This window comes from Diadema setosum, chromosome 16 (genome assembly GCF_964275005.1).
Source record: "Diadema setosum chromosome 16, eeDiaSeto1, whole genome shotgun sequence".
In the NCBI taxonomy this organism is placed as follows: Eukaryota; Metazoa; Echinodermata; class Echinoidea; order Diadematoida; family Diadematidae; genus Diadema; species Diadema setosum.
In genome coordinates this window covers 20,978,213-21,122,391 of record NC_092700.1, presented here as the reverse complement: position 1 = coordinate 21,122,391, position 144,179 = coordinate 20,978,213, and the positions used below count along the sequence as shown (strand labels likewise).

Below are 144,179 nucleotides of genomic sequence, written 5' to 3'. Positions count from 1 at the left end.
TGTACAGATGGCTAGTAAAACATATGAAAAAAAAAAATGTTTATCTACTCAAGAAACACTAATACTGGTGCCAAGGAATCAAAGAGAAAAGAAAAACAAACAAACATGAAAGCCGGTTTTATATCAAATCACTGTAGTGGAATACATCTTCAAATAAAGTAGATGGCAAGCTGCATGATAAGAGTAAACACTTTTCTCTATTAATATACAGGAAAGCAAACCTATAAATGCAATGAAATAAAATGACAACTAAGCAAACCTATAAATGCAATGAAATAAAATGACAACTAAACAAACAGGGCGAGATGGATCCGGAAATGAAAATTGTGTGAACTTTTTTTTTTTTTTTTTTTTGTTACAAGGTGAGATTATTCCTGATTTTGAAATACGCAAACATAACATTCATGCACTATCAATGTATTAAGGACGTGGTAAGAAAAAAAAAGAAAAAAGCTCACACAACGTCATATCACACCGATTTTTCAGCTTCGAATCTTATATGATCCTAAGATAAAGAAATCACTTACATGGCAAAACCCCCGAAAACAGCAACAACAATAACACAAACAAACACACACACACAAACAAACAAACATACACACACATACACACACACACCCACCCCCCCCCCCCCAAAAAAAAAAAACAACTTCAAATAGGCTTAGTGGTCGCTCACATCTTAGATATTGCCAATGACTATCATCAATTTCTGCCATGTTTGTTTGACGGAAATACTGACATGACTTTCTTAGATGCTTTGCACTATAATGCTTTCCATAAAGTGCTTGTAACTAATACTGATTGTTTGTCTATAAGGTTCATTACATCATATTCGCTCGACTGGTGTTGTAAACAAGCTCAATAATTTCGTAATTAAAAAAAAAAACAGAGACGGGTTCATACCCTTGGAACTAAAAAAAACCCGATCTTTATCGATAACTTTGTAAAACGTCAGTTATTATTGTATTGCATCTCTCTCTTTCTCTGTGTGTGTGTGTGTGTGTGTGTGTGTGTGTGTCCTATTTTTATGTCATTTGTGTGGCGATCTTTGGTATTTTTGTTATCAACTGAACTGTGCACACCAAAAATCACGACTCAACCCCGTTTCAGACGAATACAAAGAAAGCTATGACAGAGCCTGGTCAAGGCCACAAGACTTTTTTTTTGTGGTGTGGTATGTGCGGGCCACTAGCACCGTGAGGCTGGTTGCACCACGGTGTTTTTCAAGGCAAATAAAAATCATCATCGTGAATCATGATGTGTTTAATATCAACGTTCTTTATAACCCATTGTCAACGTAACAAGCGGACTTGTCATCAAACAAACAGAGTGTTTGTGGGCCTAAAGAACTCATTAATCAGCTATTATCATAATGGTACTCTCTAATGTTCAATTAAACTTCTGGCCGCAAAATATAAAAGGTCTGGCATCATACCTGGTCATGCGCCTATCACTTGCGGGATGCTTCTGGTCAAAATGTTGGCTACTTTGAAAACTGAGAAAGACTAAAAAGGCATCTTTCTTCAACCGAATAACGGCATCTGCCGAAACATGATTATCATGTTCAATTTTGTAACGATATTGAACATGATAATCATGCATTGGCAGATGTCGTTATTCAGTTGCAGGATGCTTTTAAACAGGAAGCGCGCCCTCTTCGGTAGTATATAAAGAGTTTGATCGCAAAACGACTGGAATGAAACCAAAACCCAAAGAGGAATGTGGATTGAGTAAAAGCAGCAACATTAGTAAAACACATTAGGTGGAAGTTTGAGGAAAATCGGACAATCGATGCAAAAGTTATGAATCTTAATAAAAGTTTTGACGTTGGAACCACTGGATTAGGAGACTACTTGAGTTTATGACATCATGTGTGTACAACAATAATGAAAATCATAAAGAAAATTCAACATGCTTTCACTTTTCTAGCATAATGAAAGAGCATTTCACTAACCGCTTTCAGAAGGCAGGGGGTTATTTACTACCCTTAACATAATTATGTCAGTATCAAGTTGTTGGAATGTGTAATTTTCAGGAAAAATGAATTTTTGTGAATTTCTTTATAATTGTTGTCCACATAATGACTTCATGTATTCTAGTAGTCTCCTTATCAAGTCAGTACAACACCAAATATCTAAAAATTAATAATTTTTGCATCGATTGTCCGATTTCCCTCAAACTTTCACTGATGTGTTCTACTAAAACTAAATGTTGCTGCTCTCAGTCAATCCACATTGCTCTTTGGGTTTTGGTTTCCTTTAACTCCATTCTTGTTAAGTTAAAATATTAGCGATTAAAGCTACTAAAATAAAATAAAAAAAAAGATATGGGAAGTTTCTAATCATCACTGCAAGAATGTTCCTTGTTATTCTACAGGTGAGGTTTCATCGGAAAGGTTCTATTTTGCTCTATCTGATGACGGACTTACTTAAAGTATGTAATATTAAAAAAAAAAATGGCGCTTAGCCCATTTTGCTGTCAAACTACTCATAAACAATGGAAGATACGATAGCAGAAAGAATCTTTATTGGTATGATCCTATTATTATTCCTCTCAAGTAGCTCTATAGTGAAGGCCAATTTGTTCAAGTCTTTTGATTTTCTGTATGCGACATAAATAATTATATTATGCATTCATGGAGCACAAAATTAATCGGCGCTGTGATATTTTTCAACTCATATCAAACCTGCCTGCATATAACAGTACTGTAATGTGTGGACGAATAGATAATTTCAACAAGTGTGATTAACAACAAACATGACTAATCGTTTAATATTAGAAGACAGATAATATAATTACCAGTACTCAGTCAGCACTCTTAGACATCCGGTATTCAGAGAAGAAATCAACATTTATTATTATTATTATTTTTTTTTTTTGGAATCTATATCCTCGTGGACAGGGACGCTTTCAAGTAGAGACTTTCGCTATCTTTCTGCATAAAGATCGAGTATCATGTTTTTCAGGCTCAGTTGAATATAGCAGTGATGTTTGAGGATACAGCATTAAACGGAAGGTTGTTGGTGTATGCAATATGGCGCATATATAGGAAAGTGACTAACTATTACATTATCATAATTATTGCCATCATCATCATCATCATCATCATCATTATTATCATTATTATTATTATTATCATCATCATCATCATCATCATCATCATCATCATCATCATCATCATCATCATCATCATCCTCAGTACTAGTATAGAAGCAGTAGGCCTATAGTACACATTCAAAGACGCATCACTTACCTCTTGAATAGAAGTCAAAGATTTCCGACTCATCTTGAAGCAGCAAGTGCCTGAGTAATTGTCCCAACTCAACGATATTCCAAACCGTGAAAAGGACCTTCTTGGTAGTAGAGTGTGCAGACCAATTATAACAATGGTCTCAATTCACTACTCAGACAATAAAACCCATGTCTTTTGTTCACCAACGACACAAACAAAATCTCTTTGTTTCTACATGATGACTGGAATGAACCTCTATCATGGATCTCTTACCCAGTGGTTTCGGTATAGTCAAGACCGAGCAATCCTATGATAGAAGATTGATATCACGACTTAAAGTGGTTGCTTTCAATCTGGTTCGCAAACAACGGCAAGGAACTCCATGCCAAGGCAAACCAGAGAACGAAAGAGTAAGAGTCAAGAGTGTTGCGATGCCAAAGGAACTCTATTAACTGTTCGTATATTGCACAGAGCTGACTCAGACCCGCAAGTGGAATAACGCGCTTGTGAACATGCATTTCCATATTTCTTTTGTGAAATATGCCTCTGGTTATCGCTTGAGAAAATACTTTTTTTTTTCGTTAACACACCCACGATATTCTATAACAGCGGACAAAGTGGAACGCTGAAAAGGTGCGACGGAGCGTAAACGTTCAAATAACTCCACCATACTTATACTTGTTGGGGACTACACCCGTATCGACGTCATGCACTACTCGACACCATGGTGTCTCAATAAAGATAAATAAACTTTGCTCATTAAGTTATAAATGATGTTGAAAAGATTGAAAATATGAGGAAGCACTCAAATATTTTGAAAAATCATTCCATCGTCTCTATCGCAATTATGCATATTAGCAAATGTCACCATGACATTCATGACATTGAATTAGTTACAACCCATTTAATGCTAGCACTATGGTAGGTAATGCCATCTACATGCGTCTGAATAACAGATCCTTGTAAATCCTGCCATTCACGTTTGTTTACTTTGCTGAAATGCAATCAGTACCATACATTTTTTCGAGCACAATTCTCCATAGCGTCATCATTTTTAACCCAACACAATACGAGAAACGCTGGAAGCATGGAAGTCATGGCAAGTCAGTAACTTCATTGTGCGACACCATTCAATTCAATCTTAATTTAATTCAGTCATTATACTTTATTTCAATCAAACGAAAGGTAATACATAGCATGCAAATGCAAAGTATACATTAATTGAAGAATTATAGCGTATAAAAACTTGTGTGTATTTATAGTACAAATACAAGATATATTTACGAATGGATATAGCAAATAATGAGAGAAGAAGCGCATATTACTTTCCAATATGATGGAAGTACATGAGCTGTGTAACCAAGCGACGGAAAGGAGTGAGAAAAAATTCTAACGAAAAGTAGAACTTGTAAGATGCTAATGATCACTGTAAGGAAAACAAAATGCCTATAACATTGTATCCCAAAATTAATAACGATAACTGATATTGAATTATGTAAGTACATTGTAATATAAAAGCATGCAGTACAATGCCTCATGGTCATTTCACATTGGCAAATCCTTGTGTTGTATAGTATACCACGTATCATTGTACACAATCATGACCCTGTCCAAAACCCAAGACACGAAAAGGGTTTTAGAGTTGCGTGTACTTTGCTCTGTATTAATATTTCACCTCATACGACTGCAGCTGTCTTTCTGTGTCTCTGTTTTTCCTCCGTTTTCTTTCTTTCGGTTTCTTGGAGAGAGTTTTGTTTTCAACAATTTTAGAGATGCATCGATGTCTCGAAGCAGACGGGCTTGTAATAAATAGTTTAAATCATTACGACCCCAGGTTTCGTTGACTACAATACCATAGATTTGCATCAGCAGAAGAGTCATTGGTTATAATCATATTAACTGGCCTTGAAGAGGATTGAAAAGAAAATCATACTGCGTCGTGCGTTTATACGATTCAGTCACTGGTAATAATCCAAACAAGCTGCAGTATACATGCCCATGCTTTTAAAATTTGCCAGCTGTTCGCAGAAGTTATAAATTACAAAAGACAGTCATCAATTGACTGATTTTGATTATAATAATTGTCTCATGCGTGACAGCTCGATGGACGGTGACAACTCCGATAGAACGAATACGATATGACAAAAACTTGATATCGCAAGAATTTACGGGATTATACATCATTTTAGGGAACTACCACGCAGCATCAACCTGCAGAAAGCTCGCGTAAACTTTCAGTTGTCTGTTTACCTGTATTTTTGGTTTGTTTGGTTCCTTTTGAATCACGCAGTGCATGTCAGTGTCCTGGAATATGTTGTTCGATCAAAATTAGGACGTGTTTCTGCTTGCAAGGCATGAATGGGATCATTAGGATTGCAATGAATTACATATAAAATTGTACATATCTCTTACTGCCATTGCGAGAGCCGTTTCCATCAGGTCTGTAATGTTATTCATATAAATAGCTTTCAAAACAGTGTCAAAATCTTATCTGTTTGTCATTTTCACTCTCGATTTGGACGGTGAAAACATTTCTTCATCTCTGAAAATGAGACCGTTAATCGTTTATAATGACAGGTCTACTATCCCAACTAGATGACAATTAACAATTTACTGCGACTTTCTCAAAAAGATGTAGACCCTAAATTATTCTGCTTTGCAAATGGTCGACATCACATATGGAGAATTAGTGGTGTACTTATTAACCCTAAAAGGGTCGGGCTTTTTTGGCTATGCTCAGACCGGGGGGGGGGGGATGGATTCCCCCCCCCCCCCCCCAGATCTTGGCCATCGGTGGTGCGATCGCAATGAAATTTTGCAAATTAAGCTCAAGATCATATTTTAGCATAATTAAAAGCATTGAGAGTCTAATTTTTGATCTGTAACTCTGTTTTAGCATTTTCAACAATATTGTACATCACAAAAACTTCCAAAACTCATTTCAATTCTTATGTATTTTATTGTTTTCAGAATTTCTTATGTATTTCTCCGTTTTGCAACTTTTGTTTTTTCTTTATTTTTTCATTGGAAATTGTCACTGACCACTTTTCTACCATAATTAGCACAAAATTAATCAATGAAAGTGATTAATTGTAAAAACAATCAGGTTTTTATGACTTTCATGACAGAGCACTGTGTTTCCATAGGAAATGTACACAAAATCACAAAATTGTGCCTGTTTTGGGGCTACATTTCGTTACAAAAATGGGCGTGGCTTCGCAAAAGTATGCGCGGACGTTGCAATTTTGGTCTCAAAAGTTGCGCGAGACTTGAACAAACAAAGTCAAGAAGCCTCGCGACGAGGCCTTCTCGCGTTACAGAATATAGCGCGAAACGTCGAGGGGGGTGGGGGGGGGGCGGATTCCGCCCCCGGCCCTTTTAGGGTTAAGCCTCCTTATACGATACAGTAATTAGGAAGTGAATAATAATTCTTATGATACACACTTAATGTTATTATCATTACTATTATCATCATCAAATTATTACTATAATGACGATAATTATCATTACCATACATTATCTCCATTTTTGCTATTCCTAGCATTTTCACTCTAATGATAGTTATAGCCTACACAAGATTATCAATGTCGATTCTTTTTTTTAATGCACATGTCATACCATCCAAATTTTCATGAACGGTTAGGTGCCCTATGAAATTCGGGAAAAATTATTCTTAGATAATACATGGACCTAATATACAAGAACGTTCATCGTATTGTTAATTAATTCATGCACCTATAGGCCTACATCTCAAAAGCGCCAAAAAGACATTTTTCACATGCTTCACTGCTTTGATCCCATCATCGTCGCCGCCAGCAAGCCGGGAGAAGAACAAGAATGAGATTCGCAGAAGAAGATCTCGCAAAAATCAAGTAAAGTGAATTCATGTGCAGTTGTGGTGTATTATAGGAAATCATGCCTCAAACAATTTCGCTTGGGAGAAGCAGGCAGTTTTTTTTTTTTTTTTTTTTTTTTTTAAGCTAACATTTTAGCAGAATGATTGTCATTTGTGATCTCAACATTTCACTTTTCAGAAGCTTATTTCAGAGCAAAAAGGGACGGTAATGGTAGAGAGCGGGTGTATCTTGCCATTAGGCAAGGTCTCATGCGTGTGCGAAAATGTGCAAATCAGCAATTACCCATCTTTTGACACAAATTTTGTCATGTTCTCAGGTTTTGCTGCTCCTCATCATCTGTATTTATTCAAAGACATTTCCGTCTGGAAAAGGCACGTAATCAGCGAAACAAGACTGAAATGAGGGAAACGGTTAGTGACAATACATGATCACACAATGATTAATCTCGTCTATTGTCCAGAAACCTGAATGTACTCGAATGCACATAATCATACCGTGTCGGCGAAGATGATTACATCAAAGAAAGACTGTCGTATAAACAGTCCATGTATATTGGGTCCATGGCTAATACATGTACAAGTAAAAACATGTTCCCATACCAAGATATATCAGAGTTAGGTCTTAACATTTTTTTTTTCTTTTAAAATCTGGGGTGGCATTAAGACAAGATTTATATCCATACAGCTGAAATAATTATGAGATTTTTGTCATTTACCATATGAAATGGACAAGAAGAAAAAAAAAAAGATATGTGCAATTTCAAAATGCCATAATTAATGTCTTCCTTTTTTCTTAGCCGATTTTGTCATGTTTATATCGTTCTATAGGGAATATTTTTTCTCTTTCTTGTGAAGTTTATTTACTTTTGGGGTTGATTTCCTCTACGAGAAGCTATTCCACAAACACCTACTAATGTTCTCGTTCTTGAAAGGCCTTCGCTTAAAAGGATTTAATGGTCAAATATGGTGTCGAATTTTTAATCTACATTTTAGATGGAAGACTGAATTTCACGAATGGGATTTTGTTTTTTTTGTTTTTTTTTTTTGTTGTTGTTGGAAAGATTGGGAAGGAAGCTTTTTGATGAATGATAGGCAGTTAAGTCATTTTTTTCCCATTTATTTTCGGATATGACGTCAGGCCTATATCGCAACCCATCTTTCGTTCACAAACTGCATCATTCACACAGGCTGCATCTACCTGTACCCGCGGTACACGTGAGTATTTATACACCGATCGAGTGTGCAGTGTTAAGGAATGACGAGTGTGTGCAAGATCAAGATCTCCGTATCTTCAGCTTCACCCACCACCACAGTTGTAGCGTAGCACACAGACAAAGTGATATATTTTTAACACCAGCAGTTTCCATCAGCATGACTTACGGGTGACTGGCATTTTTCTACTTCACTGGAGCAACATGGCAGCGTCAACTGACAAGAAAAAAGCGTAAGTGTGAGACGCAAAGTAGATTTTATTCGCCTGTGGGCGATGTAAACAATCTGCGACTTCATTAATTTGCTTAGTCCCACATCTGACGATCTGCGTAAGTAATTCACACTGCACCTTACACTGCACCTTTACTTTAGTGTGCACAGTGTTTGAACCTTTGTTTACTTTGAATGAGCATGATGAATACTCTCCCAAAAGCGTAGACGCTGTCCTGTGTTGTTACTAGGTTAGTTTATAACAAGTCCTAGTTGGAAGAGCTCACAAAAAAGGCATTGAACATGTTGAAATGCATAATAAATTCTGTGTTTCTATTGCCATGGCCATGCCATGGCCCTACCCTAGCCTGACCAGACACTGTGCTGCGCACAGGGTCTGACATGTGTTAGTGTTTCAACGTTGTAAACGACCGTCACTATTGACGGCAAAATCACATAAAATACCTTTTATTTTGTATGATTTTGAGAGTAATATAATTGCAACACTTACCTACAGCATATTTTCCTGATTGTTGAGTTGAATTCGGCGTTTTGTTGGTATCCAGACCTTATTGTTGAATTTTTCGGAGTATAGATCGTGCGGTGGCATCTTTTCCTTCGAGAGCTTCAAAAAATCAACAAACTACCACGCATGCGCATTCAGAAGTGGTTGCTTTTTACCTACGCCCGCCCGTGCGTTTCATGTATTACGTAAAACTTGTACATGTAGAGTTCTAGTAGATCCGCGCGTGCTGCACCGGCAATGATTTGACCTTTTTTTAGTCGGGGTCATCCGACTATCTCATCACTTCAGCCCCGACTACCTACATTGTACGTTGTAGTATACGAGAGTGAATGCCATGCCATTCATATAACACGTAGATGAGGAGTGAAGCAGTAAGGACGTTTACAGACCTGATTTCAGCCATAGATTTTGGTAAGTTTTAGACGCAAAAAATCGCATACCGGTTATTGAATGATGGTCATAGATTACGATAATTCCTTATATTTTAGTTTTCCACGATTAATAAAGATATTCATGAAGGAAACAGTGAACGATAACAACGTCCGCGAAGGAATAGAGGTGCAGTGCTGTCGCGAATAGCGATTCGCGACAGCGGCTGCGTGTAGTTAGCCATGGCCCCAACGCTACAGAAGGAGCGCCCCGGGGTTACCATTGGGTGAGAAATTCTGCTGCACTTGTCACTGTCAGTACACAATGAGCCAAGAAGTGATCAGGACAGGCAGCATTTTCACTTTGTATGTCTGAGCGTGTGCAATTCTTTTTCATGGGATGGGATCATCATGATGATGGAAAGTCCATTCTTTAACAGCAAACTAACCAAGTTTTTATCACACTGAAGAGCAATCATCGTCTTCAGTTCTCTAGATTTAGTTGTAAACAATTTAGCTTTTCTACAAATTAATACACCCAGGCAGAGTACTGAATGGAAATCATCTCCCCCAAGGACTGCATCTTAATCCATAATGGAAATGATTATATATGCTTAACAGCTCTGTAGCTGTATCAAGACACAGTGACACAGTGTACGTATCTTATTCTTTGCAAATTTATGAGTATGATAGTTGGTCAATATTCATTATGTTGATTGTATGATAGGATTATTCTTTTTGTATGTGCTTTTGCCTTATGCCATCCTTCTTTCTTTCCATCTGGTATCCATTCTATGTTACACCATGGTAATAGTAATAATTTACCATTTCCTTTGATCATAAATTTGAAAAAGCATTAGCAGTAGCACTGAGTTTTGTAGTCTCTCCCCCCCCCCCCCTCCCAAAAAAAAAAGGGGAAAAGTCTCTCCCCTCTCCCAAAAAAAAAGGGGAAAAAAGAGAGAAAAATAGTATAAGGGAATGCAGATCTCCTTGAGAAAAGAAAATACAGACCATTAAAACTGATGGAGATAAGCAATGTAGCTTTCTTTCAGCATGTTTTAGAATGTTTGTTCTTCATGATGCTTCATATAGAGATAGTTTTTGTTTGCTCATACAACATGGATTTACAATGTACATGCTTGTTTGGGATCCATTGAACACGTTGAAGCTAGAAAGGAGAACACATAAGTTTTTCATATACAGTAAGTTGCTCGTATGATATTATCACAATTTACTATCTATTTTGTACAGACAGCAAATAAGCTTTGTTTTCGATATGACTTCGTGATAAGGACCTGACATCTGTCTTAAATCAGATTTTTTTTCTTCTTTTTTTTGTGCATTTGAATACAGTATTTTCAAAGTTTGTTCAATACACTATGCAACTGTCACATCATTGACTACTGTATGGCTGGTGGCTAAAATACCATACTTTCTTTAAGGCCCTGACATTGTACTAGGGAGTTCTTACTCGACGAATTCATGTATCTTTCAAGACCTTGATGGAATGTACCGTATATGACTTTTCAGAGGAGTTAGTTATTGACTAAAATATCACAAATTCTTTTTTTGTTCCCCGAACATATTGTGCCTCCAGAGACATAAAGATTGTCATTGTGGGAGACGCCTGCGTTGGGAAGACAAGTTTCATCAGACGCTACATGGATGGCACATTTACAGAAAATCCTGGTGTAAGTTACATACAGTTGTACTTCAGAGATTTGCATGTTCAGGCTCACTCCATGGAATAGCAACCCTGTGGACCACAACTGAGCATTTGGAGCACTTCTCAAATTACTTTGTTAGTATATAATATGAGAATGCACGTTTACTGTCATTCTCATTTTATCTGGCTGCACCATCGAAGACTGTTAGAGAATTGTAGGAACTGCCTGGAAGATTGTGTAGTCAAAAAAGAAATGCCTCCAGACAAAAAAAGAAAAAAAAGAAAAGAATTAAATCATGTCGCTAAATGTAGAACTAGCTTTAAAGGTAGGGGATCCCATTTGCATGCCTTAAATGAAGAGTTGTGTAAACACAGTGGTATGTTGCAGAGAGTATCATTTTAGAAACTCCCATAAAGTATTGAAAGTGGAAGGTAACATTTAGTACATTTTTATTGACCGTTAGATTTTGAATTGAATTTTTTTCGGGGCTCACCGTAAATTCCAGTACATTACTAGGCTACCTTTGCAGACCCATGCACTGCATGTGTGTCCATCATGTATATTTTGCAAGTAATCTGAGCACTATGAAAGCCGAGTAGAAATGTTATAGAAAGTGTCCAAACATTTCAGCATCCATCTCCTTTTCTTTGCCTTTGCAGTCCCTGCTCACATACATACATTCAATTTACACTTGTTTTTTTTTTCTTTCAACAGCAAACAGTTGGTGCCTGCTTCTTTCTGAAACAGTGGGGAAAATACAACATTGCATTATGGGTAAGTCATATCTTTCTATGTATCAGAACTACATCTTAGTGCTGATGTAAGTTTTACTTTCATAGACATTTCATTGTTTTCTTGTTTTACCATTGTGTAGGTACAGTGTAGTTGTGCTTCAAGGCTGAGTTTTCAGTCTTCTACTTTTCATAAAGCTAGCGGACAGTTTTGCAACAAGTCACAAACAAAATACATGTAGTATATCAACTCATTTCATGTACATGTAGATTGATTCTAGATAATTTGATAAAATCAGATAATTTTCAAACCTACTCAGTGCATATCAGATACAAATCATCATCTACCTTCCAAGAATTTTATCAGATACTTCCACAGTTGAGTTAGAAAAGGAAACTACAGAGAGGAAGAAATATGAAAAAGTGAGTACATGTAGAAGAAATATGGGGAGTGTTAATTTTGGGAAGAATTTTATATTTTTTTCAGACAATATTGAAGTTTGAATTTCTGCAAATGACATCCCATGTGCTTTGTTCTCAGAGGTTGTTTTTTGATGATGGTCATCAGTTGCACTTTCAGCCAACTATTTATGTTTGCACATGTATACCTTTATACGTTGTAGGTTGGGGCTGGGACTCGGATTTTAAGTGGTTATGCCCAAGATTTGAATTTTGTGCGTACAGACAGGTTTGAAAATGTGTTACAATCTAAATTCATACCATTTAAACATGCTTTGTTCCTGGTGAACAAGAAGGCAAAGCTGGGGCTTGCCTGCCATAGCAACAACCAGTGCAGGCATATTGGAATATAATCAAAGTTACATTTAACTTTAGGAACAGGTTAAAGAAATAGCTCATTAACAAGGACCTCCTCAGAAAAATGTCCATAAGTTTGAATACAAATAGTTAACCAGCCCGTTTACCACCCCCTCACAGGACACAGCAGGAGAGGAGAGATTCTCCGGCCTGAGCTCCTTCTACTGCCGCGACGCCTCGGCCGCCATCATCGCATACGACATCACGAGGAGGAACTCCTTTGAGCTCCTGCAGGAGCGCTACATTCCCCTCTTGGAAGCGGCCAAGGAGGACTGCCTGCTGTGTATGACGGGGATGAAGAAGGATCTCTTGTCGGAACGTTCCAGGTACCGCTTGTCTTGCGCAGCTACTGTAACACTCTCTTCTCATGGCATGTTTGTAGTTTGCTTGACATAGAATACAAATGTATTTTTAAAAATCTGATTTTGTTTTTCTAAGATTTGTTGGCATCTGCATGCTCTACTGTAAAACCAGTTCAACATTTTCGATATGAAACTTTTACGAATTGGGTCTGATGGCCTTTTCACACGCCGTAAAACATTTGCAAATTGCCACTGGCATTCAATGCATTGTGTCAACAAAACATTTCGCATGCACTTTACTTTCACGAATCTTGGCCCCTTGTGAAATTTGTGAAAGTTTCATGCATGCGAGAATGTCTTGTTGCTACAGTAATCATCATACAAGAGGGCAAAGTATGATTTTCATATGTGACCCGCTCAACAAAATGATCCTAAAGTCGGGCGAGGTCGATTATTTAAAAATTGCATGATATAATCCCCCAATCTTTCTGCTTCAAATTGATATATAACACATTTTATAAAAATAATCGGCTGCGGAGATATCAATATTTAAAAGAGAGCATGTCGAGACGTCTGGAAAATCACTGTTACGAGAAAATCGCCCTAAAAGTCTTCCTTTCGACGCAATCGCGATCAAGGGACACGCAAGTCAGTGTTCACCTCTGGACAATAGAAGGTAAGCCCTAGCAACCCCCGAAGAGTTCATTCAAGCACATCAGCGTCGGCGGTCTCCTCACCAACCAATCAGTGACCAGGATGTGAGAAGCGGTTGAGCATAGCGCATCCCGCCCGCACGCACCAGTCGACTGGGCAGTGTGCGAGCTTCACGCTTCGGTTAGCAGCAAGCAGCAAGCTGACCAATGAGATCACCCTGGTCGTTGTTAGGGGCGGAACCTATCTGTGGCGCTCAATCCAAATTTTCGAACCAGTTTTCTGCTTCGTTGAAACGCCAAAAAACATGGCTCAGAAAAACGCTATTTTTTTATCTTTCCTTTGATCATTTTGCTTCAAAATTTCGACAGATGATAGAAAACATGTTAGACTCCAATAATATATCAAAATCAGAAAATCGTAAGTTTTGACCAATTTTAATGCTCTGACTTTAAACTCGATTTTCACGGCTTCCACCGTGCGCGACTTTAGGACCTTTTTGTTGTAGCGGGTCACATATGATGGCAAGGGTTACAATTCTTGTGTGTGTATGGCAATGTATAGCAATGTATGCTTTCACAAGAAGAAGGAAAAACTGAACAGGAGGAGTCTACCACAGTGCAGTATAAACCGAGGCATCCCATGCTTTACTTCACTTTACTTTCACGAATCTTGGCCCCTTGTGAAATTTGTGAAAGTTTCATGCATGCGAGAATGTCTTGTTGCTACAGTAATCATCGTACAAGAGGGCAAAGTATGATTTTCATATGATGGCAAGGGTTACAATTCTTGTGTGTGTATGGCAATGTATAGCAATGTATGCTTTCACAAGAAGAAGGAAAAACTGAACAGGAGGAGTCTACCACAGTGCAGTATAAACCGAGGCATCCTATGCTTGTCATTTCCATTCTTACCAACACCTTTTATTAGCCTGTTGAGGATGGACTGATTTTGCTACAACACGCATTTCCCACAGACACGAGTATACTCGGGTCTCCTCCTCAACGGGACAGGCCATGGTCAGACTGAATGCAGATATGAAAACACCCAAAATTATGCTTACAAAAAACCCCCCAAAACATTGATTTCCACCTGGGAAGTATTTGTTTCATAGATGTAGTCTGGCAACTGTTGATTGCATTTAAAAGTTCTGCCGGTGCAAGAAGTGAGATAGTCATTGTTTATTTCAGTGAGACCTCTTTCATTCTCAATGCTATGCAAAACCTTACTCTAATCTCTCTATCTCTGCCTCACTTTGTTCCAGAGAGGTGACGCAAGATGAGGCCAAGGAGTTTGCCTTTCGGCTCAACGCAAGCCGCTTCCAGGCCATCAAGCGCGGTGACCCCCACAAGAAGATCAAGGAGCCCTTCTTCGAGACCAGCTCCAAGAGCGGGGAGAACGTGGACAAAGTTTTCCAGTACATCTTCACCAGCCTGCTGCCCAGCGACGGGACGTTGGAGGCCAAGCGGCCGGACACAGTGCAGTTGGACGGAGACAAACAACCATCGATAGAGACTCCAAAGAGCAGAGGGTGCTGTAACTGACCCCTGCTCCAGTGGGGTAGAGACTGCGCAAAATCACGCCTTTACTGACCAGTGTCATGTATGTAAATATATATATTACAGAATATTTTCTATATTTTGCCAATTATGTTCATTTCACTGTCGCAATGAAGACAGTGCTTTCATAACTTTTTGTATAGAATCAGATTACAACACAAATTTGATATTTATGCTCATGTACCATGATTTTATCTTCCTGTTCATGATACATATATATGCTCACATTTGAATATGATTGATTATTAGTCCCGCATACAGATATGCACGCAGGATACAAAACTATTGCTGAAATGTTTTATGATTTTGTGTATGAACAGATCCAGCACAAATCTGTCACAACGTTGGCAACTTTGATAATTTTCTTTCAAATGAAAGGTACACCATGTTTGATATTTCCCATTTTGAAATTGTGCTGCTCAAAATTACTGTAAAGGAACCATGCATTCATACTTAAACTCATGTGAAATATCTAAATGTAGTCTGTTTAACAATCTTAAACACACAACTATAAAAGCAATGTACAGTTTGGTTTCTTTATGGAAAGCAGCTGTTAGAGGCAATTGAAATGATCACGGCTTTTATTGATGTTCAAAAAGAGGATATTTCTCCTGCTGTTTGGTCTGAAATCTCAAATCCTCCCTTAACCCTTTCTATACCAGGGACTTTGGACAGTGTGTACAGGGCTATGGGGTTTTCAGTGCCAATCAGCACCTAAAGCACACAATGGGGTAAGGCAGATTGTCTTGACACATACTACTCTGACTTTATATATATGAACTTCTATAGGACCATGAAAAGAAATTTCTGTTGATATTTCCTAGTTGTTGAATATTATTTTTTCTCTGTGATATCAAAGCACTATGCGCAGGGGCGGATCCAGGAATTCTGTAAAGGGGGGGGGGGGGGCGTGACTAATATTTCTGGTGCCACTTCCGGGTTTCATTTCATTTTTTTCTTTTTATTTCTTTTGTTTTTAACAAAAAAAAAAGGGGGCGTGCGCTGGTTGCGCCCCCCTCTGGATCTGCCACTGATGCGAATGTCACCTTCAGGCAGTATGTTAAAATGTTGATGTTTTATCAATTTTGTAAATGTTAGTGTAGTATCGTATACTGAATTTTTCATTTCAATAGTTTAATGCTGCACTATTTTTTTCTTTATAAATCTTCTTGTGTTAGATAAAGAATTAATACAGTATGTACATGTTTCTGCAGCTAGGAGTCTTGAATATAGATTAAACACTTTCTTTTTTCACTCTTACTAAAATTGAATTGATATGTCATCATAAGCGAATGAAGCGAATGGTATTTTATGCTGATTGTTATATATGAAGTTTGCCAACAAGTCTTGACGTCCATTTGTAACATGCACGTATTAAAGTCTTTCATATTAATCATGAAATTCATTCCTATGACATTGTACAGCTGTACCTTTTAAATACATGTAGCTGTTGGTAACATTCTAAATGCCAGGGATGTGAGAGTGATTTAGACTCTTGTTTTAGACATCTCTCTTCATGTTTTTTATTGGTGACTGTTGATGTTCTGTGTGTCCAATAATTTACCAAATTACATGACCAAATATATGTGACCCGCCACAACAGAAGGATCCGAAAGTCACTGACTGCTGAGCAAAAAAAAAAAAAAAAAAAAAAAAATCGAGTGTGAAGTCAGATCAGCAAAATCAGTCAAAAGCATTGAATTTCTGTTTTTAGCATAATGTTGTAGTCTAATGTTTTATCTACATGTATCATTTGCCAAAATTTCGAAGAAAAAAAAAAGCAAAGGAAAGGTAAGAAATTAACGTTTTTCTGAGCCATGATTTTCTGACTTTAAACGGAACATACTGTAATCGTGTCTGAAGATTTGGATTTAGTGCCGCAGATGGACTCCACCCCTAGCAATGTGGGAGTAATCGTATTGGTCAGTGCGTGGCATCCTGGTTACTGATTGGTCGTGCGTAGACCCCTGGCTCTAAGCTGGAATGAACATCGCAGAGGTTGCTATAAGTAGACCTTCTATTGTCAAGAGGTGAAAACTGTCATACCTCCCCTTGATCATGATTGTGTTGAAAAGAAATCTTTACAGGCGGTTTTCTCGAAACGCGAATTTCCTACACCACTCGATATGGTCTCATGTAATCATCAATATCTCTGCAACTGAGTAGTTCTATGAGTGCTGTTATATATATGAAATTAAATTGGAAGAGTCAGGGAATAATGTCGTGTCATGTTCAGAAAATCGTCCTCCGTGACTATCGGATCCTCTTGTTACAGGTTACACATACATTTACATGTATGTGTATTATGACAATGTTGAAGATGCTATTCATGCTTGGTAGTTTTCAATGTACAGTGTAAAATGTCAAAGGAAACTGTCATGTTTGATGTTGTTTTCAGTAGTTGGGATTGCTAGAGGAATGGCTATATAATTGGCATACGTAGCTTTCACTGAAGTGAACTTTGTGTGCAGGTCTTAGTGTGTGGGAGCTGTTCCCTGTATGTTGCTAGTTTCTCTGTACCAGACAGCAGTTTAATACACGTCATGTTCCCAAGTACTCATTGTTGCTGTGCTAATCATGAGTGTGATAATGAATTGTGTAATCATGCAAGCCTGAAATTTGAAATCTGCCCAAGGTAATGAAGTTGTCATACAGGGGATATACACTTTTGGAACTGCTCAACGTTTTTGTTTGTTAGTATTTTTTTTTTTTTGTTCTGCATTTCCAGTTGAATAGTAAGATAAAGTCTGATTGTGAAGATTTTAGATGTGTGTTTTTAACATTTTTTTAAAGCCTGCTTTCTATCTTTTCCACAGAGATAAAGCTGTTGTATCCCCTTTGGACCAAATGAAGCAAAAAGAAGCAGTTGTATAGAAGTGCATGAAGCCAAATTATGCAAAATGTGAGACAAAAGAAATTGATCTCAGTGAGAGATATCCTATGGTCACACTGCCTAAACTTCAAGAAGTTAAGCTTTTGAGAAACACTTTGCAAAGTTTGTTTATCCATTCACACTGGTGGCCAAGCTTCCCGAGGTTTCACTCATTTCTGAATTTAAGTTTGGGTATGTTGTGCACATGGGCAAGATAAAGGTGCTTGGGAAATTTTTCTAGTTTTAGTGGGAAGTCTCACAAAAAAAAAGTTCAGGAGAAGTTTTTGGAAAGTTCCAGTTCAGACTGGCCAAACTTTGAGAACTTAGACTGCGAGAAGTTTTGCCTGTGTGACAGCTGCTGCAATTGTGTAGATACATTTTAAGTTTCCTTTTTCCTTGTGTACCAACAGGCATAATATTACTTTCATCTTGTTTACATAAAAACCAGTGCACTGTGCACCTATGCACAAGTCTTATTATGAACAGATGCAAGACATCTGTGATTATGCACAACATGACTGAGATGAACTGGGCTAGAGTGAAGTACATGTATGGATATCAATGATGAAATGATTTGTAGATTGCTTTTTCCACTTGAGCATTTAGGTGAAATTTTCCAAGTTGATATTATTATTATTATTTTTTAAATGTATGCCGTTGAACCACTCCTACTCTAGTACAATATGTTCAAGTACATGTATGTGAACATATTTAAAGATACATGTAGTCTGTGTTCAAATCATGTCCTTGCAATAATTTGATATCAAAAGTGGAATGAGAGGAATGCTGCTTTTTAAAACAAATCATGTTTAATATGCAAGTTCAACTCAGGTATGGATGCATACATAAATCTTGCTAGTAGCATTGCTTACTGTAGTAGAAGACGTGTTCTCAAAATTACTGATTGATTCTATGCATGCCAGGGTTTCTGATTTCAGGATTTTTTATGATTAGTATCAAAGTTTATCACATTCTAGTTCAACAGGGGCATAATTAAGATCTTGTGATCATCAATTTATCTCAGTCATCCCCTGTCCATTGTGCATCATCTCAAAATGCATTACAATGCCATTGGTCAGTTTTTAACCTCACTTGGTAGGATCCCATTTTAGAGGCAGGTTGATATTAAAAGATTTGTTTAAATGATGATTTTTTTTTTTTTATATCTGACCTTTTAATAGCAACGTCTTACTACATTGTATATTATTTAGTTGATGACATCATCAAGAAGCACCATATGGACATTTGCATCAATTTACAGTGTGTCACTGCCTATAAACCTAGACCCCGTTTACAGTGCGGGACCGGGCTCGGCCTCAATTGCGCGGCCGAGCCTCGCAATTTTGTCCGTTTACACTGCTGGGCTCGGCCGCGCTTTTAATTCAAACCTTTCAATATTTTGTCGTAGTGGCGCTCTGCTTGTAAACAAACACAATTTGGTATAGCCTGGTTTTCAGACCCTTTGCCAACTGGATTCCGTGGAGACGAAGTTGCCGTTCGGGCAAAGGCCTTTGCCGAAGGAAAAATCCTTTGCAGGACAAAACCACCTTAAACTATACTAGTTTTCCACGGTGAGGGGGTTAATATCGTGAATAGTGAAATAGTACGGGCAGAGGGTCTGGAAGGCAGACTAAAATTGGTCGCGCATTTGGCGGGCTCGGCCGCGGCTCGGCCGTGGCCGAGACCACCTCCAGAGCGAGGCCAAATGCGAGGCCAATTTTGGCCTCGCATTTGGCCTTTTGCGTGTTTACGCTGAAGCAGGGCTGGGCTCGGCCGCGGCCGAGCCTCGCACTGTAAACGGGGTCTAATTAAAGCAACTTGTATGCATGTGATGAGGGTGATTCTTTGTAGTGGTGCTATGGTGTTTCTCGTACTCCGTGAATTGTTGCGACGTTCTGGGCAGTGAATTGTTGCCTCATGACAAATCTACTTTGAAGATCAGATGGGCATAAAGACCTTTCAAGCATTGGTCTTTTTTGTTGTTGTTGTTTTCTCCTCAGGGAGAGGAAATTTGTGTCTTAACATTGATTAAAAACAAAGTGATGAGCTGAGTCATCATGTCCATACATGGCGTTGTTGTTTTCTCTTCAGAGAGAGGAAATTTGTGACTTAACATTGATTAAAAACAACAAAAACAAATTCATGAGCTGAATCACCATGTCCATTCGTGGCATTTCATCTGTTCATCGCTAGCGAGGAGCATTATCCCGTTCCTCCCGCAATTCTCAGAGAGCCTTCAATGCCCCTGAACGAGATTCTTTTTGCATCAAAGAAACTCCATTCTTTGTATCAAAGCCATTTTTCTGGGCAGCATAGCACAAATAAACATGAATTTAGGCAACAAAATGCAGCACTCTCATCTACATTAATTTGGGAATCTGCTAAACCAGGTTCCGGAAAAGGAACGGGTTAACTGTGTATGAATGATAACCAGTGGTTGGCTTGTTTGTATGTTTGTTTTTTTGCTTGCGTCTAAATGCTGGGGCATTATCAGCATGACTTGCAGTGATCCTGTGCCTTTTAGTGCACTCTCATGCTCTCAATGAATCCAAGAGTTGTCACAAGAGAATGGTAAATGTCTATTTTATCTTTTAATAGTCATCTTGGCTTTAGATGAATTACGGTATGGTACTTTACAGCGTAGAGCAAGATTTTGCCGTCTGCATTTGCCATTAGGCCAGTATTGTGTTAGTACTTATGTGTTATGTGAGCTAAAGATGTCAAGTGCTAGCAAATTCATGGATGCAGAAATAAATGACGTACAGGGGCCTTAATGTTGTACACTGTACTGATTTGATATGAAGTACATTGTACAATTGTATTCTACATCTGACAGAGAAATGCCGAAATATTAAAAGTGACTGTAGATTGAGAAGTGTGCGTTCCCACAGGATTGTTTTTTTGTCGCTCTGTATGTGCATGCTCTTTCTCTGGTGATGAGCTTTCTGTGCAATATGCCTTACATTCATTTGGCTCCAGTAGAGTTTACAAATACACTGTATGGATGTTTCTCTCAATTTGATACATTTCTGGCACTTTTGTCTGAGTAAGTGCAGATACAGTATAGTACACTGTATAATGAATTTCAGATGAATATAATTTATGCTGAGAAAATCTTACTAGGTGCCCACTCCATGACAGGATAATAATTTCTCCCTTAACCCTATTCTAACTGGGGGGGGGGGGGTCAAATTGACCCCCCCTCGACATTTCGCGCCACGATTCCGCAACGCGCAAAGATTTTGCCGCGGCGTTTTGTGACTTTTTTCATTGAAGTCTCCCGCATATTTTGAGACCAAATTTGCGATGTCCGGGTACACCGTTCTGAAGTTACGCAATGTTTTGCATATGCATGTCAACCCCAAAACAGCTCAAATTCATGATTTTGTGTGCAAATCCAATGCAAATTGTGTTTTTTTGTTTAATTGATATGAATTGGATTATTTCAACTCTTAACCATTGAAATTAATCAATTCTAATGTAGATCAGCTTGGAAAAGTGCCTGCAACAAATTTTGACAAAAAAACAATAGAAAACAAAAGGTCGAAAAAACAATGAAATACATAAGAAATTAACAAAACAATACAAAACAAAAGAAACTGACTTTGATTGCACTATTTTTTTATAAGAAAATTGTTCGATATGTCTTGAGGAACTCTGACACAAAAATTTAGCAATCCTTCAATCTTTTTAGTGGAGTTATAGGTGAAAATATGATTTCATGCGTTAATTTGCATAATTTATTAAAAAATATAAAATCAAATTTTTTCTATTGTATGACCATATAATCTTGTAGTTGACATCCGGCTCTATGTACAGGCAAAATTTTGCGGCAATCGCGCGATCGGCGGCCGAGATCTGAAGGGGGGGTCAAATTGACCCCCCCCCCCCCAGTAAAAACTTGGTCTCAAATAGCCCAGTTAGAATAGGGTTAAGACTGTACTTGCTATGAGAATGACTGTTCAGGCACTAATTCTGTACTGACATACTACAGCAGCAGCAGGACCAACAAGTATGTATGAACGAATGAACGAATGAACGAATGAACGAACGAATGAATGAATGAATGAATGAACAAATGAAGGAATGAATCAGCAAACATTTGAACCATTATTCTCTTCCAACATCACACATGACCATACAAAGTTGCACTCAACAATGGACTGACAAACATATATAGCTTTTGATATATTTTTTTTTTATTCATTATTCACGATAAGTTTTAAATGTATAATTTCTCTAGTTACCATTTCTCCATTGCAACTAATGGAACATTATCAGCAATAGATGGTGAGTGTATGTATAGAATATTGTACATCACATTAGGGGAAGGAAAAAAAATCAACATCTTATTTACATACAAACCCTTGTGAGAGTTCAGAGAGAGATAGGAAAAGATACTGGTAGCCATTTTCTCCTGAAGAGTAGACATTCAATGTGCAAACAAGAAAAGACAAATTGAGGTACCATTCTGCTTACCATCCTGACCAAATTTAAAAATGAAATAATGGAGTGAGGTGATGACACAGATCAAAAGAGAAAGAAAGAATGGGGGAGAAAGCTGGGGAAGAAAAAATCAAGTTCATAGTAGCAATGTGCATTTGCTTTTTATACAGCACAATATGTCTTTTGAAATTTTTATCTTAAAAATAATCACAATATGCTACACTTTGAACCATAAATACAATTTGATTATTACACCCAGTTTATATGTTTGTTTGGTTTCTCTCCCCAAGTTCAAAATTAGCTGATCTCAAAGAGAAATCACAAAATATGGACAGATTGCAGATGCTGGTTTTAAATACGTGAGCAAAGTACCAGACAATCTTTACAAAATGAAGACCTTTTTTTTCTTTCTCTGGGATTCATTTGACATAGACAACTGCATACAATACTCCTTTGTATTCACATTAAGTGATCTCGCTGATGGAAAATACTGTTTCTTCATTGAACAAGTACAAAATTTAGAACCCTCTACCCAAACTGACAACAGAAAATCATCACATTTCAAAAGTAATCTATCCAAGGTTTGGGGATATATCTTCAGTTGCTTCAGTCTGGAAATTCCACATCTTTGTGCATCTCTGGTACAGTTTACATTGTAATACCTCCACATGTAATCATTAGCTGAGACATGAAAGATGAATTACACCCATCTGTTTAGGGACACTGTGTACATCAACACTATTCCTTCTTCTTACATGAAATATTTTGCCCAGTGCAGCTCTGAGGATAAACACCATAATACAGAGTAGTAATGATCAGGAGGGAGCTTTAGATTTGCGACGCGGACAATTGCATCGGCCGTTCTCCTCTCTCCCTGCGTCATGTGGCAAAGTAGCTTTAGATTACGCAAGGACGCATCAACCTATAAAAAGTAAAATGGCGCCCCCATATGATCAGTGCATCAACAAGTTGCTCTCTGCATTGAGAATTAAGCAGATGTAAAGATAGCCCAGAACACACAGTGAAAACTCAGACGCCGCAAGGTATGAATAGATTGATTTTGATAAGCGATTTTGCACCTGTGCAAAATACAATTTTTCCTCTGAACGTCTACGGTGCAAAAATCTGAAGCTCCCTATGATCACATTGATTGTCTTTATGTGTTTTTACCCATAAAAGTGCGTCCAATTCCATATTGAACATCACACACGTAATAACAAGTAAAATTGACAACAGTGCTGACTGCCTACAATGAGTCTTACTGTAAACATGAAAGTCCTGAACTATTCAATGGTGCAGAAATTTTTGCAACTTCTTGTTCTTAATGATCTGGTGCAAGAATAGGTACATGGTTATCTTTTCTGGAGGTTCTGAAATATGTGCAGAAATACTCGCTCATCCTCAAACTTATATATGTGCAGAGTTCACTGAACTTGGTCAAAGCAACTTATATCTCCCGCACCCTTGGTAGCGGACGCGTAAATCTCAAATCACACCAAAGGTTCTATGTTTACAGTTAACTGCTAAACCAAAGTACTAAACTTTCCAACGTCTGAAATCATTGTATAAAGTTCTTAATAACCATATCTGTGTGTAGGTAGAGTTAATGAGTATCAGATTGTACCCTCCAAGATTCACTCATAATGATGACACTCTGAAGCCGTTACATCCCGCGAAATAAATCTTTAAATACTCATTAACATGACATCCCTCACTATCCTAAAGAGAAATATTATAAAAAAAAAGAAATTGAATAAACAGATAATCAAGTAAAAAAAAATGAGAAGTAACAATAGTAATAATAGGTACATTGTACAATTGCATGAATAAAACATATAGAGCAAAGCTCCTTTTATAATACTTACATAATCATTATGTACACATTACACATAGTACATATATGGCAACTAATTTGAGTTTTTGGCCCAAAACCATCTTTATAATTAAATAGATAAAATATTACCAGTTCAACAAAACTCCCAGTTCATCAGTTTCTCACAGAATTTATCCACAAATTTACTTAGTGTCGAAATCATCTTTTCATTTTCTTTGTTTGGTGCATCTTTTGATGAATTTGCAGTTGCAAACAATAAATTAGAGCATTCTTCACTTTTTCCACGACAGGGCTCAAGTAAATGGTAATGCACGGTTGTGTGTATGTGTGAGTGATGGTGAGTGAAAACAAGAATCATAGTTTGGGTGACACACAATATAATTCAGCTGCTGTGAAACAACAAATCCCATTTGTGCCTTCAAAACAAAAATATGCTCACTTTTGAGTCCCTTGGTAGTGAATGTTTCTGTGTCCACTCTTTAACCCTAACTAGGCCGGGGGGGGGGGGGGGGGGGGGCCTCGACGTTCCGCGCGATGTATCGCTAACGCGAAAAGCTATCGCTGCGACGTTTCATGACTTTTTTCTTTTGAGTCTCCCGCATCTTTTGACACCAAATTTGCGATGCCCGGGCGCGCGGTTCCAAAGTTGCGCATAAATATGTATGTGCATGTCAGACCAAAAATTGCTCGAAAATGTGAATTCGTGTACAATTTCAATGCAAACTGTGCTTACAGGCAAATTTCATAAAAGCATGATTATTTTGGGGTTTTATTGATTTAACTCAATTATTGATATATTATCTTGTTCGGAACAATGTCGTGGACAAGTTTCATCGAAAAAACAATGAAAAACATAAAGTCGAAAAAACAAAGAAATACATAAGAAAAAAACAAAACAATAAAATACTTAAGAAATTTTTCCTGATGGCACAATTTTTTCTCTTATATTTGCTCAGGACATTAAAAAGAATATTTACACAAAAAATGTGCTCATTTTGAGCTTTATTTAATGATTTATACCAAATTGTCTGATTTCATGCATCATCATGCATAAATTAGCATAAATGATAATTTAAAAAAAAAATTTAACTTCATGGTACTTTAGATTACATCATAGGCAATGTGTGTGCCAATTTTCATCGCGATCGCGCGGTTGACGGCCAAGATCTGGAGGCCCCCCCCCCCCCCCCGGCTCTATGCCCGGCCTACAATAGTTAGGGTTAACTCATCACAAAATCAATGGTGTTCCCATCAAAGTATTCCCATACATAAAAGCAACAACAACAAAATGCATAATCTGTGACTGTCTTCTGTGTCATCAGTCAAAAACGTGATAGTGAGTTATTAAGTTTAATTGGATAGCATTCAGCTATGAAATCATCAGAGGGCAAGCTATCTGTAATGATACAAACTAGTACAGACTGCTATATCAAACAAACTTTCTTGGCTGGTTGACTTAAGCAATGTGTAAAATTGGTCCTTGTTCTCTTCATGGCCTAGAACGAACAAACCACAGCTGTTTAAATAATACATATTTTGGTGCTAGTCTAAAAGAACCAAACCCTTGCAGATTCTTTTTTTTTCTTTGCAAATATCTTAAATGCTTTAAGATCAGTTTCTTCAATGCTATCAAAAAAAAAAAAAATGCAGAAAATAGTCAAGTACATCCATATTTTAGTGTTCCCAACCACTGAACACAGTTGAAATGAGGATCACAAAGTAATCTTCAACACAGTTTGTTTCACATTCTCTGCATTCCTTTGTGCATTCTTGAAGTACGGAAGATTTTTTTTTTTCACCCTTCAACAATCTTTAAATTCAAACTTGCTTACAGTTAGAAATGACAACCCGAAACGAATGATGGAAAGTATGAGTGTGAAACTACATTTCATTCTGATGCCATAACCAGAGAAAGAACAAACTCCTGGAATTCCACAATAATCTTTCCCCTGAATGGTCAAAAAAGCAGGGGCAATTCCACATACAGTGACGACCACCAAAACACTCTCACGATGATTGGTGATTCGGAAAGCTGTCATGATACCTTTAATACAACCATGCATCTTTGCCTTAAAGAAAAGAAATGAAAAAACTAATTGCATTCTTATCCTCCACAAAATAAAAGCAAAAAAAAAAAAAGAAGTTTACATAGTTGGCAGATGGTTTTTCGTATCATTAAATGTGACCGTGCATCACAAAACGAACAAAAAGTTGCACCCCTTGATTTTACATGAGGACTCAAAACAGGTGCAATGGGTCAACTGAGTCAATCCTGAGTTTTTCATATTTTCTGAAAGAGCTATCTTTCTTCTACATTATTCTTTAGTTTGGGATCATAACACGAATGGGAATGTGCGTTTTCCGCAGTTTTTCTGCAACCCCTTTTTGGGGAGAGCAGAATGATCATTATTGGCCCCTTTTCATTTCTTGAGATCCTTTGTACACTCTTCACTTTCAAGTCTAATAACTTTTGAAAGGATAATGCTACTGCTTTGAAAGTTGGCATTGATCATGGAAAGAATAGTGTTAATAGGACATGCTCAATTTCAGCTTACCAGGTAATCTGACAATCCTTTCATTGTTGTTGCTCTGGTGGTTGACATCCTGTGATTTGTCCCTTTCATCGCACAGCTAGTGCTGCTTGGTGAAAGATTACGCGCTTGAATAGACACTGTACTTAAGAGCCTCTTTTCTCAGTTCATACTTTTCCAGAGTGTGTGCTTTCTTTCCAATATTTAGGTAGGTTAGGGGGGTCCATTTGAATGGAGTTATAGATCATTTTAAAGCTTAGAGTCTGCTCTTTCAGAATCTGTTCTCAACTAAAAATCCATGTCTGGCGCCTTTTTGTTGGTTTTGTGATGCAGGGTCATAAATGAAAATTACAAAGACTACTTTTAGCTACGTTCTTACTCAGCACTGAGAAAAAAAAAACAAAAAAAAAAACAAAAAAAAAAACACCCTTAAGGTCCAGCACTTGGTCTTGCATACAGAAGAAATTGTTGGGTGTGTGATGTACATGAGCCCTGTAGGTCCAAAACTTTGTGATTATCCTTTCTTGCTTTGCAAATGGGGCTGTGAAACTTTGAGGTAAGAAGCAAACATGGCAGGGAGGCTGATACTGGTACTCCTCATCATTTGAGATAAGCCCCAAAGTCGGTTTCTCCATGTTGGTCTGTTCAAATCAAGTGAGTACGGTGATATGGAAGTTGTTGCGATGTTTACCGGCCTGGAGTTTTGAAGGAGGAATTTGGAAAACAACTTGTGCACAGTTCATACAATGATTGGCTGAGCTTGACTCATTGCCTAGTCTCTGATACATCAAGAGTCTTCTTGATTTGTTTTTTGTTTTTATGCATGGACTTCTGCACACAAGAATGGAAAAAAAAAAGTGAAAAGAAAGAATGACTGAGCTTCACTATAAAAGTCCCATCTGGAGTAAAATCTCACGTCCCACTGGCTTGCTTGCTTCGGTAGAGCAGGGTCAGGTCGCCACCGCTCTTCCAGATGAAGTGTTTGACGGTTCGGAGGTCCATGTTGGGATCTAGTACCTGCAGGAAATGTGTAATGTGGTAGGCATAGTATTAGTGAAACATGGTACAAACTAAAGGGGAGTTCTGAACTAGTTGAAAGTTAACCCAAAAAACAAAAAAAGATTGAAAATTTACATACACAACAGGGGAAAATTTGTAGCATTTGGAGATTTTGATTGCAAAATGTGCTAAGTGCCATCTTCAAACATTTTAAAGTAGTCTGTCATCAGATAAAGCAAAATATCACATTTCCAGTGATGCCACATTTGTAACATACAACTTAACACAGAATATTCTTGAAGTTATGATTAAAAATATCCCAAATTTTCTTATCATTTTCTCTGTTGTTTTAGCAACTCTAATCACAAATAACTCAACTTAACAAGAATGGAATTTACTCCTTTTGCCATCAAACTCCTTGTTTGGTACCCCAAAACTCACTTGGTCTTGACAAAGAAGCTCCACCTTCTCCTCCGAGATGCTACTCAGCTCCGAGTCCCTGTCGGCGCCGTCTCTCGACGTCCCGTAATCGTTGGTGGCAGACCCGCCCGTCGATGAGGCCGTGTAGGCTCCCATCACCTTCTCGTAGACGTGCTCCAAGACTTTTCTCACCTGCAGCATGTCACTGGCTGATAACCTGTCTCTAAATAGAAGAAATTTTGCAACAAAAAGTGACACTTTAGATTTTTCAGAGAAAAGAAATAAGAGAAAATATTCTAGACAAAAGGGATTTTGCAGTAGGTCACCCACTTGTTTTTCTTTTTTCAAAAGATACTGTAAAAGTGGAAGTTTTCATACATTTTGTGCAACATGAAACTACATGTAGTGCAGTGATGAAAGCACATGAAATTTTGGCTTGTTAATCTTGTAATATTATACAAATAGAACATGCTCTACAATGCACTATACTGGCTTATAGAACGACAACCCCCTATATAAATGATCTACAGTGCTGTTTTGTTTCACCAAGGTCGAGGTGAATAGAACTGCACGAGGGAGTTCTATAGTCCAGTATCGATGTATCAATAGAACATGCCCTAATTGTTATATTAAATGGCCCTTCGATCTACATGCATTTTCTGTAGGTCTACGCCGTAGAAGTACTTCACCTAAAATTCGACTCACCGTACTGATTTCTTGCATGCAGAGCGATAACCTTGTTTATGCACAGCTAGCACAGCTGCGTATGTGCGTACTGCTGAGCAGACTTGCGTAAAATCTGCTACATGCTGCCTCCTGTGCTCTACGCGCGCATACGTTGAAAGGATGGGCCTTGTCCTTCTACGTCCCTCGCTGCGCGTATTTCTGCGTAGACAAGGCGTATGCGCGCTGTAAGTATTCGGTATAGTGGCACGACCGTGCACTATACCAAAGTTTTCCCACAATGAGGTGATATAATCTCACCAATCGCAAGTTATATTTTTACCCTATCTATTTACTACTATCTCATATTTTGCTTCCATGGAATTAAAAGCACAAAACAAATCTTAAACGGTTGGGTTTAAAAAATTACTGGCGTAAAATTTCCACTTTTACAGTATGAAAGAATAAGTGAATGTGTTCTTTTTCCATCTCAAGGACAAGGGGAATTCCTGACAAATTTTATAATTTCACATAATACAGTACATATATCGACAGATCCATGTATAAATTTGTGGAATTTATTGTGATCCTTCAGCAGTGAAACCAATACTCTTAAAACCCCAACACAAATTACATGTCCACTGAACAGAGATGATGACATAAAAGGGCACACATAATTCAGAAATGTAGCAATGTAATTCCATTACAATACCACTTGTCTAACAAGTTCACCTGTATAGAATTCATGCATGCTTTAATCTTTTGTTCTGCTTCCATGAGCCCTGCTCATACATTTTTATACTGAGGCTGCCATGTCACTATCCTTGTTCATTGTGATTTGTCATTAATCTTAACCAGTTGAGGATGGTTTGACTTTGCTACAACACGCATTTCCCATAGATGCTTGCCAGAGTATACTTGGGACTCGCCCTCAACGGGTTAAAAACATTCTTACTCGTCATCCCAATCACTATAAATTCTGAAACTATGTACCCAGTACAGCAAATTTGTACTTGGTCAAATGTAAAAGTCTGAAAATCATCTAGAGGTTTCCTTTAAACAAAAAAATAACACTCCAACCATGCATCTAGTCATAAAAAAAAAAAACAGTTTCAGTGAGCTGCATTTTATTGTACAGCTGTTACTCTTCTCCTTGGAAAGTGGAAACTTGAATACATCACACAAAATTTTCTCAACACAGAGGAGGGCTTTTTTCAATTGGAAGAGTAAAGTGAGTGTGCTTTTAGTTATAATCATCTTATCAAAGAGATAAAGTTTGTATGCAACGAGGATAACCGCTATCAACTATGTTGCTCGGGTGACGAGGAATCTTGCAAGGTGGCTATCTTATTATGTTTTGATGTATTTCATTTGTTTTTCTTGCTTTTTTTGCTCTCTTATCCTTAGCGTCCCTTTCCTTCCTTTCATACTTTTCGTTACTAGGTTGTTTGTTTAACAAGACCAACATTTTCATCTGGAGACCTATAAATTACAAGCTCTGCTTTTTAGTAGGTCCCCCACATTTCATGTTGGTAAAATTGTCTTCCCTTGTATTCTTTTAAATTACGACGCTATGTCTAGTCTTGTGTTCAATCGATTGCATCATGTTGTTTGTGTTTGAGATGTGGAACAATAGAATAAAATAAAATAAAATAAAGTCAATTGGAGTGAATAAATATTATAGTCCTCGTAGGACACATATGACTCCACTTGATCAAGCTTACTTCTTCAACGTCCTGTTGCCTGAGGGATTTTGGGGTTGTAGGAAGAATGAAATCTTGTTGAATTTTGGTTGTGTATGCTGCAGAGAGAGAACAAGAGAGAGAGAGAGAGAGAGAGAGAGAGAGAGAGGCAAATGAAAAACAAACCAAATGAAATACAAATCAGTTACCATACCTTGACATTGTTCAACCTGAATAGATCATGTACTCAGATTCTCTTCAGTATAAACCTTTTTCATAGATATCAGGAATAGCCCTTGACGTGCAGCTGTAAAACAAAAATTCAACTGAATAGAGTGATTTTGCACTGATGAAAGGTATTGTATTGACTGCAATACGACAAACTTTCTCATCCTATTAAAGGATAAAGGAAAAAATACATATGCAGGGCTCGACACTAACGGTGGCCCGGGGCCACCAAAAATGAAAGTCGGGCCACCAAATTTTTAAAAAGGGCAAATTTGGTGGCCCACCTCGGGCCACCAAAATTTTTTTAAAAGTGTGTCAATAAATTTCTAACTTTTTGCGCCGGAAATGCATAAATGCATGCAGTGAGTTAATGTTTTTTAATGTTTGTTTTTTCGGGCCACCAAAAATTTGAAATTGTCAGGGCTCCGGAATTGAAAAAGTTTGTGTGGAGCCCTGACATATGCCTTGCGACTTGCATGAAGGTATGCTATGTTATATTGAGCACCAACTACTTAAAGCTGCAGAAACAGGAATCATGCCCAAAGATATATGAGTACAAAACACAAAGATGATAACTCTGAAGTTATTCACAGATGAATTCGGAGTAAACTTTAATATTAGAATCACTTTAATAAAGCTAAAGTCCTTTTTCAGCATGAGACAGCTGTCAGTGTCTGCAGAAACGTTGTTTACACACGAAAACTAGATTCACAACGTATCCATGGCAAGAACAAAACCCCCAAACAAATAAACTGCTTACTCTCAGGTATTTCTACGAGGAAAAAAAAAGTGCTGATATCTAAATGTCATCTCAATAGCAAAATTATATCAGGTCTTATAAGAGTTTGCTTTCCTAGGTCATGTGATCAACATACCTCGACAGTGACAGAGACCACCCACTGTGGGACGTTCTCATTCAGCAGCATCCGCTCTGAGTCGCCGCTAGCGTCGCGGCAAAGGAACCGGAAGAGCGTGCGACCCCCGACCTCGCTGAAGATGACGGGGGTGTGGGGCGGGACGCTGAAGTAGCTGTTCCCCTTGTTGATGACCGAGTGCGGCGGGTGAGCGGTGGTCGGCGACGACGAGTCCACCGTCAGGTTGATGTCGTCCGTACTGGTGTCTATCCCATTCACCGCTGTGGAGTGAGGTTTGTAAGGTATGTAACATTGATCAGCACTGACATGGCAGTAATTGTGATCATACCAAAAGGATTAATTTAGTCAACCCCGCCTTTGTAAAATCCAGAGGGACTGCAGAATATACTTCAACTTGTGTATACTTTGCCTTCCACAATTATTAAAACATGTTTACATGTGTACATTCATCCGGAGTGGAATTTTTTTTTTTGACTGAGTCAATTTTTCGAATTATGCGATGATGACTTGACTGTGTAATGAAGGGAGGTGAGAGACTTGCAGTTTAACCATCTCTACACTCACCTAAACACTGCACAGACAAATCCATAATATTACTACCTTCATAATAGTTATGCCATAGGATTGCTTTTGATAGTGTATTGTACACCTCACATATTTTACAGTATTTGTATTGTAGCAAGTTCTGCAAAGTGACAGTCAATCATGAAATCAACAATAATGCTTCTGTAATATGCTTTGTGGAGTTGAGAAATGTTTCCATATAATAGCTTACTCACAATAACGGCAAGCTCATAGACTACCTAGAACACACAGTACAAGGGTATGACTTTCAGTTTAGCAATTGAGCAGTAGCTCTTCGCAATCTCCACTTGTAAAGAGGCACAATAGTCACATAAAAACACAAAATGTGTAATTCATTTTGATATACTCGTACAGATCCCTCATGAGATGTGGTTCCACAATGACAGGAAAGACATTGACCCTGCAACCACTTCAAAATCTTTAGAAGTGAAAACTGAACAAAACTATAAAACTTTGAGCATACTGTGTATGAAGCAGCAGAGCACTGTCCTAGAGTTTATCATTCATGGCAAAAAGCAATTGAGTCAGGCTTTGGCGCAGGCAAGCCATGTGGTAGGGAACTGGAAAAGTTGAGAGTTTGTAGTTAGTGTCACTGTATGATAACAAAATTGGAGTCCTCAAGCTATTAAACAAAACTATTAACACCTCTTACCATGTCCATTAATGCTGTCTGGATCGTAGGCATGCGTTCTTGGCCAGTGTTCTAGTAATGCCTGGAGAACAAGCCCACCGAAGTTGACTGAGAAGAGAAACAAAAGAAGAGGAAATGCACAGATAGGTCATATATACATCTGTACTTCAATATACGGGTACTAACAACAATACTTTGAAGGCCAAGATCATAATTAATTCTTCTTCCTTTCTTGTTTTGTTTTGTTTTGTTTTGTTTTTTTTTGCATATAATCATGCAGTCTCACCCGTTACAGTGTAGGTATGGTCATTCAAAGGCTTCAGTGAGAAATTTTCCTGGAAATACTGACAATTAGTTCATGCATAATACTTTCCAACATATCACAAATTGTCCATTACAGATGAATTTTGAAGTCGATACTCACAACTACAATAATCTCATATGTTTTATTCTGCTAAAACAACTCAACACTCAAAATGAAATTATTTTGGAATTAGTCCTACAACTCAAGAATGCTCGCCTCTTCCCACATTATCTACTTGAAGCTGACATGGTAGGGAAGTCATTCAAACAATGCAACAAATGCACAAAAACTAAATGTTCCATTTGTTGACACATCTTCATTGTATTCATACTGTGGACACACACATACACGCCACACGGCTTGCAGATATTGATCTGTGGGGTATAGCTTTTCAATTATTTACTCATATTGTTTCTGTGTGGTCGAAAAGTTGGTTTCTGTACCCAAAAAGCTTAACTTGATAAAAGCATCCACTCCTGTGCACTTACTTGCTCCCTGCACCCCATAAGACAGCATATGCCAAGAGCCCCCTCCCCCTATACACACACATACATCTGTACATAAACACACAAACATTATTGAACAAATTGAAAGCTAAGGGTTACCCGCTACAAATGTATGCCACCTACCCTTTGTGTCCGGTGCATCAGCTGGTCCTAGCTCACTGTCCTTTGAGGATACCCACGCTGCAAAAGCGTCGGATTCTTCAAGATGGATACACAGCATCTGAAAAGACACATTGTGGAAAGGCAACATTAGAGAATGAAGGGGGGGGGGGAAGTCTTCATAAAGGCTATGTTTTACATGTATAGTGCATGGACAGAGAGAGACTGGTGTAGAAGGGAATATACAGAATATTGTACCTGTTGGGCCTGAAACGCTAGTGAGAGATTCACAACCTATCTCAAGGAGAACCTTATAAACACTGATGTTTAGAACATTCTGTGTACTACACGTACAAACAAACAGATAATGTTTTACACATCAGTGTTTGAAATACTATTCCTGACAGCATAGGGCACCATTTGTTATCTCATATGGGGTATTTAGAGCACTCTGAGAATGCATTACTTTCAGCTCATAACAAAGATCCTGCTGAGCAAGAAATAGAACTTGTATTCAACTTGTGATTTAAATTAATTAGATAATTCAGTATGTTTTATCAGTTTTTTGCTCCCTGTTATGTTCTCCCAAAGGTGGTAGAACATAACAATAATGTTCTCCCCATGGGCAAACATAGCAAAATGTTTCACTATCGTATCATGATTTTTAACCATGACTGGTATCTGACTCTTATACAAGATACTGTACAGCATCTTGTGACGGTAGGACAAAGATGTATACGCAACCAATGGCACTAAGTTCACACATGTCAGTTTTATATTGAAAGATACAAATGTACATTGTACTTGGCAGTAAATAATCAGCATCATGGTCTGAATTGGTCACAATGGAACTTCATCGATAGCTTTCTTTCATTTGTCAAACCTCATAGCATGTAGTCAAACGTTTTAAGAATGGTCTTTACACATGGCAAGCTAATTAGTCATTGTTACAGGAAATGAAAATGGCCTTATCTGTTTAGTACACAACTAGTTAATAACTCAAATGATAGAGGTTTGAGGAGTAGTGCATTTTGAGAGATTATCATTACTTGGTATAAAACAAAACAAAACAGAACAGAAGGAATTTAATTTAGTTACTTGCTTTTAATGTGTTGGTGTTTGTTTGACTCTGAATTAAAACTTCTGTTTTTAGTTGAGTCTCCAAACCATTCAGTCTGCGCAGACTGTTAGTACAGAGTACTGCACTTACCCCAATCTTCAGATCCACGGTGAACCAGTTTGGTACGTAGATCATTTGGAATCTGTTTTTGATCTCAACATCAAAGTCTGCATGGCCCAGATCTTCTACTTTCTTGGCCTGGTACAAGAAATAGAGAGAGAGGGAGATGACACACAACTTGCATGACCATATTACAAGCAATATTTTCTTTGTTCCACCAATGATGCATATTTTTCTGTGCTTAGTTGAAAAGCAATTTTTTTACTTACAAAATTGTAGGTGACATTACAGTTCATTACCATTGCCAACAAGTGACATCTCTTTGAACATTCAATCCTGAATTATACATTTTGAATTGTGACTTTTTTAACATGGCTGCTAAAGGAAGACATTGATGGCTTTAGGTCCCCTGCAAAAGGACCAGACAATGAGGATAAAGTAAGTGCTTTGTCTGGGGGCAATCTTATTTCCCCTACCTTCTGAAAGAGACAAGACAAGTGCTCTTTTATTATGTGAAAAAAGTGAAAATATGTCGATTTTTTTTTTTTTTTTTAAAATAGATTTTCTCTATATCGTTCTACGCATGCAACATCACAAGCTGTAATAGTCTTCTCATCCAGCCATGTTGGCACTGGAAAAGTTAAAAATTCATAACTTTTGAACAGGTAGTCTGATTTTCCACAAACTTTCAGTGATGTGTTCTACTCTCAGAAATACAGGCCATGGTGTATATGTACTTTATATTGGGCTCATTTGCTTAGTGCCAGATTACTCAAAACTACACGTACATGTAGTTTAGAATGAAGCATACCATCATGAATTTGTTATCCATTTCTTCCTTTAATTTGCATATGTCATTCATGATCTCAGTTCTATTTTTGGAGCAAATGTGAAAAACAAACTAAAATTCAAACATTCTGTCTGCCTGATGGCAACTCACCATCAGCACATCCCAGAGAACGACCCGGTTGTCGGTGTCCTTCGTTAAGACGTGTCTCTTGTCGTTGAGAATGTGGTACTGTCGAATGCTGCTGCCGCCCTCTATAGTCTGCTTGAGTTTGGGCGGGTGAGTCTCCCCGCTGTCGTAGTCAACTGATGATCTCGACCCTCTACCTTCAAGACTCTGCGCAGACCAGAGAGAATCATTTTAGGTTATTTTTATTTGAAATCACAATATCAAAGATAGCTTCTTCCACAGCTGGTTACTGTTTCGTGCTACAGTAAACCTTGGAAATTTTCTCTAAACTGTGCTTATGGCAGCATTTGAAACTACAGAAGGACATTCATCATCTTCTGCTTTGAATCATCTTCAGATTCAATGATAAGATATAAAAACATCATTGCCATTTGATTGTTTTGGCACAATTTGGCATAAATGTAGTTCATAACTGAAGTGAATGTGTAACAATGATTCTCCATGTCACAACAAAGACACTGATTGCCACACTGGGGTAATTCAACAATGAACAAAAATCATGTCATAAATGCACTACTTATTGTACTACTCTGTAAAAAACAGCTCTGAAGAGACTGACGATACATGATTCCATGTCCTTCATTATACGACTGCATGTTCACATGCCTCATGGCCTGAATCTAAAAGGAAGTTTAATTTTAGCTCATACAGCTGTAGACAGTGCAAATTTTGTCTGATAGTGTTTAAATGTGTGTGACAGTTCATGTATATCAACAGATATCCAATGAAGAAAGTGTGCTGATTCACGGACTTGCATGTGAAAGGTGCATGTATGCCTATTTCGGGCTTGTTTTAGTCCATGGACTGAATTTACACACGCATTTAACTCAAGCTAGCTTTGTGGATTCAAGCCTTTGGGCCGAATTCAGGAAGGTGGTACAAATGAAACCATGGTTTAAACCATGGACAAAAACCATGGAGTGCCAAGTGTCGCACAGAATATTTCGTTACGAAATTGGTCATTTCGTTGACAAAATGTCCGTGACGAAATTATCATTTCGTGGACGAAATGTTCATTTAGCTTAATGTTGTCATTTCGTTACAAAATAATCATTTCATCGACGAAATGATTGATTTCGTAACGAAATATTCCATGCGACACTTGGCGCTCCATGGTTTTTGTCCTTGGTTTTATACAATAAACCATGGTTTCATTTGTACCATCTTCGTGAATTCGGGCCTTTGTGTTTACCATAAGGTGCACAGGAGAGAATTCTTACCCATTGGTTCAGATGTGACCTCGTCGTTGCGACCCACAGCCCACTCTCGTCCGGAAGCAGCTCGATTCTCAAGACCGGCGCGCTCTCCTCGCAGACCAGCTGGCTGGCGTCCGGATTCCTGATGTCCGTCTGGTACACGTAGCAGTCGCGGCCGCCCGAGTAGAACGTTGTAAAGGCGTCGTTGGCCTGCAGCGCCCACACGCCTTCTTCGTGTATCCTGTACGTCGCTACGCAGCGCTGCTGTCCCAGTGACCACAGGCGGATGGTACCGTCTGAACTTCCTGAGAGACACTGTAGGAATAGAATGGTGGGAAAAGCCAATATCTTTTAGTGAGCTGCTGTGATCTTACATGTATGTTGTACTATTGAGAAGCATTTTACAGAAAAAAAAAAAAAGGCAGCAAATATGGAAAAAGGATCATTCATATGATAACATAAATGGTATCCCTGGGTACCAAATAACAATCAGCCATTTTGTTGAATTATAAATTCATTTTTCAAGGTTGTACCCTGGCTTGCCAGAAAGTGGAAATCATTTTGGTGCTGGAGCTACAAGTTGTAGTGCGTGCTAGCCATTTTATTGTACTGCACAAAATCCCTGTCCCATACAAGTTTCATGCATTTGTATGGTAGTAAAGTGGACAACAATACTGCTCAGAGTCTGTTATGAATTTACAGGAATAATATGCAAACTGAGCACACTTGGAAAGATGTTAACAATTAATAAATCTTTGCTCTTACACTGCACAGTCTTAAAGGGACTGTACAGTACTGGTTGAGGTGGGGATTCATGTTTTGAACATTCCTAAGTGAGATAATGAGAAACCTCTTATGAAATATGAAAGAGCATGTAATTCTAAGAAGGATTCAATGTTTATTTGATGAAAATTGGTTTTCAAGTGGCAGAGATATCCAAAAAAGTGCTAATAATAAAAGGCGACATGCCACAACTTTATTAGGATCTTTTGTTTCACCTTGTTTTTGGATATCTCAGCCATTTCAAAACCGATTTTCATCGAATAAACTTTTGATACCCCTTAGAACTGCATGCTCTTTGACATCTCGTAGAGAGGTTTCTGAATATCTCGCAAAACGTTAAAAGCTAAATCCTCACCTCAACCACAACTGTACACACCCTTTAACTTTCAACTCTAATTCCAAACTTTTGAAAGGATAATGCTACTGCTTTAAAAGTTAGCATTTAATCATGGACAGAATGTGTTAATAGAGCATGCTCAATTTCAGCTTAATCTGATAACCTGTTCATTGTTGCTGCGGTGCTTTACATCCTGTTTCTGTTTGGTTTTCTGTCCATTCATCGCGGAGCTAGCACAGTTTGGTAACAATTGAGCGCTTGAACAGACTCTGTACTTTAGAGCCTCTTTTCTCAGTTCACACTTTTCCAGAGTGTGTGCTTTCTTTCCAATACTTAGATAGGTTGGGAGAGTCCATTTGTATTGAGATATGCATCATCTTAAAGCTTAGAGTCTGCTCTTTCAGAATCTGCCTTTAACTAAAAATCCATGTCTGGCGACTTTCTGTTGGTTTTGTGATGCTGGGTCACATTATACAGACAACTGGAGTGAAACATATTGATGCAACAAATAAATCTCGTTTTGACAGGGCTGTCTAGGGCCCAAACATGCGCTGTTCAAGCCACTCCAGAGTTCTCTAAGCCTGGGCAGAGAAGCTAAACTTCACAAGAACACAAGAATCCTGTTTCATGTTTGGCTGTTGCTACAAGAAGTTGAAATTCTGACGAGAACTGCTGTCAATAACATCTTCCATGACATGACATGACACTCAGGTGTGGTGTGACATGTACTACGTGCTTGTAACTCTACAAGGAATTTGCTTCTAAGAGGAAAGGATTTAAGTGCACAATTTTCTCCCAAACACTAAGAAAACCTTCCAATTCCTTGTGGGACACCAACAATACAATTGAAAGTAGGCCTCCTGTATATATCTTTAATAATTCATGTCACCACAATAAATTCCCTCATTTCTATCATTATGGAAATTATATCATCACGGCATTATTATGGAAATTACCTATATCATATAATGTACTGAATGAAATTGCCATAAGGTCTCTACCCTCTCTCTCTCATACTGGGAAAGAAAAAAAAAAGCAGAATGAAGGAAAGAGAAATTCGTTTACCTGTGTACCATCTCGGTTAATGACGAGTGCCTTCACATTGTCAGTGTGACCTTTGAGCTTCATAATCTTGGCACATGACTTGGGGTCCCACACTCTGAGAACCTTTGGGTAAGATAATATGAAGAGAAAGGAGAAATAAAAAGGGGAAAGAAATTTCGAAGAAGAGAACAAGGTAATGATCTGCTCAAACATGAGGTCATAGAAACATCGAAACAAAGAGAACTACATGTATAATTATGTCCTCATTCTTCGTCCATTCTGTAATGCTGTAGAGAGCTTTTAAAAGACATCAATATGACACATACTGATACACATAATCTCAGAGCACACACAGGAGGATATATATGTATATATAACAAGTTATATTTTGGATACCTGGTACTAACACACTTGTATTCTTTCATCAAAATGTAAACCAATGTAAAAGTGTTGGGCCCCAATCTCTCCTCAATGATATGCACAAAGAGTTATTTGCCAATCTAAAACATCACTTTGCTCCATTGCCATACCACAAGAGGATATCCTATGTATTCTGATTTCAGACCTACACAGGTATATTGTACAAAGGGATTATCTGGGGCATGGCATGCCTTTGTGAACAGTCCAGAGTCTGTTTGCACAGACTACAGGGCGTGGAGATCCAACCCAGAGAGTATCCGTAGAGTCAAAGGAATGGCAATAAACTGCATGGTGATATCAACCATTCATACGTGTACTTTCAAAACTTGTACTGGTATATAGATGAACATACATGGATGCATTTGTGTGTATGTGCATACAATAATGTATAGGTGTATGTGTCCATGTGTATGCATACATGTATGTACTAGGCCTATATGTATACAATGTTCAATATGCAAATGCATGCATGAACAATGTACATGTACACGTGTATGTGACTGTGCATATGTGTGTGCCACATGTGTGCATGTATACATAATGCTATTACCAATGTAAAGGAAAATGGTTTTCTGCGAGGATAGACAATGGCTTTTTTTTTTCTTTATCCAGTCCATATCTTTACTTACAGAAATGATACATCATCCAAGACTCTGCCAATTCAAAATTTATCTAAAGTGTCAGGAAAACAGCCTTATCTCATTTTATAGTCAAAGTTTGTAGGCAGCATTTACCACATTGTACCAGTATGTATTAAATCTACTGAGGTAAGCCTTGGGGCGTCTTTGGAGATACGCAGTGACAATAAACTCTCAGTAATGATTGGAAATGAATCATATCATATCATATCATATCATCATACACCTTGACTGAGGTGGGTGTTACAATCTACCATTTGAATGATGTGATGCAAAGGTCATAGGAGGACAAAGATCAATCACACAGTACTCATGCTTTGGTGCCAAATCCAACATGTCTACACTTCTAGGGTTAAACAAGCATTCACACACAAACAAACAAACAAACAAACAAACAAACAAACAAACAAACAAACAGAAAAACTTCATTTGCTTCCTACAATGCATGCTACTGTAGCTAGAGGACAAAAACTAGTGGTAATTGGGTCCCCTGTGTCATATCAGTATTAGAATGTATGCAAAGAGAGAGAGAGAGAGAGAGAGAGAGAGAAAATAAAAACACAACTTCATACACACAAACAAAGCTACCATTATGCATAGCATGCATGACATCTTTGCAAATATGTCAAATCAACACTGCTCTCTCTCTCTCTCTCTGCTATGTGTCAGATATAGCATCCTAAAATACAGACACGCCCACCCACCAAGCCTGTGCAAGCTAGGTCAAAGGTCACTTAATAAACACAGAGGATGTTTTGTTTACTGACAAACATCAAAAGAAGATTTGCTTGGCCTAGTCTGTGCGGCTGCATTGAACTGGCTAATGTTTGCAAATGGGGAGTGCTGCTGAGGTGGTGTGTGCCCTGGTGGGTACAACCCCAACATCCCTAAAAAAGACAACAACTATGGGACATTCTAAGATGGTGACATATGACGTTTCCCTACATCACATCATTACACCCCCCATTTTAGTAACAAAATACAGCCAATTATTCTGTGTTTGCAGATGCAATATGTACATGATTTAGGAACCAGAACCAGTTTCTGTCGATGCAAAGTTCATATTCTTCTTGCATTGTATGATTAGCTGTGCTTGGATGGTAGCGATCTATAACTATTACAATGTACGGCATGTAAAATTGAAAATATGGGGAGGAAAAAAAAAAATGCTTGTGCCCTGTCAACCAAAGGGAGTCTCATCCAACAAGATATGGCATGATATGGAAGATTTTGATCCAGCTTTTAAAGGGAAGATAAACCCCAAGAGCAATGTGGATTGAGTGAAAGCAGCAACATTAGTAGAACACATCAGTGAAAGTTTGAAGAAAATCGGACAATCAATGCAAAAGTTATGAATTTTTAAAGTTTTGGTGTTGGAACCGCTGGATGAGGAGACTACTAGAGGTTATGACGTATGAGTGGACAACAATACCAAGAAAATATAAAAAAAATTCTACAAAAATCCATTTTTCATGAAAATTACAAATTCCATCAACTTGATATTGACATATGTTAAGGGTAGCAATTATTCCCCCTGCTTTCTGAAAGAGGTTGGTCCATTGCTCTTTCATGATTCTAGAAAAGTGAAATTTTGATGAATTTCCTTTATATTTTCTTTGTATTGTTGTCCACTCATACGTCATATCCTCTAGTAGTCTCCTCATCCAGCGGTTCCAACACCAAAACTTTAAAAATTCATAACTTTTGCATCGATTGTCCGATTTTCCTCAAACTTTCACTGATGTGTTCTACTAATGTTGCTGCTTTCACTCAATCCACATTGCTCTTGGGGTTTATCTTCCCTTTAATGATAAAGTTACATGCAGTCTTAGAGTTAAGTTTTAAAAGGGAAGATGTTTTACTAGTATTAGAGGTTACACTCTTTCAGTCAGAGATCGGTGAATTCCTGGAAAAGTCTTTCTGTTCATACTGTTGAGGCATCAGTACAACGCCTTCAATTCTGTTAAACACATTGACCATTGCAAACAGAAGTTATGTAAATTTTAAAATCTAGACTGCATAACCTGTATGGCTACATCACCTTGAACTTTCCAGGATCATAACATCTGTTGAATGGCCCTCTTACAAGTCGTATGACTTACTACACGATGTAGGCATCATCATATGTAATTTAGATAATTCAGATTACTGTACGAGTGGATACCTTCCCATAGTTAATTTTTCATGGTCTGCTGGGTAAGATGAACTCCACATGTTTTTAATTCTAGGGAATAGAGATATAAGTTGGTTACATATATACAGTAGCTACTGTAGCAAATATATTCACATACTTAAATTTCGTGCTAGTTTCTGGCGGCGTGAAATGCGCAAAAAATTTCCACATTTACAGTATGTCCCATCGAGGTGAGGGTAGTGCAATAAGTAGAGAAATCTAAATATTTCTCTCATTAAATTCATCTGAACACCACAAACATCGCCCTGCAGACAGGCAGCTGACCAACAGTCTCTACTGAACTCTGGGTGACCACAGAGACTTCCAGCCTCACCTTTTCTGTTGAGCCGGAGATGATGACAGAACCAGACTGGTTCATGGCCAGGCTGTAGATGGAGTCCTTCTGGCCATTTAATGAGGAGGCTGATAAAAAAAAAAAAAAAAAAAAGAAGAAGCAAAACTCATTTCACAGCCTGTGGCATGATAATGATGATGATGATAATGGTGATGATGATGGTGATGATGATGGTGATGATGATGGCAATAATGATGCCAGAAACTCACATCAAGGCAAATCATTCAGTCATTGTTTGTTTGTCTTGTTTCCACAAGCACAGAGTCATTTCCAGTTTCAAGTTTGTACTGACCAGTTGAAAAATCAAACAATTTGATCACGTTATTCTGATATCATATTATGCCAATATCAACCAAGACATATCTTTACAAAAAGAGAGTTTGTAAGCACCACAAACCATAGCAAAATGTCTCATGATGGCACAGAACTAAAAGATAAGGGCAATTATATTACATATTCACGAAGCATCTGCTGAAGTAAACGACAACAATAAATCCATCAAACACATTGCAAGAGATGTAATGCCATGTTCACATGGTAATATAAAAGGCTGCACACTATTAACCTATTTTTTTTTACTGGTACGACCTGTTGGTATCAGACGACTATATAAGCTGTTATTTTCGCGAGGGTTTAATTTTTGCGAATTTCGTGAATCCCCGGTGGACTGCAAATTTAACAACACGCAAAAACGTCACCATGCGCTAAGGTAATATTGCACTTATGAAGGCCTCTGTGTCAATTCACGAAAACAGCATCTCGCGAAAATGTCTGTGACCCCCTCATTCGCGAAAATATCTGTACATGAAAATATTCAGCGTATACAGTAATAGGTACCCAGATTTGCCTTTCTTTTTTTTTTACTGGTCCATTCCTGAATAGTTTACTGGTCCGACAGTGATTTTTACTGGTCTGGTCCGTCGCACCAGTGCCAGTGTGCAGCGCTGTGTGATATCTAAACAAATACTGGGACATTAAACTGCTGCTAAGCAAGAATTTGTTCACTTAATTACAATGATAATGGCATTCAGCTTACTCGTGACGGTGTTGTTTGTTGCGGTGAGTGCGGTCAGGGTGTTCACATCCCACAGAAAGATCTGTTTGTCCAGGCCGGCTGATGCCACCCATTCTTTGTCTTTGGCGTACGCTAATGCTTTGACATAGTCCTGTGTGAAACAACGACATAGAATCGCACAGAGGAATTGCAACATGATGATTATGATTTGCTTGCTGCAGAGTTTGTGAAATAAAAGCAAAATTTTAGAAACACCTCAAATGAATAGTGTTCTTTGTCTTTTAGGCTGCCACAACAAATCCATTTTTCAGTGTAGTTGCAATTTGTTGATATTGTATTGCAAATGGATGTTGGAAACATAAACTTGTTTCCGCTGTGCTTAACCATATGACTCATATGAAACAGGGAGCTAATAATTCCCCGCCACTTTATTTCATTGATTCTCAACAAGTATCAGGAATTTAAGACATAATACATACATTACAATTTAAACTTTTCAAACACTTTCTCTATTTTACTTTGATCACTGACAGACATTACATACTGCCTGCACTTGCTACTAAATCTGTATTGATAACACGCTTCTTTAATTATTCTGGCTTCATTTACGTTCAGTTTAATAATCCAGTCTGAGGAATGGCAGGAATAAAATGTGTTCCACTCACCTTGTGTGTTCTTAGCGTTGACATGCAGAAACCTTTGTGAGCATTCCATACTTTTACTGTTGTGTCTGATGATGCTGAAATTACTGCAGTGGTGAATCAGAAATGACAAATGGTTGATACAAATGAAAAAAAAAATGACAACAACAACTCTTGCCTAACATCTCATGTGCTGGATGGAAATGGGTTTGGACCAGAATTTACTGAACTTGCTATTACTTGTTTTGAACATGAATATGATGTCAACATGATAGGATTCTGGTATAGTTCTGACACAGGTTAAAGGCATTATTTCCATTTGCACATGAAGCAAGAACTCAGCTTAGTTGTGAGTTTAGGATAGAAACAACCATGATGTTAACATCTGAATCAGCATATTCAATGTTAAGTTTTGTTAAATATACAAAATGTAAACAACAGTCATAATACAAATGTTTCTAAACTAAACCGTCTACAGTTACGGTATGAGAAGACTGGTGATATCTCCTTGATAATTTTAGGCTTTATTGCACATTTTTACATGGTAGGATGTTTTGTGATACAACTGACCTACATGTATACATTAGCATCAAATATTTAAAATCACTAATCCCAGTGGTAAACTGTACCCTTAACCCCTTTCTGAAACCATATGGATTTTGGTGTCTGTTAACATTTGAGTAGCAGCATCACATTTTCCAAAGAAAGGTTTCCCAATCTGTATGTTAGCTCATCAATGAAAATTTAGGACAAGGGTGCACACAGTACTGGACAATTTGTCCTCTAATCACCACACCAACTGAAAGCAATTTGATTCTAAAGAAACAGATAACTACACCATATCTTGAACTATATAAATGTCATCCAAGTTGTTTGACTAAAGAGATGTTTTTCTAACTTTGGATGAAATGTGTACCGCTAATCAACGTACAGCAAGTTTACAGCTGGACTGCTGCACACATTCCACCCCAACAGCTTTATGTGTGTAGCTATCATATTTTTTCATATATCTTGTCACTTTTCTCAAGTCAGCAGACTTAATGCAATATGGCAGAGTCTGGATACTGTTCTTGAATAGGACTTGAACTTGGGTATAAAATAATCGCAGATTGAATCTTCCTTACGTGTTCTTCCTCCGCAGCAAAGTACAACGTCATTGACCCAGTCTGTGTGATGTTCCATAGACTGTGCAAAGTGTTCCTGACAAAGGGAAACAACATTTTTGTGGATATGGTCAAGTTTAGGTCGGCTCCATGGTGAAATTACAGCTTTCAAGACAGTTACAAATTGTATAACCACATGAATGTACTTTAACCCGTTGAGGACGAGTCCCGAGTATAGAGAGCAAGTGTCAATGGGAAATGCCTGTTGTAGCGAAATCAGCCATTCCTCAACAGGTTAATAATGGTTGCAGTATCAGTTTTCCTTTCAACCTGATCAACCATTACAAGAAATCTGGCATGTGATAATAAGATCATATTGCATCTCTGCACATATGAGATCACATCCTGTTGACTCAGGTTAGGTGAGACTTTGATATTGTGTTCAAGTCTATCAGTGTTGGCAATGACTTGATTAAACGAAGGACTCTAGCAATACATCATGTGTACTGAAACTTACAAGACTATTTATGCAAGATGTAAACATTTGTAGATCATTTACAATAGCTCTGTTATGAGCCTTGTAGAATCTTCCTCATGTAGTCAAACTCTTTTTATGCACATATCCTCCACTTGCTGGCCAAAATTAATGATGATAACTACTTATGATTATGACAATCAGGTGACATACATTGTATTTAGTAAGTGTACAAGTACATGTATATAGTTCTACAGTAGCTTAAAGCTACAATATTGTATCATAAAATGAGACCCAAATTCATTACAATCTGATTTGCTGTTTGCAACATTAAACTATATAAACTCAGTTTCCACATTCATTTACACTATTGACCCATATACTGGTGATATTTTTTGATCAATTTGTAATATTGCAATTTTCTTCTAGCAAATATTTTGTACTGGATTCATGACTAAGCTACATGTATCAGTGTCATGATAGAAAAATACTGTATGTTCAAATTGGCAATTTTCTAACTTCATGTGCCTTCTGAAAAACACATGACATATGCCAGATCTGTAGGTGTATTTCATATATCTGTCAAACAGAATGCAGTCCATATTCTTTGGAAACAGTCTAAAAGCCTGCCCAGCTTCACCTCATTGGCTTGAAGAGCCGGTGGCATGGGGTTGGCACGGTTTGGATACAGTGTATAGTCGAGATTCCCCATCACAAACTATGTTATCTATAGCTTCATCACTGATCTTTCTGTACAATACACACACAGCCGCAGAATGTTGAGTGGAGTTGACCATTACTGATGAACATCTGTCCAAATGCTCTGATGCACATATTTGCTGACATGTGCCATTTGTGGTTTTCATAACTTGTATGACAACTGTAGTACTTTGGTCGGCAGCGAATGAATTAGACCATCCAAGAATGTCTACGCTACTGGGCCTTTAGTATTCCTTAAGGGTAACTTTTGCATCCCACAACAATTCACATCTGAGTAACTGTACGTCGAATATTTACCATGTTTTTTTTTTTGAGAATTTCACAAATTTAAAAACACACAGCAATATTATCTCTGATTCTGACATGAATGTGACATGTACGCATGCTCCGTTCAATTCCGTACTCCACAATCGCGAATCCAACCATTCATGAAATTATCAGGAAGTCCGGATTTGCAAAAAATTAGACTCACTAAATACATGGCGTAAACAGTATCATGTATAGTGTTGGGCTCAACTCACCCTCTCACTGGCAAGATTCCATATCCTGATGATTGAGTCCCTGCCTGCAGAGTACAGTCTGTTCATGAAGGGGTCAAACTGGAGGGCATTGACCCCTGACCTGTGCTTCCTCTCCATCTCATCTCGAATGACATAGGAAACCTGAGGCAAAAGACAAGACAGACAGGGTTAATTAATTCTGACAATTCTACAGTCAACACATACAATAGATAACATCAGTGAATACAATGACAAATTACATAAGCCATCGATGACAGCAAAGATAAAGAATTTGCAGTTTTCTATGGGAAACTTGTAGTTCTTGAAGAGATGATTACAATCTGACTAAACTACATGTAACAAAACCAAACAATGTCACATAAATCATCTCTTTTCAGTAATCTGATAGAGGTACACAGTTGTACATTGCTTTTTTCGATTTTTGCAGAACAAGTCAAATAAGCTGAGATATTATCAAGCTTGAAGTGTAAAACTACTGATAAGATTTGAAGGTGTCCTCAAGATATTATCCCTTGAGTTCAAATACCTGGCAATTCTAGTAAAAGAATACATTGTACTCAGAATATTCTATATCAAGTCTTTTGTGCAACTTTCACATCACGACGCTGCTCTAGCTGTAGTCTTCTCCATAATCCAGTGATGACAGCACCAACAGTAACTTTTAAATGAATTATCCTTCAAACTACACTGGTGTGTACAAAAATAAAAACAATGTTTCTAGTTTTACAATAAATTCACTTAATCCACATTTACTATGAACCTTCAACATTTAACTTTTATACATCTGGGGGTAAATGCCACTTCTGAAGTGTAATAGATTCTCTCTGGATTGAGCAATGAAAAAGTTCTACACTCTATTTGTAATGAAATTATATGGAACAATGGACAGCAAAGCACTTGTTTGCTTAAGTTTAAAGGAGACCTCCAAATGAGCTTAAGTTTAAAGGAGACCTCCAAATGATTTTAAGACTTTTGCATTTGAAGAACTAAAATTATGTTTTTTTTTTTTTTTTATAGAGTTTCATAATTTATAATGATTGGGATGAGGAATAAAAATGTTCAAAAAACATTAAAAAACAAACATTTCAAGATTTTAACAAATTGCAACTGACATGGATGATGACATGTCTGCGTCACCAATATAAGAATGCATGAGTTGGAGCTTCAAGCAAACAGAACACAAGAAGAAGGCATGCCTAGATTCTACACAGGTGAACTTGTTATGCAAGCGGTATTGTAGGCCTAATCGGTAATGGAATACCACAGCTACATTTCTGAAACATACAGTATGAACCCTCCTATAGGCTATGTTAACAACATTGTTCACTAAATTTGTTTAAGGTATTTCAGAGCATTGCCATTGGTTTCTCTGCTCAAGGACTACAATAAATTCCACAAATCTACAATTGCAGTATACAGTGGAGCTGTTGATTTATATGTACGCATGTTAGTTGTTACATGATGTGAAATTAACGCAGTACGCTCGCTGTTACATGATGTGAAATTATGAAAATCATCTGAAATGCCCCTTCGAATTTACATTCACATAAATTCAGAAATGGTTACTGTAAAAGTGGATATTTTCATGCGACTAATTTTTCGTGCTCAGCCGGGGAAGAGAAGTTTCGCATGTTTTTAATTCCGTGGAATCAAGACTTCAACTACTGGAACATACGGCACGCAAAAATATTCGCATGCTTTTATTTTCACTCTAGTTTCTGGTTGCACGAAATGCACGAAAATTTCAACACCGCGAAAATTTCCACTTTTACAGTAGTAAGCGAGCTAAGCCTTATAGAATCTACTTCATCTAGAAAACTTAATTCAGTAGGCTAAATATCGCCTGAGTTGTACTTGTGAGAAATGAACAACTACAAAGTGTAGGATTGGGAAAACCAAAATGCCACTCGTCAGGCAAGATGAGCGCGACCGAACAAACAAAAGACAGCCAGCCGATCAAGCATTGTTAAATACACTTATCCAAAAATAGTTAATTTTCTCAATACTTTCTAATAGCTCAGAAAGATTATCAATTAGGCCCTATCTCAATCTGACTTAGTTAAACGTTTATCTTATGTAGGGGAAAAGAGTGTTTGTAATCTTCAACATGTAAAAATAGACCTAGATGCCTAGGATTTCTGCTGTTTTGGTGTTTATAGATCTAGGCTACTGACACCTAACATTGTTGCTGTTTAAACTCAAGTCTCAACTCTCCTCTCTCATCGTGCTCATCAGTCAATCGCCGATCGCCACTTTATTATTCAGTAGGTAAATTTAGAATTACATTTCAATCTAGGCTATGATAACAAGACTAGTTCTAGTATTACATCGACCTAGTAGAAGCACCGGAACGTGAACTAGATTTCTAACGCTAGACCTCACTACCAATAGAGTGAATATTATAATCAATATTTAGTTCTCTTTATTATTAATTTCATAGACATGATATTGATAGAATGCACGCGAATGCTCGCCACAGCGCACAAACTAGTAGCTGGCTTCATAACAAACATGAATATGGCCAGGTGGGACTACACTGAAGATGTTGCACTTGGACCGTTCGATATTTCGTAGACGAAGAGAATACTCTCTGAACTTAACCCCTACATATTATACATTGTATCGTCCTATAATGGTTTAGTGCTCTCTGTATCATAGTTTCTTTTCTCATTACTGAATGAATAACATTTACCTGAACTTTTCTTCGAGAGTTGCTCGGTTGTCGATGGTGGACCGCCATATTTACAAGAACCCCAACAGCGGTTACGTCATGAATATAATTAGCCTAGCTAATGAACCTTGAATTCGCACGTGTGGGAATAGCTTTCCAAGACCTAGTAGTGCCTTTTGCCCTGTTTGTGTTGTGTCTATCGTGAGTGAATTTTAATGACATATATTTAAGAGTGGGTCTAAATGAAAATGCGTTTTTATAAAAAAAAAAAAAAAAAGAGTAAAAGAAGAGAAGAAGGAATAAAGAAGAAGACATAAAAGGGATAAGCAGTAGAATATTTTCAACAAAAGAAAAGAAAAGAAAAGAAACAAGATTGAAGACATGAAAGAAGCCTTATAAATGATAGGCACAAGCAAAATCTACCAGCCATCAATCTCCGGCTATAACATACTTATCAGAATTGTTGTCAAAATTCGAAGTGCAACTCCTACGAAGTGAAAACCTAATTGTATCTTGAGAGAACCATGCCTTTTTTTAATGCCTTCATACACGCTATAAACATCCTTCGAATTCTTTTTATAATTATTTATGTATTGTTTCCCCATCACTTTCATACGCACTATTACAGTACATCTTCACGTTCTGCTGATTGTTTGCTTAAACTATAGCTGCTCATGAACGTTGTTATGCTGAGAACTTCAGATAATTTGTCAAAACAACTTGTCCAGTTAATACAGCTACATCAATGCATTATGTGGTTTTCACAGGAATAAATAAAACTCATTATTATAACCAGAGATCATTTTGCAGAGGGTAACTTTAAGATTGTTGTTCATGGGTATACAGGGATAAACTAGTGATAGTTGGTATGCTGTTTACATTATTAAATTGTCGTAACTAAATACAAAAAAAAAAAAAAATATCATGTATATGAATCAAAGAACGACCCAAGTCCATATGAATATAAGAACGACCCAAGTCCATGGAAGACCATTTCGAGTAAACTAAAAAAACTTCATATCTTTTTTGTTTGTCCAATAATATTCTATTTAACTGTGATGGGATGGCAACATTGTATATACAAATTAGAACATATATTATTATGACAATTAACATTAACATTAATTGTGGAGAGGCCATTTTGTGTGATGGACTTGGGTCGTTCTTTGATTCATATGGACTTGGGTCGTTCTTTGATTCATATACATGATATTCTGCTATAGAGATGAGAGAAGGACGAGAGAGGGCGCTATAATATGAATGTAAGAATGACCCAAGTCCTTCATTCTTACATTGATATAAGATTTAACTCATTTATTTCAGGCACTTCCGGGGGTAATTAGGATATATCATTTATACACAAGATGAGTCCATGCATAAGCTACAATTTCCCATGTCAAACTGAATTTGGCCAAAAATTGGACTTGGGTCGTTCTTATATTATTCATATACTCAATTACAGAATCATAACTGTATAACGAGAGAAGGTCTCTTAATGACTCGTTATACGTTTCAACATTATGAAGCAGGCATAATATGCGATGGGATAGCATCTATAACATATAAATAATTATATGAATATATAATTTGGCAAACTCCATGACAGCTGCATAATATACCATTATATGCTGCACTGCTCTATGCCCATGTGTAAACCTAACAACCACGTATAGTTTTGCTATCCTGACTTGCATCCGTAAATCTTGTGCATCAACTATGCTAAACTATATTCATCATATTTCCACAAATTTTAACAGGATAACAAGACCAGTTGGTCAATGCTGTTTTTTTTTTTTTTATATCAAGGTCCTGTACAATCAAAGTTCAAAGATATAAGATCACTTTTACACTGCAGATTTAACAGGAATAGCGCCATCTTGTGGTCAAATCTAAAAATGCATATTATCTCACTAGCATAAAATAGGCAGTACGTATAAGAGAAGACAGGACTTGGCTGACAGAAACGGGTGAGGGATGCTGTGATTGTGACCCGGGGGAGGCGCACAATCTTTCAACCTTCTTTTCTACTTTTCCGTTTTTCTACCTTTTTCCTACCCACTATATTCTGGTCGGTAACCATGTAAGGACGTACGTAGAACATGCATCAGGTTGATGACAGGCAGTGAAGAATTCATCGAGTTGACCTTCATTGATGCGCGATCGTGTCTCAAGTGTCCAAGTGTACTATAGTGAGTCAGACGTAAAACGATGCATTAAAGAACACAGTGGACAATACCACAGCACAGTTACTTGATCGTGATTCGCTGCAAGTTTGTGAGTACCGTACCGTGCCAGAGCAGAGCTGCAAGTGTCTGTACACAGCATCAGTATGAGACGATCGATGTGATGAAAGATGTGGGAAGTAGTGTGAATGGAAGTGGAAATCGGGAGACGGATCGGCGGAAGAGTGGCGTGATTAGAAAGAGCCAACCCAAGATTACACAAGGTGCCCGGATATCATACATTACAGCATAAGAGTCAGTAGCAATAACCAGCAGCTACAATCACATTTCATGGATATAAGAAAAATATGTTTGAAGTAGCAATTTATGCCCAGCGGAGATCAGTAATAATAAGGTGTATACAGAAAATGACAAAAACAATGTATTCGGAAAAAGGTTGTATTTAAACAGTTTCTACAGAATTCTTATTATAAAAAATATTCAAACCATTATCCATTGATATAAGTTTAAAAACTCTTCCAGCAGGAATTTAAATTCATATGCCTCAGAAAAAGAAAGGCGAAAGTAGGTGCCTATATTAGAGTGGGTATGACTAACAGCCATGCCCACTATAAACACAACGATAAAAAGCTTTTACCCATGAAATGAATACGGTTGATAAGACTTCATAACTTTCCAAGAACTTTAGATGATTTTATTAAGACAGGATGATTTACATCAAAGGAAATAGATTCGTTTCAGTCACCATTGACCTCTTCAGGGAATATACTTTTCATTTCATTTCATTTCATTCATTTGTTTATGCACGGCAACATACTTTAGTCCGAAGACTTTTCGTCCGCAGGTCCGTGAAATGAATTCAAAAGTCATTACATTTGTTCCTTGCTTTTCATTATGCTATGAGGATTAAAATGCATCAATATTAGTAGAACTCATCAGTGAGAGTTTGAACGAAATGGTGTGTTGTACACGGTACTAATTTTGCTGCATTCACTTGATCCACATGTATATGAGGGTGAACTTGTCCTTTAAAGTATATTTGTTGATTTTTGCAGAAAACCAAATCAAACAAAATAAAAACAAAAACATGATGATATCTGTGATGATGATTCCATGTTTTGTAAACTGAAATACAAAAATTTCGGCTCGCTCGCTGCGCTCGCTCGCCAAAATTTATATATATAAAAAAGAAGATAAGAACAGTTTAACGTGATGATGACAATGTCTATTCCGTTGTCTACTAAAGAATTTTACGATTACCTGGACGTATGTAATCAAAATTCAATCTTTTTTTTTTCCCCTGTAACAGTATATGAGATTTTAGATATTGTTCATAATTTACCTTCTAAAAGAAGTTCTGGTTATGATGATATTGATAATATACTGTTAAAAATATAATACCTTATACTGTTGATCCTTTGTTTCATATTTTTAATTTATCAATATCACAAGGGCAGGTACCAGATGCTATGAAAATATCAAAAATAGTTCCAATTTTTAAAAAGGGTAATAGGGAAGAATTGAATAATTACAGACCTATTTCACTTTTGCCTAATATATCTAGAATATTAGAAAAGATGATATATTCTCGAGTTATAGATTTCTTCAATAGAAATGACATTTTGTCAAAATATCAATTTGGATTTCGCAAGAAACATAGCACAGCATATGCAATATTATCTTTCACTGAAAAAGTATCTCGAGCAATTGATAAGTTTCAACTCACTGCGGGAATCTTCCTGGACCTCTCCAAGGCCTTCGACACGATTAAACACGACATTCTTCTTTATAAACTTAATCATTATGGTATACGTGGGAAGGCCTTGGAGTGGTTCAGAAGCTATTTGAAAGACAGAAAACAATTTGTTTGTATAAACAATGAAAAATCTTCTTTGCGCTCAGTTGATTGTGGAGTTCCACAAGGAAGTATACTAGGGCCGTTACTTTTTATTATCTACATCAATGATTTTCCAAAATCTTCAAATGTTCTTTCTTTTATATTATTTGCAGATGATTCTAATCTTTTCTTTTCTCATTCAAATCCTCATACATTAGTTGATTGTCATGAATAGAGAATTGAACATGATAATGCAATGGCTAAGAGCAAATAGATTATTGCTTAATTTGCAGAAAACAAATGTGATGTTGTTTAGTAATACCCTTGATAAATTGCCACATGATATAATTTTTGAAAATGAAGTGATAAAACAGGTTTATTCCGTTAGATTTCTTGGTGTAACTGTAGACAGTAAGCTTTCTTGGAAACAGCATATAGATTGTATATGTTGCACAATTTCCAGTAACATAGGTGCAACGGCGTAGCCAGGATTTGATCTTGGGGGGGGGGGGGGCGGTTAGTCTGCGAGGGAGCGAAGCGACCGAGCCCGAGCGAGCGGAGCGAGCGGGGGGGGGGGGGGAGGGTTTGGGAGGGGGGTGTCCCCCCTCCCACGGTAAGAACTTTTTGCATTTTGATGTTGTAAATGGTGCAATTTGATGCATGTTTTTGCGCGTTTTATCGACGTGAAACAGTCCCACTTGTTTAGGGTAGCAGTATATTTTAGTGTAGATTATTATTGAACAATTTGCCTATAAAATGGTATAATTTAAATACACTTCTTGTATTAATTCTTTTCACTGAATATCATGAACACGACTGAACCCGAGCGAGCGGAGCGAGCGAGGGGGGAGGGGAGGGTGTGGGAGGGGGGTGTCCCCTCCCACGGTAAGAACTTTTTGCATTTTGATGTTGCAAATGGTGCAATTTGATGCATGTTTTTGCTCGTTTTATCGACGTGAAACAGTCCCACTTGTTTAAGGTAGCAGTATATTTAAGTGTAGTTTATTATTGAACAATTTGCCTATAAAATGGTACAATTTAAATACACTTCTTGTATTAATTCTTTTCACTGAATATCATGAACGCGACTGAACCCAAGCGAGCGGAGCGAGCGAGGGGGAAGAGGAGGGTGTGGGATGGGGGTGTCTCCCCTCCCACGGTAAGAACTTTTTGCATTTTGATGTTGTAAATGGTGCAATTTGATGCATGTTTTTGCGCGTTTTATCGACGTGAAACAGTCCCACTTGTTTAAGGTTATACCAGTATATTTTAGTGTACTTTATTATTGAACAATTTGCCTATAAAATTGTATAATTTAAACACACTTCTTGTATAAATTCTTTTCACTGAATATCCTGAACGCGACTGAACCCAAGCGAGTGGAGCGAGCGAGGGGGCAGGGGAGGGTGTGGGAGGGGGGCGTCCCCCCCCCCCTCCCACGGTAAGAACTTTTTGCATTTTGATGTTGTAAATGGTACAATTTGATGCATGTTTTTGCGCGTTTTATCGACGAGAAACAGTCCCACTTGTTTAAGGTAGCAGTATATTTTGATGTAGATTATTATTGAACAATTTGCCTATAAAATGGTACAATTTAAATACACTTCTTGTATTAATTCTTTTCACTGAATACTTTTTGCATTTTGATGTTGTAAATGGTACAATTTGATGCATGTTTTTGCGCGTTTTATCGACGAGAAACAGTCCCACTTGTTTAAGGTAGCAGTATATTTTGATGTAGATTATTATTGAACAATTTGCCTATAAAATGGTACAATTTAAATACACTTCTTGTATTAATTCTTTTCACTGAATATCGTGAACGCGACTGAACCCAAGCGAGCGGAGCGAGCGAGGGGGGAGGGGAGGGTGTGGGAGGGGGGTGTCCCCCCTCCCACGGTAAGAACTTTTTGCATTTTGATGTTGTAAATGGTGCAATTTGATGCATGTTTTTGCGCGTTTTATCGACGAGAAACAGTCCCACTTGTTTAAGGTAGCAGTATATTTTGATGTAGATTATTATTGAACAATTTGCCTATAAAATGGTACAATACACTTCTTGTAATAATTCTTTTCACTGAATATCATGAACGCGACTGAACCCGAGCGAGCGGAGCGAGCGAGGGGGGAGGGGAGGGTGTGGGAGGGGGGTGTCCCCCCTCCCACGGTAAGAACTTTTTGCATTTTGATGTTGTAAATGGTGCAATTTGATGCATGTTTTTGCGCGTTTTATCGACGAGAAACAGTCCCACTTGTTTAAGGTAGCAGTATATTTTGATGTAGATTATTATTGAACAATTTGCCTATAAAATGGTACAATTTAAATACGCTTCTTGTATTAAAATTCTTTTCACTGAATATCGTGAACGCGACTGAACCCGAGCGAGCGGAGCGAGCGAAGGGGGAGGGGAAGGTGTGGGAGGGGGGTGTCCCCCCTCCCACGGTGAGAACTTTTTGCATTTTGATGTTGCAAATGGTGCAATTTGATGCATGTTTTTGCGTGTCTTAACGAGTTGAAACAGTCCCACTTGTTTAAGGTTGCAGTATATTTTAGTGTAGATTATTATTGAACAATTTGCCTATAAAATGGTATCATTTGAATAATCTTCTTGTATTAATTCTTACACTGAATATTATGAACGCTGTCTGCAGTTCAGCAATCAAACAGAAAAAGCATGCACACGAGGGTGTAGATAGGGGCATATCCCCTCCCACACGAAGGTGATTTTGCGTTTTCAGACCTGAAATTCGGCGGTCTGGTGCAAATTTTTGGTGCAATACTTTTTCATCGAAGTGTTAAAATCACGGAATTTAGCTCTTATTCCGAATGTGCACCATCTGTGTGTATGTATAAAGTCTAGTGAGGTAGAGCTTAGGGGAAGGGGGATTCCCCCTCCCGCTCACGGAGCTTTTGCGTTTTTAGAATTGAAATAAAGCGATCTGGGTATAGCCACAGTCTACTTCTATGCATGGCGGAAGGGGGGGGGGGGGGGAGGGGCGGGCGAGCAGGGAAAGGCGTGGGCGAGTGTTATCTCCACCCTTCCCTTCCGATGGAGCTTTTGCCTTTTTAAGGTTGAAATTGAGATATCTCGTATACGCATATTTGATGGAATCAACATTTGGGAAATCAAAAAAAAAAAACAACAAAACAAAAAAAAAAAAAAAACTGATGGGGGGGGGGGGCTGAGGGAGGAAAGGGTCGATTAAAAGGGGAAATTCCCCTTATACATGAGAGAACCTTGAGTTTTTGTAATATAAGTGATAAGTCTTGTGCACTCAGAATTATTCATATTTTTTTTTTGGTAAATCTAAAAAGTGTACTAAGCTAGGGAAAGAGGCACAGAGGGGGAGGGTTTGGGAGGGGGATACCCCCTCCCAAGCACGAGAGATTTTGCATATTTTGAATTGAAATTCAACGATCTGGTGCACACTTTGAGTGAAATATTCAAAAAAATATCTTATTTGATGAAAGGTTGCAAAGGAGACCCGCTTCATGTGCATGCATACAGTATGCACGCATTTTTTTTTCCGCCTCCCAAATCCCCGGTCCAAATCTTAGGGGGCGGGGGGGGGGGGGCGGGGGGGGGGGGGGGGGGCGACCGCCCCCATCGCCCCCCCCCCCTGGCTACGCCAGTGCATAGGTGTAATTAATAAAGTAAAGTTTTGTTTTCCTGTTAAAAAGTTGCTAATGTTAATTTTACCTTATTTAACGTATGGAATTATAGTATGGGGAAATACACATTCAACTTATTTGGACAGATTATTTTTGTTACAAAAAAAAAGCACTTCGAGTAATATGTAATACCTCCAAATATTCCCATACTGACGGATTATTTGTGGAGAATAAGGTTTCGAAAGTAAGGGATTTGTATCATTATTACCTTGGTCAATTTATGTACAGTTTGTATAATAATTCACTTCCTTTAGTTTTTGAAAATATGTTTAATAAGAATAAAAATATTCATAAATACTCCACTCGTCAAACAGATGAGTATCATTTGCCCCTTACCCGAACTCTATTTACAAAATCCACGTTTATTTACAGTGGCCCCAAATTTTGGAATTCCCTTGGGAAAAATATAAACGATTCCATTAGTTTGAAATCATTCTCTAGTAATTTAAAGAAATATTTGATTAGCTCATATATATGTACCCCATGATTAGTTTGACTGTTTGGAATTGTTGTTCTTTTTTCTTCACCCTGCATCGAGAATGCTGACCTGCCCTTCGCTCTCTCTACTCCCCCCTCTCTCCCTCCCTCTCTCTCTTTCCCTACTCTCTTCTGTGTGTGCACAATGTATGTGGATGCAAACATGTGTGTGTACGTGCGTGTGTGTGCGTATGTGTGTACGTGCGTGTGTATGCGTAAGTGTGTGTGTGTGTGTGTGTGTGTGTGTGTGTGTGTGGGTGTGTGTGTGTATGTGTATGTGTATGTGTATGTGTATGTGTATACATGTGAAAGCGTATACTTCATGTAACCATCCGATTCGATTGAATGAAAACTGTATACTTTCAATGATTAGCTTGTACGGTACATGTATCGATGTATTGTGTTATAGAGTCATATATAATTGATGTATTGTAGTAATGTAACGTAAGTGAGGGGACTGCAATCTACAAGTTCGCTTTTTAGCAGCCCCCCAATTTTCATTTCCATGAAGTTCTTTTAAGAACCAATGTGTGTTATTATGTTCCAATATATGTAATAATGTCAAAGTGTATTACCTGTGTTTGATTGGAAATGAAAAAAAAAAAAAAAACATGCATGTGAACATGCATGTGTGAAATGAAAATGAAATGTGTTCACCAATGTCATTTTATATTTAGCAGGCAAAATGTTACACGGAGTAGCGGCTGCAATTTCTTTCGTTCTGAAGCGAACGCCGATTGGATCAAAAGAGGGTGCCAACGATTTCGAACATACGGGAGGGGGGAGGGGGCGCAAAAAACAACAACAACAAATCAAACATGATAAGAACAATACGTATAATGATGACATGGAAATATACAAATTTCGGCTCACTCACTCGTACTAATTTAGAGTATTTTTCAAGTCCTCCTTGTTGGTATAAATCGTTATCTATAAGGCCGTCACTATATCTTGATTAGAATTGTAAGATTTAATAACCAAAAAAAAAAAAAAAATGACAAGAATTCCATGTTTTGTAAGCTGAAATACAAAAGTTTTCGGCTCGCTCGCTGCGCTCGCTCGCCAAAATTTATCAAAAAACAAAAACAAAAACAAAAACAAAAAAACGTGATGATGACGCGGATATATAAAAATTTGGCCTCACTCTGTCGTACTAATTTAGAGCAATTTCATCATCAGTTTGTTGGTATAAATCGTTGTCTATAAGGCTGTCACTATTGATTGTAAGATTTGATAACCAAAAAATGACAAGAATTCCATGTTTTGTAAGCTGAAATACAAAAAATTTCGGCTCGCTCGCTAAAATGTATATCAAAATTTATTACATTTAAATCACCCTCAAAAGACCCATTTTAAGTACTTGAAAACACATATCATGTGGACTTGGGGAAAGTCCCTACCGTTGAACATTAAGTCTTTTTCAAAAATTAGGGGCGCAATTTTCGCGCTTGCCCCGGGCGCCGTTTTCCCTAGATACGCCACTGCCACGAGTCCTCCACGAGACCGACATTGAAAATACAGTAGGTCCATGAGTCATACAGCTCACGAGTTATACAGCTCATGAGTCATATATACCACCCATAAGTTCGGCACTCGGCAAATATTATAAAACCCATGAGTTCGACACTACGCAAAGGAGGCTCACGTACGAGAACGCACTATACGCACGCATGACTATAGTGGACTTTGTGATTTGTGGAATGTATAACTCATGCATGGACTGTATCACTCGGCACCCAACAGTGCTCAGTGAGCAGCCATCAAAATCACGCTTGTCTATTTAGCGCAGACTTTGAACATCGATACCCCCTCAAAAAGTGATAGGAATTTAATGAAAGGTCATTGTTAATAGATGTTCAAAAGTGGCAGCAATTATCATAGCCTTCCACATCACCTCACCTCGTTAACCTATTCAGGATTAAGTCGATAACGGTAATTTAGATTTATTTGTCAAAAGTGAAACCAACGAAATGGCAGTCGTGAGGATTGTCGTGCTTCAAAGACATTATTCATATCAATGAACAATTAAAATGTCCTTGAGCAATGATGATCACACAGAAGATTAAAAGTGAATAGATCGAAAGCACTATATACGTACATGTATAGTTTAGCAATATTGTGCTTGACAATGCTCCTGAAGATAGTTTAATCGCACGAATAAACAGAAGCATAATAATAGATTTTATTTTAGACCTCTAATCGGTATATTAAAGGATATGAAGGCTGACGTAGAAAAGGTCATCACGAGAAATAATAATAATAATAAAAGAAAACTAAAGAAAAGAAGATGACTTCATGTATCTTCCCTCACAGTCCCCGGCGCGTTAAAGGACAAGTTGATTGAGAAAATGCGGTAATATCAGTAAAGCACATTGGGGGAAGTTTAAGGAAAATTAGACAATCCGCTCAAAATTTTGGAATTTTTGAAGTTTCAGTGCCACGATCGCCTGATGAGACGACTATATAGTGATGTCATATGTATGCAAGGATATAAAAGAAATATAACGAAAATTCTTCACATTTGGACGTTCCTTGCATGAATGATAACAGAGCATGCAGCTGCCTTGTCTCTTTCAGAAGGCAGGAGGTATACCGTACATCCGCAGAAATAAGGAATGTGTACTTAAAAAAAAATGAAATGTAGAATTCTCTTTATATTTTCCATATATCGTGTTATGCACGTGACATTATAATCTGTGGTATCGTCCGTCAGTATCTGCACAGAAACTCTAACAATTTATAAGCTTGAAGGGATTGTCCGATTTTTATCGCACTTTTACTGATGTCTTTTATTGATATGCTGCATTCACTCAATCCCCAAGTACATGAAGGTGAACTTGTCCTTTAATTGAAGCATCAGTCAGTCAGTCCATGTTCACGAGTTGACAAATAATTTGAGTGGTATTAATGCGAACGGTGGTTTCAGAGAAATTCAACGTGAAACAAAACAGTGAAATTGGTATTTGAATTTCTTCTTTTTACAATTATTAAGCAGAACCAAAAGGAGTGTTGAACTGCAAACTTACAACCCCGGCAGCCATCCATTACATAGGGCCTAATGAACAAAAGCGACCGACTTGTTTCACACAGCTATACGGCTGTAGTAAGTTACCAAGTATATTATGCTCGTGCAAGCTCGGGCGCCTTCCTCCATGCAATGACACCATGAATGACATTATCAGCATTGATTTATTATCAAACTTTCCCACACCGCTCGGAAGGACATCATTTTGAACTATTAACACTCTTGCCGTATTTAAGACTGGGCTTATACTTTCACATTTATCAAACACCTGGATGTAAAACCATGGTTTCTTAATTTGGGCCGGGATATTCATAATTAAAAGTGGTTTTCATCTTTAATCTAATGCCAATAAAGAGGGACTGATACACAATTTATCTGTTCTTTATTAAACAAAGACCAAGAATGCCTCGCGCGATCCTGTTGGTTGCCTGTTTCTTGCTCTACGAGTCGTTGCTCACTTCGTCAACCTCGGAAAGCACCATAACGTGTATGTATTTTCCTGGTGTGTATAGTTTCTTGTAATATTGCCGTATTTTTGTAATGCTTTTCATTGTTTTTGTTTAATTTACTGAGACATGCCTGTGTGTGTATGGTAAAAAAGAAAGAAATCATTTAACATCTTATCATTTCCAGTTTTCTAATATATTATTGTCTCGATATTTGTTGTAATAAGGTACTGCTTCATCGTATACTTTAACGCTCTGATCAAGCGAGAAACATTGCTTCCTTTGTTAAATGTATTGTATATACCTCTATAGTTAGCCCTGGAATAAATGGTACAGAAAATGAATTTCCTAAAAAGTAGTGTCAGTATTATGATAATTGTGAATGGAGTATACGATATTACAAGAATGATTTCTTACAAGATAATCGTGAATGACAAAACAAAAATGGTGTTTTGAATGCTCAATTATATTAGCATTTTATTTCCATTGTACACGATACAAAATTTGATATTTACTTAAAAATTATCCCTTTGCGCTCGTTCCTTGCACCTGCAGATTTTACTCTCAACTGCTCGGGCGAGCCGCTAGACCTCGACATATGGTGTGATAGAGAATGCATCGCCAACAGTAACTGGATTATACAGGCACCTTTGGGAAGGCGACTTCTCGTTGAAATTCAGTCTATCAATACTGCATGGATGACATTTTATATAGAGGATGTAATATCTAACAGAACATTTCGGACTGTTACTAGGGGGCATAATGTGACGTCGTCCGTTTTGTCACTGGCACATCAGACGAAAGTGCGCGTATATGGGAGCATCCGATATATAAATCTGGCGAATTTCATAATAAACGTACAGTGTTACGAGGGTGAGTATAACTGCTTCATGCCAATCTAAACAATAAGTATTACAGTTTCCATGTATTTTTAACATCATATTCCTGAACAACGTGTTGTAGGACTTTTTAATCTTAATTTTCTTCTGAGAGAAAAAGGTAACCCGATACATTGTACGTGTGTTGACTAAAGACAATATACTGAGTCGTAGCAAATGGAGGGCCAAAGGAATGCTACATTTTTAGTTGAGATGGGGATTTAGGTTTTAACGTTTTGCGAAATATTTAGAAATCATTTCCATCAAATATTAAAGTGCATACCTTTTTGAGAGGAATTACAAGTCTATTTAACCCTAACTGCACGGGGGGGGGGGGGCTGGGAGGCCCCCCTCCATACTTTTGCCGATTGCATCGCGACCGCTGGGAATTTCGGATTCTCGCTTCATGACTTTTCCCCCTGAAGTCTTGCGCACATTTTGATACCACATTTGTCCATATCGGACCTACCTAGGGGGTGTTATGGGCCAATTAGTATGCGCATGTCATTAAAACGGCTAATCGCTGCATACATTTGTGTACAGTTACATACTGTCAATAGACCATGGCTTGCATTACTTTAAAAATTTTGCTCAGGAATTGGTTTTCCACTTGGTTCATGCTTCTATATTATTCTGAAATAAATTGGGCAAAGTTTAGAAACAATGATATACATAAGGAATAGAAAACGATAGAAAACATAAGAAATAAATACAATATAAAACATAACAAAAAGTTGTTTTTTTCTCGTTGTTTTTTTCTCTCTCTGAGGGGGAAATTGAGTTTTTATCCACATAGATGATTCAAATAACTCTTATCCTTCCACATGATTTACTGGGCACTCTTAGAAAACAATAAAATACATGACAAATGTAAACAGTAAAAACAAATGAAATAAAAACATTGGAAAAACAAAAGAATAACAGTGATATTTTCACTTTTTGAGACAAAAAAAAACATGATTCTGTAAAGTTAATTTCAAAAATGTTTTATGAGTATGGCAAATAACTTGTTTGATTTTTCTCACATTTCTATACTTTTTGTATATATTCATTGATTTTTCTTATATTTTGCACGCAAAATCACATATAAGCTGATTTTTATTTATAAAATCATAAATTTACATAAATTTGAATAAATTATTCTTCAAGTTTACAATATCAGGGACATTAGAATACAGTTGAAAAGTATAGTAGTGCCCATGGGTCCTGTAAAAGGATTATGTTACTTCCAGTTTCATTTTAGTACGTCATACATTTCAAAAGTATGCAAAAATTCATAAGTAGTAAATTTGCATATTAATAGTTTATGCAAATCTGTTGTACTTAAAAAAATATATAAGAACTGATTTATTTCACATTTGGGAAACATTATTCTTCATTATTACACAGTTTTCATGTAATTTTGTACTTGTTTAGGCTGAAATTATGAAAATATCCCCCAAATGCATAAAATATGCATTATGAATAATTAATTAGCTAATTATGAACAAACTTTGCATAATAAATTAAAATAAATTACACCATCAGATTCAGCACGCGAAGATCTATCAGCATGCAAATTTTCAAGTTCATCGGACATTGCGTTTCTGAGATCAAGGGGGGGGGGTCTCCCAGGCCCCCCCCCCCCCCAGTATTTTCATGGAGCCAAATAGCCCAGTACAGTTAAGGTTTAATGACAATCGGTTTTGAAATGACTGAGATACCCAAAACCAAAGTAGTACTAAGAAGAGGAGGTGGGACCCACCTTTTATTGGGACCCTTTTTTTGTGGGGATATCGGTATCCAGTGAAAGGATCACAGTCTTTATTCTCATTATTTATTCAGGAATATCATCATGTTTTATACTTCAATTAAGAAATACTGAATTTTCGTCATTTTTTTTGTACACTATCAATATGAAATTGTGAGGTGCTGACAGGCAGTTGAATTGGCGCTACTTGCATTTGAAGACTCACACGTGATAGGTTTTACAAAAAAAAAAAATCCACTTTTGATCCTTAATAGTTCATAAAACTATCAAATAACACTGACATAATATTATGAGCAACAACTAAATAGTGAACAATTTCGTTGGAGGTAATTAAACAATGAAAGCATAAACCGGTTTCATTAAATTCAAGACTTATTTTTAAGTCAGGGTTCAGATTTTGCTCTATTTCCAACCCTCTGTACAAAACTTTAACTTCGTACATGGGTCAATACTGGTGTGTATGGGAGTGTCCTGAACAATGGTCAGGGTTTGAATGCTCTATAGACATTCATTAGAAATTCCACTATCACAGCTAGTCTTTATTCATCCTGAAATGTAGCGTATGTAAACATCACATGAAAACATGTGCTTATTTTTTCGTGTGCATGCATTTTACCTTCTACCATGAATTCAGACTAGCAGTGGGTTTATGACGTAAGGCTTCTATATTGGGAAATCGGGCGACTTTAAGCACCGACGCTGTGCGTACGTATGATATCTCTATGGAAGAACAAGATCAGTGGTGGAAATAAGCTGCATGCTTGGCGGAGGTCTGCACTCTCAGAGTGCTTTTCTAGTTGATAAAGTATCCATGTGCCTTGGAACAAGAGACCAGAAGTCTATAGTCAGCAGAGCTCTGAAAAGATTGGTATTCTGTATTCATGTCTATCGTCGTTCTGAGTCATTGTAAGCACACACTCACATACACATCATTTGTTCTCTAGGCCTGTGTAAAGTTCAATTTTGTACAGAGGGTTCAAATTTGACCAAAATCCGGAACTTAACCCTAAAATTAATCATTGATTTAATGAAACTGATTCATGTTTTTGTATTAAAGCCACCTCCAACTAAATTGTACGCTATTCAGCTATTACTCAGACTGATGACAATGTTATCTGATATATAGTTTTTGAACCATTAAAGATCAACAGTGGAAAATGTTTTCTGTAACACACAGTGAAAACGAATTTTTCCGATGATGGCTTTAATGCTTCTCGACAATAGTTTGAAATATGTGATAAGCATGAGGAAACATACAGAGTAAAACTAGTAATTTGTCTCTGTAATTGTAAGGTGTTACAATTTTTATTGTTTATTAGTTCTCGAATGAGGCCTACGCGTTACTTGACCTACGGACTATACGCATTATTTTGTAATTAGAATGATGTACTGTTTATATCATTGTTACATCAAATGTTTCAGTAAAAGCTCAACAAATCAAAAATTCAATTTTAGAGATCTATATTCATTCAAATTTCAAGAAATACCATCGGCAAAGCTGGATGAAGGAGCCTCTCCCCTGGATGGCTTAGTGGGCCTGGAGTCAGATAGATTGGTGTGCTATGACGGCTTCAACATTTTAGCTGCTGAATTAGTCTGCAGAGAGCTCGGCTTCCCGGCAGTAAAAGATTATTCGCCTCAAATGATATCAAGAACAGGAACATCAAACAAGACTCATTGGCTTTCATATTCTGCAGGTAGATGTAATGCACATATTTTTTTTTTTTTAATTATATGCTCCCTCTGTATTTCATGAAATCGAAATATAACTATGAGACAAATGAATACGTACATTCACACATTTAGCAAAGGTTGGGAATACTCAAGTTAAGAATTCTTGAGATAGATCAATGCGATATATATCATTGCCTAGAATTTTGTTTTTCCCATAAACTCCAGATCCTCTGGAAGTTTCAGAAGCATGACAAACGTTTATTCGTACCGAAGATAATGCTTGATAAGTTTGTAATAAACAGTTCGTGAATGATTTCCGCTATATCGATGCACAGGTTGTCAAAGCGCAGGAGTAAAGGATTGTCTATCACAAGGAACGAAGTGTCTCTCAAACACGACTGTGAGGCTCACATGCAGAGGTGAGATGGAACATGGAAGGTGCAAACGATTTACTTCTTATTTGTACAAGGCTGGACATCTTTTCTGGTGGCCCGGTAGTTGGGCCATCATTTTTTACAGAAATGATATGCTTCGATGGCCCGATGCTGCCACCAGACTTTGTGAGTGTGTACACTGTTTTATGTGTTTTTATTATCCAAATAGGGGAGAAGAGCTCTCTGTCCTTGATAACTGCACCCATTTTCGGCTAGCTGCTCCACTCAAGATCGTGTATAATGATTCCCTTGCTATGACTCTCACCCATATCTAATTGCCTTCCATGTAGTGCAAAGATAATGTCCGTCTTACATCTATGTTTTGTCAATGTTCTGAGGCTCCTTCGTCATTAAAACTTGATAATTCAGGCCAGGTCTTCAATATAGACGTATTATATACCATATGATATGTACATTGCAGAAGAAAATAATCATTGGTCTACATGAAAACACGTATCGTTTACAGTTTTGCGATAGGGATTTTATACTATTTCGACAATCGGGAACCTTTAAAGGGATTGATTGAGACTGATGTCACAAGGAAAGTATTACAAGTATTGATCAATTACTATTCAGCTTTAAGAAATCGCTTTATGATTTTAAGGATCTTTTTTATATCCATGCAGAACCTGGATTCCTTGGGTGCTACCAGGGCGATCGTGACGCTTTTCAGACTTTATACGTTTCCGGGTTTAAAGTCCATTCTAATGAAGAGTGTGTATCCACCTGTAGAGTGAAAACCAGAAGCTATGACAAGGCTGTGAGTGATGGAAAAAATTGTAGATGTTATGGACCAGAAGAATATAATAACAACTTCTTTTCTAGCTTGAGCTCTACTCATTCTTGGACACCTGCAGGATCCAGCAAGCAAGTCCATTGTTTCTATAACCGTGAGTATCAAAAACATTTTATTCATGGCAGTATAAGAAACTTGGGGATAACATTTTGAGCAGTAATAGTACTGATTTTCAGACTTTCTTTTATAACCTTTTTGTTTTATCATTGCCTCTTATAAGAACTCTATCCATCATTATTTTAACGGACGTTATTGTCACTGTATAAAAATGTAAGTCATATGTTGTTGCTTGGGTTTTGTGATTACGCGGGTCATGTGTCAAATTTTTATTTGGATGATGATGTCAGAATATTTGGGTTCAAAATGTTAATCTTTATTTTGGTGATAAGCTTATTTTGTCGATTTACATCTATTCAGTACTCGTATATATATATATATATATATATATATATATATATTCATATCAGTACACACGGCAAAACAGAGAGATTAAAACACTTTTTTTTCAAGTAAATATTTCTCATAAAATATTTTGCTTAATATATTATAGTGTTTTGTATGCTATATAAAAGGTAATTTGATTGACTATCAACTTGGTAGGTCAATAAAAAGGAAACTTTACAAAATGACATCAGAGAACATACACTATTGACAAAAGTGCTAGAAATTTGAAATGCTATTTCAAATTAGGGAAGTTGGAAAGAATATTTAGTTTCTTATTTCTCTCATGAATTCTTAAACTCCGAAATTAACAGTATGAAATAAGCCAATTCTTTCCATTTTGTCATTTTTGCGGCTTAGGCCTACTCCTTTCTGTCATTTGAAGTTAGAGTTGACAGAAATTTTCTACTTGCCTTTTTTAGTTTCCCACTTTATTTTAAGTTCGGGAAATAAAGAGATACAAGAGAAAAAAAAACAACTTATATTTGGCATTTCATTCAGGTCTCGTATTGTGTTGAATTGGGCTTTTGTAATCATTACTATCTTGAAGGGTATTTGCAAATTAATGACAAAATGTAAATTTCTGCAATTGTTATTTTTGTGCCTTGGAGGACAAAAACGAATATGTTCACTCATGTATTCCTCAGTATCCCTCAGTATCAACCTATTAGGTGGATAGTCAATTAAATTGACATCAATTATATGGTTTATAGTACATTAATTTTTATGTTATTCTTCTATGAGAAATATGAACAGGAAAAAGTGCTTACTTTCTCGCTTGTGCTAAGTATTATAGTACATTGTTTCGTTATTTTCAGCATAGTTTACTTAAGATCGCGACTTTTCTCGTTCATCTAAAGTTTCTGTCGGGGTTTGTGAGCACCCCGGCCCTGTGTCTGATGGTTATTGGGACTCTAATATCTCGAGCTTTGGATCCGAGATAACTCTTACTTGTGACGAAGGGTTCATGTTATATGGCAGCGCGACACTGCAGTGTGTGGGACTACCTGGATGGTCGACTTACTTCCCGGATTGGAACGCGTCAGTCCCTTCTTGCAGGGCAGTTGAAAATGCAACAAATGGTCTGTCGTACAAATTGATTCATCTTGCAGTAAGAAATGATATAATTAGACGCAAACCGTTTATAAATTTAAAAGTGGAAGGATAAATTTGAAAGTTTTTCATCTTGATATATGAGAAGATCATAATCAAACTGAGCTGGTCTCTTGATTTGATCATGCCATGTGACAACAGATATCCCTAATCCCACCCTCTTCCAAAAAGGAGAAGAAAAGAAAAGATGAAAATAATTTCACTCAAAAAATTTGAGAAGGCATAATGTGATAAAAAAAAATACAGCGCAACAATGATGACTTTCGTTTGTTTGAAGACATGGTGTCACTTTACTCAACAATTTGCGACTGACTGACTAAATCAATTCTTCACTCGGTTTTTAATTCATTACGATTTTAGTTTGATTAACATTAAACAACATATTGATTTAAATAACTCCTACTGCCAAAATTTTAAGGAGATAGTTAGATGGGCTGGTAAATCATGATCATGATTTGGTCATTTCAAATGAAAGTGCTGGTATGCTACGTAGCAAGTGATGATTCATTTATAATGCGATGATTCCTTATCAAAGAAGAATGAAAAAGTTAACTGTTTCTTAATGTCCTTCTGAATGATGTCTTCTTTGTTACATTTCCTTCCGATTAATTTCGTATGTCCATTTTTGCAACAAGTAAAAGTAGTTTCCTGTCATAAGCTGTTATATTGGGTGCTGTTCGTTATTCCGAAGGTTCGATATTTCGAAGGTTCGTTAATCCGAAACACACAATTTCCCTATACCTAGAGGTTCGTTAATCCGAAAATGAAAAAGGGTACGTTAATCCGAACATTTGTGGCGTTATTCCGAAGGTTCGTTATTCCGAAGATTTGTTAATCCGAAAATGAAATTCGGAAAAACGAACCTTCGGAATAACGAATCTTCGGACTGAAGAGCCTTCGGAATAACCTTCGGAATAACGAACCTTCGGAATAACGAGCTGTAACCGTTATATTATAGGAATAGGTATTTCACAACTATCCGCAGAATGATAAAATTTGAAACCTGTGTTTTTCACGATGGAGGGTGAAACAATGCTAGAGATTTATCGAGTGAATTGATTCAGACTCCGAAAGCCGAAACAATTTCAACTCTTCTCGGTCCAAAGAGAATACACACTTCTTTTTTTTTATCCTGTGGTGTATTGCAGGAAGCTTTCATGTACAGTGCTCGGAGACATCATTCTTTGACCGTGCAAACTTTTGTGACGTTTACAAAAGAGATATATGACCTTCAACAACGAAATTCCACAATAATGTTGAATATACGATGCAGCTTTGATCATATCCTTCTGGTAAGCAACCCGAGAAAATCATTATTTGATTTCGAGTAAGAAGAGACGGTCCTACAATATGCATTAATTTTACATATTTTGATACTATATTGACACGTGCATCCTTTTGTTTTTGCACCTATTCCATTGGTTCACGTTTGTGATCGTTTTTAAAACAGGTATTGAGAGGAACGACACCTTAATCTACACAACACCACCACAAATCATAGACGACAGTACAAGCATGTCAAGTGAGTAGTGCAAGGTGCACATATTAGACAGTATGCTATGACAGTATGAAGTAAAGTTTTCATGTCGTATGTGTACATGTGGAGGTTTCTTATGGGGGAAAAATAGAAACGTTTTGAATTCTTGCCTCTATCAACTAGTCTGTAAATGATTGGAAAAAGTCATTTATTCAGTATGTGATCTACTCACGTCATCAGCCTGAAACACAAAATCAAGTATCTGTCTTATCACCACGTATATATTCCGGCAACATAACAACTATAGAAAATATTATTATATCCGAAGTTGTTTTTCTATGTTTCAACGGGTATGTACACGTGGAAGTCTTGAAAAAGAAGAGGTTAAAACTGGCTAAGCCAATCTAATTGACATGTCTGTTGTATGTGTATCGTCCAATTAACTTTATACCTGCTGTCTTCTTATGAATAGGCAAACGGACGACAACATTACATGCATTAAGAGAGACAGGGATTACGACTTCTTCCGGTAAGCTTCGTGTCTAACTATGAAATAAACGAAGCTAGGCTATTTCCCCTTTCCCCTTCTATTTCTCTTTTTAAATCGAATTGTTAAGAACAACACATTTCGCGGATGGCGATATGAATTCAAAGTCTTTATTACGACCAGATTTTTCCCCATCATTACATACTTGTAAGCAGAGGTCAATCACGTACCCGTATCTAATCACATCCGCGTGTTCAACAATAAAGATAGAAGAATTCCTATAGCACTGGGATAAACGGCATTCTTATATTTACTCGAGTTCCAATACGACAACTTGTGCAACATTGGTTCTATAAATGTGATTGTATGAATATACGAAAAATACGGGATCATCGATTCTTCTTTCTTTTTTTTTTTATATTCGTATACAATATTATCAGATATGAAAAGAAAGTTTCTCAAAGTAACATTGACTGAGTGATTGTACGCGCTCTCATTTCCTTGCTTTAATCATGATCTTGGAATAGATATAACTGCCGAACTCTACATCCTGGGAACCCTTCTATTTGTCATTGTCATATTGCTTGTTGTCCTTGCTCTGGCTTGGCACAAGAATCACAAGGAAAGGTGAGATATTGCATAATCCAGTATCTTGTGTTTATGTGCGTTGTGTGTGTGTGTGTGTGTGGGGGGGGGGTGTTTAATTGGGATATCTTCATCGTAGGTCTTGATAAAGTTATACACTTGAAATGTATAAATACTTTATAATCAATAATATAATTTCTTAATATGTGTTTCAATGTTATGTCATATACATTGATAATGTTACATGCCTTCGAGTGTACTATATCTTACGACTACATGTAGATCGTATCCACGAAATCAATTAGAAAGATCAATTCGATGGTTTTCATCTTCTATGAAATCTTGAGAATTGAAATCATAGCCATTACTATACATAATTACAATTCTTTTTTTATTGTTTTTTTCTTATTATTTGATTAACAGACGTATGCCCTTACGAGCTGCAAACCAGCTATTGCAAATGTCTCCTGTGAACACTTCCAACCGAAGGCCGAGCTCGGCCGATCATGTTGAATTGAACACTACGGGAACTGACGCTGGAGCAGAGGATCAGCCATTCCAAAATCATCCTAACCACACATTCACAGACGCCACTGCTCATGAGGAGGACTCATACATCATCTACCAGAATGCTGCGAAGGTAGCCAAGGGGGCTGCCCATCCCTCAAGAGTAGATCGAATCTCCCCTCGTGCATCTTCCTCACAGAATAACATCAGTACCACTGTCAGCACCTCATTGCCCTCAGTGAATATCCCGTACATTCAAGACCGTAATTATAACAGCATGCAGGAAACGTCAATAGATCAAACGAAAAGCGGCTGTGAGGACTGTGCCTACGAAGTTGTAGACCTTCATAGAAACAATGGGGTTAAAGAAATTGCCCCTAGATCACCTGGTGAAGTGCGCTTATTTGATGACGCGTGTTACAATTCACTGACATTCGGCAATAGATTCGACAGTGCTTGCGCTCAAACATATTATTGTCAAGGGCAGGATTCCAGAATTGCCACGGTGTCTAACGGGAAAGGGGAGATGGACAACGAATGTGAAAAGTCTTGCAAATCTGGCGACTTTTCCAAGTCGAGAAACAATGACTACGATCACACCAATCATGCCTTCCACGACGACAAAGCGCAAGTTCACCACCTAGCGCACTCATCTGTCTGTCTGACTTTGCAGCCTGATCTTCACTCTAGGAGAGAAAATATCCCTTCTTCGAATATGGGTTCCCCAGCAACTGAGCCTTCTGGAGACGTTTGTAGTTATCAGCTATATCAGTTAATACCTGAGGACATTGACAGCAGTAACAGGCCATGTCACCCTGACGTTTTTGACTCGAGTGAATACATTTTACTGAATCCTGGAAAAGAGTCAGTCGATTGTCTTCTTCCTGCTGTGAGAGAATTTAATAACGTCGGTGAACGCCAAGAGCCCGATAAGCGAGAAACTACAGTGTATCCACGGGTACATGAAAAAATAGGAACAGCTTTGGCACCTAAACCAATAATGTGCGAAGGGTTGTATGCAGAGGTTGACAAAACTCGTGAATCGTGCGTTGTTAACACAATTTCTAACAGTATTGCTTGATAAAGTGTACATGAATGTCACAGAAATGTATAACGATTATCTTAATGTGTGTCATATATGTCTTATACAGACGCAGCTCTAAATGATTGTACAATAATTTTACTGCAAGCATCTTTGTGGGACTCGTCCGGATCTTAGGCAGCGTTTGTGAATTTCATACACTGATGGAATAATACATCTAATGTTCCTATTAAACAACCCAATCCCTGCTAGTTCCGTTGGTTGGAATATCTAGCGAGACAGTATTGCCATGAATACATAAGGTACAATATCAAACACAAAATCAACCTTAGCCCATACATCTGAAATACTGCATTTTACAACTGCTTTCTTTCAGGAAGGAATAGACTCACACGTGCAGTCAGCCTATATTGAGTGAAACGTGTACCATCAAACTTAAGAAATATCATAACATGCGCTGCTGGTTGTAGCAAGTCTACAATGATTTCTTTTGTCATCCATGGTGAATGGAATAGGAACCAAAAATGAAAATGAAGATGTATTTGAGATATTGATGGTTATAATGATGGGAATATTCCACTTTAACTCATGGGCTCACGTATTAAATATAGATCACATGTATACATAGGCATAGTATGTAGCCTGCCAAAAATTGCGATAGTTAGAGAAAAGAACGAATCAAAATAATTCAGGCGCCAAATATGATAATTGCAATTGGTATCTCAAATCAAAACAGCTCTGTAAAAAAAAAACAAAAAAAAAATAAAAAAAATTGCAATATTCTCGTATTGACGAATTTGGGAGGAAAACAGCAACCCTGACCGAGTCATCATAGAATCAAACACAAGGCTTATTGAAATAAATAATACAAATCATGAATAATCTTTCAATCGTACTCCTGTATGCATAATCTTCGGAGGCGCCATGCATCCCTGTCAACATGACAATAATCAATTCTATTTTCTGGTGCGTATTTTCTGAAACTCTTAATTGGGATAGTGGGATGCTTTCGAAAAGAGTTAATGGGGACAACCAATGACACAATGCGACTATGTACGCTTGTAAGAGTGTGGGCTTGTTTTCATGTATTTTTTTTTCTATGAATTTAGGGGTTTTGTTTAATCTGTGATCTTTGATTCTCAAAACTCATACTTAACATGTAATGTAAAAAAGGCGAAAAATACCAAAATTCATCAGGGAATTACACTCACAGAAGAAGAGGTCCAAAGGGCAGAATAAAACATAAACATGCACCCGATTAAAATAAAAACAAAAACGCTGTAGAGAGCAAGGCATTGAGATTACAATGGACACTTTTCGGGAGTTCCCATGCAATCCTTTGGCTGTTCTTTCTCCTATACGGGCGAGATGTCGCCATGTCGACACACTCTTTTGGGATGTCAACTTGTCGAGACAATTTATTTCATTAAGTCGATTTACTAATTAAAGTTGATAAGTCGACGTAGTGAGATTCATATCTTGATAAGAACATTAAATCGACTTGACAAGTTGAAGTATCTCGCCATGTTGTCAAGTGTCGTGGCACTTGACAACACTGTAGGTGTAGATGAAGAAAAAAAAATAATGCAGCTCCCGACTATCGGCTCCAAGTGAGCAAATTCGATGATCAAGGCGAAGACTCAAGACTCCAAACCTGAGAAAAAGACTCAAGAGTCCAAACCTGGGGAAATAAATGTACGTACGGGGAGATAGGGAGAAAATAAAAAAGAAATGATAAGACAGAAAATAAAGCCTTTTATTCCAACCTACTTATTGAGTATAATAGAAAATAAAAGTACGCACTTTTGGAAAGTGTGGACTAAGAAAGGAGATCTTGAAGTCATAAGGGTCTTTTCACGCGCTTGATTGTTCTATGGAATGAATGGAACAAAGCTCAGGATACAAATCTCAATAGAAACCAACATGAAGGGAACTGAAACTGAAAGTTCACGCACTAATTTTGATTGTTTAGTACTAACTTTCAATACAATGGCGTCATTAGTTTTTCTCAAAGTTAATTGACCTGAAAGCGAAGAGCGTTCAAAGTATAATTCATGCTTCCAATCTATAAAACAGAGAGAGCCTGAGTCATACAAAAAAGTTTCACAAAATACATAAAGCAGCTCTCCCATTGCTTGATGATCCCAAAGTTTTGAAATGTACAGAAATTGATCTGTCAGATAATATGATAGCGTCGTCAGACTTTAAAGTGGTTTTGTGATTCACAGTCACTTGTATAAAGATAAAACGCAAAAACCAATATTATCTATTTTTATGAGCTTGAGGTATTTAAGATTGAATCACATTGTGAGAATATCTTCAAAAATGTCATGTACTAATGTAAAATGTGCATAGCCAATGAAGAGATAAAGAGCTTCTCTATTATTTTGATGACGACATTACATTAGAAAAGTACAAAAATAACAATTTCCTGATGCCTAATGTACAGTCATGTAGAAAATGGTAAAAGAACATTGATTGTTATTAAATATCCTTATATACTATTATCTCCACAGTATTTTTGTTTGTTTGACTGTGTTTCACACTTTGCAACTCAATGTACGTATGCATTGTGTAAAGAGGAATATCTAAAGAATTTTGTTTCGACATTATGTGATATTGATGCATTTTATGATTACTCAATTGATACAAGGTTTCAGCACATGAATTTAATGCAGAAAGCTACAGAGCTATAATCCAGTTCGGAGTTAGCTCATGGGCACATTGCTACGAATGACCTTTCTTTTTTCTCAGTTGGTTAGGGGCACTTCACTCGTTTTCAGAGCGACATAATGCATAAGCTTTACGTAACAATTTATGGGATTCATCAATCCCGTTCAAACAAAGAATAACCTTGCGTAGACCAGATGAACAGAATGATCTGTCAATTCACACTTGAGAAAGCATCCATTTCATTATTTTGCATTGGATGTATTGACAATCTCTTTCTATTGATATTGCCAAATACCACTTTTGCTGTCAGGTGGATGTGCTGGCAAGCGGCATTTATAAGGATTACATGAATAATAATTACATGACAGATGCTTATCTCAGTAAATTTAAAAACCAACATGCCTGTTGGTCCGAATGACCTTGTTTCTGCTCATGCGCAAAGTGGAACTCCGAACTGGCTTATTGTGTGTGTTTTGTGTTGTGTATGTGTGTGTGTGTGTGTGTGTGTGTGCGTGTGTTACGTTGCCAGTCGGATATCATTAGAAGATGATAAATATCTGCACGGAAAGCAAATTTTGACGTCAATGTCTTTAACAAATCTTTGCCTTTCAGCCATTTTTTTTTTTTTTTTTTGTCACGGGGATGGGGGAATGGGGGAAATTATTGATATTACATTAAAGCTTCACTTCTAAGAAACTCCTCTGAAATTCATATCTGGCAAAAACATACAATTGATTTACGCATATCATGAGGCTACCCTGATGAGCACCACACACACACACACACGCACACACACACACACACACACACACACACACATATATATATATATATATATATATATATATATATTTATTTATTTATTTAGCGAAAGTTTAATTCTTTTTGTTTTCATTTTTTAAATAACCTTTAGAGTAAACATCTAAAAGTCTTCCTGTCTGACCTTGAAAATGTATGGTATGAGACTTTCAACGCACAACTGATCTATCAATTAGTATTCATTTAAAACATGTGAGATAGAAGGTGCTTAAAAACACAGCAAAATATAAGCAATTTAAACGGAGATTTAGTCGGTTGCGCGTATTCCTCCAGATCCAAAGGACCCGGGTTCCATTCCCGAATCTCACTTAGCAATAGTGTGAAATCACACTATCCCCTCTAGCCCTGATAGAAAATACAGAGCTCGGTGCATAAACAGGTGAAATGGTCCCGACTCACATCTAACTTGGCCCCATTTTGGAGACCAGCTAGCGCATCTGATGAATATGGGTTATCTCGTCGTCTTCTCAGATTGAAAACAAAACTAACAAAAAAAAAAAAAAAAACTGACAAAACAACTTCGATGCCTTCAAAAATGTATGTTTGAGTTTGTGTGTGTGTGTGTGTGTGTTTGTGTGTGTGTGTGTGTGTGAGTGTGTGGGTGTAGTAAGTTCTTTTTCGCAGAATATCATGAGCTATTGGAAAGCATAATGTCTTCAAATACACGAATATTATATATATTTGTAAATACATGTATATTTACATGTACATGTGTATTATGGTAATAATTTTGTATTGAAGCATCAATACCCTCAACTGTTACGACAGAGAGTGAAGTTGTATCGGTATCTGTGTGTTGTTGTTTTCTTTCTTTTTTGAAGTCAAATCTGTCATTAAAAAAGTGAGTTTCTAAATACAGCAGTCACCCCCTCCACTATAACCACATACATTTATTTACATCTTTTAGACGGAAATGAAAGCATTTCACCCGTGAATCATTAATCGGGGCGTATTCATCGAAAATGTCCTTAAACCCCCCTCACCCCCCAAAAACAACAACAACTAAAGTTTTGAAAAACTTTGGCTCAATCACTTTTTTACAGGATGTTGATATAGATTCCTGATTTAGTTGCGTGTTTACTATGCATGGTTCATGCATTTTTTCTTTTTCTTTCGACATTGTTTTCCAATTACCTTTTCAATTCTCATTTTTTTGTGTGTGTGTGTCTACTGTTTGTGTATGAACAACATGATACATTACAAATTTTACATTGGATACACGAAGGATGTTAGAACATACGCACAAGACAGTCACGGCGCCAAGAAAAGCTAACATTCGTTTTCAAGTAAATTCAGAAACGATTGTGATTTCTTTTTTTTTAAAGAAATAATTGTGCTCCCTTTTCCGGTTTTCATATGACTGTATTTAAAGTGTTAGACATTAAAATTTTGTATCGGCATTTGCTTATTCTTCTCAGCATTTTTTTTTTCTCTGAACCCTATTGGAAACTTTTGCAGTCTGAGTCTGATTATTTGGAGTTTTATGCGAGTCGGTCTGAAGATGATGGTTTCCTTAATTTGTATACTTTCACATGATTCGGTTCCAATCATTCCATGACACAGATCCACTGAACTCTTTGTAAAGTTTACACATAGATTAAAGTTACGCAGATCTCCATCTTGTCGTCAGAGTAATAAAAAATGCGCCCTCTCTCTCCCAATACCATCGGCAAACTTTAAAAAGCAAAGACGACACTCTCTACGTTGAGGACGGCTTGTATTCCAGCACACATTCTCGAGTAGTATGCTGACATTATTCCATGAGCTTATCGTCTACTGGTACTTTAAAGAGAAAGTTCATGTTACTTAATGTCTGTAAAACCAATAAAATTATCTCAACTAATTTATTCTTGTGTGATAACCAATACTTAATCCTCTTTTAATCATACATTAATAACATCCCCTCTCATGTATGGCTTGGAGTCCTTCACCTACTTTGACATTGACGTGAGACCAATCTCTTCTCCTCAGATGAGGTCCTGCCATGTGCAGACTGTCGGCTATGTGATGGTGTAGCTCCGACACTCCGACTCCTTTAAAAAATAGTCATGATGAGGGTTGTCTCAGAGTCTGCAATATTGAGAGAGCCAAGACAGTCGGGGAACCAAGGTATGCCAGTGAGGGCGCTGTGGATTCGAATCCCGTCTGGGACAAAAGATAGAGAGATGTATTAGGCGACCTCCACGACCAAGGGTCTCTTCAGGCGCGGTGGAGCACCCCAATTTGCATCTCATTATCGCCCCGTTCTATTTGAATTTCCAACGGGCATCCACGGCTGCCCGAAACTGTGTGCGTGAAAAAGTCAAATCTTTACCTTCTCCTTGTGCCGCTATGCGTGCCGCTAGTAAACTCAAACTTCCCACACTATCTAAGTTTTTAAAAACCTTCCTTTTGATGAAAAAATTATGAAATTTGCTGCACTAGAACTTGAGATATTAAAGCGTTTTGAAAATCACCTCTCGCAAAACATGCTCTCTGTTTTTTTTTTACGACTGGACTATGGCCGGGCTCCAATGTGTGCGAAATTGTCAACATAAGTTCATCAGGCCTCAATCCATATATGGTGAAAGTTTTCGTTTGGTTCCACCTGTACTTTTTGAGAAATCAACTTGTTTCTACAGGGTTTGGAATAGAAAATTGTAGTCAGCGAAACAATTGAAAATGACGTCATTTCTTTTCCCGTAATATTGGGCATGCGTGGTACGTGAGATTCAGGATTTCGTGCTCATTGTTGGTTTGCATGTGACGCAGTCAATTTGCGGAGTGTCGCCGCACGGCGGTGACTGCTGAGCTGCTGCCGCGCACGCTGCATGCAGCAATGCGTTGTGTGTGCTGTGACATGCAACGCTACAGCAGGGAGGTGAGACTCACCGCCCTGGCTACAGTGACGCGATTATATATACATGGGACCGACCTGTACGCTTTGCGTTCGTGTCATTTTTGACATCAACTTCAGTTTTTTTCCGACACAACCATGGCCGGGAATATTACGGTATGAAATTTAAAATGCAAGCAGATAAATAAATTTCGGTGTACTTTGTTGGAATGGCGCTTTGGTTCCGTAATCCCACGTCGTGAATTTTAGGATGATTTTCGAGGCATATTTTTGGTAATTTTGCTCGCCAGGTTTTCGCAAAAATTTCACATTTTATCATTGTCAAATCCTTTAATATGTTATATATATGTGCATATTCGGACATGTTTTCAAATTCAAACTAACTCTATTTTAATCTGAAAATAGGTTTCCTTAAATTGTTATTAGCTTCAGAAGTTGTTTACTTTTTCTCAACTACGCGAGTACATACTACATGTTGTTTACTTTATGCAAATGAGGCTCGGCTGCCGATGGATTTCTGCGAGATAATTGGGGTGCTCCACCGCGCCTGTCTTGGTGTTGGCATAACGACAGAGGAAGACTCTGCTTCGCTTCTAAAGCTTCGCTTTCGAGAGCAGTTTGACGCGATCTCTTATTTTAGAGAATTTCAAAGAAAGATAATTTCCATCAGGCGAAATTAATATAATTACTTTCAGTCACCGATGACTGCATCTCAAAGGAGCAAAGATTAATTGCTCTTCACTTCATAATGCTTTGTCAGTTTGCCAAGTATTTAGTGACTTTTTGCCTTGTTTACATATTCCATGAGTGCTGATAGAAATAGTCACTTGGCACTAACATGAAACATCAGCTCTCCACAACACCCCCATCTCCTTAGGTCCCCTTAACGATTAAATGCAGATTTCATTTTCAAAGATTAACCCAACCGATTAAGAAGCACTATCTACATTGGCGGATCCAGAGAGGGCGCTCCGGGCGAGCGACCCTCTTTATTTTTGTTAAAACAAAAGAAATAAAAACAAGTGATGGGCGCGTGTGCCCCCTTTAATTTTCTAAAGACCCCTCCTCTTTACGGAATTCCTGGATCCGCCCCTGATCTATCCGTCGTAGAGACTGTCGTGAGAACAATACAATTGAAACGTCTTCGACCATTGACGATAACAGGTATTACTTGAGTACTTGCGTAGACTGGAACTCTTGCTATACAGTAGCCTCATAAATATTAGATAACAGCATAGTGATCAATTTTGTTTTAGACATTTTGATTGCATCAATGGGTATCACAGTAATAGATATGATCCTGCATCACAAAACGAACACAAAGTGGCCAGACATGAAATTTTAGTTGAGAGCATATTCTAAAAGAGCAGACTTTAAGCTTTAAAATGATGTTAACTCAAATCAAATGGACTCTCCTAACCTATCTTAATATTGGAAAGAAAGCACACACTCGGGAAAAGTGTGAACTGAGAAAAGAGGCTCTAAAGTACGGTGTCCATTCAAGCACTAATATTTTACCAAGCCGTGCCGGCTGGGACAAAAAAGAAAAAAAAAAGAAAAAAAAACAGGATGTAAACCACCAGGTTAACAGCAATGAAGGAATTATCAAATTAAATTAAAATTGAGCATGCCTTCTTAACACATTCTGTCCATAATTAATGCCAACTTTCAAAGCCATAGCATCATCCTTTCAAAAGTCATTAGATTTGAAAGTGAAGATTGTGTACAATGTTTTTAAGAAATGAAAAGGGGGCTCTAACGACACACCTAATCACACTATTCTACCAAAAAACTGTTCGAGATTAACTGCCAAAAAATACACTTTCCTGCCCATTTTACGATCCCAAATTTTAGCACAATGTAGAAGACTTGCTCTTTCAGAAAAAATGAAGAAGTCAAGATCGGCTAGGTTGACCCATTTCACCTATTTTCAGTCCTCACACAAAATCAGTGTGTGCGACTTTTTTTTTTTTCGTTTTGTGATGCACGGTCACAAACAACTAAAATAAATACATAAATACACTTTTAATACAAGGAGCAGATGAATGCATCGCATCACTTCGTCCCCTCCTGTTTTTAATAATCTATAGACGAGATTCCAATGACGTCATCAAGCCCTGCTGAGGGGCAAAAGCAGCATGGGCAAGCGAGTTAAGTATTACATCCCATGACGTCTCATCAATGCATGCAATTTTATCAGGACAGCCAGGCAGGCTGTTATGTGGTACGCGGAACGTGCGGTAGAGCAATGCACGAAATGCACACACGATTTCGTTTTGCACGTCAAGCAACGCGTTTGTCGAATCTTGTCTATGTACAGTCTTTATAGAAAAAGGTAATCCAAATTTAGAAGGCTACTATTTCATAATTTCAAGCAATGGAGAGCGCAATGCTGATTGTGTGGAAAGAAGAACTCTTCTTCTTCCCATTGGTACATATAATGTTGGTAAATTTGTCATGCATGACTCTCAGCACATGAACTTTAAAGACAACAATCAACATGATCAATGACAAATTCAGTTTTCCAAGTTTGAGTGTCATCGTGAAGGAACAATAAATGTCACTGAATGGGTGAGATCTGTGAGAGTGATCAAATTATCATCCAGCCTGCAAGACTGCGTGGTTTGTGTTTCTTCTAACCTTTTCTGGTCCATAATCTTCGACATGGCCACATTGACGGTAACTTGGTCACTCCCACAAAGGCTAACCCATTATCCATTTTCTCTCTTCATTCTCAAGACATGGGTTGATATTTGTGGGAGTGACTGAGGTATAGGACAAGTTGCCATCAAATCAAAGGTTATGGACCATATATATCAGGAAACCTTAACACAAATCCTAAACCTGTTAAAACACACACACACACCCACACACACACACACACACTCACACACACACAAACACACACAAAACCTACACTCGTAAGGGCTGCCCTATTCATTTGGCCACTTTCATTGACAGATCTCATCCACTCAGTGAGACATTCATTGTTCCTCCTTGACAACAGTCAAACTTGGAATTTGTCAGTGTTGTCTTAAAAGTTCATGTGCTCAGTCATGCATGACATTTGTTAACATAATTAAGTATCAATGTAAAGATGAAGAGGTTTTCTTTCCTCACAACCAACATTGCACTATTCATAGCTGACAACAATGAAACAACAGTCCTCCAAATTTGGAACTTTATTTTTTTTTGATGCGCGCTGTAGAAATCGAACAGAGAATTGTGAGGTGATGACAGTACCACCTCATTTTCATTGAATACATTGTCACTGTTACGTAAAATAATGGGAAACGCTGGATTACATCACTTTCAAATTATGTCCAAATAAAATGAACAATTCTGTTCTTAAATTTGACTTTAAATGTACGTACGAAGTATTACAATTAAACGGGACATGACGCGGTATTTTACATGAACGGTTTAAAAATAACAATGGACATGGAACTGGATGACTAAGGGCATTTTACTGGGGGTGGAGAGCAGCCTTAAATTTCCCATCTATACTCATAGGACGATATGAAGTGGTGAGCTCGAGAAATAAACCATAAGCAACCAATCATTTCATACTGATGAATTATACAGTGAGTTTCTGGGTCGCTAGTAACCCAGGGCGCCGCAGTGTTGGGGTCGCTGGAGTGTGCGGACGGTGAGGTTGCTAGGAAAGTATCTATATATTCAAATTCTACGTTTATGAATATCACTAAGAGTGTGATGTGAGGAAGTAAAACAACAGGGAAAATGTTTCTGCTATCCACGTGCTTGTCAGCTGGACAGGTGTAAAATTTGTGAAAATACACCCGATCAGAATATCAAGGGTAGCAATACAAAGATCTATGTACATAATCCATAAGAAAGCGTATTAATGAGGCGGGAAGCAGCCCTTCAAGACACCACTACCTCCTATGAGCCTCTTGAATGTTAGATCTATATATCTTTTCAATACTGAAACAAATGAAGTTGGACTGTCAATCAGTCATGAGGATTGTCGTGAGAGAGAAAGAAAAACCCAAATACAATGTTCTAGACCAATGACAGCCATTGAATATATCGAAACTTTATACAGTACTCGTAAATGCAGTAGAAGTGTTTTACAGGAGGCAATGTATTTGTATTTGACAATACTTCTAATTGCCTAGTTTAACGAATAGATAAAATCATAATGATAAATAGTGCTGTAAGCAGTTTAATAGTATCAAAATTATTCACAGGAAAAAAAAACACACTAGAAATGTCGTTATAGCGACTGGTATGGCTCCGCCATAATGTATAATTCTCCTAATGTAAGTCTTAATACGTCTTAACAATGTGTGATAACAATTTGATCTCATTGGCAAAATATCAAAATGGCATGTTATAATGTGTTGAGTGCTCACTTTCCTTGAACTAGATTTAAATGGATGAATGGCTACATTTTCTAAGAGAGCATATATTTGGGGATTTGAGGACTTTTAGTTGACTTTTAACCCTCTATAAATCTATGCATTGGACAATTTCAAGGTATAGAGAAAAAGTGTAATTTCTGTATCAAATAGTAAATTATTAGAATTTTGACCTGGCCTTTGACCCTTGACCTTTGACCTAGCTATGACCTTAAAATTCCCAAGAGAATCACTGTCAGGCAGAACATGCATAAATATCAGTTTCATGATGATACCTTCAGCCATTTCCGAGATATGGAGGATGAAGTGAAATCAAGCACAACCACTTGATCTTTGACCTTTTGACCTTTGACCTTCGTGGCCCAAAACTTCACAGAGAATTTCTATTGGGTAATACATGTATACACCAAGTTTCAAGAAAAATCTTGCAGGCATTGTATAAATATGATGGAAAAAGTGAAATCTAATGAGTTGACCTGGACCTTTGACTCCTGATCTTGACCTCGTGTCCCCAAAGTTCCCTAGAAACTCACTGCCAGTCAGTGCATGCATATGTACTATGTTCCATGAAGATAAAATCTTTGAAGGCTTCCGTGGTGTTAGAACGTTGGGTGGTAGAAGGCTGCACGGTGCACCACGTATTCGGAGAACGGCGAGAACATGCTTGCCGAAACGTCGGGATTGGGTAGGCCCTTTTCAGGGCCACACACTTACCCTAGAAAGAATACGTGGTGCACCGTGAAGCCTTCTATCACCCATCCATGAAGACACTTGGAACGCTTTCCAAGATATGGAGAAAAAAAAAAGAACTTTTAACATTTTCACTTGACCTTTGACCTTTGAACTTTCACCTCATGACCCAAAACTCTCACTAAAGAATCTGAATTGGTTAATACATGTATGCACTAAGTTTCAAGAAAATACCTTCAGGCATTGCATAAATATGGGGGAAATAGTGAAATTTTGTGCATTTGACCGTGACCTTTTGACCTTTGACCTTGAGTATGTGTGCCCATAAGTTGACAGGCACAACTTCACTCCCTCACACATATACAGGTACTGTACCTGTCAAGTTTCATTAGGACACCTCAAACAGTTTTTTTTTTTGAGTTATGCTGTCCACAAAATTGATTACGGACGGAAAGACGGACGGACGGACGGACGGACGGAAGGACGTACAGACGGATGGACGGAAGGACGGAAGGACGGACAACCCGAAAACATAATGCCTCCGGCGACAGTTCGTGGGGGAGGTATAAAATGACAATACGAAAAAAAAGCACTACAAGAATAGCACAGGAATTCATCTTGTCACATACTGTAGTACCTCTTGGAGCGGTATTTAAAGGGATGGTATAGTGTTGGTTAAGATCTAATTTCAGGTTTCTAACTTTTTTTTTTTTTTTGGTGAGATAATGAGTAACCTCTTATGAAATATGAAAGAGCACGAGTAATTCAATGTTTATTTGATGACAATTGGTTTTGAAATGGCTGAGATATCCCAAAACAGAGCAATTGTAATATAGTGTGGGACCCATCTTTTATTACGATCGCTTTGTTTTACTTTGTTTTTGGATGTTTCAGTCATTCCAGTCCCGATTTTCATCTAACAAACTTTGAATTCCTCTGAAAATGGTATGCTCTGTACTATTTCATTCCTTGGTATCTCGCAAAAAAGTTATAAACTCAATTTTCATCTCTACCAAGACTGTACCATCCCTTTAACTGACGCTTCACGTCATTTTCGCAAGTTGGAGGAATGATAAGAGAAGTATTACGGCAAAAAGATTTTTTTTTTTTTTAATATTCATTTTTGAAAGAATATATTATCAGTCCCTAGGCAGTTTGGTATGGGGAATGGCATTCAGTCCGCTTCGCTATCATTTAGTCATAATTATGATTATAACATTATCATAATAACACTAAAAGACGAGCCATCGGTATATTTTATGAATTTGAGTAATCTGGAAAAATACGTTAACCAAGCTCTACACATAACAAAGAAAGCAATTTTGCAACAGTGAACTGAATCCGTGTATCAAAACTTTCTCATCACAATCCACGCACGAAAAAGATCCCGCTTCACTCAATCATCGTAAAGAGGAGAGTTCATAACCCGGTGAAGTTTACAAGTACTCACATAGTGCAGCTGACTTTGGGCTACAGTATTCATCCATCTTGTCAGATGGAAAATGAAAACGTAAACTAAAGAAACTATATGTAGCAAGTATGACTTAACCATCCAAAAGGAATGTTTTCGAACAGTGGAGAATTCCTAAGGTGAACGCGTATAGTGTGCATCCTTACAACCAATCGAGGTCCTTAAAGCATGTTCACAGATAATAATACTTAATTTCCACTGAAATCGTGACTATCATTAGCAATGATAACATCCTTTGTAGAAAGTGTAAGAATTGTGAGAATGTACATTTTCAGAAGCATAGGCTAGTAATACACACAAACTCACGCAAAAGAGTGTGAATCAATATCATGCCCAATTGCAAATGACTACATCCCTAGAAATATGAGGCAGTTCCTTCTTTCCGTTGTCAAAAGAATACCTAATCTTAAAAATTAAGATGTAGGGCTATCATATTTTTCATGTTTACATATCATGCATATTGTAGTTGATTAGAAAGTGTAAAGGATACTGGTAATCGCAATAAATTTAGTTCAAAACTGAAACAATGTAGAGTAATGAAGGGACCAACGAGATATTGATGTGAATCTCTAATGAGGATTGTCGTTAGAACACGAAAAATGAGCAGTTTAATCGCAGGGAAAATGACAATGAAGCAATTAATTAAAATGATTGAGAGACCGCGCTGACATCTACTGCTTAACAGACCGAATTAATTACATCCGTATATGCTTTCTATAGGTCCTGTCTTACCGCTTACGTGCGTGCACCCGTAGGAAATTAGAAAGTTATTGCAACGTTTATCTTGGACCGACTCTCAGTTTCACACAACAGGAGACAGCAACATGCTAGGGTCTGAAAAGAAAATGTGCGAGCAAGTTTTGATGCCTCTCCTCATTTTTGTCCCAACAGGCCATCATTTAACACCATTAATAATCATTTAAGATTTTCACGGCCCATTTGAGAACTTTACTTTGAACTTCACTCTCACCGCATTTAAAACTGGACCTATAATTTTATATTTGTTTTGTTTTGTTTTGTTTTGTTGGTTTTTTGTCGCTTTTTTCACACCTGGAGGTAAAACGAAATGTAGGGCCCTATCAATCTGCGTAGAGGCATTCCTAATCGAGTTGGAGGCAGTCTTTCATTCTACAGCTGAAGAGGGACGGATACATTTTTTTTTAGTGTGTGTGTGTGTGTTATAAAATAAAGATGAAAAATGTCTCTCGTGGCCTTATTGATTGCCTGTTTCTTGCTCCACGAGCCATTGCTCACTTCAACCTCGGAAAGCAACACGACATGTACGTATCCATTTTAATTAATTCTCCTTTTTTTTCGTAAATGAAAAATCTAGATTATTGTCCATGCTTTTCAACTATGTTTAATTTGCTGAGGCATGCATTTGTGAGAGAAAGAAAAAATACATAAGAGCTTGCAAATTTAATTTTTCAGTTCTACTAATAATTGTTCTTTATTTTCGTAGTAACGAAAGTACTGCTTTTTCTCATACCTTAGATCACTCTTGATGACCATTTAGATGTATTCGTCCCCTATCAAACCTTGGATTACGTAAAGATAACGAACTTATCAAGAAAAAGCATAAAAATAGAAATCATCTCTTTCTAATACGTAGTTACTGTGAATGACAAAACAGTTTCTGATTATGAATGCCCAAGCAAAAATGTACGTATTTTAGTCTCTTTTCACGTGACACAAGCATTACCATTTGCGTTCTCCCTTGGCTCCCATACCATGCGCCTGCAGATTTTACTCTCAACTGCTTGGGGAAGCCACTAGACCTCGACATATGGTGTGATGCAGCATGCATCGCTAACAGCAGTTGGGTCATTCAGGCACCTCTAGGACGGCGATTTCTCATTGAAATTCAGACTGGCAACGATATGCGGGTGGTATTTCTTGTATTGGATATAGCATCTAAGAGAACATTTCAGATTCACACTCAGCCTCTGCCTTTGAACGACATATTGTCGTTTCCTTTTTTATCACTGGCGCACGAGGTGAATCTGCGTATAATGGATCAATATACAGTTAAGGCTAATTTCACAATGAAAGTGGAGTGTTACAAGGGTAAGTGTTCATTGCCTTTAACTGGTAGATATTGGTGTCCATGTATACTTTCTCTAACTTTTTTTTTTCCTGCAGCACGAGTAAAAGATCTTTTCAGATAAAAGACAATATATTAAGTCGTATAAAAGCGAGTTATAAAGTGAAGAGAAACCAAGTATTTTGTAAAATGTGCAATTCCTAATGATTTTTGGAACGTCTGTCATATTGGTCATGTCATTTTTATCATCATTACCATTATGCTTTATAATAGCCTTTGGCTGATAAACCAAATCTGTTAGAAAGTTTCTACTATTAGTGTAATTGGATTTCCGTTATGTTATGTTTCACAATATAGAACAATATCTTTGTATGGACCATTGTTCTGCAGATAATGAGGTACGAGGTAAGATTAATCTTGGAAATGGCAAAGAACCTTAAGGGGGAAAAAAAACCTTAGACATCCAAGCATAAAGAATTCTGTATAGAATCATCATTCTGCTGTCAGACGAAAAAGAAAGATGTCGAAATAACGCTTTATTTGTTTTTCGTTACTGTGTGAGTGTTTGTCACTATAGTCACCGATTTTTCGTAAATTCAACTTTTCAAGTGTGTAGCTTTCACTTTTAAATGACCGGGAAGAGAACAATGACAATGGCTTTACATATCACATCAGTTAAAGTAACTTTAAGTGATACAATAACGCGATGCCATTAATTCAATCACTACTAACACCATATTATTCACAGCATCAGGCAATGTGTGTGGGTTTCCATGGGAGTAGAATATTAATCGTCAGCAAAGCATATATATAATGATAACAAGAATAAATGATAAATGCTTAAAACAGACACCAATACACACAATCTCTAAGCGCTGAGAAGAAAGAAAAACGGGAAATATGGTGATGTTTCAGAATGTTCAGATAAGAAAATTACCAGTTTACAGTTAACAATTCAGACGAATTTCCAGAATCATTTGATATAGAATAAGGAGCGAACCTGGAAATCCCACAAAGAACACGACAAGACACTTGTTTATGGCTAGATGCAGCATGTTGAATAAATTGTACGTCATTGTAGTTGATGGTGTCGAAAACCCACAACATATCGAAGTAAAGACTTCAATTTGAAGATACGGACTGTATGATATGCATCGTTGATTGTGCGTGTTCTCTCATCAATAAGGCTATTTATTTCCTCAGTGATGGAGACCGGATCTTGTCCGCCATTCTTTGCTTTCCATCTGTTTCTCTTATAATTCTTTTCGAAACTGATGCACGTGTACAATTAATTCTTTTGGGCATTGCGGAAAAACATTTCAGAAAGTATAACAATAATATCATTATTCTATGTACTTCACTCTCTTAAATTATATTGATCTCAGTGCATACCGGTGATACAAATTATCATTATCATTATCATAATTACAATTTTCATCATCATTATCATCATCATTGATTTTACGATTATTATTATTATTATTATCATTATTACTATTATCATCATCATCATCATTGATTTTACGATTATTATTATTATTATTATCATTATTACTATCATCATCATCATCATCATTATCATCATCATCATTATTTATTACTATTATTACTTTTTTGCATGTGATACAACTTAGAGAAGACCTTGTCTGTCCCTCGCGGATAATCGTATCTTTCCAAACTTTTGGAGTATGTTTTTGGACAGGCAGGCAAGTTCCTGCCCAAAGTGTAACGATATTTTTCAAATATGATACAAATGCTTCATCGGCGTTGCAGAATTCATATCGAAATAACTATAGTCTAATCAAAAGATTTATCTAGCTACTCTTAAAATAATGGAGACTAGTCCTTATAAAGTTCAGTTTATTTTGCGGATGTCTCTTTTTCCGCGGTAATTTGTTTGCTTGTTTTGTAGGTTTTCCCATTACGATCCTTTCGTCTAGAAATAGAGGAAAATGAAATGTCAGGTCAGACATAATTATGAAACTCTTAATGTCAGAATGTGACATATTGATGGATATACTGGCTGTTAAGGTTGAAGATGACTCAGCAAGCCTGGAAGAAATTGTGATACAAGAAATAAATGATCTTGCGAGCATCTATAGAGAAATCACCAGAGAGTATTAATCTTTTGAGATAAATGCTAAAATCGCACATGATTACGCAGTTTTCTGTAATATGATAGACTTGTAAAAGCTCAAGGAAGGAGAATTCTAAGGAATATATTCCCACTCTCTGTAGCAATGAAAATACACCGTAAGAGTCTTCATTATACGTGGTGTTTACACAGCAATGGAAATACACCGTAAGAGTCTTCGTCATACGTGGTGTTCATAAGTACGTCATCTAGTTCAAGATTGGATGATCTTGCATGCACAATTTTTGTACTTTTGCTGAAACTGGACCATTTTTTCGATATCTATATTCATTTAATGTAAAGAAATACCGTCAGTAAAGCTGGTTGGCGGACCCTCTCCACTGGATGGCCTAGTGGCTCTGGAGTCAGACCAATATGTGTGCTCTGACGATGGATTTGACATCAGAGCTGCTGATTCAGTCTGCAGAGAGCTCGGTTTCCCAGCGGTAAAAAGTTATTTGCCTCAACCCATTCTAAGTTCAGCAGAATCAAACAGGATTCATTGGCGTGCATATTCTCAAGGTAACCGCAATATTTTGCGCGTATTGATGTTTTCACTATGTTACATTAGTTGATATTGAAAGAAATTTAATTGGCGTCTTTTGTACACTGAAGTAAATTTGTATACCAAGCAAGGTCCGAAACACTTGAATGCATTTCTTTAGATCATAGTCAGTGCAATAACATTGCTGCCAATCTTTTGTTTTGATTTTGCCCACAAATAATGTTCGATTCCATTGGTAACGTGCAGAAATTTACATAGATAATGACTAAACGTTTTAGCATATCGCAGAGTTTATCAAAATTGGAACAGTTTATAAACAATTTTCGCAATGTCAATGCACAGGTTGTCAGCGTGCAAGAGTAGAGGGCTGTCTATTACAAGAAACTGAGTGTCCCTGGAACAAGGCTGTGAGACTTAAATGCAGAGGTAAGATTGAACATAATATGTCATGAATATGCAGTATGAGTTTATGCTTCTTTAAGTGTGTGCGTGTGCACGCATATATTGGATTGATCGGAATGTTGAAGAGTTTCTACCTGTTGAGCTACGCTAGGGCCAACATCTCTGAAGAAATTTTATATTTTGGTGGATCGGATCCATCGGGCAACCAAAATTTCTGGGCATGAATATTGCTGTAAGATAGAGTTAAAATCATGCTCTTGTTTTATTTTGGATGATTTCAATGTAGATTTAACAAACCTGAATGTTAGTTTTAAGGTTAATCTATTTTCAGATCTGTTGTCAGGCTTTCATCTGTAACCAGTCATCGATTGTCCTACGCATGTTACCCAGGCATCTGCTTCCTTTTCTTTACCAATGTAACTACCCTATACGATCATGCATTCTTGTTAATGACTGCAGTGATCACTTGCTGATTGTTACCGTTTTACCAGGCCCAATTTACTTTATTTATTTATTTACCTATCTATTTATTTATTCATTCATTCAAGTCTTGTCTAAGAAACAGGTTAGTCTTTTCAGAGCCAAAAGGCCTGCTTTAATAAAGAGCCCTGTTTATCATACAATACAGATCGGAACTTATCATTTGCGCATTACACTTTGTATCGAAATGAAGTGTTTAAAAAATGTGTGAATTATGAAAACCGTGAGGATACTAAAAGCAAGTATATTACATTATATTACAAGCAAACAAGTATTTGGAAATAAACAATAAGATTTTGTATGAAAGTAATGAAAATTGAATCATTGAAACTTTTCATTTTAGAAGTAAAAGAAAACCAAAAAATCAATACATAATGAATATATTCAATGATTATTTTGTTTATGTTGGTACTAAACTGCAAGATTATGATGACGAATATGAGAGTAAATCTGTTCATGATTATTTGGAAATGCCAAATAATAACACTCTTTTCTGTATTTCTCACATCATAAACAATTAGCATGTGTTAATGGTGTCCCATCGAAACTTAAAGAAATAAAACGTGGAGTACCACTAGGGTCTATTCTTGTGCTTGTACTATTTTTTAATTGTATATTAATGACTTGCCGTATTCAACATATCACGATAGATCGTACATTATTTGCAGATGATTCAAGTGCAAAGGTACAGATCCTAAGACATTATCTTATTATATGAATATTCAACTTGATTGTATAAGTGATTGAATGTCAATAAATAGATTGACTTTGAATGTTGATAACACTAATTACATATTATTTGGAACAAGAACTATAATTGATAGTAATTTGAATCTGATGTAAAGTGATATTGAAATTAAACGAATTTATGATTTTATATAATTTTTCATTCATATTTAGTTCCGGGTAAGCCATTATTTTCGTAAGATTAAAATTATACCTGTTCAAGATCTTATTTCACTTGAAAGTGTGATTTTTATGTTTAAAGTTTTTAACAATATTCTTCCTAACGAATTTAAGAACCAATTCATTCTGAATTGCTCCATCCATAATTACAACAGGAATGCTCAAAATATTCACTCACCATAAAACTGGATTTCAAAAAGTCAATTTTCCATATTCTTTGACAGATATTGCACAGCTGGAAAGTGTGGACAAATCTATGTATATAACAGAGAAGCATTATTTTTTTTCACTCCATCTTGCCTGTAGGTAAGGTCGTGTCACACCTTTCCGTGCAAGCTACGCGGAGTAGGGGTTTTCCAGAACGCAGGATAATTTTCTGCGGGCGAACAAGAACATTAAGGCCGTGTCACACCAGCCTTGCGTGCGACTTCCAAAGAACATTTTTGCTATCCGGAGGTCCCCGCAGATGACTCGCACATGACAGTACCTAGCATGTATCTCAAAAGTAGTTACCCGGAGGTGCGCACGCTGGCTCTATTTACCCGCTGCCAAAAAAAAAAAAAAAAAAAAAGGCCCTGTCACACCAGCTAAGCGGGCTTATTGCGTATGGGGATTTTTCAGCACGCAGAATAATTTCTGCGGTCGGGCAAGGTTTAGGGCGAGTTTGGCGTGGGTATTACATGATAAACGCGTGATACCTAAGTCCTTCTTGCGTGTATTCCGTTGAACTGCATGTTAGGCGCGTGGGTGTCACGTGATAGCGTCGTGATAGCTTCTTTTGTGTTAGTTACGGGCGGCATACGGGCTCTGCGAAGTACCTGCGCCACAACTGCGTGTTAACTGCATACTAGTCGCCTGCGAGGTGAGTGCTAGCCTGAACAATAGGATGGTTCGAGTGGATAGGCAAACAGTCATTTGTCAACTAGCTTTCAAGAAGTGAAGATGCCCCGTAGACGGAAAGTGCACAAGGGCAGAGAACGTCCAGTGGATGGACAGCCACAAAGCCCGGAAGGTTCACAGCAAATGCATCAAATTGCTGCTGAAGTCCATTCGGCGGATGAAGTCCTGTCCGAAAGGGACCAGGTAGTCCTCGACGCCACAGAGGACAGAGGACAAAGAAGAGAATGAGCCCACAAATGGCACGCACTCCCTTCACATAGGCATAGATCAGCGGGCAACTTACCTACTTCAAGTGGGTCAAATGCCTGTGAATTGCGGCGGCTATGGCCCTTCTACGGGTGTTCTACGTGGAACTCTTCGGGCAATCCTCGAGACTCATCCGGAAATAGTTTTGGTCATGCTCAAAACTTTGCTGCGGGAAAATTGGACTAGCGTGCGCACCTTCGGGCAACTAAGGACGAGATAAGTGCTAGGTACTGTCAAGTTCGGGCCAACTGCGGAGAGCTCTGGGTAGCAAATTTGTTTCCCCGCAAGTCAAGCCGCAAAACTTCCCCAGATACGGTATGACAAGGCCTTGAGCATGCTCAAAACTTGTTCCGGAAGAGTCACGGGAGTTGCCCGTAGAGGTACGCGCAGAACACAAGTAGGAAACCCTTACCGGTAGCACCTCACAGGCAACTCCAAAGCAGGTACTTCGCAATCCCCGTAAGTCGCTCGTAACAGGAAATGGATCGGTTTCAAGGCTCTCACGCGAGTCACACGGAACGCACGCAAGTAGAAGCTAAGTAGCACGCGTCTAGTAAGTAAGAAACAAGTGCGAAAATTGCAAACATTCTTGTCCGCCCGCGGAAAATCTTCTACGTGCTTTAAACTACCTCCTCGCCACAAGCCCGCGTAGCTTGCCCGGACAGGTGTGACACCGCCTTTAGCGAGTTTAACATTATTGTGTCTTACGTGCTAGACGCGTGCTATTTGCATTCTACTTGCGTGTATTCCGTGTGAGCTTTGAAACTGATCCGTTTTCTGTTACGAGAGAACTGGCATTGGTACTGCGAAGTACCTGCGTTGGAGTTTCCTGAGAGGTGCTGCCGGTGAGGGTCTCCTACTGGTGTATTGCGTGTACTTCTGCGGGCGACCCCCAGCGATTCACTCGGAACAAGTTCTAAAAATGCTCAAGGCCTTGTCATACTGTATCGGGGGAAGTTTTACGGGTTGACTTGATAGGAAACAAATTTGCTGCCCCGAGCTCTCCGCAGTTGGTCCGCACCTGACAGTACGTATCTCGCCTGTAGTTGCCCGGAGTTGTGCACGCAAGTCCGATTTACCCGCAGCCAGGTTTTGAGCTTGACCAAAACTTTTTCCGGGTGAGTCGCGGGGATTGCCCGAAGAGTTCCATGCAGAACGCCAGTAGGAGGCCCTTAGCGGCAGCAACTGGCAGGCAACTTCCATGCAGGTACTCCGCAGTCCCCGTTTCGGCCAAGATGATGAAATTCTGTGTGACTTCTGCCATTCCTTCAGAGGAATTCTTTCACTGAGTTGTCGGCCCCCACGCGCCTGGCACACAGGTCACACAGAATGCCCGCAGGCAGAACTTAAGTAGAACGCGTCCAGCAAGTAGGACAGATGCACTGACTCCTCCAAATCCTTGTCCACGCTCAGAAATTGCCCGGTATGCTGGAAAATCCCCACATGCAACAAGCAAGCGTATAACTTGCCCGGAAAGGTGTGACAGGGCCTAAACATGGCTAAGGGTAAGATACGTGCCAGATACTGTCATGTGCGGGTCATCTTCGGGGACCTCCGGGTGGTAAAAAATGTTCTTCGCAAGCTGAACTCAAGGCTTGCCCGGAAAGGTGCGACACAGCCTTTAGGCCCAAGATGATGCTCGTTCTGAATCCATGTCATGGCAGTGTTGTAATTTTTATTTTTTCCCTCATTTGTCCACCCATCACAGATATATACGGTTTATTGAAAATTTTGCCACTGGAAAATTATTATTTCGTGGATTGATTATAAGCACTTCAGCATTAAGAAATTGTTTGCTGATTTATTATCGTTAATAATGATTTTGTATGCACGCAGAACCTGGATTTCTTGGGTGCTACCAGGGCGACCGTTACGCTATTGAGGCTTTACATGTTTCCGGCTTGAAACTTCAATCGGACGAAGAGTGTCTGTCTACCTGTAGACTCAAACCTGGAAACCACGACATTGCTATTGTTAATGGAAGGATCTGCACATGTTATCAACCAGAAGAATATGCCAACTTCATTTCTGGAGAGAACTATACTCATTTTACACATTCTTGGACAACCCAAACCAAGGCAGAATATACCAACAGTTGTTTGTTTAACCGTGAGTATCAAGAGCATTTTGACCTATGAAAGTTAGAATGTTTTCTTATTCTCATAATTCTCTCACAGTCATTGTAAATAGCATTATGTTTGATCGTGTAAATAACACGCAGTAGTATGTTAGGGATGCAGTTTTGTCATGTCTGTATGCATTAGCACGTCAACAACATTATTATCAGTATCAAAACAAGTCATCTGTTATCAGATACCGCTGAAAAGAAAAACTTGAACGTGATAAAAAAAACCCTAACAAAACAACGAATTGCATTACATCGCTTTAAATTTTTAAAGAAATTATATTGCATGTGTTTATAAAATTCTTTACTACATATGGATTTTCAATTGGCGCAATTTCTGTTTTTGATGTGGTTCACCAGAATTCCAAACTGTCTGCTTTATCACGTAAGTCGAGTTTTGTGGAAACACGATTCACTGGTCAAATGGTTGTTGGGGCGATAGTTCCTCGGAAAAGTGGGTAAAAAAAAGAGTGTGTTCACTGCCATGACAATTACGTTAGCAGTGGTGGAACATCAAAAATGATGTAATGAACATTTTTTTCTTCGTCCTGTTTTGGTATTTCGTTTTCTTTGTATGATTATTTTGTTAGTTTCAGCATAGCTTATTTAGATATTGCACAGCTGTTCTCTTTTTATCGAAAGTTTCTGTCGGGTTTTGTGAGCACGCCGGTCCTGTGTCTGATGGTAATTGGGACTCTAATAACACGAGCTTTGGATTTAAGATAAATCTTACTTGTGACGAAGGCTTCATGCTAACTGGCAGCGCGACACTGCAGTGTGTGGGACTACCTGGATGGTCAACTTACTTCCCTGTTTGGAACTCGTCAGAGCCGTCTTGCAGGGCAGTCGAAATTACAACGAAAGGTCTGTCGTATATTATATTCATTTTAAAGCATGTTATAATGTCACCAGTAGTACACTTTTTTTTTTAAAGTTTTCATGCGGTAGAGAAAATTGAGACAGTATCATAGCTTATTCTCCAAGATAGTCATGATGTATGAGTTTTCTTCAATTTGTCTGTCCTCTGCACGAATTAAATTTGAAAGATCGCAATTGTTGATCTACATTTTGTTTTACGTAGATCAGCAGTTGTAATCATACAAATTTCATTCGTACGGAGTGCAGACAAATAGTGAATAAAGCTCATACAATCACACACCCCTTTGTGTATTTTTGTCAATATACAAGAGAGATGGTAATGCTTTTGTAAATCATGGTCATGACTTCGATAATGCGTATATGTGTAATGTAGCTTTTGGTCAGTTATATACGTTTGTACTCTCCGACGGACGCATCCTGCTTCAAGTGAAGGAAGGAATCTTACAATGAGTATGGCAATACATTTGTAGTTTTTACATTCCAAAGTTGTTCCAAAGAGAAATACACATGTCATGTGCTTCTTATTGCAGTAGTTCCAATGGTAAGCGTTTATGTATTTGTGATTGTTCTGTTACAGATAATGAGAGACACAATACCGAAATCAGCACAACGCCATCACTCATAGACGGTACATATCCAATAATGATCTTAATTTGGGGTTCATATGGGTATATAGATTCATAAAGATTTCTTAAGAAGAAACAAAACAGATGGGTGTGAAATTACTTGTCATTATGATTTAATTGAAAATGATGAAAAAAAAAAACAGTCCTAAATTAAGTTCGTCGATCACTATCGTCAACAGCCTGAAAAGCTAAACGATTTATCTATTTATCTGGTAGTGCAGATTCAGTTACCTTGACAGCTACAATCCAGCCATATTATTTGATTTCGTTATTTGTATATATAGACTAACTAAGGAAGGGGCTGAAAAAACTACTTAAAACCAAGCTAATTACGATGTCTTTAATGTGTAAATATTCCAGAAACTTACATACTGTGCCTTTCATAAGCGAACGGCAGCCCAGTCAAGAACTGGCAACATCGCAAAAGACAATTGTAAAGAATCATTCCTGTGAACTTCGGGTCTCACTACGAAATAAACAAATTATATCAATTTATTCTTGTCTCTCTTCTATTTCTCTCATTTTGTTCAAGTCAAATGGTTGCCAACAGCTCTATCCGGCTGATGTGGTCAATTCGTATCATATTCAACGACCAGATGTTTTCCCTATCATGGTTTACCTCTGTGTTAGTAGAGTTTAATCACGTTCACACATTCCATGATAAAGACAATTCGTGCGGTTCTAATAACAATAATAATTATCCAATAATGATAATTATAATTATGATAATATTAGTAATGATGTATGTATAGTAAACAACAAACTTTATACATACAGAGATACACTACTTGATCATTTTCTCGTTTTTTTTTTTTTTTTTTTTTTTTTACCTACAATGATACTCTCCTGAAAAGAATCTTTGTTACTGTATCATGTACACATGATGTAATAATGATATTCTGGTTCATTGCATCACCTCAGTCTGCCATGATCAGCGAACGCAAAATCATAATGACAAAACAATTTACATTTTTCGTGGAATATCGTTCTTTCTATATATGATGAGGATCTCTGAACTGTTAAAAAAAAATTAAAAACTCACTTATTTCGTTTAGCTTACAATGTTAAGTAACTTTAGTAGTATACTGGAATTATACCGTTATGATTTGTGGCTTTCCACTTTCAGTTGTTACTTTGTCTGGTCAGTTATGTATCTAAATCGCTTTGAGAACCTAGTTTGCATTGAATCACCCTTTTTAAAAACATTATATTCTTTTTCTTCTTCTTCTTCTTCTTCTTCTTCTTATTATTATTATTATCATCTCATTTCTTGCATTATGTTTCCTTTTTTTTGAGATCTAGAAACAAAAATTAGTGTGTTCGCCCTGAAAATTTCTCTGTGCGTCGTTCTCGTATTGCTTGGAATCCTATCTGGAGCTTGGTGCAACCATTACTGGAAAAGGTCAGATTTTGCGCAATCAAGTATCTTTTGTGTCTGTAGTTGTGTCTCGGGGATGATGGGCGAGGAGGGGAGCAAATCGCGGCGAGGAAGTAAGCTCTTGTCTGCATTCGCTAGCAATTCTCCTCGTGATAATCATTTTCAATTCAATTCAATTCAATTTAAATTTTTCATTTTGAATTCAATATTATTTTCATCGTTTATTGTAGGCCACATCGTTACAAATCTTAAAGTTATAGATACGTTGGCAGAATTCTACTATAATCACCGTGTTTCAGTGTATTGTTACATGGATCAGAGTAATATCAAATGACCTTGAGTAATATGATGATTTTCACCCTATATCCCATATTAAACCTTTAAAATCATTACAAAGTCTTATGCATAAACAGCATTTATTTTTCCCAAGACCTTCTCAATTTGCATCAGAATTATTACATTATGATTATCACAAATCTATTTTTTTTCGATTCTTATTCTTTGTTTAACAGATATAGACCTACACAAGCTTCGAACCAGCTTTTTCAAGTGTATCTCGTAGACACTTCTAACCGAAATCCGAACTTGGCCGGCAATATTGCATTGACCACTAACGCTACAGACCCTGAGACAGATGGTCATTCTTTCCCAAATCATCCGGGCAACACACTTAGAAGCATCACGGCTCGTGAGGAGAACATGTATCATATCTACCAGGATGCTGCGGAGGTAGATAAAGGGGCCTCCCAACCCTTAAGCGTAGAGCAAATCTTCTCCCCATGTGCGCTTTCTTCCCAGACTAACATCGATAATACCGTCAGCACATCAGTTACCTCAGTGAACATCCCGTACATCCATAACTACAATGACATACAGGGACCGTCATTATTAGCTCAAACGGGAAACGGCTACGAGGACTGTACCTACCAAAATGTAGACCTTGATAGAAACTCTGGAGTGAAAGAAAATGCCTCTATGCCCCATAGTGAGGCAAAGTCTACTATTCTTAAAAACAATGACCGCGATCACGTCAATCATTCAATCGATGAAGACAGAACAAAAGTTCACAACCAAGCTTCCTCATCTGTCTGTCCGACATTGCAGTCAAATTGTCACTCCAAAAGCAAAGAAGATACCCCCTTTTCCAATATATGTTCCCCAACAGATGTGCCTTCTGAAGACGTTTTTTACTATCAGCTAGAACCGGGGGTACCCCAGGATATCTAAAACCAGTAAAAAGCCATATCACCATGACGTTTTCGACTCGAGTGAATATAGTTTGATGAATCATGAGGATAATTCTGTCGATATCCTCCCTGATGTGAGGGAATTTGATAACACAACGTAGTGATCGCCACAACACCAGGAGCGCGATTAGCGAGGAATCACTTTACACACAGACTGAAACCACTGGGACATCTTTGTCAGCCAAACCCGTTTGCGGAGTGTTGTATGCAGAAGTGGGCAAACTACATGAACCATCACTGCTGAGAGCACTGCATGAGGGGATATACATGAATGTGAAAAACTCAAACATAAAAATTACTATCTAAAAAAAAAGATAGAATGAAGTGTATGTTGTACGTAGCGAGCTGATCCTGAAGAAGCTCTAATACAACACATGTGGATAACTTCAACAATTTTGTGTATAATAATCATCCATTTTGCCCCCTTCCGGATGTTAAGCAACGTTTGTGGATTTCAGGCTGGAATCGTCATTATTGTTTCTCATTAAAAGTAATAGAAAAAATGGAATATCTAGTGAAGAGATATTGCATTCTATTATATCACTCGCCATATGCTAAACCAACGTGACATGTCTTCATGTCTTCATGTGATTTCAGGGATAAGTAGATCCACACATGTGGTCAGCCTAAATGTATGAAGCCGTCGATTTATAAATGTTGTCACGTGCGTTATAGGAAGCCTATAATGATTTCAAGTCAACCATGGTATGTTGAAAAATTGACCAAAAAATTAAGATAATCTGGTGATATTAAGGGTTATCATGATAAGAATATTACATTTAGTACATGGTAGTCCACTTACATAAACAAACGTAATTACTCGGTGTCACAAGTACATACATTAACCCTATCAAATTAAATCTTCTAGTTCAAACAAAAACTCAAAATTGCTCTGGCCCAAAATTCTATGTGATATAGTTGAACATCAAAACTAGTTGCATTCCTTAGATTATGAAAACAATGACTGTAGTACTACTGTGATACTACCTTTCAATGCAACCGTACATCATCTTTGCCAAGTTATTGGACCTGAAAGTCAAGTGTTTAAAGGTTATCTCTTGAGACAAATCAGTAAATCTGAGAAAGCCAAGTCAGATCGAAAGAACGACATCTGAAACAATTGCAAAAAGACTACTTCCATTTTTTTTACACCAAACTTTACGTAATGAATAGAATTGACTTTCATAGAAAATATAATTAGGTGTAAGGTTTTTTGTTAGGTTTATGATTCAATGCCGCACATACAATAATAATTATGAAGAATTTAAATGCAAAAACAAAGATACACGTTTATCAACCTGAAATACTTCAGATTGAAACTAATGATAAACAAAGAACAAAATAAAAAAATATATGAACATCTCAACAATATCTCTAGAATCATTTCTTTTAGCAAGTGCAGTGTCATTACAAGGTCAGACTTTCCCCCATCTAATAACCTTGCTTTAGGAAAAATTGATTTAATTTTTTCAGCATGAGAACCCTTCATATATTATGTATGTCCGACTACATTTGTTTCCTTGCTTATAATTCTATAACACTGATAATCTTATATTGCCTAATGTGAGTGTTCGAACTGTAAAAGGATATTGGTTGTTCGCGAAGTTATAGGCATGTACCTTTACAATTTTGTGTGAATAACTGCATTTGACACTTTGCCAGCACAGTGTTTACGCAACCTTTATGAAATGAGAAACATCAAAGGTTACTTGGTGTCTCAATGACATTATGATCTGAAATTACGAATTAGCACTCAAGAGAGACTTATACACGGTTGCGAGTTATCGACACACCGAGCAGATTAATGCGGAAGCGATTTTAGGTTATTAAAGAGAAAGGGGCAGAATCTAGCAATGCTTGAATCATTGGAAGCAGAAGAAATGTCAGCCTCAAAGGTATCAACATGTGGGTGTAATTTCTCAATATTCTACTGTGGTGTAACTCGATCACAGGACAAAATGCCAGAGTTAAAAATCATCGATAAAATGTGACTGTCAAACATCGAGGAAACAATATTCAAAGTTCAAGTTCAAGTTCAAGATTATCGTCTAATCGAAGTCACTAGGGATTCATTCATTAAGATATCTTGATAAAGTGTCAAACATCAAAGCCTTGAAAACTACCAAACAAAGTAACGCAACTGAGAGAATCATATTTTATTTGCATGTGTTGTGCTTCATGACGTTACCCGTATAAAGTTAGAGATCATAAATGGAAGGGAAATGCCGAGAGAGCCAATTTTAGCCATGTAATATTTTACATTCTTCTACTTTCCGATCAATTTCTTTTTATTTCTTTTTTTAAGTTTTGCTTTTTCCTTCCGTTGAAGAAATACACTAAATTAAATCTTATCAATTCTAAAATTCATGTCTGTCGAAGACCAAAGTTTGATTTTCCTACATTTATATAAGGCGTAAGTGACGACACATCATGCATGAAATGAAAGTTTAAACATTTCGTTTTTTTTTTTCCTTTTTTTCACAGTCAGATTTAAGTACTTCCTGTCTGACTTTAAAGTATGTATACATAACAATTTTTGCGGAAACACCATTTTACACTCTCTAATTTATGCACAATAATCATGATAATGTTCGTATTTTCGTGAACTTGATTTCTGCTTACTATTCCGCATGAAATATAATCCCATGCAGCTATAGATATGCATGCATACACGCGTTTCTTACTTCGGCACAATTAGACAATTGTGCCGAATGTGATAACTTTATTACGTTATTAATGAAGATAAGTTACAAATATATGTAAAAAAAAAAACAACAACAAAAAACAAAAAAACAGAATGTCGTGACAGATCACCTCACAGATGCAAGCATTATTTTGTCACGATGGTGAAATTGTAAATTGTACGTGGATGTCTCGAGAGGAGGATTAGTTTGGATCTCATTATCTTATATTCAGCAATTTTTCGAATTAATTTGTTTCATAGATCGTTTGAAATGTCCATATTTGGCTCACGAGTGTATTAATAACGAATGCCAAGGACCACTATTTTTAATTGCCATGGCTTGTGTTTTCATACGGAAGTAGACAGACGTTTATGTGCTATAGATAAAGATACCTGCTTCCCGTAAAGTCAGGTATATAATGTTTGAATGCTGTTATATAGCTGTACATCGTTTCGCATATTGGCCATGAGAAGAGGAAGAAGAAGAGTAGAAAGAATATAATCATGAGAAAGTACAATAAAAAAAGAAGAAGGAGAAGAAGAAGAAGTAATAGGGGAGGAGAAGGTCAGTTGGAGGTGCAAGAAGGATGTGTGTAATTTGGCGTTGTCATTGTTGTTGTTTTTTGTGTATGTATGTGTATGAAAATTATTCATTTGTTTATTATGCCCCTTCAATCTGTACTGTATGTATTTCATCAAATTTACTTACTGTCTAGAAAGAAAACAATGAATGCAATCGATAATTCAGATGTTGAAATGTTCATGAGACATCCATGTCCGATACACAAACACGAAGTTCACATAACACATAAGTGCGAGATAAATACCTGCTCACACAAGGCACTCATCTCATTTGTCAATCCCTTTTTCTGTCATTGCGTAAATGGTCAACATTGCTCATTCCGTCCCATCTCGTGTAGCATGGCTAAAGTTTCGGTCGCTTCAAAGAAATAAATCTGATTTCGCTACGGTTTACAATCTTCTATGGCAGATAAAACACCATGCTTGTCGTGACTCTATATGCAATTAAATTCGGATTCTTATATTTACTTTTCTATTGTCACTCTGTTGTGTCTTGCTCACTTTAGGGTAATAATCTCTAATAACAATCGAAAAAAGTGGCTGCTTTTCCATTGTCATCACCACCGTTATTGCTCCTCCAGTCAGCAGAAGGATGATTTGGTGTCATCCACTCCTCCCTGGAGTAGCTGGAGAGTGTTTAAAGCTCTGTGATGACATCTTCCAGAGTACTCTACGTCTTTTGTTCCAGTCAAAGTCACAGTAATCTCAATCCCGTTAGCAGAGTATCTACAAATTGCCCTCTCTCGCCCAATGACCCTAAGCAGGCTTCCCAATTGCAAAAATGTCACTGGAGGTCGAACAGAGCTATTCCCTTCCAAGGCACACTTTTGAGAGATAATGTCCACATTCTCTGGGTACAGGGCTTTATATTCTTCTATGAAGCCATAGTCCCCTGATACTTCGGAAAGAGATCTGAAATCAGTGGGAATGTTGAAACCAGTCAACTGCATGCCAATCAAATTCCGTCCTGTTTGATAGGCAATACATTGACCTCTGAGATAATTGCAGTCAATATCCCCTATCGTGCATGGCTTTGACTCCTTCTGCTAAGTCAGTCATGACGTCAAATCAGTCTTCTCTTGCTTTAAGGCAAGAGAAGACTGATTTGACGTAATTGCCCGTGCTAAGGTCCTTCGGTATACATATTGTCTGCTATGGAGAATTACACTCCTGGCTGACTAGCTCCCAAACAATTCCATGACAATGGCTATCTCACCGTCTGTCATCTCGAAGGAGCCATGAAGGCGGGTAAACCAAGTAGGCAGCTGAGTGCACTTTTGATCCAGTCCTCGTCTGGGATACGAAGAAAACCGTCAGGATCAAGGGTTTCCTGGTGTTGGCATGACAACAGAGGAAGAAAGTCGCTAAAGCTCCACTTGTTAGTTGAATGCAATATTATCATTATATAATTTGCAAGATATATAATTTCGATCAGACAAAATAGATTAATCTTCTGTCACCAATGACTACATCTAGAGGAAGCTCTCCTTATTTGTTTAATGCGATATAATACCATTACATAATTTGAAATGTGACCGTGCATTACAAAACGAACACAAAGTTGCAGCCCTTGATTTTGCGTGAGGACATCAAAAGGGGTGAAACAGGTCAACCAAGTCAATCTTGGGTTTCAGAGGTCTTCAGAGGTCCCTTTTCATTTCTTTAAAAATTCTTTACACATGCTTCAGTTTTAACTCTATAAAAAACTTTTGAATTGATAGTGCTATCACCTTGAGAGGTAGCATTTGTCATAGACAGAATGTTGTTGCTACGGTGGTTTACATCCTGTTTTGTCCGATTTTCATTTCATTTCATTTCATTTATTTTCCACATCCTGATAAAAAGCATTTACAAACAAATACAAGAACGATACATACACAGTAGGACATTGGAACAATACAAGAAAAATAAGTCCAACTTCCAAGAATTTTACAACAGACAAACACAACATAAAAACAGTTATTTCAGTTTGTGGGGGGATCAACATAGACCGTTGGTCTTTCTATGGCTGATCCCACATGTTACAGCAAAGAATAGTTACATTGATGCAATACACACAAGAAAAACTATACTACAGAAAGTGCACAATACATATAAGAAGGCAAGAGTAATCAAAGTGTGGTGCGTGTACACTGCATAAAACTTCAAATTTATAATATATCTTTATGAACACGAAATGATTTGTATTTTCTTTTAAATATTGAAAGTCTATTAGACAGCTTTATCACATTTGGCAAGTCGTTCCATAGAACAGGTCCCGTATATTTGAAAGTGTACCTTGAAATGCAATATTTAAAATTTGGGATATACAATCTATTCATCTGTCTAGTATTGTAATTATTCTTATTTTGGATGAAGGAAGTATCCAGAAACCCTGGCAAAATGTTTTTTATATATGTGTACATGAAAACAACGAGAAAAAATTTGTTCATATCAAAAATCGTCAATAAGTTCTGTTCTTTGAATAGAGGACCTGTGTGGCTAAAAAATGGTCTATTACTAATCATACGGATTGCACGCTTTTGTAAAATAAAAATACGCTGTAAAAGATACTTTGCACAATTTCCCCATATTATGTTACAGTAAGATAATTGAGGTATAATCAAAGTGTGGTATAACTTAACAAGAATTTCAGAAGGTGCGATTGCACGTATATTATTGATTGCACCTATTGCTCTAGAGACTTTACAGCATACTTCATTGACATGATATCTCCATGTTAAGTGATCATCAATGATAACTCCAAGAAATTTGGTAAAACGAACAACTGGAATTTTAAAGTCAGCAATCTTAGCATCAAAATCATCAGTGTTTACTACTTTATTTCTTGGTCTAAATATCATACATGATGTTTTGTCTGCATTTAATTTCAATTTATTGGCTATGAACCATTGATTAACTTTCTCTAGTTCACAACTGAAGATTGCACTGATACTTTGCATATCTTTACATGAAATAAAAAAAAAAAAAACTAGTATCATCTGCATATGAGATCAGCTGCAAATAGTTACTGGCATGCTATAAGTAATTTATGTAAAGAATAAAAAGTAATGGACCTAAAACTGACCCCTTGTATGGGGTACACCGATATTTACAGTCACACAGGAAGAAGAAAAACCATTAAATGTTACGTATTGCACACGATTTGAAAGATAGCTCTTAAACCAATTAAAAGCTGTACCTCTTATTCCATAAAACCGCAGTTTACTCAACAATATAGTGTGGTCAATGCAATCAAAAGCCTTTGACAGATCAAAAAAATATTCCTACCAATAAGTTTTTATTCTCAATTGAAGTTGTAATTTTGTCAATAAAATCTAATAATGCCATATAAGTGGAGTATTTTTGTCGAAATCCAAATTGTTTGTTGAATAATATATTATTTTGGGAGAGGTGAGACATAAGACGAGTATGAACAAGTTTCTCAAATATTTTGGAAAACACAGATAAAATAGAAATTGGTCTATAATTTGATAAAACACTCTTCTCTCCTTTTTTATATATTGGTATAACTTTAGCTACTTTTAAGATATCTGGAAATATACCCTTCTCTATGGAAAAATTAAATATATCACACAATGGAGTTACAAAATAATATATTGACTTCTTTACAACCGAAGAATCGATGTCATCATATCCAGGACTCTTATTTGTTTTCAATTCCCGCACAATCTTAAATATTTCGTCTATATGGATAGGCTGCAAGAAAAAAGAATGTGCAAATGATACATGTGGCAAGAATTGCATAAAATTTGTTTCAGGTTCAGGTAAACTGTGTGCAAGTTTGGACCCTATATTACTAAAAAATATGTTGAATGCATTGACAACAGTCTGAGGGTCAGATATAACTTCACCATCGTGTTCAATTTCTAAGTTCTGCACATCAGTCCTAGTTCTATTCAATACAGTACTTATCAATCGCCACGTACCTTTCATATCATTACGTACATTTTCAAACATATTACTATAATACTCGCTCTTACGTAAACGAATTACACTGTTTACCATATTTCTATATTTAACATAAACTGATCTTCTATACTGAGTTGGACTTTTTATGTATTTTCTGTAAAGCATATTTTTCTTTCTGCATAATTTCTTTATGTCGTCAGTAAACCATGGATTCATATCACTTCTAGGGGGTCTTTTCTCTTTCAATGGAAAACACTGATTATATACATTGAGAAATTGTTGTATAAGAGAAATTGTTGTATAAAAGAATCAAACCTACCATCAACATCATTTTTAGCATACACTGTTTGCCAATTAGTATCAGTAAGCCTACATTGAAATTCACATATATTTTCCTCAGATATTATTCTTTTATATACTTTAGGCTTTACATTCAAACTTGGACAATTATAATGATCAACGATTGTAAAAATACCAAAATGATCACTCACATCAGGCATGATAATACCCATTTTCATAACATTTTTTGCATCATTTGTAAATGTATTATCAATCAATGTTGCAGTATCTGCGGTTATTCTGGTTGGTTTTAATATCAGCGGAAGAAGTGAAAAAGTAGCTAATAGATCAAAAAATGGTTTCGATGTGAGTTACAAGAAGAGCGCAGTAAATCAATATTAAAATCCCCGATCAAATAACATATTTTTCTTTCACGAGTTACCTTGGCAAGAAATGCCTCCAATAGGTGCATAAATTAAATGACACTTTGTCCTGGAGGTCTATAAACTACGGCAAGAACTGCATTTATATGATTGCACTGTATTTCGGCAACAGTTGTTTCAAAATAATCATTAAAAATGTCCAGATCCTCCCGTCTCTTGTATCGAATACTACTCTGTATCATACATGCAACTCCTCCTCCTCGCTTGTTTTTCCTATCTGTTCCAATAAATGTGGAGCCAGGTATTGTAATTGATTCATGATTGCATAGCCAAGTCTCTGTTAATGCTATGAAAGAGAAAGAATTAGATATACTATACAGTGGTCAAATTGTCAAGACTTTTCTTAATACTTCGACAGTTGAAATGCACAATAGGTAAAACTTTCGGATTACTTGCACACACATCATTGACAGCGTTATCATACTCGTGGGGCAAGATGTAGTTTACGTCCTCGATAAGGGGCTTATACCTGTCAAACATGGGATTTACATTTTCAAAACTTTCTTGCAAACAGTTAATACATTCTTGGTTATGATCATCAGAAATCTGCCTTCTACAAGTGACACATAAATGATGATAAGTGAACATTGACATCAGACAAGTCTAAACATATATCCCGGGACTTAATCTGTACATGAGAAAAGTAAAAACCACACAAATAATTAACAAAACAAGTGATGATTATGATATATAGACGAAACACTAACACATAAGAGGTATACAAAATGTAAAGTGTCTTGAAAACCAGTGTCAAGCATTTGGGAAAAAATGAAAAAAAAAATCATACAATCATACAAAGCACTACTATTCAGAGGCAGATGTCCTTCTAAGGAAAAATGTGACTACAATATGCTGTGGGTGACTATAGATAGATTGCACATTATCACTTGTCACAGATCATGCCGCGCATATATTTATCTTAAATTACAAAGAATTTATTTCTTTTTCATTATGGACCACTTTTGTCACCTTCTTGTTTCCTTTCAGCAGCACAATTATCCGTCCATCCTTACTCCAGGCATTTTCAACATTCTTGTTAGATCTTGCAGAATTCAAGAGTTCCTGATTCTTTTGCGTCAAATCCTCGACCAAGATCATCTTTTTTCCCTTCAGGTTCCTTCGGTGGGCAATCATCTCGATTCCTCGCACAGCCAGCACGGTTTCTAAAGATTATGCGCTTGAACGGATCCTTTACGTCAGAGCCTCTTTTCTCAGTTCATACCTTTTTAGGGTGTGTGCTTTCTTTCCAATATTTTAAATGGGTAAGGAGAGTCCATTTGAATTGAAGTATACATCATTTTAAAGCTTAGAATCTGCTCTTTCAATATCGGCCGTAATAAGGCAAAACAACGTAACTCAGAATATCATGTTCTGAGAAAAACGAGTTTTAAAATTCAATTGGTTCCCATTTTTCCGTCATAGGAGTAAAACACTTTTGAAGCAGCGAAGTTTCTTAGGCATTGATAAAGAATATTTCCATAAAATTTCAGTAGAATAGGACTTCCCGTTTTAGAGTAATTGCCATGTTTAGAATAGATACAGCATTTTAGCGAATCACAGCACTGTGCTGATGAGTAATTCTAGTTTGCCAAAAGAGCGTATCCTTACTTACGTTGTGCGAGAATCCTCACGCGGCAACATATCAATTAGGCAAAAGAACGTATCCTGACTTACGGCGCGTAAGCATTCTCCCGCGAAGCCACTTCAATATGCCAAAAGAGCGTATCTTGACTTACAAATATCTGCGCCTTAACCCTTTCATCAATGTAATTAGGCAGAATGACGTATCCCGACTCAATGGTAACAATCTCTATCATTTATTTATTAGACAATTTTGTTAACTGGATGATAAAAGTCCCGTTATATGTTTTTAAATATATATCAAGTATATTAAAACACAGTAGCTTGCAAAATTATCGATACAAGAGAACATTTTCATGTTTTTTTTTTCTGAAAACTTACCGAGTATGTGCTAAAATGTAATTAGTTGTTATCTACCAATTACCTTAAGTTTTTGTTTTACTTCATTTGCATATACAGTTTATAGTTTATTGAGATGTCCATTCTTTTTTATTATCTTTAAGTGTATGTTTTTTATCCCTTGCTATACGATTTTTCATTGGGAACATAATTATATTTGGTTTGTCATTCATGTTGTTTTAATAAAAACATGGATTTGGGTTAATATTGACAACTAAAGTACGAGTTTGGGTAAAGTTTGTAAAAAGGATTTCATGACACTTCTTATGCCATGTGCTACAATTTAGATGAACTTGAAATATTTATAATTTTCAGTATGACAATGCATGAGTGGCAAATATTATGACTGTATGAGAACTGGCAAAAAAATAAAAATGAAATGGGCATTAAAAAAAGTTGTATAGACATCTGTACATACACTTCGTTTCAAAGACACACGCATTTAATGTGTTAATATTGAGACTCCTATTTTGATTTCTATCTTTTCTTTGATTTATTTAACGATTTCCTTTGAGATGAAAGGATTTGAACAGAAAGAATGATATTGTGTACTTTGTTTATCGTTATAAGTTGTTAATTTTTGGTTGATTGCATGAATTGTATCCGTCAGGTTAAAACTTCTAATGATAATATGCCTCAATTCTTTGAACAACAACAATAATAACAATGCTTTATCAGGTATTCATGAATCCAGGTTTTAATGTTTTTTAGTGTAACTTGACCACTCACACACACACACACACACACACACGCACACACACAACCAGGCAAGTACAAAAACACACAAAACACACACACACACACACACACCTCAGACTTGTCAGAGTTCCAAACATTCTCTCAGTAGAATAACTTTGAGAAAGACATGACAGAAATGTAGAATGCAGAGACTGATTTACATCTTCTGAAAGGTTTATAGGGGAAAAATGTGTGTACATCTGTTGATCAAAGACAACAGCATTACAAAAATCATTCGATTATTTGCAAGTCTTAAAAATATGACATAGATATCCACGCTTTCTTCTTAAAATTTAAGAGACAGTTTGATATGTCATTATGCTTTTATCACATTGAAAGCAAATCAGCAGTAACTAAACATTATCATGATGGTTAATAAGAAATAGAAAAAAAAAATGTAATTTACTTCCCGAGTGAAGTAGCTTACATACGTACCACAGTTGAACAAAACCCTGGGAACAAAATTTTCAACAGAACATAATAGCTTTTTTTTTTTTTTTTTCTGGAGATTAGTTATACTATTACCATATCAGACCTTTGCATCAATTTTTACCTTGGAAGATCAGAACATCTACAAATTACAAATTATAAATAGCACACATAACATTTTTAATCTTTACTGTTGTTGAAGATCAAGTGTAGTAAGAAGTAAATACCTGGGTAAAGAACAATCATTAGGCAGCTTAAACGAAGGGAAATTTGCAACAGTATTCACTATAAACACATTTCAGTAAACGTCTTATCACAACAGCGATTTGCTGTGCTGCAATACATCTGCGTTGTCTGAGAGCTCCCGGAGGGATTAGGCTCAAAATAAAATATGAAAATTTTGCAGGAAATAAGGTTATTATTTCCCTGGTTTTCTGAAATATGTTGACATGTTTCAATCGACATGATATTGATTTTGAGGGCAAGCATTTACAACAATATTTGATATGAACAAGTGATAGTTTTACCTAAAGTTGATAGTCATCATTTCAAAGGGCAATAAGCCCTCATCGTATTTTTTTTTCGAAATAGAACCTTTAGTTTCATATCAATATATATATATATATATATATATATATATATATAAATCTTTCTTGTGCCTTCATAACGTGAGAATAGTCATTAACACTTCACAGTTGAGTTTTGTGAGTTCTTAATTCAACTGTGAAAGATTTACCTGATCCTAAATAAACAATCCGAGTGTTGTTATTTTTCTTCTAGAGTTGACTGATCTAGTGGACAATCCACTCCATCTTTCATGAGATTCTGACGGGCTGTTCTGAAATCTGTATAGTTGCTCTTTTCTCTGCTTTCGAACTGCTCGGTAGATCACTGCAGGAAAATGTAAAAGAAACGGAAGAGAATAATTAACACAAAGGCACTCTGTATTTTCCATAAAAGACAGCTAGTGAATTTCAACTCTGCTTTAGTTATATCATGTGATTAAATTCTTCATTAGACATGGTTGTGTGTAACAAATCCTCTCTCACAGACCCCCTCCCCCTCCAAAAAAAAAAAAGAAGAAAAAAGCAAAGGAAATGAGAATGAGTATTTAATATCGAAATACATCCACAATATATATTATTCAACATCATACAATTACCCCATGAGGATATACAAGGCTGTGTGTTTGTTTTTGAGAGAGAATGGTGACTATTTCGTCAGTTTTCATTTAATATCGTTTTTTTTTCTTTTTGCTAAGGAATGAACTGTGAAATGCGGTATTCTCAAATTATCAGAGAGTCATCATCATGGATTCTGCCTTCTTTTATTTTTTTCTTTTATAATTTTTTCCAAATGCCGGCTTGTGTCGCCAGTGATAATGACAAAGGTGGGATTCATTTCTTCCCCCTAATTCTTCTACTTTTGGTGTATGAATTAATAGGTGATTATTCAACTTGTACCTTTTATTGTACTTGATACACTGCATTCCTTTTTCTGTGCTGGTCTAGGCTGGCGGTTGGTGTGGACACTGAAAAAAGAGACATGCAAATATGTATTTCAGCACGAAAGTTAATATCATCTAAAGTAGACGATTGGGTCTGAATATTTGACCTTTCCATAGTATTTAAAACCACATAACTTAAGAATAGATATTTGGATTCCATGAGCTTTTGCCCCCAACATTGTTATGGGGAGGAGTGGAACGTATAGCATGTATAGGATCTACCATGGCTACAATGATTTTTTTTTTTTTGTATCGAAATGAATAAAAAATAAATGTTTTAAAGAATATGTACAGCTGACTAAAATTGCACAAAGAATACAAAAAAAAAGAAAAGAAAAGAAAAGAAGATAAATCAGGCTTCCATAGTTAGCAGGTACAGAGTACCATTAAATATGACTTTATTTTTAGGCTAATTTTAAGTGGATAAATTCCTGTATGTATGAAAACACCACAATCACATTCTTCATCCTTTCAAGAAATAACAAACAAGATCTATTGGGGTCCACTTAATTTGCGCATAGGTAAATTTATTTTGAGAGTCACTACTTCTAGTAGACCACTAGTAGTAGTACTACTACAAGTATACTACATTTACATAGTCATTATTACATTAGTAGAACCACAACAACAACCACAACCACACCAATGAGCCACGTTTTGGCAAGCCCACCGAAAGGAAAGGCTGTCATACTCATAGCTCTAAGTTTGCTCTTTATTTTCATAGCTTGCTGTGTTTTTTGTTCATTTTTTCTTTTTTTTTTACTCATCGAGTTCTTAAATCTTAGTGAAAACTATTATCGAAAGTACTGCTACATTACTAGCAAAGCGTACTGTCGTCCAGTCTGTACAGCCCAATCGCCGTACTAAGCACGGCGTTTGGTCGGGCTAGATCAAACTTAGACCTGACAAAACAAACAAACAAACAAACAAACATACAACTTACCGGTGTTACCGCTGATTTTCTTTGTGATAGCATTAGCTGGTCAGGAGAATATCCATTCCATGACTGCAAAACAGAACAATGGGCATGACTTCATGGTTCACACTGCAGCAAAGCTTGCCTGCCAGTCAACCAGTCGGTGTAACTCACTGCCGCGGCTGAAATGGATCTGCAGCACGTAAGCCGTAGGTCTTACACATAGAGTTATGCAGTGTTAGCGTGTGTTGTGATGGCCACGATGTTGATACGTTGTTTTGCCGTGCTGACTGTAGTGCGCATGGCCCTGATTTTACACAGCAAAGCGCTGTATGATGACATACGTTCTTTTGGCGTCGCAATTTCCTTCTTTTTTCTTGAGAAACCACCATGAATAAACAGTGTATGTAAAGATACGTTCATTTGCCGTAACAGCGAAAATGCTTTCTTTGTCATTTCTATACGTATCTCAGGTTACGTTGTTTTGCTTAGCTGGAAAGGGCAAAGTTGTGAAAAAGGTGTGTCAGATACGCTTTTTATCTCTGAAATGGTAAACATTTGAGAATTGAGACAATCACCATTAAAAAGAGCGCATTTTATTTAGGAGCCATATGCTCATAACTCAAAATGCCCAAATTTTGAGTTACGTTCCTTTGCCTTATCACGGCCGATATGTACCCGTGTCTGACGACTTTTTGTCGGTTTTGTGATGCAGCGTCGCAAATGTAATTTCGATCAGACGAAATAGATTTATCTTCTTTCAGTAATAAGCAAATCTTTCCTTACTATCATAATGATGTGAGTACTTGAGGAAAGATTTCGATGCGTTTGCGTCGTTTTCATGCTTGATGAGTGCTGATAAAAAAGGAAAGTAGTAACATGAAACTTCACTTGGCTGTCGAGTGTCTGGCGCCGTCTCCATCTTACTGCACAGATAGAAAATCCGTCGTATCGATATACGAAAACCTGTTAATGATGAGAGAATCTGCTCAGCCCTCCATAACACCACTGCCTCCTATGAGCCTCTTGAAAGGTAGCTCTAGATATCATTTTCAAAACTTAAATCAAAGAAATAACATCATCTATCACTCATGAGGATTGTGAGAAAAACAATTACAATGTTTGTGATAAGCAACTGTGTTAACAAAAATGATTATTATACGGAAACTATGGTACAATATGTGTGAATGAGATACAAGTGTTTTGCGGGAAGAAATTTGACAATGATTCTGAAATTGTCTAGTTTAACGAATATAGATAGAAGCATATACCTATGGATCTTGTTTTAGTGCAGTTGAATAGAATGAAGATATGAACAACAAAGTTTATCATAACAATATATTATAGAATAACAAGGTCTTATTTACCCAGTCTTATTTACTGCTCTACCAGAGGGCCCTGCCATTATTATTACCCTATCGTTGCCAGGTACTCATTTATACGCCTGGGTCGAGAGAGACATAACGGGTAAAACATCTTGTCCAAGGACGTAAGCACTGGGCGGGATTCGAACTCGCGTCCTCCGAACGGGAGTCGGGAGTCTTATCCACTTTGCCACAGCGCCCCCACGATTAGAATAAAACAACGGGAAAAACACTACAACAATAGAAGAAGTAGAATGCATCGTGTCACATAGTTCTTGGAGCGGTACAAAATGACTCATCACTTCATGTTTACAGGTTGACGAATGATTATGGAAGTATTAAAGCAAAATATGAAGAGATTGTACTTTCCATTTATAATAATACATGATTAATCAATAAACTGTTTGTATAAGAAATGAAAAATCATTCGATTACGCTGTTATTCAGTCATAGTTATGATGAAATTGTTGCATCATTATAACACTGAAAGAAAATTAACCTATCGGTATCTTTATGAATTCAAGTAAGGAAATCGATACCACCAATCTTGGTATTTCATTTGTGCAAGATGAGCAAGAAGGGTATCCGAGGCCAGGCTCGAAACTACAGTAGTACAAAGATTATCTACACACCAGACGGCAACATGTACATGTATGCTGTAATTGAACTGAATACGATAATTCTAACATCCTCTGAGCATTGGATCAAAACCCATGCACGTAAAAGATCCCACTTCATTCATTAAAATTAAAATTCAAATCAAAACATTCATCAAAAGACCAACACCAAGTGGTATACAACAAATTACGTTGGACTCCATGGAAGACCAGCAATAATGCAGCTTACTGTGGGTTTTTCAGCCAGTTCCTCAGTTGAAGAATGGAAAAAAAAAATTAAAAAACTATGTACTTTGATACAACCGTCTTAAAAGCAATGCTTTTAAATACCAGGGTATTTCTACAGTGAGTAGGTGGACTAGTGCATCCTAAACCTACATAGGACTAATTAAGGTGCTTGAAGCATGTGCATGAAGATAATGATATTCAATTTTCGCTCATATTATAGGTATCATATAACATGCGAGATAGTGTATTGTGAGCATGTGCCATTTCAGAAGGTAAAGGATAGCAATAGACGCCGATACACACAAAACGAGTAGAAATCAATATAATTTGTGCGTCATCACATTCCTCTGAAAATGACGTATTTACTTCACCAGAAAATCTTGTCCGCTTACGAAATATGTATCTTTTTTCATGCTTGCGTAATGCCTTTAATGAACAAGTGCTAAGGTTACCGGGAGTTGCAATAGTGCGTTGTTGTGTTCAAAACTGAAACAACGTGAGAAATAAATGGATCAAAGAGGTATTGATGTGAATCACTAATGATAATTGTCGTATAAGAATACGAACAATTTAGCAATCATAATTGCAGGAAAGATGGAAATGAAGCAATTGATCAAAATGATTGAGTGACATCTTCTGACCTCTACAGTTAAACGGAACTAATCAATCACATTTATTCTCACATGCATTCTACAGGTCCTTACCCCTTTAGGAATTAGAAAGATATTGCAACATTAATCTTGAACCGTCTCTTAGTTTCACACAATATCAAACAGCTACTAAGTTGAAAAGCAAATGCGGACGCTTTCTCTGGACGCCATTTATTTAATTTGCACCAGCAGGCAAACATTTCGGTTTTTTTCACAGCGCATTGAGGAACTTCACTTTGAACTTCACTCAAATCGTATTAAAGACTGAACGTATCCTATCTTCTCTTTTTCTAACACCTAGAGGTAAAACGGCGTATATCAATCTGCGTAGAGGTAAAACCTCATCGAGTCGGAGAAACTCTCTGTTTCTACGGCTAAAGAGGGACGGATTCAATGTGTGTGTGTGTGTGTGTGTGTGTGTGTGATTGTGTCATAAAACAAAGATCAAGAATGTCTCCCGTAGTCTTGGTGATTGCCTGTTTCTTGCTCTACCAGCCGTTGCTCACTTCCTCATCTTCGGAGAGCAACACTAAGTGTAAGTATCCTTTCCCCTGCCATGCCCCATTTTTACATTTATGCTTTTCAACAATTCTTATTTGCTAAAATATGCATTTGCAAATTAAAGAAAAAAGTCATAGCAGCTTGCAGCTTTGATTTCTCTGTTCTATTCTTGTGGGTTGTTTTTTTTTTCGTAGTAATCAACGTGCAGCGTTTTCTTGTACTTTAACGTTCTAATCTACTGAGTAATATTGATGACCTATTTTATGTGCAAGCACCGCTTCCAAACCTTGAAATCCATACAGACAACAACGTTTTTGAAAGAAATAGCATAAGTAACAAAAACCATTCCTTTCTCCGCACTAACTGTGGACAACAAATCCATGTGATAATGCGCAGAAAGTTCATCCTTTATTCTCAGTACATATACTCCTATGACACAAGCTTTACCATTTACTTGCCGTTCTCCATTTGCTCTCGTACCTTGCGCCTGCAGATTTTGCTCTCAACTGCTCGGGGAGGCCACTGAACCTCGACATATGGTGTGACAGAGCTTGCATCGCTAACAGTAGTTTGGTTATACAGGCACCTCCAGGACGGCGATTTCTCATTGAAATTCAGTCTAGCAACGATGTGCGGGTGGTATTTCATGTATTAGATATGATATCTAACAGAACATTTCAGATTCATACTCAGCCTCTGCCTTTAAACGACATATTGTCGTTTCCTTTTTTATCACTGGCGCATCAGACGAAACTGCGTATAATGGATCAATATACAGTTGAGGCTCATTTGACAATGAAAGTGGAGTGTTACAAGGGTAAGTGTTCACTGTAAATGACAGATATTGGTGTTTAGTTATACTTTTAATAACTGTTTTCCCTGAAGCTCGTGCACAAGGATCTTTTTTTTTTATAGATAAATCTTGTTTTTTTTTTTCGAAATAGTTGAGTTGATTAATTTTACAAAAGACAATACATTAACTCGTATAAAAGCGAGTGTTTAAGTAAAGTGAAATAGAATATTTTGTGAAATATGCAATTCCTTATGATTTTTGCAACGTCTGTAATATTAGTCGTATCATTATTATCATCATTACTATTACTATTATTTGTTATCATTATAACTATTATGTTTTATAATCCCCTTCAGCTGACAATCACAATCAGTCAGAAAGTTTTAAGTATTTGATAGTGTTATCGGATTTCTGTTGTATTATGTTCCACAATAAAGAAAAATATCTTTGTGTTGGCCATTGTTCTGCAAAAAGTGAGCTAATAGGTACTATTTACCTTGGAAATGCGAAAAACTTAACATCCTGGCACAAAGAATGCTATAGTATGAATTATAGAGTCATCATGCTCCTGTCAGACGAAATAACGTTTCTTCTTGTTATTGTATTGTCAGTTTGAGTTTTTGTCACTACAGTCACCGATTTGTGGTAAATTCATCTTTTCAAGTGTGGAGCTTTCACTTTTAAATGATCTGGAAGAGAACATTGACAACGACTTCAAATATCACATAAATTAAAGTAACTTTATGTGAAAAACGCGATACCATTAATCCAATCACCACTGACGCCATACATAAATATGTATTTACCGCATCAAGTAGCGTGTGTGTGCGTGGGTTTCCATGGGAGAAGAATATTTATCGTAAGCAAACCATATAAATGACATATGCCAAGAATAATTCACAATAATCGGAGAGCGTTAAAGGGATCATATAGTTTTTATGTTTCTAACATATTTTTGTTGAATTAACGAGAAAACTCGAATGAAATATGAAAGAACCTGTAATTTCCACAGGAATTCACCGTTCATTTGATGAAAATGGTTTTGAAATGGCTGAGATATCCAAAACAAGGAATTAAAGTTTGGGATCATAAAACAAACAGGAACTTCTGTGTTTTCAGCAGTTTTTCTCGAACACTCTTTGGTGGAATAGTGTGATTAGTTGGTTCTTATAGAACCCTCTTCCCATTTCTCAAAAACCCTGTCCATACACTTCACTTTCAACTCCAATAACTTTAGAGAGAATGATGCTACTACATTGAAAGTTGATATTAATCATGGACAGAATGTGCTAATGAAGTATGCCTAATTTCAGCTTAATTTGATAATCCCTTCATTGTTGTTGCTCCGGTGGTCAACAACCTGTTTTTTGTTCAATTTATCCCACAGCTGGCATAGCTTGGTAAAGATTAAGCGATTGAATACACCCTGTACTTCAGAGCCTGTTTTCTCAGTTCACACTTTCCAGAGTGTGTCCTTTCTTTCCAATATTTAGATAGGTTAGGAGATTCCATTTGAATTGAGTTATACATCATTTTAAAGCTAAGAGTCTGCTCTTTCAGAATCCACTCTTAACTAAAAATCAGTGTCTGGCGACTTTTCGTTTGTTTTGTGATGCAGGGTCACATATAGAAGTAAAGACTTCTATTGGAACTGTATGGTGTACATCGCTGATTGTGCATGTTCTCTCATCAATAAGGAAATTTATTTCCTCAATATCTATAAGAGACCTGATCTTGTCGTTTCTGTTCTAAAACACGCCATTCGTTGCTTTCCCATTGTCTTTCTAATAATTCTGGTCAAAATAGATTGATTGATACAATCAATTCTTTTGGGCATTGCGAAAAAGACAAAAAATGATAATGAAAATACATGTAAAACAATATTATATGTACCTCGCATTTAACTTCTATTGATCTCAGTTTATAACGTGGTACAATATCATTATCATTACTGTAATTACTATTGTCACCACTATCATTATTATCATTGATCTTACTATTACCGTTTTTATTATCATCATCATAATTATTCATAACTATCATTACTATTTTGCATGTAATACAACTTATAGAAGATCTGGTGTGTCCTATGCGGATATTCGTATGTTTCTATACCTTTGGAGTATGTTTTGGGACAGGCATGCAAGTTCCTGCAAAAAGTGAAACGACTTTCTACAGATATGATGCGAATGCTTCATCGGCGTCGCAGAATTCATATCGAAATAACAAGTCAACAGACCAGTCCTATATATAGTTTCTCTAAAATATATGGATACCTGTCATTATAAAGTTCAGTTTATTTTGCGGATATCTATGTTAGTTTGGTAATTTGCTTGCTTGTTTTGTTTGTTTTCGCATTACAATTCCTTTCTACTAGAAACACAGGAAAATTAAATGTCAGGTCAGACATACAGTAAGTCAAGGCTGAAGATGACTCACCAAGCATTAAATGTTCTGTGATATAAGGAATAATATATCTGTACTTCGGCTGAAACTAGATTTATATATATATATTTATATATACATATATATATATATATATATATATATACATATATATATATATATATATATATATATATATACATATATATATATATATACATATGTATATATTCATAAAATTTCAAGAAATTCCATCGGTAAAGCTGGTTGGCGGACCCTCTCCTCTGGATGGCTTAATGGTCCTGGGGACAGACATATATGTGTGCAATGACGATGGATTTGACATCAGAGCTGCTGATTCAGTCTGCAGAGAGCTCGGTTTCCCAGCGGTAAAAAGTTATATGCCTCAACCTATTCCGAGTTCAGCAGCATCAAACAGGATCCAATGGCGTGCATATTCCCAAGGTAACTGAATATTGTGCGTGTATTGTTGTTTTCACCATGTCACATTAGTTAACATTGAGTACACCAAGCAAGGTCCGAAACAAATGAATGCAATTCTTTAGATCATGGTCAGTGCAATAACATTGCTGCCAATCTGTTGTTTTAATTTCACCCACAATTTTTCGATTACCTTGGTAATGTGCAGAATTTACATAGATGATAAATGACAAAACGTTTTTTTAATGGGAACAGTACTTAAACGATTTCCGCAAAATCAATGCACAGGTTGCCAGCGAGCTAGAGCAGAGGATTGTCTATTACAAGAAACTGAGTGTCCCTGGAACAAGGCTGTGAGACTTAAATGCAGAGGTAAGATTGAACATATGTCATTAATATACATTATGAGATTATGGTTCTTTAATTGTGTGCGTGTGCACGTATTGGATTGATCGGAATCTTGAAGAGTTTCTACCTGTTCAGCTACGCTGGGGCCTACATCTTTGAAGAAATTATATATTTTGGTGGTTCGGATCTATCGGGCAACCAAAATTTCCGGGCGTGAACATTGCTGTAAGATAGACCTAAAGTCGTGCTCTTGTTTTATTTTGGGTGATTTCAATTTAGATGTAGCAAAAGTGAATGTCACTTTTTAGGTTGATATATTTTCAGAACTGTTGTCAAGTTTTCATCTGCAACCAGTCATCGATTGTCCGACGTATCGACGTATGTTACCCAAACAACTGCTTCCTTGTTAGATACTATCTTTACCAATACAACTAGCTAATACAATCATGTATTCTTGTAAATTACACCGTGATCACTTCCTGATTGTTACCATTTTATCAGGTCCTATTTATTTATTTGTCTATTTATTTATCTATTTATTTGTTATTTATTCATTCAATCCTATAGAAAAAAAAAACAGGTAAGTCTTTTCAGAGCCAAAAGACCTGCTTTAAAAAGAGCCCTGTCATGCCTGTGAACAGAATTACACAATGCAGATCGGAACTAATAATCTGCGCATGACAGTGTAAAAAGATATAGGACAAAACCAAAATGTCTCAAGTCAAACAAACCAAACAAACACAAACAGCATGAACAATTAAGCTATCAAAACTCATAACAAAGCAAGATACTACACAACAAGACAGGGTAACCAACGTGACACAACAATTTTGGCTTCAATCTGTGCACAAAACTATAGAAGAATAAATAAGAATTCGCCTTTAATATGCATGTGCTATGAAAGAAAAATTATCTTATTAATCTTATCCACAATTCAAAGTCATATAAAGATCAGAGACAATGATTAACGAATTTGATTTACGGTCTTTTGATGAAAATGAATGATTAACGTACAGTAGGAGAATGTTTTCGTTATGCGTGATGTAAATGGTAATTATGATTTTTTTTTTCTTTGCGATTATTTTAGAAAATTATGAAGAATGTTTTCCAAAGAAATCATTTTGACCTGAGTATAGAAATGAAAAAGCGTGGTTAACAATGGATTTGATAAATTTCTGTTACCGCCCCCCCACAATTGTATGAAATATGTCTTTTGAATCCTATTTTGTATCGAAATCAATTGTATAGAGAATGTCGGAATTATGTAGCCGTTACTATACTACAAGCTAAAAAGGATTATTTCAGTAGGATGTTTGATGAAGCTAAAGGTATTTTGAAAAGTATTTCGAAATGAACAATAATATTTTGTATAAAAGTAATTAAAATGCTATTATTGAATCGTTTCATTTTAGAAATAAAAAAAAACAGCCACAAATCAATATATTATAGATGAATTTAATGATTGCTTTGTTAATATTGGTACTAAACTGCAAGACTTTGCTAATGATGTAGATGAGATTAAATCTGTTATTTGAAACTGCCAAATAATAACACTTTTTTTTATTTCTCACATCATAAACAATTAGCATGTGTTAATGGTGTCCAATCTAAACTTAAAGAAATAAAAATAATGTGGAGTACTACAAGGGTCTATCCTTGGGCCTCTCCTTGCCGTATTCAACATATATAGAGTTTGTTTGCAAAAACCGATAAGTCCATATTTGCCAAATGGAGATATTTGCGATTAAAGGTCAAGAAAAATCAAGAGAATAATAAGAAAATTTTTGCTTCTTTTGACCATAACTTAAAATATATACCTTTTTATGTAGTGACCAATATATCATTTAAAAGGTATTATTTTGTACTTTATGACAGAGATCATACTTCAAAATCTTGAAAAATGGACTTATCGGTTTTTGCAAACAAACCCTTCATATGATGGCGGATTGTTGCAGATGACAAAAGTGCAAAGGCACAGATCCTAAGACATTGTTTTATGATATGAATATTCAACTTGGTTGTATAAGTATTTGGAAGTCAGTAAATAAATTGATTTTGAATGTTCATAAGACTTCATACATTATTTTGAACGCGAACTGGAATCATCGTAATTTCAATTTGATGTAAGGAGATTACTATAATTATTAAATTTTCATTTATATTTACAGTAGCTTCGGGTAAGCCATTATTGCGCAAGATGACAATTTTAGGTGTTTAAGAATTTATTTGTCTTGAAAGTGTGATTTTTTACGTTTAAAGTTTGTAACATTATTCTTCCTAAAGAATTTCAGACTTAATGCACTCTGAGTCGGTCTATCCATAATTACAACATTAGGAATGCTTAGAATACTCATACACCATAAAACTAGATTCCAACGACTCAATCTTTCATACATTACAATGGCCCAAGTCTTTGGAATACCCTTCTTCCATCAATCAAGGGAAGTAAGACTTTACGTCAATTTAGATTGCTCGTTAAAAAAATATCTTTTTGGTGAAATGTACCAGAAACTATCCGTATAAGTTTACATTGTTTCTGCCTCTGTCTTTTTTCTTCTTTTTAGCCTTTACCTTTTTTTATCATTTCACTTTGTCTGATAAGTGCTCAGTTAAAATATAATAATTATTTATAAGGAATGATTTTAATGAAGGTTTTATTTTATTGTATTAATATGTTTCGAAATAGAAATAAATGAATGAACGAAATTAACTTCAATGTATAATGATAATACAGGAATCAATAAATCAAACCAAATCAACTCAAATCAAGTCAAATCGAGCCTTTATGTGTTTGCTCATCCAGAGTAGTGAGAATGATTAAAGGCTCAAGGATGGAAAAAAAAATCCAGGTGTCTGCCGACCGTCCAGGGTTGCCAGGCCACCGTCAGTCTTCATCGTCCAACCCAGTCTTGTTTTCCAGTGAAATTCATCCAAACTGTTTCTTAGTGACCAAATTCTAAGGCAAAACTCTATCTATTCAATGATAGAATTAGGTCTACCCCTATGTTAAATAAATTAGATTCATGAAAGATTATGTGGTATCACGAAAAGTAAAGCCTATTCTTCAATTCAATAAAGTGAACTCAATCACAGTATGTGGCATTTAAAGCCCCTGATTATACCTGCACCTACCATAGTAACAGTGGTTTGTAACTATAAACTCAACGTTTTATTCAATTCTTGCATTTATCAATGTTCTTCTTTCTTATTTCTTTTAATAGTCATAGTCTGTGGTAATATGAACACATTATCAAACCTGCTAATTTATATGATTTTATGATTATGATGAATTATTTTGATATTTTGGTATTTTGTTGAACGATGAAACTTTTTTTCGGGCAACCAAATTTAAAAGAGGGCAACAAAAGAAAACAATAATGATGATATAAATACTAGTAAATTCAAACATAGTATGTCGTAAAAAGGGGGATGGGTTACATATTCATATTTGTCATGTTACTGTAGTACCCTGACAAAGGAAAATAAGATGACTTGGTTGAAAAGAAAAAAAAAATAATTACTTGTAAAAGTTGGAGAGCATTAGATACCTCCTGTCAGAAATACGAAGACTTTTGTCTGTAATATGCACGTCCGCTTTTTTGTTAGGGAATGATTTACTGTGTATGTTAATATCTTGCCTCCGGACACTTATAACACCATCTAAACTACAGAGTTGAATATCTCTACACTAATGTTTGTCATGTGTCTGCTTTTTATGGTTTTATGTGATGTCTTTTTATTGGATAGTAATCTCACTTCCGTATAGGTGAATGAAAATCCACTTAAAACCTATGCAATGATTAATGAACTTATCACTGACATAACACTGTGATAGGTAAACAACAAAAAGTAAAATGAACTGCGAAATTGCCATTCCAGTCATGTATAGTTATACAATACCAATTCATGAATATGTGTTTTGTCGAGCCACCCCAATTGTATCCCGTACATGTAAATAACAAATTTCGTTGAGTTTTGCATTGATTTAACACAATGAATGTAGTTTTCGGACAGAATATCTTATTGAAGACTACTTAGATTTTAACTGCGTACTAAGACACTAGGAACAATTCTATATCCCGAACATTTCAAAGGTAGGAAATGTATCGAATTTCAAGGTCGATTAATGGTTCATTCCATCTCGTTATCATTATAATTCTTTAAAGAGAAACAGTTTCAGAAAGAAATTGAATTATTCGACAAAACTTGTCTCCGTTTGGATCGAGGATAACGATAGCTTTATTTTAAAAAAAAAGGGTTAAGTGATTTCACTTTGAATCAAAATCGGCGTCTAGCAGTTCTCTTGTTCAGACTCTCACCTCCTCTTGCCCGTAGATAGGCCAAAAATGATGCCCGTCCTGCATCCATATCCCGACAGTGTTGTAAATTTTGTTGTTTTTTCTCTTTTGAGAAATGATCATTCAGTTCAAATAAGTATATAAATAAGTGTATGATAAGGCATATCATTCTTACTATCTAAAAGTAAATAATATGAATGAAAGTATACATAACTTCCACAATTTATGGGTGTTTTCATCTATCTATTCAACATTGATATATAAGGTTTATTAAGAATTTTGTCACCGGAAAACTACAATCACAAACGATTCAGCATTAAGAAATTGTTTGTAGATGTAGTGTCATAAATAATCATTCTGTATGAACGCAGAACCTGGATTTCTTGGGTGTTACCAGGGCGATCGTGACGCTTTTGAGGCTTTACACGTTTCCGGCTTTAAACTTCAGTCGAACGAAGAGTGTTTGTCTACCTGTGGACGGAAACCCGAAAACCACGACATTGCTATTGTTAATGGAAGGAACTGCACATGTTATCAATCAGAAAAATATGCCAACTTCAGTTCTGGAGAGAGCTATACTCATTTTACTCATTCTTGGACAACCCAAACCAAGGGAGAATCCGACCAGCATGTCAGTTGTTTGTTTGACAGTGAGTATCAAAAGTATTCGACCTATGACAGTAAGGATTTTTTCTTTAATATTCTCATTATTCTCTGATAGCCATTGTAAATAGCATTATATTTCATCGTGTAAATAACACGTCAACAGTATTTTAGGGATGCAGCTATGTAATGCATCAGTACGTCAACAGACATTGTCATCACTATTGAAACAAGTCATCTGTTATCAGATACCGCTGAAAAGAAAAAAAAAACACAAAACAAAAAGCGAATTACATACAATGTTCTCAGTTCTCACTGACATTCTCCCTAATATGCACGTGCTTATAAATGTTCTTTACTGTAGATTGCCAATAGGCGCAATTTCTGTGTTTGATATAGTTCATGAGAATGCCAAACTTCCTGTTTTCATCGGGTTTTATGGAAACACGGGTTACAAGTCAACTGTTGGGGTGATAGTTTATCACATATGTGGGTACAAAAAGATAGAGTGTCTTCATTGTCATAACGATTTTGTCAGCAATGGTGGCGACAGCAAAAATGATTACTTTTATGATGAACATTCTTGTTTGCTTCTTTCTGTTTCCGTATTTAATTTTCTTTATATCATTTTGATTGTTTCGTTAGTTTCAGCATAGTTTACTTGAAATTGAACCTATTCTCTTCTATCGCAAGTTTCTGTCGGGTTTTGCAAGCATCCCAGCCCTGTGTCTGATGGTTATTGGGACTCTAATCACACGAGCTTTGGATCTAAGATAACTCTTACTTGTGGTGAAGGCTTCATGCTACTAAAAACTGGCAGCGCGACACTCCAGTGTGTGGGACGGCCTGGATGGTCGACTTACTTCCCGGTTTGGAACGCGTCAGTCCCATCTTGCCTGGCAGTCGAATTTACAACGAAAGGTGTGACTTTCATATTTTATTCATCTTAAAGCATATCATAATGTAACGAGAAATAAAATTTTCGTGTAAAAGAAGAACAATGAGACAGTTATCTAATTTTCTAAAATATTGAGACATGATGTCTGGTCGAGTTTTCTTTATCTTGACACCCCTTTGTACAAATAACATATGTGAGATCGCAACTGCTGATCTAAATCTCTTTTTTATGTTAAGAGTGGTAATCGTAAATGTATATGAGTACACATTTGATTTTTCTTATGATGCGGTGAGTCATCAATGCGAATGGAGCCTTTTACTGCTTTTAAATGTCCTTACAGTCTCTTCCCTTAATAGCCAATAATTGCCAAAACAAATGTTAATGTGAAATTAGCATCTTTTATCTACATTTAGACTCTCCGAGGGAGGCCCCCATCCTTTTGCTTCAAGAATCCTTTTGATGCGTGTAGCAATGGTGTTTCAAATTTCAAATGTATATCAGGGAAATATGTCCGCTTCTTGGTGCAGTAATTCCATTTGTACATGTTTACGTATTTGAGAGACGCGATGACGAATTCAGCACAAAATCATCACATACAGACGGTACTTTAAGTGCATAAATCATAACCATGAACTAATCAGTTTGTATGTGTGTAAGCTATAAGTATCTTAAGAAAAAGCAAAACGGAACTGTGTTACATCGTTTTTCCAAAACTTTTTAGGCCTACATGAACTATTTTATTTTCTAAATGTCTTAAAGATGGGCCATCCCTTTTGCATGCCATTCCAAATACCACAGAACATGATATATTCCACCAGAATGACAAGGCTATTGTAAAGCTATAACATGTCTGTTATATTGAAAGGTTGTTAACCGTTAAGATTCAACAAATGCACCAAATGCTCACCGTAACGTATTCTGTGTACGAGGCACAGTTGCACAAACTTATCCCCCTGTAGTTGTAATATGATACTTATACTTCGAACAAAACATATATATGCATGTTCAAGCTGTCAGAAAGGAAGAATTCACTAGCTTCTTTCACTTTGTTATCCACGGCAAATAACAACATAAAACTTACATGAACTACATAGGTGCATCACACAGGTCTGTTAAACTAGACTAGTAGTTTAGATTTGTAATTTTATCGTAGTACGAAAAAAAATATTCGAATCTTAACGGTCAATTTAACTCGACAAATAAAGATCCTCTTGTGTTCAAAATTAAGAGGAGGTTTCCAAATAGTGTTTGCTTCAATATCTAAGTGTTCAAATTCATGAAATTCTTCCGTCGAGATGTTTTCATTGCAACTGATTGACAAATTGCCCTACATCGACGTAAATAAGCACTGAATTGATCAGTGTTTTTTAGTAGTAGCCATGAAAAAAAATCATGGGCGTACATACTCGAGCAGGATTCGAACCTACGACCTCCTGATCACCGGACAGGCGTCATCTCCACTAGACCACCGAGCTTTCGCCCGACAGCAAGTGTTGGTTCTAATCCTTATAGCATGCAGCGGGTACTGCTTTGTTATTCAAATTCATGAAATTCTTCCGTCGAGATGTTTTCATTGCAACTGATTGACAAATTGCCCTACATCGACGTAAATAAGCACTGAATTGATCAGTGTTTTTTAGTAGTAGCCATGATAAAAAATCATGGGCGTACATGATTTTTTATCATGGCTACTACTAAAAAACACTGATCAATTCAGTGCTTATTTACGTCGATGTAGGGCAATTTGTCAATCAGTTGCAATGAAAACATCTCGACGGAAGAATTTCATGAATTTGAATAACAAAGCAGTACCCGCTGCATGCTATAAGGATTAGAACCAACACTTGCTGTCGGGCGAAAGCTCGGTGGTCTAGTGGAGATGACGCCTGTCCGGTGATCAGGAGGTCGTAGGTTCGAATCCTGCTCGAGTATGTACGCCCATGATTTTTTATCATGGCTACTACTAAAAAACACTGATCAATTCAGTGCTTATTTACGTCGATGTAGGGCAATTTGTCAATCAGTTGCAATGAAAACATCTCGACGGAAGAATTTCATGAATTTGAATAACAAAGCAGTACCCGCTGCATGCTATAAGGATTAGAACCAACACTTGCTGTCGGGCGAAAGCTCGGTGGTCTAGTGGAGATGACGCCTGTCCGGTGATCAGGAGGTCGTAGGTTCGAATCCTGCTCGAGTATGTACGCCCATGATTTTTTATCATGGCTACTACTAAAAAACACTGATCAATTCAGTGCTTATTTACGTCGATGTAGGGCAATTTGTCAATCAGTTGCAATGAAAACATCTCGACGGAAGAATTTCATGAATTTGAATAACAAAGCAGTACCCGCTGCATGCTATAAGGATTAGAACCAACACTTGCTGTCGGGCGAAAGCTCGGTGGTCTAGTGGAGATGACGCCTGTCCGGTGATCAGGAGGTCGTAGGTTCGAATCCTGCTCGAGTATGTACGCCCATGATTTTTTATCATGGCTACTACTAAAAAACACTGATCAATTCAGTGCTTATTTACGTCGATGTAGGGCAATTTGTCAATCAGTTGCAATGAAAACATCTCGACGGAAGAATTTCATGAATTTGAATAACAAAGCAGTACCCGCTGCATGCTATAAGGATTAGAACCAACACTTGCTGTCGGGCGAAAGCTCGGTGGTCTAGTGGAGATGACGCCTGTCCGGTGATCAGGAGGTCGTAGGTTCGAATCCTGCTCGAGTATGTACGCCCATGATTTTTTATCATGGCTACTACTAAAAAACACTGATCAATTCAGTGCTTATTTACGTCGATGTAGGGCAATTTGTCAATCAGTTGCAATGAAAACATCTCGACGGAAGAATTTCATGAATTTGAATAACAAAGCAGTACCCGCTGCATGCTATAAGGATTAGAACCAACACTTGCTGTCGGGCGAAAGCTCGGTGGTCTAGTGGAGATGACGCCTGTCCGGTGATCAGGAGGTCGTAGGTTCGAATCCTGCTCGAGTATGTACGCCCATGATTTTTTATCATGGCTACTACTAAAAAAACACTGATCAATTCAGTGCTTATTTACGTCGATGTAGGGCAATTTGTCAATCAGTTGCAATGAAAACATCTCGACGGAAGAATTTCATGAATTTGAATAACAAAGCAGTACCCGCTGCATGCTATAAGGATTAGAACCAACACTTGCTGTCGGGCGAAAGCTCGGTGGTCTAGTGGAGATGACGCCTGTCCGGTGATCAGGAGGTCGTAGGTTCGAATCCTGCTCGAGTATGTACGCCCATGATTTTTTATCATGGCTACTACTAAAAAACACTGATCAATTCAGTGCTTATTTACGTCGATGTAGGGCAATTTGTCAATCAGTTGCAATGAAAACATCTCGACGGAAGAATTTCATGAATTTGAATAACAAAGCAGTACCCGCTGCATGCTATAAGGATTAGAACCAACACTTGCTGTCGGGCGAAAGCTCGGTGGTCTAGTGGAGATGACGCCTGTCCGGTGATCAGGAGGTCGTAGGTTCGAATCCTGCTCGAGTATGTACGCCCATGATTTTTTATCATGGCTACTACTAAAAAACACTGATCAATTCAGTGCTTATTTACGTCGATGTAGGGCAATTTGTCAATCAGTTGCAATGAAAACATCTCGACGGAAGAATTTCATGAATTTGAATAACAAAGCAGTACCCGCTGCATGCTATAAGGATTAGAACCAACACTTGCTGTCGGGCGAAAGCTCGGTGGTCTAGTGGAGATGACGCCTGTCCGGTGATCAGGAGGTCGTAGGTTCGAATCCTGCTCGAGTATGTACGCCCATGATTTTTTATCATGGCTACTACTAAAAAACACTGATCAATTCAGTGCTTATTTACGTCGATGTAGGGCAATTTGTCAATCAGTTGCAATGAAAACATCTCGACGGAAGAATTTCATGAATTTGAATAACAAAGCAGTACCCGCTGCATGCTATAAGGATTAGAACCAACACTTGCTGTCGGGCGAAAGCTCGGTGGTCTAGTGGAGATGACGCCTGTCCGGTGATCAGGAGGTCGTAGGTTCGAATCCTGCTCGAGTATGTACGCCCATGATTTTTTATCATGGCTACTACTAAAAAACACTGATCAATTCAGTGCTTATTTACGTCGATGTAGGGCAATTTGTCAATCAGTTGCAATGAAAACATCTCGACGGAAGAATTTCATGAATTTGAATAACAAAGCAGTACCCGCTGCATGCTATAAGGATTAGAACCAACACTTGCTGTCGGGCGAAAGCTCGGTGGTCTAGTGGAGATGACGCCTGTCCGGTGATCAGGAGGTCGTAGGTTCGAATCCTGCTCGAGTATGTACGCCCATGATTTTTTATCATGGCTACTACTAAAAAACACTGATCAATTCAGTGCTTATTTACGTCGATGTAGGGCAATTTGTCAATCAGTTGCAATGAAAACATCTCGACGGAAGAATTTCATGAATTTGAATAACAAAGCAGTACCCGCTGCATGCTATAAGGATTAGAACCAACACTTGCTGTCGGGCGAAAGCTCGGTGGTCTAGTGGAGATGACGCCTGTCCGGTGATCAGGAGGTCGTAGGTTCGAATCCTGCTCGAGTATGTACGCCCATGATTTTTTATCATGGCTACTACTAAAAAACACTGATCAATTCAGTGCTTATTTACGTCGATGTAGGGCAATTTGTCAATCAGTTGCAATGAAAACATCTCGACGGAAGAATTTCATGAATTTGAATAACAAAGCAGTACCCGCTGCATGCTATAAGGATTAGAACCAACACTTGCTGTCGGGCGAAAGCTCGGTGGTCTAGTGGAGATGACGCCTGTCCGGTGATCAGGAGGTCGTAGGTTCGAATCCTGCTCGAGTATGTACGCCCATGATTTTTTATCATGGCTACTACTAAAAAACACTGATCAATTCAGTGCTTATTTACGTCGATGTAGGGCAATTTGTCAATCAGTTGCAATGAAAACATCTCGACGGAAGAATTTCATGAATTTGAATAACAAAGCAGTACCCGCTGCATGCTATAAGGATTAGAACCAACACTTGCTGTCGGGCGAAAGCTCGGTGGTCTAGTGGAGATGACGCCTGTCCGGTGATCAGGAGGTCGTAGGTTCGAATCCTGCTCGAGTATGTACGCCCATGATTTTTTATCATGGCTACTACTAAAAAACACTGATCAATTCAGTGCTTATTTACGTCGATGTAGGGCAATTTGTCAATCAGTTGCAATGAAAACATCTCGACGGAAGAATTTCATGAATTTGAATAACAAAGCAGTACCCGCTGCATGCTATAAGGATTAGAACCAACACTTGCTGTCGGGCGAAAGCTCGGTGGTCTAGTGGAGATGACGCCTGTCCGGTGATCAGGAGGTCGTAGGTTCGAATCCTGCTCGAGTATGTACGCCCATGATTTTTTATCATGGCTACTACTAAAAAACACTGATCAATTCAGTGCTTATTTACGTCGATGTAGGGCAATTTGTCAATCAGTTGCAATGAAAACATCTCGACGGAAGAATTTCATGAATTTGAATAACAAAGCAGTACCCGCTGCATGCTATAAGGATTAGAACCAACACTTGCTGTCGGGCGAAAGCTCGGTGGTCTAGTGGAGATGACGCCTGTCCGGTGATCAGGAGGTCGTAGGTTCGAATCCTGCTCGAGTATGTACGCCCATGATTTTTTATCATGGCTACTACTAAAAAACACTGATCAATTCAGTGCTTATTTACGTCGATGTAGGGCAATTTGTCAATCAGTTGCAATGAAAACATCTCGACGGAAGAATTTCATGAATTTGAATAACAAAGCAGTACCCGCTGCATGCTATAAGGATTAGAACCAACACTTGCTGTCGGGCGAAAGCTCGGTGGTCTAGTGGAGATGACGCCTGTCCGGTGATCAGGAGGTCGTAGGTTCGAATCCTGCTCGAGTATGTACGCCCATGATTTTTTATCATGGCTACTACTAAAAAACACTGATCAATTCAGTGCTTATTTACGTCGATGTAGGGCAATTTGTCAATCAGTTGCAATGAAAACATCTCGACGGAAGAATTTCATGAATTTGAATAACAAAGCAGTACCCGCTGCATGCTATAAGGATTAGAACCAACACTTGCTGTCGGGCGAAAGCTCGGTGGTCTAGTGGAGATGACGCCTGTCCGGTGATCAGGAGGTCGTAGGTTCGAATCCTGCTCGAGTATGTACGCCCATGATTTTTTATCATGGCTACTACTAAAAAACACTGATCAATTCAGTGCTTATTTACGTCGATGTAGGGCAATTTGTCAATCAGTTGCAATGAAAACATCTCGACGGAAGAATTTCATGAATTTGAATAACAAAGCAGTACCCGCTGCATGCTATAAGGATTAGAACCAACACTTGCTGTCGGGCGAAAGCTCGGTGGTCTAGTGGAGATGACGCCTGTCCGGTGATCAGGAGGTCGTAGGTTCGAATCCTGCTCGAGTATGTACGCCCATGATTTTTTATCATGGCTACTACTAAAAAACACTGATCAATTCAGTGCTTATTTACGTCGATGTAGGGCAATTTGTCAATCAGTTGCAATGAAAACATCTCGACGGAAGAATTTCATGAATTTGAATAACAAAGCAGTACCCGCTGCATGCTATAAGGATTAGAACCAACACTTGCTGTCGGGCGAAAGCTCGGTGGTCTAGTGGAGATGACGCCTGTCCGGTGATCAGGAGGTCGTAGGTTCGAATCCTGCTCGAGTATGTACGCCCATGATTTTTTATCATGGCTACTACTAAAAAACACTGATCAATTCAGTGCTTATTTACGTCGATGTAGGGCAATTTGTCAATCAGTTGCAATGAAAACATCTCGACGGAAGAATTTCATGAATTTGAATAACAAAGCAGTACCCGCTGCATGCTATAAGGATTAGAACCAACACTTGCTGTCGGGCGAAAGCTCGGTGGTCTAGTGGAGATGACGCCTGTCCGGTGATCAGGAGGTCGTAGGTTCGAATCCTGCTCGAGTATGTACGCCCATGATTTTTTATCATGGCTACTACTAAAAAACACTGATCAATTCAGTGCTTATTTACGTCGATGTAGGGCAATTTGTCAATCAGTTGCAATGAAAACATCTCGACGGAAGAATTTCATGAATTTGAATAACAAAGCAGTACCCGCTGCATGCTATAAGGATTAGAACCAACACTTGCTGTCGGGCGAAAGCTCGGTGGTCTAGTGGAGATGACGCCTGTCCGGTGATCAGGAGGTCGTAGGTTCGAATCCTGCTCGAGTATGTACGCCCATGATTTTTTATCATGGCTACTACTAAAAAACACTGATCAATTCAGTGCTTATTTACGTCGATGTAGGGCAATTTGTCAATCAGTTGCAATGAAAACATCTCGACGGAAGAATTTCATGAATTTGAATAACAAAGCAGTACCCGCTGCATGCTATAAGGATTAGAACCAACACTTGCTGTCGGGCGAAAGCTCGGTGGTCTAGTGGAGATGACGCCTGTCCGGTGATCAGGAGGTCGTAGGTTCGAATCCTGCTCGAGTATGTACGCCCATGATTTTTTATCATGGCTACTACTAAAAAACACTGATCAATTCAGTGCTTATTTACGTCGATGTAGGGCAATTTGTCAATCAGTTGCAATGAAAACATCTCGACGGAAGAATTTCATGAATTTGAATAACAAAGCAGTACCCGCTGCATGCTATAAGGATTAGAACCAACACTTGCTGTCGGGCGAAAGCTCGGTGGTCTAGTGGAGATGACGCCTGTCCGGTGATCAGGAGGTCGTAGGTTCGAATCCTGCTCGAGTATGTACGCCCATGATTTTTTATCATGGCTACTACTAAAAAACACTGATCAATTCAGTGCTTATTTACGTCGATGTAGGGCAATTTGTCAATCAGTTGCAATGAAAACATCTCGACGGAAGAATTTCATGAATTTGAATAACAAAGCAGTACCCGCTGCATGCTATAAGGATTAGAACCAACACTTGCTGTCGGGCGAAAGCTCGGTGGTCTAGTGGAGATGACGCCTGTCCGGTGATCAGGAGGTCGTAGGTTCGAATCCTGCTCGAGTATGTACGCCCATGATTTTTTATCATGGCTACTACTAAAAAACACTGATCAATTCAGTGCTTATTTACGTCGATGTAGGGCAATTTGTCAATCAGTTGCAATATCTAAGTGTTCTCACCAAATTTTCAAAAATTTGCATGCTAAGGGGATGGTGTGTCTTTAATGAATAAATTTGGAAAAGCAGTGCTAAATTAAGTTTGCGGATATTACTATCGTCAACAGCCTGAGAGACTAAACGATTTGTCTGTTTATCAGCTACTGCAGTTTCTGTTATAACGACAGCAATAAAAACAGACAATAATGATATTTTTTCTAGATGTCAGTAGTTGAGGAAAATCATGGACTACTTACAGAAGGGTTTAGAAATAACTTGTTAAACCAATGTAATTGACATGTCTTTTAATAGTGCGTGTATATGTACCATCAACTTACTTGCTGTCTATGAATAGGCGATCGGCAGACGTCATTGCCAAAGACAGCTACCACGACTCCTTCTGGTGAGCTCTGTGATATTAAGTTCTGTCCTCTTACCCCTTTCCCTCTTTGATTCTTCTTACTAAATCCAATGGTTATTGACAATATTTTACGTTGATATACAGTGACATAGATGTTTGCCATTCCTTACTTACCTATAAATACTTGTAAACTGATGTCAATCACGAACCGTATCAGTTAAAGCTAACAGTTGATATTAAGTACTCAAAAATAAAGTGACGGCAATAAATCCTTTTTTTATTCGAGTAAGACTTTTTGACAAAAGTGTATTCACTTTTATTGGTGGTATACAGAGAACTTTTCAAATTTTTAAAATTCTCACGGAAAAATGGAGAATTCAAGGAAAATAAAATGAGTGTTCTTTCAAAAGGACCTAAATCTAGCAGGATCAATTCAGAAACCCGTGTGCACGCTTGACCACACTGTCCTGCCTGTGTAGCCCTTCAGATGAGCCACATATTACTTGAGTATTGACTCTAAATGTTTTATTTGAATATTACTTCTTCGTAGAGATGGAGGAAACAGGAGGAAAAAGTATAGGGATTATAAATCTTCCCAGAAAAATACACAAAGTCACAGAAACTATTCACTATGATAAGATACTACGTATGGTACATCACGTGATAAAACTTTGATTCCAAAAGATCAACACTCACCACATCCAAAACAATATCTTGCAGATTTTTCCCAGACATGTTTTCTTTTTCGCATAGAGGGGTAGTATTGTTGGACATGGTGTCATTGCATGATACACTCGAAGGCATAAAATAAAAATCATACGTTTCTTCCTTACCATGCAAAGTGGATCTAGCACATTTTACAAAGGAATTATTCATATATACCAAGACAACATATATGCATATGAATCTAAAAACGCGAAACCAATAAAAGAATTTAATGAGAATCAATGTACCATATGCTATATAAAAGGAAGTTTAATAGGCCATTAACTTGGTTACCTTGATTAAATTACAAGTCACAAAAGATAAAATTGAAAAAAATTGACATGTTGTCTTTCATTTGCAAATACACTTCAAGATAACAATATAAACAGAGAGACATGAATGAAATAGCAAAAACAAGTTTAGGTTATCTTTATCTCTTTTATAACCTCAAACATAATCAAAGTGGAAAAGTCAAGGGGGAAACTAAACCACAGTGAAATGGGAAGTAATGGCACCTAATCATGTTGACATATGCCATGCATGACTGCGCACATGAACTTTAAAGACAACAATGACAAATTGTACTTTTTCCAAGTTTGCGTGTTATTGCGAAAGAACAATGCATGTCTCACTGGATGGATGAGATCTGTCAATGAATGTGGTCAAAATATCATCAGGCCGGTCTGCACGACTGTAGATTCATGTTTTAGGGTTTCTTCTAATGTTTTATGGTCCATAACCTTCAACATGGCCACATTGTCGGTAACTTAGCCCTTCCCATACAGGCGAAAACATTATCCATTTTACTCTCTTCATATTCAAGACATGGTTGTCACTGGAAGCTATCAATATATGTTGAATATAAACAGAGAAAATGGACTGTGTGGGTTGGCCTCTTTGGGAGTGACCAAGTTATCGGACAAAAGTCCATATCAAAGGTTATGGACCATACAATGTCAGGAAAAAACTTGAATACAAACACTAAACACAAATACTAAACAAAAACATGCATTTGTACAGGCTGGTCTATTTGGCAACTTTCATTGACGGATCTCATCCATGCAGTGAGAGATGCATTGTTCCTTCATAATAGAGGGCAAACTTGGAAAAAGTGCAATTTGTCGTTGTTGTCTTTAAAGTTCATATGCTCATTCATGCATGACAATTGTCAACAAAATTAGGCATCAATGAGGAGGGGAAGAGTTTCCCTCTCCTGACAACCAACATTGTGCTCTTCATACATGTCATAGCTGACAATTAAGTAATGGGAGCCCTCCAAAGTTGGATTACTTTTTTTTTTTTTTACACGCTCTGTATAAACGTGAAAAAATATTTACTTTCTTTTATTTGCTAAGCTATATATAAATATAATTGTGTGTGTGTGTGTGTGTGCATGTGTGCACGTTGTGCTATCATTGATTTCTCGTTTTTAATTCACCCGTATTTATGTTGTCCTGACCTTGCAGAACATAAAAAATTCTACCTTTGCACTGACTAAGTGATAAAATATCACAATCATAAAATGCAATATCATAAGCCACATATTGAGAAGCTCCTTTAAAATCTCTTCACATTTTTACGCACATGCTGTTCTTTTTTTTTTCATGTCACGAAAGTTGTATTTCTTATTGTAAACACAGAGTCTGGCCATCTTCAAATATATATTACTTCAGTCCTCTACGTCATGGGAACCTTTCTGTTCGTCGTTCTCATGTTGCTTGTCGTCCTTTCTCTGCTTTGGTGCCACCATCACAAGAAGAGGTGAGACTTGTTGAGTGTCTGTTTTTCTGTGTGTGTGTCTGTGTCTTTGTGTGTTTGGGGGAGGGGGAGGGAAGGAGCGATTTCATCGTTTAGGTAAGCTCTTGTTTACATCCACTAACAATTTCGTATATAAAATAATTTAGTGAGAACGTGTTAGTGTTAGCACTTTGCCGTAGCAAGTCTTCAATGGTATCTCGTTACTAATTGCAGGTGGAATAGGGCCAAAAATATGAAGAATCGTTGCTAATATTAATGGTTTTAAGCCATAAGAATATTACACTTTGAGGGGATGGTAATAATAGGGTAATAATATTATAATAATAGCAGGGCCCTCTGGTAGACCAGTGGCAACACTGAAGTGGCTTCCCTGGGTAAATAAGACCTTATAATTATAATAATAATGATAATAATAATAATAATAATAATAATAATAATAATAATAATAATAATAATAATTATTATCATTATTATTATCACTATCATTATTATTATATATATATATTTATTTATTTACTTATTGTTATCATAATCATTATTACAACTATAATCGTACCTCGTGTTACCTCCTATGAGGAAAGCAGTGAGTAAGGATTAAGATTCGCATGAAAAAAAAAAACAGTAACTGAAAACTGAGCAGTCTACAAAAATCGCGAAATTGCAGAATTAACAATTTCTGGCGTAAACGCCATCCTTTGGGACAATTACTTTCTGTGTTATCATGGAATCAATAACAAACCCAATGAATATTAAATCATGAATAATCAAAAAAATCCCGCTCTCCAGTAGGGGGCTTGCATACTCTTTGGAAGCACCAAACATCCCTGTCAACATTATAGCCATAATCATATTATTTCTATTTTGATACGCATTTCCTGAATCTCATCTGGAAGGAAAACAGGCTGCCTGTGGAAGAAGCTGCAAGGAAATATCCACACACAATGCATAGATGCTTACAGTATGTACATTGCAACATATTTAGTATTACAAATATGACCCTGCCTCATACACAATGACATTTGTGGATAAAACGAGGGCAAATGGAATTCAAACCATTTAAAGTATCTATGAATGAAATGAATAATTTTCATATAATTTGAAATATACGGATTCTGCTGCAGAAACAGGTAAACAAGTGAATTATTTGCCGGAGTTCTTCTCATTTTCCTAATTATGTATCAGTGTTTTGATTTTTTACAGCGTCATACTCCCCAGAACCTTTCTCTCGTATCCTTCATTTTGCTCAATAGGAAACGTAGGCGCCCGAAAGTTGCAAATGAATTGCATACCCGCTCACTGCACTCTATCAATACCGGTACACTAGCTGCACATCGTCCTCTTCCGCAACATCCGCGCAACAAAACTGGCAACTCCACAGATAATCTGGAGGATGTGTCTTACATCTACCAGGACCTTGCAAACGTAATCACCTTTTATTATCGTTATGAAAGCATGTCATTATCTTTGAACCTAACTCCTTTGGCTTCTAAAAAGGTGAATTCCTTCTGCAGCAATTTTAAAAGGGCCTTTTAAGAGATCTCTTCCGTGCAAAAATGAACTCATAATATTTCTGCTCAGAATGAAAAAGATCATGAATGGAATAGATTAGAAACATTTTGAAATTAGCTCTAATTAATAATCTAATTAATACAAAGGCGCCAGAAAGGTTTAACACTTCTTAAAGTTTGTTTTTTCGGTAAATTGTCAGTATCCTGCCGTGTGAATATTACCATTCGCCGATACTCGCGATTAAAATTGTTATAATGTTATAGGAGCGTGTGACTATGGAGCCTCGTGGTGCCATATTTTCAGAATGATCTAAACGACAATGCTTACGTCATTTATTGTGATGAATACACATAAACTGTTAATGATTTCATGCTTTCCTTCACTTGCCATCTTCCTTGATAGGATCACACTTCTGAAGGGGAAATGATTAACGATCCTGCAGACACGATTTCCCGGCCTCTCCATGACATAATACTACACCGAGATGGTGAAGACATCTCGCAGTGTCAAGACACCACAATCAATGCCGAAAAAGAGCAATACACTGACATGTCAGGAAGTGTGAAGAAGAAGAAGAGAGACGTCAAATTTGTTCAATCTAGAGACTCATCTGCAACTGAAAACGACGTTGATGGAAACGGCTACATGATTTCCAACGTAAGTCAACGCAGACCAATGAGATTTGAACGGGGACAGAGATACTATGTCCATTCAGTTTAGATAACGCTGGTAGATGAAAAGTTTCTGACCGGTCATTTTACGAAGATATTCTTTCAACTTCCGACAAACCCACTAGAGAATCGCCACTATAAATTGTAAACGTGACCCTCTTGCAATATACAATATAGGCTGAACAGTTCGCTTTATTCTGTCACGATATACTCAATCAAACAAAAAGTAGAGCATGAGTTGGACGACAGTGTGTACTTTGTCCATGATGTTTACACATTTTTTTAAGCACATATCGATTCACTTGAAATAAGATTAAACTGTTAATGCGTTTTTTTTTTAATCTTTAACCGTTAATGACGGTAATCAACACGATTCATCATCATGCTATCCTTTATTCTCCATTGTCCTTGATAGGATCACATTCTAACAGAAGAAATGATCAATGATCCACCGGAGGTGATTTCCCGTCCTCTCCATGACGTCATACTACACCAAGATGGTGAAGACATCTCGCAGTGTGAAAACACCACAGCCGATGCCGAGAAAGAGCAATACGTGGACATGTCAGGAAGTATGAAGAAAAAGGAGAGAGATGTCAAATTTGTTCAGTCTAGGAACTCCTCTGCAACTGAAAACGTCGTTGACGAAAACGGCTACATAATGTCCAACATAGATCCACGCAGATCTGCTAATTACGATCGTCTGGAAAGTTTTGAAAAGGAAAAGACGTCTGACATAAACAGTGTTCAATTCTTTGGACAGGCAATCAGCAGAGATCTTTCGACCCATTCCAGACCGGCAGATAATGCTAGTAAATTTGGGGTTATTTCCGAAGAAACCCCTTCAACTTCCGACCAGTCAACACCCACCAGAGAACCGCCACACGTCCACGAATACTCGACAATTGAGAGAAATGATAAATGTGATGCTCTTCCGATGTGCCTGAACAACTCACTATATTCTGTAAATATATACTCAAGCAAGCAAAGAGAAGAGCAAGAGCTAGATGAAAGTGGGTATCTCGTTCTTCAGGCATGATTTTATATTTGTGAAATTCATGAAAAATTTATATAGACAAAGAGATAGGCCCACTCACCACTACATGTTTTTATGCAGAAGTGTTTTTTCTTTGAAGCACCTACATTTCTGAGGGAAAAATACGCTTTGTGACCGAGAGAAATGGTAAATATGATCCTCTTCCGATGAGCCTGAACTACTCAATATATTATGCAAATATTTTATACTCAAGCAGGCAAAGAGAAGAGCGGGATGAAATCTTTGCGTGGTAGAAGGTTTCACGGTGCACCACTTATTCTTTCTAGGGTAAGTACGTGGCCCTAAAAAGGACCTTCCCTACTACCCTACTTGCCCTACATACCCTAGAAAGAATTCGTGGTGCCAAAGAAGAGCAGGAGCTAGATGAAAGTGGGTATCTCGTTCTTGAGGCATTATTTATACTTGTGAAATTCGTAGGAAATTTATATAGACAAACTAATCTTTTTATTCAGATGTGTTTTTTCTTTAAAGCACTTAAATTTCTGGGGGAAAACACCCTTTGTGACCGTGCATCACAAAACCAACAAAAAGTCGCACACGCTGATTTTGTGTGAGGACTGAAAATAGGTGAAACGGGTCAACCGATAACCAATCTCGAGTTTTCCATATTTTCTGATAGAGCAAGTCTTCTTAGAGAAGCATAATATGCTCACTATGCGCTATATAAATGAATTATTATTCTATATTATGCTAAAGGTTGTAATTAGAAAATGAACAGAAAAATGTGTTTTTCTCGAACACTTTTTTTTTTTCGTAGAATATTGTGATTACGTGTTTCTGAAAGTCCTCTTTTTATTTCCTAAATATCCTTTACACTCTCTTCCCTTTCAGGTCTAACAACTTTACAAAGGATGATGCTACTGCTTTGGAAGTTGGCATTAATCAATGACAGAATGTGTCAATAAGGCATGCTCATTTTTCAGGGTAATCTAACAACCCCTTCATTGTGTTTCTCCGGTGGTTTACACCGTGTTTTTGTCCCATTCGTCACACAGCTGCTAACACGGCTTGATGAAGATAAGCGCTTGAATTGACCCTGTGCTTCAGAGCCTCTTTTCTCAGTTCACACTTTTCCAGAGTGTGTGCTTTCTTTCCAATGTTTAGATAGGGTTTATAAGAGAGTTTTATATCATTTTAAAGCTTAAAGTCTACTCTTTCAGAATCTACTCCTATCTAAAATTCATGTCTGGCGACTTTTTGTTGGTTTTGTGATGCAGGGTCAAATTTTTGAAACTAGCCACCTATTTAATGTTGCTGGGTCTTATTCCGATTTTGTCAATGAAACGTAGTTTTCATATCAGTATAGAAGGTAAAATGTGCTGTCCTTAGGGTGAATAGGGATTTATTGATAAACGTCCTTATCTCACTGTAAAAGCACTGGAAACTCATGATTAACACAATTATTGCTGTATCTTCATAGTCAAACGATTCGAGATAAGTTAAAACTGAAGCGTTTGTTCGCAAAAACCGATAAGTCCATGTTTGCCAAATGGAGATATTTGCGATTAAAGGTCAAGAAAAATAAAAAGAATAATAAGAAAATTTTTGCTTCTTTTGACCATAACTTCAAAAATGTACCTTTATATGTAGTGACCAATATATCATTTAAAGGGTATTATTTTGTACTTTATGACAGAGACCGTACTTCAAAATCTTCAAAAATGGACTTATCGGTTTTTGCGAACAAACTCTTCAACTCCTGATGCATTGGAGATAGAATTCTTATTTCTCATGTAGAATCGAAATATCAACGAATCGTTGCCGTGGGAGACTGCAGGTATATTGGAGAGCAGTAGCAAAGATTGAGAGCAGCTGCAAGTGCACCAGGGATAAGGATGACCACAGATTGATAATAGTTTCTGTAGGTATCGGACGTAAGGACTCTTTTTGAAGTCATAGAAAGTAGATTTCTATATGCTGTGTCTTCTCGGTTTCCTTCGGTTATCTATTTTCTACATTCAATTTTACACACTTAACAGAACTGGATGGAACTCATAATTAGGGTTAAAATGAAAACCAATACTGGTGAAATTATAACAAGAGAAGCCGATAAATGCTGAACGATATCGATATTGAAATGAAATGCCAAAAACGGGATCATCAGATATTACAGTTAACCGATTTTGACAAGAACGGGATAATATGCAATCATGCAATACCCTGACACCACTATGTTGGCAGATAAAATCAAACTAGGAAGACTGTCTTATGAAAGAACTCCAACCAATGCTTAAAGGGGAATACTGAAGATATTATGTTATATATGAAGTCAAAAAGTGGGACACATAGAACAATTATTTATCGTTTACATCGTTTCAAATGGCCTTTTTGAAGTGGAGTTAGAGGATATTGAAGATTTACACCTGTCACCCCCCTGAAATCTAGGTCACAGCGTAAATTTCGAGGCTTTGCCGATGACGTCACGGGGTGAAAGGAATCGCGCAAGGTCTCGAGCGCCGCAGGCCCCCTCGCGCATAATGCATGCATTGTATCATACAAGTTGTTGTAGATACCCGGTATTTGCATAAAAAAAGACAGTTTTGAAATTTTGTTTTTCGATAATTACATCGTACTGTATACGTTAAGGTCAGTGATGATCAGGATGATTTCTTGGTGGAATTTTAATGTGGAAGTGATGATGAGCTGAGTGATATAGTACTAGTGATGACAGCGATGATGAAACTAGCGATGATGACCCTGGTGAAGTTGGAGAGATAGATGTTGATGACCAGCCGCACGGCGGGGCGCAGGAGGGAGATGGCTGCGGGCGAGCTAGGGGGGAAGGCCCAGGGCGGTCCGGTTGAAGCGGACGGATTTCCTGGATTGGCAGTACGAGCCCTGGCCACACGGCAGGCCAGGGGACAATGCTGGTGACGCAGGACCAATGCCAGAGATAGACTTCAATTTTTTTATTTTTTTTTTTTTTTTTGGTGAGAGTTGTTTTTATTCTGAACTGAAAATGAACCCAGCTAGCTTAGTGCTGACTTGAACTCGTACTTCAGAGCAGCAGTATACTGCCTATAGGCTTATTAAACAATATTAAATCGCTGTACTAACTTGGGTCTAGATTTACGGCCTACCGTACGTAAGACTTTAAGATTTTAGCTACGTTTACAAAATAGAAGTCCATGTCAAAATTTCGGCTGTGTGATGAGCTTTGATGTAGGCCTAAGTGTAAGACACATTAACTTCGTAATAGCGCTCTTGACTCAGGTCAGTGTCATCTCAGTACTTGTACAGTACTGTAGGCCTAACACACACTAACAGTTAGGTCTTTCTATCATTAATTTATATCCTTACGTAGGGCCTAGCCCGACCAGACGCAGCTGTGCAGCGACTGGGCTGTTGTATAGCCTAGTAGCAGGAGGCCCTTAAGTTCTAGTTATCCTTCACGCAATCTCAACTTCGCAGCTCGGCCGTATGTAACGTTAAGAAGAGTGGATTCCGGAATTGTATAGTAACAAAGGTCGGTGTACGATCTTTGATAGTAATTCTACTAAATGCTAGACACACTACAGTAGACTCACTATCAAAGATCGTACACTGACCTTTGTTACTATAGGCCCTAGGCCTGCTCATCGAAGATCGACCATCCTCCTCCCTCAAGTCAATGGCTTTCTCGCGTATAAAATCAAAAATACGCGTGGGCCGGGGCGCAATACGCTGGAACATTCGCACATGAATATAAATC

At 37.3% G+C, this 144,179-nt stretch overlaps 5 protein-coding genes and 1 pseudogene across 5 annotated transcripts; 5 read left to right on the top strand and 1 right to left on the bottom strand.

The window, feature by feature from the left end:
- The first annotated feature begins 8,398 nt into the window (after positions 1-8,398).
- On the top strand, positions 8,399-15,701 carry LOC140240094 (ras-related protein Rab-20-like). The gene is made up of 5 exons (XM_072319901.1): positions 8,399-8,532; positions 11,002-11,095; positions 11,786-11,845; positions 12,739-12,944; positions 14,836-15,701. The coding sequence occupies exons 1-5, from the start codon at positions 8,504-8,506 to the stop codon at positions 15,113-15,115; spliced, it is 669 nt and encodes a 222-aa protein (XP_072176002.1). The 5' UTR covers positions 8,399-8,503; the 3' UTR covers positions 15,116-15,701.
- Positions 15,702-27,599: 11,898 nt separating this feature from the next.
- On the bottom strand, positions 27,600-50,131 carry LOC140239460 (WD repeat-containing protein 48-like). Its single transcript, XM_072319298.1, has 16 exons — positions 50,075-50,131; positions 47,383-47,523; positions 45,688-45,763; positions 44,588-44,670; positions 43,944-44,073; positions 42,887-42,975; positions 39,343-39,444; positions 37,182-37,472; positions 35,926-36,108; positions 35,016-35,123; positions 33,830-33,926; positions 32,918-33,004; positions 31,681-31,940; positions 30,620-30,696; positions 28,254-28,455; positions 27,600-27,830 (listed from the first exon to the last, which is right to left on the bottom strand). The coding sequence occupies exons 1-16, from the start codon at positions 50,120-50,122 to the stop codon at positions 27,726-27,728; spliced, it is 2,079 nt and encodes a 692-aa protein (XP_072175399.1). The 5' UTR covers positions 50,123-50,131; the 3' UTR covers positions 27,600-27,725.
- An 11,519-nt stretch (positions 50,132-61,650) lies between these two features.
- Positions 61,651-72,917, top strand: LOC140239691 (uncharacterized). Its single transcript, XM_072319515.1, has 9 exons — positions 61,651-61,735; positions 62,250-62,321; positions 65,804-66,019; positions 66,332-66,415; positions 67,057-67,320; positions 68,528-68,749; positions 70,231-70,302; positions 71,272-71,371; positions 71,753-72,917. The coding sequence occupies exons 1-9, from the start codon at positions 61,651-61,653 to the stop codon at positions 72,915-72,917; spliced, it is 2,280 nt and encodes a 759-aa protein (XP_072175616.1).
- A 14,877-nt stretch (positions 72,918-87,794) lies between these two features.
- Positions 87,795-99,927, top strand: LOC140239690 (uncharacterized; annotated as a pseudogene).
- Positions 99,928-117,245: 17,318 nt separating this feature from the next.
- LOC140239689 (uncharacterized) lies at positions 117,246-126,268 on the top strand. The gene is made up of 5 exons (XM_072319514.1): positions 117,246-117,267; positions 119,875-120,093; positions 120,358-120,441; positions 125,087-125,365; positions 126,012-126,268. The coding sequence occupies exons 1-5, from the start codon at positions 117,246-117,248 to the stop codon at positions 126,266-126,268; spliced, it is 861 nt and encodes a 286-aa protein (XP_072175615.1).
- Positions 126,269-137,177: 10,909 nt separating this feature from the next.
- On the top strand, positions 137,178-140,470 carry LOC140239688 (uncharacterized). The gene is made up of 4 exons (XM_072319512.1): positions 137,178-137,254; positions 138,502-138,673; positions 139,163-139,438; positions 140,141-140,470. The coding sequence occupies exons 1-4, from the start codon at positions 137,178-137,180 to the stop codon at positions 140,468-140,470; spliced, it is 855 nt and encodes a 284-aa protein (XP_072175613.1).
- The last annotated feature ends 3,709 nt before the right edge of the window (positions 140,471-144,179 follow it).

Bases quoted from the DNA above. Each gene is read 5' to 3' on its own strand.
- LOC140239460 (XM_072319298.1), bottom strand. From the start codon at position 50,122: ATGGCGGTCCACCATCGACAACCGAGCAACTCTCGAAGAAAAGTTCAG. The intron at 44,074-44,587 runs GTGAGTGGAACA...TGTTTCACACAG, and splicing joins CAACGCTAAGAACACACAAG to GACTATGTCAAAGCATTAGC. The intron at 30,697-31,680 runs GTATGTTGATCA...CTCTCTCTGCAG, and splicing joins TGGTCTCTGTCACTGTCGAG to CATACACAACCAAAATTCAA.
- LOC140239691 (XM_072319515.1), top strand. From the start codon at position 61,651: ATGCCTCGCGCGATCCTGTTGGTTGCCTGTTTCTTGCTCTACGAGTCG. The intron at 62,322-65,803 runs GTAACTGGATTA...TCAAATTTCAAG, and splicing joins TAGAGAATGCATCGCCAACA to AAATACCATCGGCAAAGCTG. The intron at 71,372-71,752 runs GTGAGATATTGC...TTTGATTAACAG, and splicing joins CACAAGAATCACAAGGAAAG to ACGTATGCCCTTACGAGCTG.
- LOC140239689 (XM_072319514.1), top strand. From the start codon at position 117,246: ATGAAAGTGGAGTGTTACAAGG. The intron at 117,268-119,874 runs GTAAGTGTTCAC...TAAAATTTCAAG, and splicing joins GAAAGTGGAGTGTTACAAGG to AAATTCCATCGGTAAAGCTG. The intron at 120,094-120,357 runs GTAACTGAATAT...ATCAATGCACAG, and splicing joins ATGGCGTGCATATTCCCAAG to GTTGCCAGCGAGCTAGAGCA.
- LOC140240094 (XM_072319901.1), top strand. From the start codon at position 8,504: ATGGCAGCGTCAACTGACAAGAAAAAAGC. The intron at 8,533-11,001 runs GTAAGTGTGAGA...TTGTGCCTCCAG, and splicing joins TCAACTGACAAGAAAAAAGC to AGACATAAAGATTGTCATTG. The intron at 11,846-12,738 runs GTAAGTCATATC...ACCCCCTCACAG, and splicing joins AATACAACATTGCATTATGG to GACACAGCAGGAGAGGAGAG.
- LOC140239688 (XM_072319512.1), top strand. From the start codon at position 137,178: ATGGGAACCTTTCTGTTCGTCGTTCTCATGTTGCTTGTCGTCCTTTCT. The intron at 137,255-138,501 runs GTGAGACTTGTT...TTTGCTCAATAG, and splicing joins TGCCACCATCACAAGAAGAG to GAAACGTAGGCGCCCGAAAG. The intron at 138,674-139,162 runs GTAATCACCTTT...CTTCCTTGATAG, and splicing joins TCTACCAGGACCTTGCAAAC to GATCACACTTCTGAAGGGGA.